This window comes from Calidris pugnax, unplaced genomic scaffold (genome assembly GCF_001431845.1).
Source record: "Calidris pugnax isolate Ruff unplaced genomic scaffold, ASM143184v1 scaffold251, whole genome shotgun sequence".
Taxonomy (NCBI): domain Eukaryota; kingdom Metazoa; phylum Chordata; class Aves; order Charadriiformes; family Scolopacidae; genus Calidris; species Calidris pugnax.
The window spans coordinates 890,900-1,033,638 of NW_015091133.1; the positions used below are offsets into that span (position 1 = coordinate 890,900).

The 142,739-nt window shown below is 40.4% G+C and overlaps 1 protein-coding gene across 3 annotated transcripts; it reads right to left on the reverse strand.

Moving 5' to 3' along the window:
- Positions 1-59,778: 59,778 nt before the first annotated feature.
- IBTK (inhibitor of Bruton tyrosine kinase) lies at positions 59,779-120,699 on the reverse strand. 3 transcript variants are annotated; one of them, XM_014958525.1, is made up of 29 exons: positions 120,520-120,699; positions 111,081-111,656; positions 108,478-108,569; positions 104,416-104,512; positions 103,772-103,896; positions 103,111-103,221; positions 99,652-99,822; positions 98,487-98,604; positions 94,730-94,910; positions 93,815-93,938; positions 91,836-92,013; positions 88,600-88,774; positions 87,182-87,778; positions 86,150-86,236; positions 85,101-85,183; positions 82,134-82,171; positions 80,201-80,297; positions 79,774-79,875; positions 78,801-78,918; positions 77,160-77,220; positions 76,296-76,423; positions 74,298-74,410; positions 73,521-73,669; positions 72,623-72,786; positions 71,557-71,649; positions 70,221-70,376; positions 66,597-66,749; positions 61,424-61,556; positions 59,779-61,184 (listed from the first exon to the last, which is right to left on the reverse strand). In XM_014958525.1, exons 2-29 carry the CDS (start codon positions 111,310-111,312, stop codon positions 61,059-61,061), a joined length of 4,002 nt encoding a protein of 1,333 aa, XP_014814011.1. In that variant the 5' UTR covers positions 111,313-111,656; positions 120,520-120,699; the 3' UTR covers positions 59,779-61,058. The 3 variants fall into 3 exon arrangements, with proteins under 3 accessions (XP_014814011.1, XP_014814009.1, XP_014814012.1); XM_014958523.1 differs by having other exon boundaries at positions 70,221-70,379; XM_014958526.1 differs by lacking the exons at positions 82,134-82,171; positions 108,478-108,569 and adding an exon at positions 84,960-84,997 and having other exon boundaries at positions 70,221-70,379; positions 110,989-111,656.
- Positions 120,700-142,739: the final 22,040 nt, after the last annotated feature.

Genomic DNA, 142,739 nt, shown 5'->3' on the forward strand with positions numbered 1-142,739 from the left:
TTTTATGCCTGTCTGGAAAGTTGTAGCCACAACCATATTCAAAGGTGAGGTGCTGCCAAACTGGCAGCCTTCCTCCTTTCTGCCCACCTGGCCCATACCTCCAGCTCTTTCAGTTCAAGACAAGAGGTGGAGGAGGCTGTATTATAGATATATAGTGCTACTTTAGGTAGCACTCTAAATAACACAGCAACAGTGTAATGGCTGGAGCTCACCATAGCTTCAGGAGGAGGAAGTTTTATCAGCCTTTTGTCAAGCACCCTGTATTTTGAGTGCCAATCAAACAAGTGAAACCAGCAGCATGGAGAGCAGACAGATTTGGGCCCTAAGGTTATACAGTATAGAAAAACAGGCTGGGGAAACATTAGGCCAAATTCACAACCACCTGACACTGACAGTTTTGGAAAATACACCAGTCTGAAGTAGTATTTTTATCCCCTTAATTTCCTCACTCCTGCATTTGTCATTATAGTCATCTGCTTAAGCACCGTTCAGACATTATACCAAGGCTTTTGTGGCAGAAACCTTATGATTCCCTCCCTTTTAATTTTCCCGTAGCACCTGACACCCAGGAACCCTTCAGTGCTGTGATGCTCACCTCTCCAACAACAGCTTTTCCCCCCAGTAGTTCGGGACAAGTCAAGCCCCTTCCTCAGTTTCCTGGTCAAAAAAAAAAAAACCACCACAAAAAAAACCCCCAACAAACTAGGTTTAATCATTACTTCTTCTGGAGGAGAAGGGAAATAAGGTCAGAAGTATACTACAAAGTTCTCCCCTATACTATAGGGGATAACCCTATATTTTTAGTGTGAGGGTAGTGAAGCACTGGAACAGGTATCCCAGGGAAGTTGTGGATGCCCCATCTCTGAGAAGGGAAATAAGGTCAGAGTGTCACAGGGTTTGTTTAGTGACTGAAATATGTCTTATGCTTACCATTAGGAACAGCTGATTGTATATTACCAAATGCCTTTCACCTGCAGCAGTGTAGGACTGCTTGCTGCTGTCCCAGCCAGGCATTCTAAAGGGGACCTGTCAAATATCAGGAGTTTTCTACAAGCTCCTCTATTTATTGAATTTTTTTTTATACCTCCCCTTATTTTTCTTCTCAGACAGAAAAGTGAGCTGCAGAAGTCCTCCCCCTGCTCGTGGTTTCACCCGGGTCATCACGGCTGGTGCTTTTACAGCACTCAAGGCACAGGAAGTGGGGCGTAGTGTCTGTGTGTGTTCAAGTGTGGAACGTGACAGCTAAAAGCAGGGGTGTGCATGAACCTGAGCTAAAGTCATGAAAATATCTTTTGCTACCCTTTTCTACTTGCTTATGGTTCCTCTGACACTTACAAGTTTCAAGCATCACAAGTTTTTGGAAAGCTGGAGTCAGAAAGGTCCTTTTCCATCCTTTCTATTCAGATCTAGAGAATCATAAAGGAGAGTTTTTGCTTACCATTTTTTCCTGTTCCTTGCAACTCTAATGACTGAAGTGGGGTTACACTATCCAAATTTATCCTGTTTGTTCAGGAAAAAAAATTAGGATTATCGAAGGGAAGGGAAGGGAAGGGAAGGGAAGGGAAGGGAAGGGAAGGGACAGGCAGAGGGACCTGCCTTGCCTCACAGCAGCGTATGATGAAAACACCATGACTCTTGAAGCTTGGAGGTTAGCCACAGGCTGTGCAGAGCTGTAACAAATAACGTTTGAATGGGGAACAGTCACACTTTGGGTTGATGGGGAGGCCCATGTCTGAGCACAGAGGGTGAGCCTCTGCCCACAGCACTCTCCTCAGATGTATAGAATCATAGAAGCATTCAGGTTGGAAAAGACCCTTGGGATCATCGAGTCCAACCATTAACAGTATACTACAAAGTTCTCCCCTATACTATAGGGGATAACCCTATATTTTTAGTGTGAGGGTAGTGAAGCACTGGAACAGGTATCCCAGGGAAGTTGTGGATGCCCCATCTCTGGAAGTGTTTAAGTCCAGGTTGGATGGGGCTTTGAGCAACCTGATCTGGTGGAAGGTGTCCCTGCCCATGGCTTGGAACTGAATGATCTTTAAAGTCCCTTCCAACTCTAACCATTCTATGATTCTATACCATATCCCCCAACACCACATCTAAAAGTCAGAGGAGATCAGCTAGGTCTGACTCACTGCTTTTTCACCTTTCTGCACTGTGCCAGAGGTGCAGGCAGGCAGCCAGGTGTGACAGATGTTGCCACCTTCTTTTATGCCTGTCTGGAAAGTTGTAGCCACAACCATATTCAAAGGTGAGGTGCTGCCAAACTGGCAGCCTTCCTCCTTTCTGCCCACCTGGCCCATACCTCCAGCTCTTTCAGTTCAAGACAAGAGGTGGAGGAGGCTGTATTATAGATATATAGTGCTACTTTAGGTAGCACTCTAAATAACACAGCAACAGTGTAATGGCTGGAGCTCACCATAGCTTCAGGAGGAGGAAGTTTTATCAGCCTTTTGTCAAGCACCCTGTATTTTGAGTGCCAATCAAACAAGTGAAACCAGCAGCATGGAGAGCAGACAGATTTGGGCCCTAAGGTTATACAGTATAGAAAAACAGGCTGGGGAAACATTAGGCCAAATTCACAACCACCTGACACTGACAGTTTTGGAAAATACACCAGTCTGAAGTAGTATTTTTATCCCCTTAATTTCCTCACTCCTGCATTTGTCATTATAGTCATCTGCTTAAGCACCGTTCAGACATTATACCAAGGCTTTTGTGGCAGAAACCTTATGATTCCCTCCCTTTTAATTTTCCCGTAGCACCTGACACCCAGGAACCCTTCAGTGCTGTGATGCTCACCTCTCCAACAACAACTTTTCCCCCAGTAGTTAGGACAAGTCAAGCCCCTTCCTCAGTTTCCTGGTCAAAAAAAAAAAAAAACCAAACAAAAAAACAACAAGCTAGGTTTAATCATTACTTCTTCTGGAGGAGAAGGGAAATAAGGTCAGAGTGTCACAGGGTTTGTTTAGTGACTAAAATATGTCTTATGCTTACCATTAGGAACAGCTGATTGTATATTACCAAATGCCTTTCACCTGCAGCAGTGTAGGACTGCTTGCTGCTGTCCCAGCCAGGCATTCTAAAGGGGACCTGTCAAATATCAGGAGTTTTCTACAAGCTCCTCTATTTATTGAATTTTTTTTTATACCTCCCCTTATTTTTCTTCTCAGACAGAAAAGTGAGCTGCAGAAGTCCTCCCCCTGCTCGTGGTTTCACACGGGTCATCACGGCTGGTGCTTTTACAGCACTCAAGGCACAGGAAGTGGGGCGTAGTGTCTGTGTGTGTTCAAGTGTGGAACGTGACAGCTAAAAGCAGGGGTGTGCATGAACCTGAGCTAAAGTCATGAAAATATCTTTTGCTACCCTTTTCTACTTGCTTATGGTTCCTCTGACACTTACAAGTTTCAAGCATCACAAGTTTTTGGAAAGCTGGAGTCAGAAAGGTCCTTTTCCATCCTTTCTATTCAGATCTAGAGAATCATAAAGGAGAGTTTTTGCTTACCATTTTTTCCTGTTCCTTGCAACTCTAATGACTGAAGTGGGGTTACACTATCCAAATTTATCCTGTTTGTTCAGGAAAAAAAATTAGGATTATCGAAGGGAAGGGAAGGGAAGGGAAGGGAAGGGAAGGGAAGGGAAGGGAAGGAAAGGGAAGGGAAGGGAAGGGATTATATATTTTTTTAAAGGAAGATCATTTTAAAGAAGATAAAGATCTGAAATTTGTAAATGCAACAGTCTCTGAAGTTGAAACCAAAACCAGTGCAAATATCAAGAAAAATAAAATTAGAAATAGAACAGCAATGATATTGTTTAAAATGTGTGTATTATCGTTTGGCCAATACACTAGAAATAAAAGCCGTGGCAAGTGACAGTTAGGCTGCTCTTTCACAAGAGTGCTTCAGTATGCACCAACATCAAACCTGAGACTGTCCACAAAGCTCAACCACTTGATTTCCTAAGTAACTGTCTTCTCTTTTAAAGACTTCAATTTGTTGGATGAGAAGGAAGTGGTAAGCCAAAGAACGATTGAAATCTATGATCCGTCACCGCAGAGGGAGCTGATGCATGGCCATTGTAAAAACAGAGAGTAGTAAAACAACAAATGAGATAAACCAGATAGTTTGGGTACAAGATGGTTGCTCTTATTTGTCTGTGAATCATGAGAAAGTGGTGACTTCATTGCACATGAAGCCCTGTAAAATGATAATACTTAGGGTACATAGGTTTTGGGTGTGCAAAGGAGACTGCACTTGAAATTACCCTCTTCGTGTTCTTGAGAAATAATGGGATTGCATCTCAACTGCCCACATGGGGCAGTTATTTCTGGTGACCGTGGATTGCAGCCATATAGAGGGTAAAACATGCATCTGAAATGACACCTATGCTGTGCTCAGTGGGAAGGCTGCTGCCATCTCTTCCTACAACTTCTTAACCAAGAAGTTATCACAGAGCACACCACTGAATATTTACTTCTGTACAAGCCCATTGCTCCCACACAGACATACCTTCAGATAACCACCATATTAGTCTCATAGTGTTGGTCCATGAAAAGAGAAATAAACTCTCTGTGGGGGATGACAAAGGCTATTTATGTCTTTGTTTGATGTAGTACAAAGAGGTGTATAAGATGGACTCTTGACAGGTTAGATATATTTAGGTCATAAAGTTATTTCTTTTGTCTAGTAGCTCTAGAAATCACTGCATTTTGGCATCTACAGGTGACTGTGACTATGAACAAACCGTCAGTTGAAGTTAACATACGCTGGGTTATTCCTGATCAGTGACAAAAATTTATAACAAGCATTTCCAGGGCACATTTGTGGGCACTGCTGGCACTTCTGCAGCAGAAGTGACGGAAATTTGGCAAATGCTGTATATGACATGGAAGAGGTATGCACTTTTTCCTCTGCTAAATAGTTGTCTGAAATTGTGTAAACCTTCTTCAGTTAAATAAATATAGATAAAGACAGCAGTTTTTCATTCCTGCTGTCTCCAGGACTGTACAACCGCCTCTGAGCTGAAAATCCAGTCTCTTCACAAGGTAGCCAGGATTTTTCTGCTTCACTAAAAAGGATCCTTTTGGAGCTTCTGGCTTTGTTCTTCACAAACCCCCTCTAAGAAGCATGATTAAGTTGAATAACACAGACAAGCCAAACTGAAAAGTTTGGAAGAAAGCCCCACCACCTCTGCTATCAGGAGAGGTATCAATTTTATTTTCTTGCTGACAGGTAGCCTCCCCCAGACAAGCACTGAATATTTCCCTCATATTATCAATAGATCTCCTTCTGACATAACTGTTAACCGTGTTTTTCTCTTTGGCCAGCTCTGTCCTGCAGACATTGGTTGCCCTTGTCATCTCTCAGCCTCAGCAGCTTTGCAGCAGTGGATAAAAACCATATGGCTGAAGAAGTTACCATCTCCAGCCACCTGCCTTTTTCCTCATAAGTGGAGAAGTTACAGGAGCCTCATAAATCAGCTCCTGATCTACAGCAGCATTAAACCAGCGTATTAAGCTGAACCTAAATAACCAGACTGAAAATTGCAGCAGCAAAGGATTTGCCCATTTCCAGTGGCAACTTCAATATTGAAACAAGCTGCTCAATGCACAATACTGTAATGCATTTCAGCAGCTTCTAATTGCAACAAGCTTCTCTCAGATACATGCTCTCTTTGCTCCATCACTGTTTTCTTGTCTATGCCCCTGAAGATTTTATATTCTCCAAAACTACTACTACTTTTTGAAAAAAGGCTAGTAACACTAATTCAGGCTACTTGTAATAATCATTAGCATAACTTTTTGCCATCCAGAGCATGTTTTAACTTCTTAATTTCCCTTAATGAGAATTTATTCCTAAAGTTTTCTTTATTTCATGCTAACATACTCTAGCAAGTCTTGTTCTTCCACACAGGTTTATCATTTTGAAAGCAAAAGAAAACCCAAGGTGAAGTCAGTTTATATTTAGTCCTAAATTTTCAAACTGGGAGAAGAGTTTGAACATAAAAACCTTAGTGGCTCACTATCTGACTGAAACTCTGTTGGACTGAAACCACTCTCAGCAGAGTTTATTGGTGTTTCCCAGAGGAACTGGGACTCTTATAACCCAGCAGAAACACTTAAATGCCTGGACAACCCTGTGTTATCAGCAGGCTTAGTTTCTTTAATTAAATCAGCATTTAATAATAATTTTTTACTATGTGAGCCCTACTAACTGGTAATCATAGAAAACAACATAGGAATTCAGTGCAGAGCTCTTCTCTCACTCTGTCTATCAGAGTTTGCCCTTCGTGGAGGAAAGTAGTTTAGCTCACATTTCACAGATGACCTAAAATCTTCAAGGATTTTTTTAAGGAATTAGGGTTTTATGCCCATAGAGAGGGGATTTCAGGGTATGGCTGCACTTTGCAGTGAGAAGGGGCAGTGCAGGACCCACACACCAGACCCCTGATCACTCTCCTTGTGAAATCACTCCCACCTCTATGTTGGACCACTTCAAAAAGCACCCTGCAAGGCAGTGCCCTAACATAACAGGAGCTGCTCCCGATTCATAATGGACAAGGGTGCGTTTGTTTTGGCTCTCTCCCATCCAGGCAGCCTTGTAACAGCATCCCAGTAGATGCTGCATCTTTGAACACACACCACATCCTAAAGCGTACAACGTATACCTTCTAATTTGTAGGCTAAAAACACCCGTCTGGTGGGTTGTATTATTTCAGGCTCTCTGAACTGCAAAGAAATGCAAATATGTCTTCGGGCCAGAAGGGGCCCAGGGGAAATTAAAGCCAATTTCTGCTTAGGGTCCATTTGAGCCAGTGCCTTGGGCGTTTGGTCCAAGGATTTGCTCTGTGACCGTGATTTCTTCAGCGATGCGGGCATCGCCTAAAGTCCATTCTGTCATTCTTTACCAAGTCCTAGCCTGAGGTTGGCCTTTCTGAAGTCTAGTCCTTCAGGTTGCAGCTTGTTAGCATGGAGACACTCACGTACACTTAAGCTAAGCTATCATTTTACAGCAGGAGGGATCTTCTGCGCTAGCGCATCGCACAGGCACTCAGGCTATGTTTATTCCCTCTGGCTCTGGGGCCATCTGGCACTAGCGAAGTCTATTATCATCCAAAAAAGGGTGCCCGCATCCAAACTACATGTTGGGCACGGTGCCTGGCCCGTGCTAATTCTCAAAACATGCCCAGGAATTGTTTGGAAGAGGCCTGGGCCGGCTGCCCAGGCAAAAAAAAACCATTCCAGGGACCGCTCAAACAATTTAGCAGTGTAGACAATGAAGTTAGTGCCTGGGCCTGTCTTCTGGCACTGTGTAATTTCAGAGCCTGCAACTCCAAAAAAAAAAAAAAGAAAAAAAGAAAAAAAAAAGGCTGTTTCTTTCATGAAGCAAACTTCTCTCTCAGAGTGGCATAAAGTACTTCACATCTACTGCATGCTGAGCGTCTTCAGAGATCAAAAATCAAATTTACTCTACCCCAAGAACACAGAGAATTGAGCGTTTGAAAGTATACCAAGGAACTGATAAAGGAAAGATCCATATGTAGTATGTAGTATTTGTCACCGGATATTCAATACAGGGAGATATTTGCAGTGGGTAGAGCTCTAGAAAGGCTCAGGCAAGCACAGGTACCAAGGAGTGCCCAGAGGAACAGGCTCGTGCCTGCCAAGCCATAGGAAGCATTCGACTGAGTAATCGGAAGCCAAACAGCTTTTAGGATGCTGGGACACCATAGCCAGGGTGGTGAGCATGGTTTTTCACTCTTTTGGTTTTCTGTGATTTGTGAGGAGACCGCTTACTTACAATTAAAAAACAAACAAAAAAAAAGGAGCAACAAACAAAATAAACAGGGACGCCTTAAAGGTTCCTGATGAAAACTATGTGCCCTGTGGCCATTTTAAACAAAGAAAGGAGAAAGAAACAAAGTATTTTCCCATTTATCCTAGATTAAATGCTAAGAAACTGGTATAAAAATTTCTATAAACATAAATTGTTTTTCAGATTCCAGCAGCCATTGAGATACCACAAAGCAAGATGCTTAAAAATCCCATTTCTTCCAATTTTCCCCACCCCCCTTTTTTTTTTTTTTTAAATTAGTGCTAGGAAACTGCGTGGTATATTGCTCCTATAATAACCACAGGCATTTTCTAAAATCACTGGCAGCACAGTTGGATTTAATAGCTCCACTTATTAGCATATATATGTGTACACCCACAAAATAATGGCATCTTACATGGCAATAGTGTATAGAAACTCAAGAGTGGAAGGGACCTCCTGGACCAAAGGCTTCAGATGTCTGCAACTGAAGCTGACCACGCCATGTGGTTCCACAAGCCATTTATCAGGTTCCAACTTCATAACTAGGTTATTTACCTCCAAGACAGAGATGTTCCTGCACACCATTGTTCCTTATGCCATCATTGCTAAAATCTCTCCGCTCCCCACTCTGCTGTTTACAGAGACAAGGCCTTCCCCACTCTCAGCCTTGGCACAACCCAAATCTCTTTACCATGTATTGACACTGTTTAGCGATAAAGCTCTTTGGACTATTAATGACAAATCTTCAATGACTAGCAAATAACTTTTGACATAAAGTTATCTCATCAAGAGATCAGATTAGCTTGACATAGTTTTCATTTGGTAAATAGGTTGCATGTTTTGTTTTCTTTCACTGTGATAACTTTCATTGTTTATTCTAACACTCTGCAAACCACTCAACTCAGACTCTAACAGACTTGGTGTTGCCTTTTGCCCTTTCATAGATACAGGGTTAATAAAAGGATAATGAGTTCACAAGGCAATGTTAATGAAGTTCACAAGGGCAATGTTAATGAAAAACATAACAGTTCTTTATCTTATGTATTTTATTATTTCTTATTTTCAGGTTTATTTGGAGGGGTTGTTTTATGTTTGGTTGTTTGTTTTGGTTTGTTTTTTTTTTTAAATTAAAATATGTATAATAAAAAAGCTAGTCCAATACTGAAGAAAAACACTGAAAATTTAATTTTTTAGCTTTCAGTTTTGCAGTAAGTTAAATTATAGAATAAAGATCTCTCGATTAATAAGGTTTAGTAAGTTGACTTTCTAAGATTGACTTCACTTGCAGGTCTCAATGGGTGTGTGTTTTTCTGTATCAAAAGCTGAAGCTGTCTTAGCAGATCGTAAAAGAAAAGGCTTTTTTTTTTTTTTCCCCCCACGATTGAAAACTCCTTAAGTAGGTTCATGGATTTAATTTAAACGATCTGGCAAAATGAACATTCAATGGCGAAAGCTTCAGCTGAAAACAACCTATTTGTGAATGCTATAACCGAAAAAGAAATAATATTGGACTGGAAGTTTGACTCTAACCATGCATCTAGTCATGCATCCGCGGCGATTTGCTGAGAACTTTTCAAAGTAGCCCTTTCCTCTGTGTATAGTTTACTACTACACGGCACATCACGTGTTCACGTATCACGTGTGACGCACCATGGGCCAGTCATCCCGGCTTTTGACTGCGGGTGCTGCTTTCTAGGAAAACCGCAGGCAGAAATACTGTTACAATTATGCCGGTGCTTAACCTCACTTCAGCTCTTTGATATTTATGTTTTGCTGCCTTTCCAGAGCAGCGCATCCGTTATGACAGCTTCTGTACTTGGGCTAAGTTTCAGCCTTACTTCTAATTTCTCGTAAATCACAAACCGTGGCTGCCTAGAATACAAATGAACTTTTTCTCGTGAGCAGCCTTCCCATAGGCCCTTTCTTATTTTTGCCACCTATTTATCTGCAAATGACTTCTCTCAATTCACAGATTCTTCTGATTTCCCTTGAATTTTCCTTAATATACATCTGTATGCCTTTTAGCTTCTTGCCAGCATCTATTTTCTGAAACTACCAGACAAAGTCCTCACACTTTCTGTTCTTCTTAATATCTTCTTAATATCATAGTCTGATATTATTCATAAAAATAAACAAACATAAACACCAAACTACACATACACCTAGGGATTTGCATTGATTTCCAGTGTAACTGTGTTATTTATATTTACCATTTTCTTCATGCTTTCCTGCTCATGGTTAGTTCCATTTGGTTCTCTGGCCCCCACCTCTTTAGAGAGTGCTCAGATTTACGTATAATTTTATTCAATAGTCTTATGAAACTAGAAAACTCTTCAGGGTATGAACTATTTGCTTCTCTCACATTTGTCTTTATTTGTTTTTGTAAAGTGCTAGGCGTGCCTAAGTTTGAAACACTAAGTAAAAGGGCCAATGAATGCCCTTATACTTATGGGCAAATGAATGCTCAAATTGAATGCTCAAACCCCGAAGTCACACGCCAGTTTGATTTTCAGGCTGTATATTCTGCAGAAGGTATGATTCCCCCAGTTCCTGGGAGCAGGTTGGATCCAGGGACTGGTTTCATGCCTCTCTTTTAATTTATCATAGTGAGGTATGAAATGTCTGGAGGAATATGGCATATTATACGTGTAGATCGTTACCTTAAGCTGCTTGAGAGATGCTGAAAAAGAGCAATGTTTTGAGCTTCTGTCATCTTCATTGCTGTGGAGACACGGTGTCCAAGCTCACATTCCCCACACAACCAAAATTCCCCCCGGCTCCTGGAGCTGCTGCATGGTCTTGATGTGAGTCTGCAGAGAAAAACTGCTCTTGGAAAACTATCCTGGGAGGTGAATTTGTTATCAGCAGAATCACAGAGGTTCTGCTGAATGTTTACAGTAATTCCTTTTAGTGAACATACAGTAGTTTACCACACAGAAACATTGTATGTTACTGATACCATTTTATCTCCTGGCAATTTGAAAACAAAAATATGTCACAACAGCAGAATATCTACAGTAACATATGTTACACATATTACTAATCCATGAAGACATTCTATATGATTAAACTACTGTCCAGTATCTTAAACATTCATTTCTTTTAGTAATCTAATTCGTTTTCCCAGAGAAGCTGTACATATCCCCAAAATAAGAGGACTAAGCATTACTGCAAGAGAAAATAAAGATCAATTAGTCAAATAGAGAGATACCAGAGATTACTCATGAGCTGTGCATAAGGGAGATTCTTCTTCCTGTTTTGGAGGTGGACTCTGTAACAATGTTGAGTCCCTGTCTCGAAGTGCTCACACTTATTTCAGGCTTCCCTGTTCTGACAGCACTTTATGTGCCTGTGGTTTGGAAGCTGCAGCCCTCGCTCTGAAAGCTAACGAGAGACTTGGTGCTCATTTAGGAGCAGCTCTCGGAAGGAGCTGTTGAAGACTCTGGCATTCCAGGCCTTCCCTTGCCAAACCCAGCTCTACAGAAACACTGGCATCTCTTGATCCCATCAGTTACAGCCTGAGACACCCATCCCTGCATTACACCCCTGGACCCTCCCACCACTACAGTTTTCTTCTGTTCTGACCTACTTTGCACAAACATTCATTCACTCATCGCCGATAAAACTACAAATCACATTTTCCTTTCTTTCCTTGCCTCTCGCCTCAGTCCCTTCCCCACTTGCACATCATCCCTTCCTCCTTTTTATTGTTATGCTTTTTCACTTATAAATAGATGTCTTTTTGTATCTGACCTTTGGTTTGCAAACCCTCCTCCGCCCTATGGCTCAGGAGAGGCCATTTCAGTCTTTCTGGTTTCACAGTTCTCCCAAGAATGTAATTTCCTTGGGGAAAGGAAAATGAAAAAAGGGAAAAAAAAGAAAGAAAATCTTCCCCTTCGTATCAAAATCCATTCATCCACTTCTAATTTTAGTTTCCCTTAGCAAACACTATCCTGTAATTAAATCATTGGCAGATGAGAATATTATAGAGCTTCCCAGTTCAAGTGAACATGATTGTTAAATGTGATAATCTTGTCTGACAGCCTAGTAAACTGACTGACTGAAAACATGTAGGGCCATCCAGATGAAGGCTCGCAGGGACCACTTTAAGCTGCATCGTTCAGATAGACCCTATTTCCACAGGTAGTACTTGCACCAGGACCAAAAACAATGCTAGAGGCCAACATACCAGGACCAATGCTGACACCTACCAGCAGATGATTTAACTTCCTTCTCGCAGGGACGCCGTACACTTCCTTGGAAACCCTTCATCCACATCTGTGCTGAATGTCAAGTAACAGGACCATTGCAGGACAAAATGACCAGAACTGTTTCCTTCCTGTGAGCTGAGCATCCTTCTTTCACAGACCTCCCAGTTTTCCTATCTGGGAACAAGGATTCAAATTAATATGTGCCACGCTCAACAAAGCAAATGCCAGTCTCTACAGGTTTAGTCATACCTGCATTTTTGCTAGTAGCTCCACTGACATCAGACCTCCTATGACCACTCATTCCTACCCTCACCCAGCTTCCACTTAGCTATTCATTCTTTCCATCCCCAACCCTATTTCGATCCCAAGCCTAAATACAGTTGCACCAGAAAAACTGAGGCAGCATTATAGAGGTAGGAGCAAATGCTTGGGGAAGGGGAGCATCTCTTAAACAGGCTTTATGACAGATCAGATTGTTTCAAAAAAGAACCATCCCATGACATAGAAACAATCTGAACTTTTTACAGTAAACATATGCCCATGACAAATAAAATGGGATTATGCTTCTTTTACACCAGCAAAATGCAGGGGGTGTAAATTCCAGTTTGTTTTCTACTCACTTATTTCAGAGGTTTTAGCCTGACAACTGAAATCAGCTGATGATGGATGCACCTTTCAACCTTCAAATATAGTTATTTCATACAAAAAGGTGCAGGACCAGCCTGCTTAAAAGCTCCTGAGTTGGTAAAATAGGAGTGTTTTGCCTCTAGTGAGTGAATCAGGGCTATGACTGAGAAATCCCCAGTACTTCAAAAGCCTATCGTGATCCACAGAGCAGAACCTCAGTGTAAACACCTGGAAGGAAAGCAGGCTCTTTGCCCTAAGAGGTTTTTGGGTTTTTTTCACCCTGCTCTCACCCACGAGCATTGCAGCACACTGGGAGGAGACCTGCTCTGTCACTCATTCCTCCTGCCCGCACAAATGACCCTGGGAGCCTTCAGTGCCTTTTACAGCCTCATTTCTCACACCTGGGATTAAAGGGTTGGCCTCCCAGATTCCAGCAGTAATAATGCATTGGCTGGGTTCTGAAATCCAGCCTGTCTTTTGCATGTTCCCTCCTCTTGAGAACTACTTCGCTATCTTAATCCCAAGAGATTTTAATGTGCAAACTGCATGTTGGAGAAGAATATTTCACACTCAGCCAATGTGCACTGAAAGCAGAGTGAATCCACTAACTGGTAGGTTGCTGCTTGACATGAACTTGCTGCTGCTTGTCAGTAGAGGAATATTTCCAGTGAAGGCATTCCAGGTCATCTTGCACAGAAAGGAGACGTTTCGCACACGCATGCATGATTGCCCCTTAAACTACAGCTAGCTTTAGAGAAAGCTGAATTAATATTGGCCAAACTGAAATAAAATAATTCAGAGACTAAGTTTACAGTGCCGGAGAGCTACAGAAGCTGTCCAAGGGTTAATTAACAGTGCAAGACACCATGGATAATATGTTAGTGGTGGAGAACAGTTTAGGCACCCAGTTAGAGACAGACATTTCATCATCCTTCATTATTTCAAAAGCAGGCATTTATAGCACCAGGCTGCTGCACACATATCTCCTTTTCTTAACCTGAAGGAACTTCTCCAGCTTGTCTAGATGCCTTACTTTAAGGTTAAATCTAAATTATGTTCAGATGTGTATGTTAACATTGATTACAGAAAAAATAAAAGTGAGGCTGCATATATAGTAGTTTACAAACCCTACTAAACTGAATGGGAGCTTCTGTTCAGGCTGATCTAAACACAGTAGTTACATGTCAATCATGCAGAGTAAAATGGGCAGGACAGATTGCAAGTAAATCAGTTTTCAAGTTAGGTACAAGAGTTCATAACTTATTGCCTAGGCTTAACATCATTAAAGTTCACAATCCCTTCCTCAAGAGCTGAATTTCCAACTATTAACGTCATTCAGATGTCCTGAATTGCTGCTAGATAGAGGTCCTACTGTATAAATTTTAACTCTTGGCACATAAATACTTCAGACAGTGACAGCTCTTCATGTAAAACTTCATTCATGTTTGACAACTAAGTGGAAGACAGCAATCCCTGTGCAGTGTACGCATCCCATCAGCCAGTCTTGAATCCCATAAACTTTTTAGGCACTAAATTAATTTGCTAGATAAGTCACATTTGAAACCTGGTCAATACTTGCAATATTTCTCCTTATTGTTCTTATTTTTATCTTTACAACAGTGTTTTCAGATCTGTTCAAAGCTATCCCTTGGAGCTACAGAACCCTGGATAGTAAATTTGAACTTGTACTTTTGTTAGTTACACTTTGGAAATTCCTTAGAAGCAGCCAACAGACCATGGCTTGGAAAGCATCGATCACTCTTAGCCTGTTTTCAGAAGCCTTTTCCCATTCTTCCCTATCCACAACAGGGGTTTAAATGCAGCCTAGTAATGGGCCCACAGACAGCATAAAATAACATCATAACCATCCCTAACCGAAAATAAATCCCACACTTCAGCCCTCAAATGAAAAGATTGATAATTCCAGTGGCCACTAAAAGGGTCAGTCTATGAACAGAAGTGAATTCCACCTAACGGGCACTCGCTGCTCTCGCTCAGCTTTTTTCACCCCACAAAGTTCTTCCTTTCTCCTTTTCCCTTTCACACAGAATGTTAGTCCTTCCTACTCATCTGGGGAACCTTGTGCATAAAGCAGAGACTTATCCCATGGACAAAGGAGGGGGAATTTTTGATTAGAGCAACACACATGATTAAGGGGCTAGAGAGTCCGACCTACTGTGCAAAGAGAGGTTTTATAAGATGAGTACAACACACATGTCTGACTAAGCAAGGATTAAATGATGAAAAGGGCATGATCATCAACTTCCCTGTAAATATTTGAAGGATATAAACATGAAGAAAGGCTATGAACTTTAGTAGTTTACTTATTCGCATAAGAAATAATATCTTTGGTTATGAGTGAGTACAGCCAATGAGGAAGGACTCCTATTTCTGGCCCAACAAAACTATTACCAGTTTCCCAAGTGGCTGTGTGTACACTATGAAACCTTGTCAGCCTGCATGGGGGCAGCTGCCTGTGAAGACTTGAGAGGTACCAGTCACTTCTCTGGGAACATGCATTGAATTTCAGGTGGAGCCAACCAGGATAAGAAACACTGCCAGGGAAGGCAGAGCACTCAGGCTCTATTGTTCCGGCTGCATTCAGTAATTCAAAGCATGCATTGAAATGCAGTTTATCTCAAACTAACATGACTTTGTCAAGGGAAATAAGACCCTTCAGCTTTTAATATTAACATAAATTATACTCTGTTTCAGCACAGGAAGGTTTTCAGTGAGCACGGGGTTATTTGCCTGCAGTCTGTCTTCCCTGTATTTCCTCCACACTGATCTTCTGGCATTGACTCCACTCTCTCCACACAAGCAAGTACTATACAACTATATTACTCACTAAACAACACGACAGTTAGTTTTCCTCACACATGATATAAATCCTGAGTCTTCAGGGGGGGAATATACAAGATGAGGATGCTGCCTTTGAGTCAGAAAATCGATTCCATGGATGATAGGAGAGCATGAGAGAAAAGAGAGATTTTCGTGAAGCGCCTTGGTCCAGCACCCACTAATTACCTCAGGAAAACTCAGATCAAAGGAAAGCGGTATCATGATTTGTACAGGTGAGTTGATTCCAGGCACACCTTCTCCCCACATCTGAAGTGCAGAAAGCAAATAAGAAAGGCTGTTGAGATCAATGAGTGGTGGGATGGTGCTCAAAGGCAAGATGTGGACTACTAAGCAAAACTTAGTCCACGTGGTCACTTGAACTATGAAAATTTCACAGATTGCACTCTAATGAAGATTGAAATTACTGAGAATTGTTTATGTCTAGCTGCAGAGGGTTTCAGACATTTCAGCTCATTTTGTAATGATCATTTCTTTAGGTTTCTTAAAGCTAAAACAATTTCCTAGAGATAAAACCAGTAGCACCACTGCCCAGAGCAATTCAGACGAGACTGGACAATGTTTGCAGCACAGCCTCAGCACTGAGGAGCAGACGTAAGAGATATTTCCATAACTAATTTCTGTGCCTTATCAGAAAGAGATTTCCTTTGGTTTTGCTACATTCTTTTTAAGTTCATGCTCTTTTGTTCCTGTGTCTGGTGTAAATTCAGACATCATTACATGTCTCTACACACAATTCTGTGCTTTACAGTCCTTTTTTACAGCACTAGTTTCAAGAAAGGCTGTTGAGAAGAGATCAATGCGTGGTGGGATAGTGCTCGAAGCCAAGATGTGGATTACTAAGCAAAACTTTGTCCACGTGGTCACTTGAACTATGCAAATTTAACAGATTGCACTCTAATGAGGATTGAAATTACTGAGAATTGTTTCTCAGTGAGGGTTTCAGACATTTCAGCTCATTTTGTAATGATCATTTCTTTAGGTTTCTTAAAGCTAAAACAATTTCCTAGAGATAAAACCAGTAGCACCACTGCCCAGAGCAATTCAGACGAGACTGGACAATGTTTGCAGCACAGCCTCAGCACTGAGGAGCAGACGTAAGAGATATTTCCATAACTAATTTCTGTGCCTTATCAGAAAGAGATTTCCTTTGGTTTTGCTACATTCTTTTAAAGTTCATGCTCCTTTGTTCCTGCGTCTGGTGTAAATTCAGACATCATTACATGTCTCTACACACAATTCTGTGCTTTACAGTCCTTTTTTACAGCACTAGTTTCTAAAGCCTTTTGAAGCATTAGAGAGTCGACTGAATCCACCAGATGACATCTTGTAGTCATAGAAATAGAAAAAGGAGGAGAACTTCATATCTGAAGTGCAATTCCACTCCGTGCAAACTGCACCATCTCAATTTCAGCAACATTCAGTTTCATTAAAGGAATCTCATTTTAATGCACAACTTACTTATTCTCCTTGCAGCAATAAGTGCAGAAAAATGTGTTCGTACCTGTTTCACATCCCTTCCTCTCTGACAACAGACCATTAGACAGCCCACTAGACTGGAAGAATGCTTCAGCTGTGGTTGACTGAATACCTGCTTTCTTCTCCTTCAGATTCCTCTTTGAAATGTGTTTTTCTCAGTAACAGTTTATTCATGAGTTTTGAACACCCTGTACAGGTCTATTGTCTCTTGTTTTTTTCTCTTGCCTGTATTGTACTTCACTTCCTTCATGGCAGTGTTTGGAAAAGAGAGGAAAAAAGAGCCCAGTCAGTCCTGACCTGAAAAGTTTATGATCTAATTCAGAGCATTTCTGGGATGAGACGTGCCCTTTTTTTTTTTTTTATTGCTTATTTCTTATTATTTATTTCTTGTCAGAGTTAGGTTGATTATTGGACTAGATGATCTTTAAGGGCCCTTCCAACCTAGACAATTCTATGATTCTATTTGCCCAGAGCAGAAGAAGCCACACTTGATGTAGAGACGGAGGTAGGACTAACAGGGTTGCTCAGATACAGGGCAGACCTCTGGGACATGGTGGTCCAACAACAGACATGAGCAGGACCATGCAGGGGCCAAAACATCCCACAAGTGGCCACTCAGCAGAGCATCTGGAGTCTTTCTGGATGAGTCCCTATCCTAGACAGAGCAGTAGTCACAATACAGACCATTAAAATGGATCAACTGGGAACCTAAGGTCTGGATCCAGTTTGCAGGATGGATTTGCTCTGACATCTTTGCCTTTTCTTCAATGTCTCACCACCTTCTTTACAGGAGATCAGTCTTTGCCAACAAGAAAAGAAATAGCTCATGGTTTATGTCTCAATAAATGAATTGAAGAAGGACCCCAAACTTGTAGCCCAGAGGCTCTTGGATATCTGACCTGAATAGATGGACAACTCAGGTTTCACTCAGCAATCCCCCCAGCTGCGTGAACGTCTCCCCTGGGCACAGTCCAATTCAACAGAAAAATGAATTCCAAAATGATTCACGACAAAGCATTTCATTCATTCTGAGCAAAGAGTTTTCACAACTTTTTTTTTTTTTCCCCTGGAGAGAGGGAGAAGAGATATTTCAGCCTTCCACCCCAGTTCAGGAATGAAACAAGTACTGAAACATTTCCCCAGAAATAGAAGGTTTGGGGGGGGAGATGGGGAGAGGGTTCTTCTTCTGTTTTTTCTCAGCTTAATTTCTCTATTTGTAGGTGGGAAAGAAGTGAGAAAAGGTCAGAAGACAGATATGGCAATGGAAGCTGGAAAAGAACTGCAAAAGATTGTGTTGACACTGTGCATCCAGCCTGGACTATGGAAACTGCCATGAGCTCTTACAGACTGAAACACAGTAGATGTGCACAATGCAGAAAAAAACCCTCTTGCTAGACTTTTCTTTCTTTTTTTTCCTATCAACACCAGAAATGTAACATTTGCCCCTTGCGAGAGGCCTGGACTCCTGTTCTGGTGAGCTTTCTGGAGTACGATTCAGAAAACGTTCTTTTTTTTGTCACTGGTCCCATTACCTAATGTTTTGCAGCCCTGCCCAATAAAGATTTATACATCTCATATGTTCCTGGTTGTGACCTTATGTTCAGCCGCAGTTGGACTGCTTCGCACTCCAAGGCTCTGGCTTCGGTGTTCCAAACCCAGGGACTGCAGCGCCTGGGAAGACCAGCCTGCAGAGCCTCACTGGACAGTAAATCAAGCCTTGAAGTCCCAACCTTTTTACATCAAGCACTCATCTTCATCTGTTTTGTTATTGCACTGACACTGCCCTGAGGAAAATCACAAATAAGAGTTCGATATGTTTCAAATGTTACTTAACCGAAGTATGTTTTACTTAGATTTTATTTGAATATTGCATTCCTTAACTTTTCTTTGAATACCCTTTCTTTATGTGTCGTTAATGATGAATGTCTCAGATTCAACTTTTGTACTGGAAACAGGAGCCTGCCGTGAGGGTTTACATGACTGAAGTGGGTGCTGTGTTCAATCTGCCAGCCCCCCGGTGCAAACGGGTTTCCCAAGTAAGTTTTCTGCAGTTAAATCTCATCCTTCCACAGGATAAGTTGTCCTTCCACTACAGAACCCTGTGCAGTTCAGAAAACATGACTCAAAAGTTTTCTTTCAGAGTATCACCCTCCTTCCCAGAAGTTCTTGGGGATCATCCCCATACTTCTCTTAATCCCTTCAGTATTCCAGCCCTCAGTCCAGCTGAGCCCCACTACTTTTTCCTCCTGGGGAAACCCCGTGGCAATTCTTGGGCTGAGAACTAACATCGACGCTGCTTTCAGTGCTCAGGGAAATTCTATGAACAACACAGGAGAGGATCAGTGCATCCCATCCCACAGCTATACAAATTTACTGCTGGTGCATCATAGAAAAGGTGGTGTTTTAGTCTCATGAAAACAGTTCAGAGCTCTGCACCTTCTAATACTCATTTGAGAATGACGAGGAGGTCTTTGATATTAATTACAGCTAATTCTTCTGCTCACTGTGCTGAAAGTGAAGCTCAAACTGTGCCAGAGTAATGGCCCTTTGCTATTTATGAGGTTCTTTATGGCTAATTTGTCACCATCCATCAAGCTTTGTTCATGCATTTACTCAACAAAATGAACAGGGCTTTAACCAGGGAAGGTGAGATATTTAGTTAATAAAAAATAATGAAGGATATTTCTGAGACACTCTGATGAACTCAGTACTTGAACCTTTCAGCTTGCACTTACCCAGGAGAGCATTTGATGAGATCTTCCAATTTTATTTAATCATTTCACTCAGTGAGTTGTTTTTCCATATATTTCACTATCTGTAATAAGAACTAAGACACTAAGCACATAAGGAAAATAAGCTGCCAGTTCTACAGCAGTGGTTTTGATGGAGGGGTGGGGCTAATAAAAAAAGTTATTTTATCTGCACTGTGGACTTTTCAAGGAACATATCTTTCACTCTTGGCTCAAGGAGCAGAAAGTTGTGGTTGATGTGCTGCTGGTATCTGAAAAGTACTTTTGATTGATTTGAGAAGGAACACATGTGAAACTGGAATCACTGTGTGTTTCTTCAGGAAGCAAAAGTTCACCATGATATCAAGTCTTTCCTTCAGCGTTTCTCAGAGAGAAATCAGCTGTGTTTGACCTAAAAACCTCAGACCTAATTTTGAATAAGTACAGAAAAACAATTTTTAACAGGATTACATTTCACTGTTTCAGACAAATGCGAATTCCTTTCCCTTTGCGTGGATTTCTCTAAACAGGGAAATCCAATTCCCTTTGGATTCTTCCCCTCTGAGTGAAGATGAGACTGAGTCATCCTCCATTTGTTTGTCTTTGATGACGAATATTACTCTCAACTTCCAAACAATGTCAGCAATGAAAACAGGGCATCTGGAGCTTGGTTCAGTTATATTTACAGCCTTCCAAAATACCACATAGAAAATAGGCATATGCTTAATTTTAAACACCTGAATAACTCCACTGGCTTTAGCCAGGGCATTGCTAACATTAAAATTTGATGGATTAAGGCCATCATACTAATTAAAGCTGTGTCCCATTTGAAATTGTTATTTGGCATTGGTACAGCTGTGGCATTCCTGGCAGTGAAACAGGCTTAACCATTTCTTAGTTTAGACATAGTCTCCTGGGAGAGTCTCCATGATTTAATGCAACCACTTATGCTGCGGGTGCCACCTACATAGAATCATAGAATGGTTCAGGTTGGAAGGGACCTTAAAGATCATCCAGTTCCAACCCCCTGCCCTGGGCAGGGACACCTCCCACCAGACCAGGTTGCTCAAAGCTCCATCCAACCTGGCTTCCAACACCTCCAGGGATGGGGATGTTCAGCAGGAATAGGTCTTTGGATGGGCCATGCTGCATGGTCCTCCTGCAGTGAGCACTGTTAAGCTGTCAGACCTGCCTGTGAAAACTGCTAATTCCATTTCTGCATCCCAGTTTCTCCGTTTATGAGTGCAAAACGCAAGGTGTATGACAGGAACTGTTCGAAAGCACAGCCCACTCTGCAACAAGCAACAAATCTCATCTGGAATTTTATGTCTTATTTCTTCAGCGATTCAAGTATGGTTTAAGGTGAAGCAGTGCTAAAAGCAGAATGCTGGGACTTCAGCTGTCCAAATCAAAGGCAAATAATTCTGTAGCAGACTACAAAAAGCTGCACACAGATAATATGAATATTAATGTATTGCAGTTTCAGTTGCCAGAATCGTTTCTCCCTGCCGTGTTTTGCTCTGCTCAGCAATGAAACAGGCATTCTGTTGAGCCAGGCTCTTCTCATAACACACAGGATGAAATCGTTTCCTTGGTAAGACAGCTCACCCTTGAGGTATGCTCAAAGAATATCCTTTTTTGCACATCTATACTGCAGACTCCAATTAGGGAGGCAATATAAGCAGCAAGAAGCAGCGGGGGAGAGAATAAGTTGTTCTTTCTCTCCAGATCGAAAACTCCACGCTGACAAAAGTGTTAGGATTCGGCAACTCAAAAAGTTTCTCTGCTTTTATTGTGCTTCTCTTCATGTGAGAGAATTCACAACCATGTGCACAACGGACTCCTTTCCTGGAGGCTGTTGGAACTGCAGCTCTCAGAACCTGAACTATTCACAGAGCTGGAAATTTTGTCTGATCCTCTGCAACAACAATTTTTGAAGAAAATCCCTTTTCTCCCAAGATATATTCTTACCTGCAAATGCAACACAGCCTCTTCTCCATCTGATAATGGTTTTCCATTGAATTCAGTCTGGGCAAAACAACTAAGCAAATCCTGCTGTTATTTCTCCTTGCTGCTGAGTATTGATCTTTTGTAGTCATTCCTAATGCAATGCAAGAGGAGAAAAAATAATTTCTTTTTAAAGTAGGTGACAGCACAAATAAACTGCACAAGGTTATTTCCAAGTTGTTATTCATCATCAAAGTTTGAAATGGCCTGACAGTTATAAGGCAACCCCAAGCAAGGAACAAATTGGGGTAGATACCCAGAAAAGGTCTATCTCAGCTGGGATTCCAAACGTCTTTGAGCAAGTCTTTGGGGAAAGCACCAGTAACACTCTTACCCCCATAGGTGTTTTTTTTCTGAGAATACATAACTGACTTGATTCTTTTCAGGCTCGACAGTAGAGTAGTCTGTGTTTATGCTTGCAGTAGATTGCAATGCTTTAATAATATCCCTTTTGTTTTCTTGGAAACAGAGAGGCAAAGCAGCACCTCACTCAATCCCACATGAAAGTTGATGCAGGTTTATGTTAAATTTGAGCTCCTCATGCCACTTTTGCAGTTTCTGAGGTTTTGTTTTTAACTTTTGGCTTTGTAGCCACAAAGTAACTTCAGTCAAAATATCTGAGTATTGTCAGGTTTCAGGTCAAAAGTTTGTCAAAAGTAGAGTTTTACATGACTTCCACCCAACAGTAAATCCCTCCCTGTGTCTGATATTCAACCTAAGCTCACTTGAAAAGTTTTGGGGTTTGCGGTGAATGTTTCTCACAGCTCTAAATTGAAGAAGCTGGAATGTTATAGTCCTCTCAGCAGGTTTCATCTAAATCCCAGCTAATTTGATAGGCGTCTTCATGACTATGAGGAGAAGTGGATCAAGACAAAGATTTTGCTGGTGTGCAGAGTCAGATTCTCAAACAGAGTGCACAGGTCAGTGCCCGACAGAACAATAAAACAAAATCACAATGTTTGGTTTTTTTTCACTTACTAGTTTCAAGAAGCAAATATTGAGGGCAAAGTTCCTGGGAAACACCTTATGAAACACATTTCTTCTTTTAGACTCGTTACTACAATAAACATCATTTTAGAGTCACAGCAACAAACACTTTCTGCAGACTGGTTAAAATAGGCAATTTTCATTAAATTTTTCAAATACCCCAAGCAAACAAGTTATCTATTGAACAGCCAGATATGAGGGACACAGGCAGTGTCCTACTTAAAACCACAAGGGTGGAATCTGCAAAGAGATTTAGACAGCTAAGATTCTCAACACTGCAGTTCAGCTGCTATCCACCTTCAAGCATACCCAAAAGCCTCATCTTTCCTCTGTTTATCCCCAAAAAATTCCCCTAGGCAGCTACATTTCTGCAGCCAGGTACCAGATAGCCTCCTTCAGCCCAACTACACAGAGCACCACCACAGGAAAGTTCTGCACCAGAGGGATCTGGGAGGATCCCAGCCAACAAAAGCCCCAAGCTGACAGGACATTTTTGTCAGAGATGTGGTAGGATCAGGCACAAGAGGCACATAGGACAAGGGGGAATGGTTTTAAACTGAAAGAAAGGAGATTCAGATTAGATATTAGGAAGAAATTCTTTCCTGTGAGGGTGGTGAGACACTGGAACAGGTTGCCCAGAGAAGCTGTGGCTGCCCCATCCCTGGAGGGGTTCAAGGCCAGGCTGGATGGGGCTTGGAGCAACCTGGTGTGGTGGGAGGTGTCCCTGCCCAGGGCAGGGCAGTGATCTTTGAGGTCCCTTCCAACCCAAACCATTTTATGATTCTATACATCTCTGCAAGGGGGCTCTGGTGAGTCCATTATATGGATGCAGCTGTCAAGGCAGTAGCTTTGGATGGCAGATAGTGGCCTAAACCTCAGCAAGCAGACAAAAAAACCAAAAGCAGCTAAATATTAAAAGTTCTTTTCCTCCATTAGAAAATTTGAATTACTAAATCTTATCTGTATTGAAAAGCCTTTTGCAACACCTTTTTTAATTTATCATGCAGAGCAGATTTAAAAATCAGAAGAAAAACATTGCAAACCAGAAAAAAAATCTTTGCAACAGCCCTTGTTTAAATCCTAACACCTCATATTGCAATCTCCCTGACTATCTTCCTATATGCTTGATGACTGGATGCGAAGATTGCCCTTCAAGAAAGGGGACACTCAAGGTTTCCCATCACCCATCTTGTCCTACAGGAAGAATGATAAACCTGATAGTAACCTGATAGTAGTTTATGTGCTCTGTTAAGCTGCATCCAAAGGAGAATTTCCTGATCTTTATAAGCTTAACAAACAATACAGCCTGTTATACCAGTTGAAAATGAGGCCCTGTGGGTCAGTTCTGCAAAACCACAAGCATACCACCAAACAGAAAGGATTACTAACCTCTGTTCAAACAGGGCTCTCTTGGCAGGTTGTGTTACGCAACTTTTCCAAAAGCAGATAGATATTGGCAGACGCTGAGAAATATCATCCAAGTCCTTTTCTCCCTCTCTCACTCTTTTTCTTCTTTCTTTAATAGTCGGTCGATTTGGTGTCCTGGAGAGAGAAAAAAATGTTCCATGAAGAAATCACTTTGAAGCTTAATTTTTCACTGCCAAAGTACTCGGGACACTCTTTTTTTCCAGTCTTTCTCTAACTCTTGTTATCACTACTGCTGACTCATCTCCTGATGCTGAGGGAAAAACAGTTTTATGGGAACATGAAGAGGTCACAACTGAATTATTTTGGCTGTTGTGAATGCCTCTGCAACTCGTTCTCTGCACTGCTACGAAACAGACTGTCATAGTTTCTGCATCAAAGCTCACGCTCCAGGGCAGAAGGGTGCCCAGAGTTGTGGAGAAGGAGGCAGCCTTTAATTCTCAGGCAGAAAGAGCACCTCTCACCCGGCTGTGGTGAACATCACTCCCCTGCATATTGCTGAAGCAGTGCTCCACAGCAATCCCATTCAGCTTTCCCTGGTGGGAAAAAATATCCCCAAACTCCCCTATAAGTGCTTACAAGGTGCAGTAAATCAGATACCTCCAGACACTTCTGGAAAACATAAAAGCTCTGCTCTTTTTTTTCCTACATCCAAAACTTACACAGGGCTTTCATTTGTATAGAAACAAATAAACCATTGAATTTCCTTCATAAAATCCTATGTGCTTTCCATGCAGACACACACAAATATATTTGAAAGCAAGTTAAGTAATTGCAATAAATCCCTATTTCACCTGCACTTGCTGTCTGCAAATCTTTCACAAAGAAGTTATGAAATAAACCATTTAAGCAGAAGTTATTTGTAAATTCCTTTAACAAAAAATGCCTGGTTATTACGTTTTTTGTGAGTAGTTCACTGTACACATTTATAACGACACTGTGTGCAACTGCAGCCCATTAATCAATCAGATGGTTTCATGTCTGTTCCCTTTTCAGAGACAGAACACTGTGTGATGAGAATATAAACAGACTGTTCAGCCGAACATGGCATTGACCTGTGGTGAATCTTGAAGCCTTTCTTCTTTTCTCAAGATTTTTAATCAAATGAGCATGTGCGTGTTCATGTTAAAATACCAGAGACTGGTCAGTGAGAGTTCTAAAACTGAAAGATAACTTCTGACTGTCAAGAACCATTCCTGGATATTTTCCTCACCATGAGCTGTGCTGTACAAGCAAGCCAGGAGGCACTTGTGAGCTAGTGTCCTGTTTCATTAATCCTATGCTGGGGAAATTATATATCATAGAATCATAGAATTGTCTAGCTTGGAAGGGACCTTTAAGATCATCTGGTCCAACCATCAACCAAACTCTGATAAATAACTGTCACTAAACCATGTCACTAAGCCCTATGTCAACCCGTCTTTTCAATCCCTCCAGGGATGGTGCCTCAACCCCTTCCCTGGGCAGCCCATTCCAAGGCTTAATAACCCTTTCAGTGCAAGAATTTTTCCTAATATCCAGTCTGAACCTCCCCTGGCACAACTTGAGGCTGGTTTCTCTTGTCCCATGGCCTGTTCCTTGGGAGAAGAGCCCCACCCCCCCTGGCTCCCCCCTCTTTTCAGGGAGTTGGAGAGAGCGAGAAGGTCTCCCCTCAGCCTCCTTTTCTCCAGGCTGAACACCCCCAGTTCCCTCAGCCTCTCCTCATAAGACTTATTATCCAGACCCCTCACCAGCTTTGTTTCCCTTCTCTGGCCATGGTCCAGCACCTCAATGGAGCAGACATTAGCTATATATTTTACAGCCCGCACACTAAAAATGACATAAGTAAAGTGGCATACTCTCAGTACAAGAGGGTAAGATTGCTCCTGTCCTGAAAGAGGTTTGCTTTGCCATTCTCACACTCATCAGACAAAATATCCCACAAGCAGAGAAAACAACGTGCTCCCTGGAGTGCTGCATTAAAGGGGACAGTGCCAGCATGAGGACAACAGCCATCATTGCTGAATGGTGTGTGTGAGACCACCCCCGACCAGGTGCCCTGTTTTCCTATTACTGCATTAACACCTTCAAGCAAGCCAGGCAGAGGAAGGCTGCTCATAACAGGCATCCTTTTAGGTTTTTGGGCATGGGATGGTTACTACGTGATTACCATTAACGCAAAGAAGGTTGTTCTGGACAGATCAGATTGGCTTGCAGCAAATTTTAGCTGCTCAGAAAGTAAAAGGCTAGGGTGCCAACACATTTTAAGCACAGCCAGAATTAGCCTGCAGCTGAGAGAAGGTCTTGGGATTGCAGTTTCAAAGGTAAGCACCTACATGTCTCCTAAATCCTGTTTCAGGTGCTCTCCTCCTTGAATCAAGTTCTTTGTGTGCTTTGTTCCTTTCTCAGTGAGTTACTTGGAATTGTCAGTGAAATTTGGAACATTTTTCATAAGATCTGCTGCAGGAAGGCTGGAATAAGCATAATGAGAAAAAAAAAAAAGCAAGAATAAATCTTCTCAGGCCATGTTCAACTGAGGGCTGATGGCTGAGATTACTGTTGGCATCAGCTGCTTCTGAACATTTCCAGTCCTGGCATTCATGAGAGTAGTGATAAAATATAGCTAACGTCTGTCAGTCCCTATTTCAACAGTGGACTTCACAGTTGAATAAACATTCTTCTAAGCACTGCAGTTTGATTTTCTTTTTAAGCACGTAGCTTCTTTATCCCTTCACGTAGAAATGGCTTTCATAGGAAATTTAAGATAAATAGAAGAGAAAGTTCAGTATAGACATGTGGTCTTCATCAACGAGAACCTCTAAATCAGCAGGAGTTTTCCTTCACAGGGCTGGAAACCATCACCATACCATCATCATCTGCTCGTTTGGATCCCACTAGCTACCATGGCTGAAAGCCACTAGCCCCCTCATCTGCCAGTTTGACCAACGGCACTTTCAGGACTTTAGTCTCCAGAGGCTGATAAAATGGGGAAAAAACCAACAAGCTATCATGATGGGTACTTGCCTGTTTGTATTCCCAGATATGGGTCTTGAGCTGGTTACTCCTTAATTGCTGTTAAAACGCTGGATCACCATAGCAATCACAACAGAAACGTTTGCTTACCATGACACTAAGGATCACTCTTGGCCATGCATTGTACAGAAGCCCAGGGCACACTTACCTCCTCCCATCAGGTAGGTACACATGTGGCCACTTAAAATTTCCAGTGACAAGCTGTTTTTTCATTTAATCTTGGATGGCTTGTATGAAATCTAGTCAGGATAAGCATTAGGTAGCATCTCCACAAGACATCACTGTGTCTCTTCTGTCTAACCTGTAAGAAATATGAAAAAAAAAAAAAACAAAAAGGTTGCTGCTTCCCATAGGTAACATCACACGGAATTTTCAAATGCCCTAAAAATAATTAAAAGTACCACTTTAGCTTTACTCCAGAACATATTTATTTCTAATGAAAAGCAGTGTGTCCTTCTGACACATTTATCTATTCCCATAGGTTTCACCTGAAATCTTTTCCCTTTTTTGCCCTGACTTTTCCATCTAATTCGGTTGTTCTTTCTTTTTTTCATGACTGTCTTAGCTCCTGTCAGTTGTCAAGTAGTTGCTTTCAGTGTTTGTAGTCCTTAAAAGTTGTAACCATTTTGTTTCTGCCATTCCATCCCTCTCCCAGTTGGCACATGGCATATATTTACAGTAACCCAGTAGAGGCTTTGGGAATTGCAGTCCTCCGTGTGATGCAGCCTGAGGTTATAGGATATCTCACAGGTCATTACACAATATAGAAAGCAATTTCTCTTGTCAGCATGAGATGCTTTCCATGGCCCTGTTGGATGAAGCAGGTCTGGGTGGGCCAGGTGAAATCTTGGCTCTGTCAGGAGAACGTTTGCCACAGAACTACAATTTCTCCATTTTTACTTCCTCTCACCACACCTCTGCCTCAAATCTTATATAATCAACTCATCCATTCTCCAAAACACCATTTCTAATGTCATTTCAGGGCATGATGAAGCCCTTGCTGTTGGAGGCCACAAAATGACCTCTCTTCCTACATACATAAGAGAACATTCATGCTTCAATGTGTGACATTTTTCCTTATTGGGCCAAAACAGGGAATCTGCATCCAAAGTTTGTTCCATGGTGAGTTACTCTATATGCACCCTGCACAACATTCTCACAACTAATCCAGAGCTCCCAGTGCCAAAACCAAGATGATCTCTAAAGACCACTCACACAGAAGGTTGCCAATCTTCTATCTACAAAGAGAAGATTTCTCTTCACCTTTGACCTCTTTTCCCAGGAAACACGTTGAAGTTTGTCCTCAACAGAGTTGACCTCTCTGATTCAAGAAGTCCAAGAAAGTGAATTTTTCAGTATGATAGCAGCTCCATGCTGGCCAGGGGATTTCACTGGATACCCACAGAAGATGTTGCAAAAAGTTTTCTATTCTAATTCCTCCCCAGTTATTTTCCCAGTCTCCATTTCTCTCACTCTGATATGCTCTTTTTCCACTGGGAATTGTCATTGTGATATTCTTTTAACATTAATTTTATAAGCTAATTTGATCATGTGTGGGTGTAAGGAAATCATTTGATTCCCAAAAACCTGTAAAAGTTTGCTACTTTTGACAACAATATAATATTCTTCTGCTGGTTTTATAACATGCAGCCAGCTATACCTGATTCTTGTGGAAACTAGGCTTAAAAGAAGCTTTGATATCAACTTATTTCCATTCAAATCCTTTAAGTATTTCAAAGTCCATGGACATTATGGTAATAACTCACAATATGTCTTGACGAAGATCTCAACCCAGGATGTCAATATTGGAGAAGCTCCCTAGGATAAATGGGTCTGCACATAATAGTGCACAAAAGCCATTGTATCTTTTTCTTTCAAGTTTTGATAGCTAGAGGATACAAGCAAAGTGACAAAGGCAAGTGGAATTCCCTCGCCTGGCTACCTTGTTAATGAACCCCATCAAAAATGACAAAAAAACCTCCCATCAGTCTGAAGTCAGCTTTTTATTCAAGCAATGTTCTCTCCCACAGAGGCAGCAGTGATTTCCCATGTCAGTAGTCACTAGCGTGATGCTTTGGATCAAAATTCAAAACCTTTGTTCAGCATCAGAAACGAATTAATTCTGTGATTGAGCTGTGGCAGGGTGTGATGAATAATCTCTCTGCAGTTGCTCTTTTATACTTGCAATAATCTTCTCTACTCATGTATGCTTTTACTTGTCAGTAGGGCACTGAAGGAAAGTAATTGCCATTTATAGTCCAGCAGAGCAACAGATAGTTCTACACTGAAATAATTTCCGTTCATACGGATCCCAGTTCATTCCTTCTTCACACTGGAAGGCACAAGACTCAAACCTGGACGTGGCAATGAACTTGGCAACTTGGGGCCATGACTCTGTGAATATCCAGCAAGTTCATGCACCTTTTCTATGTCTCCTCTCTAAGAGAAGGTGGTGGGGCCTGAGCACCATCAATTAACCCAGTTTAGGACTTGATTACAGATTTTGCCACAGTGTTTGTGAGTTTGAGCAGAACACTTAAGTTTGCAATGGTTTGCTCTCTTGCTCAAAGCTAAGCATTCAGATTGCCCACTTCACAGAATTTTTATAAAGATTAATAATTGATTAATATTTTTACCATGTTCAACTACAGCAGTGAAAAAAGCATCAGAGGGATTTAAAAAAAAAAAAAAAAGAATATATGTTGTCTTTCAGCTGCAAGTAAGTTAAATAAAATCAGGTCTATTTATGCCTCTTATTGAAGAGCTGACTACAGCACCCATAGCTATAAAGGGGCAATAACTTCATCAACAGAAGTTTTGCTGGCTGTGTTAGAACTTCCTCCATAATCAGTTCATTCACCTACATTAAGCATATTAATGGTCTTCTCCAGAAGTAACAGCAACATCCCACAGCTCAGGTTTTGCACACACATACCTCTGTGAAAACTCCTGATACCAATAGACAGAGCGTGCCAAGAAAAGTACATGCCAAAAGAGCAAGCACTGGATTATTCCTTTCAGATGACAAACAGTAGTGCCACAGTTTATTGAAAAATGTCTACATTTGGATAGTTTCTTATTTCCCTTTTCAGGGCTAGGCATGTTATTTCTCCAGATTCTCTGAGGTTTTGTTTCAGCTGTCAGGAAAGATATTGTTAAACCTTTCATTCTCTCTCATTTTTACTCCATTTATTATTTCTAAAACAATGAATGACCAAAACTTGGATTTATCAAGGGTGATAGTTCAGTTTCTTGCTATGAGACATCATTTAAATGTAATTTATGGACTTCGCATTTGCTTATGCACTTAATTTGGTTGATGAAGTGCCGGTTTTTTAAGGACTTGCTTATAAATATCTTTCTTGCATTTTTGCTGAAACTAATACCAGGACAAAAAAATGGATATAATAATATAATAAATGGATATAAAAATATAATAAAATTACTGAAATAAATTACTTGCATTTGTCTTTAATGGAAAAGGCTAACTATGAAAGGGAAGGAGGGCTAGATATGTGTCTAAGTGATACAACTAGTATTTTAGAGAAGTGAGATGCCGATTCTGTCAGATCCTCAGAATCAGATCATCAAATGGTGCAAATGGATATTTCTCTACTGAGTTGAACAAACCTTTGCCCATTTTCACAAGTGGGAAATTTGACTCTCCAACTGCAGATGCATCTGGGTGGTGAAGCCTCAGGTGATACTGGCTTCTCAGAAGCTGTAGCACATGTTGGCCTCTTGCTCAAAAAAAAAAATCAAGGCAGTGCTCTCTCCTGATATATTCATGTGGAGGAAAACTTTTTCAGTTGGCAGGTCTTTTCTTTCAAACGGGTATAAAACTGACAGGAACAGGCCTGCAGTTTTCAAGGACAGTCATAAAATCTATGACAATGGTACCAAATGAATTTGGTGACCTTGCTAGACAAACAGCGTACAGCTGCTTTTTGAATGAGTGAGTTGAGAATCAAGGACACTTGATGAGCTCGTGTGGCTTTGGGTAGTTCTCTTTTGGTAGGGTAGGTGAAAGAAGAGGACGATCGTCATTCCAGCCACATTTACCAAAAAAAAGTCAGGACCAGTTACACAAATATATTGCAGGACAAGCAGGAAAAGAAAAACTCTATTTTTCTGAACCTTCCTAAAAAAATAATGTTCACTGTGGTATATAGGAGTGTCTGGAGCATGGTGATGCTGAGGATTGTTTCTATTGTTTCCAACTCCAGAAACAGACTTTGTTAGTTTACTGAAGAAACATCTTTTGAAAGATTTAGAGCAGAAATGAACCAAGTCACCTGGAAAGCTCAGGTCAGTATGGATGCAGTTTCCCAGGGCTCTTCTCTCCACAGTAGCTCCACAACAGCTCCACAACAGGAATCGAGGTTCAGTTTAAATTCAGGTCCTAATATGCAAAAGATTTCAAGAGAATGGCTTAAGTTACCTCATGAAGAAATGAGGTAACTTTTTGCTGTGATGTGATGTGGTATTTTCTGCTCTGCACAAAACAGTTGCCAGGGCTGGAGACATGACTTCCACCTTCCTTCCAACAGAGACTTCCAACCAGTCTCTGTTTCACACCTAAAGGTGACTTCTATACCTTGGACAGGAAACCGGTCTCTGTTTCACACCTAAAGGTGACTTCTAGTGGGTTTACATTTACTCCACACTCACACTAAAATAGAAGGATATAAAAGAAGATCTGAAAGCACACAAAGACATAATCTCACACAATGTGGGAAATGAGTTAAAATTAAAAAAAACAACTGCAAGTTCTGGAAGATACTCAGATGCTGTAGGTGATGCAAAACCATGCAGAACAAAGGCATTAATCTCATACAATGTGGGAAATGAGTTAAAATAAAAAAAAACAACTGCAATTTCTGGAACAGATGCTGTAGGTGATGCAAAACCATGCAGATTTTGTGTTGGAATGACTTTCAAAATCCTTGGTTACAGATCTCTCCTCCTGCTCCCCCTTTCCTCATTTCATGAAAAGGTTCAAGTACAAAGTAAACCCAAATCTAAGGGGCTATACTTTAGCTTGCTGATTAAGTTTGTATTTACTGTGAACCAAATCAAACTTACCCAGGAAAGGACCTTCCACTGCAGTAACCTGAGCACTGAAGGATGTTTTTACAAATCTTTTCACTTGACAAGTTAATTTTCTAAAGTAATGTTTACTATTCCATGAAGTTAATTTGAATTTCAGGTAGTAATAGGACCCTGAGTTGGCTTTACATTCTTGTTGTATTCTTAACACCAGCTCAAGCCTGTCATAGCAATCCTACAGAAAAGTCTGCGGTTCAGTTACTCTTTTGCTTTGCTTCCCACTTTCATATAAGTTCTAGTGATGTCTTACTATCTTGTGGTTCAGCCCTAACTAAACTTTGGTTTTGAAAGAATCAAATGCTATTACAAGTTTTTAGATGTATTACTGCTACAAATCTGGTAGACATCTGGATTTAAAACTCCTCAGTGGGAAGACATCTGAATCCAGGAGTCTTGGTTGGGATTGTTCTCTGGCTCTAACCTTACAGAATTTAGTGCAGATAAACCTCTACTCCAACATTTACAAATCCAGGCACAAAAGATCTACAACTTCTGCTATAGAACAAGACTGATAAAACCAAAAAAGTGGTTTTATTTAATAAGCACTGCTCCCTTCCACATATGTGGAACAGGTATGAAAAGCTGCTGTGAGGACATGGGCATGCAATGGCCGTGCTTGAAAGGGCTGGTCTTAATTTTTGTTTGCAGCCATAGCCCTTTCAAATATATTCCTCCAGCTGCTGAAAACACAGTATATAAACCAAACTCTGGCACTTACTGACAGTGCTGAAAGGCAGAAGATCTGCACCCTACCTTAATCTTGATCTTCACCTCCTGGCAAAGTGCAGACGAGTCTCACCAGGGGCTGGAGGTGTCCCTCAACTGAGGAAGGCAAAGTGAGAGCTCAACTCCAGTCCTTTTGACCTCCACTTCTTCCCACTTTTGAAGAAATTTATACTCCACATTCTTGATTATAAATATGAACTGAGGCTCCCAAACCTGTTTTCATACAAATTCATGTGAAAAGCATAGTCTCCAATGAACATTAAATTATACGGTCCTGATTCACACCTGCCAATTTAAGTTTCTTTTAATTTAGGGATAATATTGCCTGGGAGTTTGTTACCACATCCAACGTGGAACAAGGAGGTGCATAAGCGATAATTTATCTTCAAAGCAATTTTTCTAAAGCAAACACTGCTTTCCTTGCTTTAGCATACAAAAAGCAAGCACATTCTCTACAGGAGAAGTAGTGTCTGTTAACAGACTCATTGTAGCAACTGGAAAATAGATAGTTTTCAAGCACAAAAATACTTCTCTGAATGAGACCAGAGACACAGCACCTTTCCCTTCATCTAAGCCTTGACAGCTTTAACTTGCTGAGAACTCACCCCAATGCCTTCTTCCTGAATTTTCCCAGTGTAGCAAACTGCTAATGGAGGGCAAACATTTCTTTATGTTTCCCTGGGTTCTCTGTTCCACTGAACAAACCCGGAGGTGAAGCCCATGAGCATAGAAAGGTAAGGAACAGGCTCCGAAATCAGAGAAGTGCCCCAGAGAGTTGCTGGCCATCATTTGAGTACATTTTTAGGTGTTCTTTGGGGTTTTCTTCTTAAAAGGAAAATAGGAAAAGTGTTAATAGGACGCTTTATGAAAATGTGCTGTTTAGTTATAATCTACACACATAGGAGTAATCTCCATTCAGGTAAAGCAGGAGAGCATTTCTATCCCAAACACACAATACCCATTAACTGCAGTCAAACATAAGCCACAAGCAAGGAAAAAAATTCAACCTTGGAAAATTCACAAGGTATTTCAAAAGAGCAAGAATTCAGCATCTAAAAGGAATTAACTTATTTACACCAGATGTTACAGATTAAATGCAGCCTTGAAAAAGAAGATGGATGGTCTCCAAGTGCTTAAACGTCAATGCTTTGTGAGGTGTGACCAGAGTGTGGGAATCACAAAAAAAATCCAACCATCTACTGCACAACTTTTCCTGGACTTCTGGATCATGAACTAGAAAAATTAAGCTGAACGTTTTACATTTAGGATTGTCTTGTAAGTGAAAACAGCAAGCTGAACCCCAAAACTTAATCAATGCAACCCATCTTTATCATGCTAAGAAATATTTCTGTTAATATTAAATTATATACATGGACAAGGCATGGAATATATATAAATATGAGACGCTTCAGCCCCCCACAGTCTGAGACACCCTGTACTTAATGCAGGCAAGATTCTGCATTTTCCTTTAGTTTCCCACAAATGCCATTAGTCCAGAGCATTTTAAAACAGAAGAGAAACCACGGCACAGTGACAGCTCTGCTCAACGTGAGCATCTCTCAGCTGGTAGCACTGGTGCACAGACCCTTCATCAGAGAGAGCTGTTGCCCTAAAATTAGAGCTACAAAAGAAAAAAGGGGAAGATAATGAAAAATGTCTCTTTTCCTGATCATATTTTATCTCCTGTAGCTGTCTGGAGAGGAACTCACTTGTCTGAAAGGGTAGAATCCTCTCTATCTTGATTATTGCAGACAATGAATAGATCCACATGCAGCCAGTGTGCTGTGTTCTCCCTTGACAGTTCAAGCCAGAAACAATCAGGCATAAACTCCATTTAGTAGCTGTGAAGAGTATGCTTTCCTCCCCTGGCTTTGTAAGCAAATGCAAACTATAACTTTATTCTCTTCCCTGGAAGCCTTATGAGTTTTGTTAAAGGTGTGGGGCCTGGTCCAAGTCTGCTGGGCCCTGTGGAAGTTTTTCGACTAACTTGCTTTGGCATGAATTGGACAGTAGAAAATTCACTGGGCCTCAGGCATAACCATCACTTTTTTAATTTAATAGTTAATACTATTCTGCACACACACACAGAGCACAAAAAGTACGCTGGGCACAAAAGGAAAAAAAAATCCTGAAAGGGTATTTATTGCAAAATTTAGGTTAGCTACACCTTATGTTCCCTAAGATGTTGCCCTGGAAGAGTCTAAACACAAAAGCCTTCAAAAAGATTTAAGGAATTATCTGTATGGAGAGAAGGCAAGATCACACTAATAAATCAGAAGAAGGTAATGAGGTCTCTGTGAAGTTCTCTGTCTTTGACTGAAGTTGCAGTCTACTAAATGCCAGAAAAAGGGAATACCGTTCTTCACTGAAAAAAACCCCAACCAAAACCCAAACAACAAACCACCTGAAAAACAGAAGGTCTTTATTTGCCATTAAACCAAGCACAAGATGGTGAAACTGAACTGAGTCTTATATTATGACTGTAATTTGTTCTACGGTCAGTAGGCTAATATCTGAGCCTCTGCAATCTGCTGACTGCTCATAAAAACATTCTGTCTAGCAACAGTTTTGCTGATACTGTATAACAGACTCGCTGCATTCTCTCTTCCTTTCACTTTATTGCAAAGGATATTTATACAGAAATGGAAAATTTGCTTCTGAGGGGTTCATCTGTTCCTTCTGGCATTTCCGCCCCCGTTATCACAAACAGATGATCGAGACCTGACATGGAACATCAGCTGAGGGAGCTGACAAACCCTGCTGGAGCAAAGGGCCTTGTTGATGATTCAGAATGGGATATTCTCCCAGGAGGACTCACAGACCACAGCCTCTGGACACCAGCCTACCATAGATTTGTTAAGTCATCTGTCATTTGTTAAGTCATCTGTGTGTATACGTTTGTGTACACACACATCTTCTCTAGTCCATATGCACCCCACGTATAATTATCTCTTCTTATTATTACCACTAGTAATAAAAAGAACAAGGAATTGTTTGGCTTATTGCCCTTGTCATTAATCCTGCCACACCATGGGGCAAAATGCTACTCAGATCAAATTAGTTGTCTCGGATCTTCCTGTGTCTACTGCATGGAGCACCCATCCCACCATACGTCTTCCACTGGGAAGCCTTCAACAGCCACATCTGTATTCTTTTGACTTTACCTGCTACTACTAAACATAGGTCTGGCAATAAAATGGATTCTGTTTGATTACAAATACATGCCAGTGACAATCTCTGCAGTGTTTCTCACCACCTTCTTCCTACTGGCTGCCTGTTGTAGGAGAGGGAATTGTAGGTTCTTAAACGATATTTACATACACATAGATTTTCATCATACAGAGAAGTTCATCTAGGGTTAAAAGCTGCTGAACGTACTATCAAAGTAGTTGGAAGCTCCCTAACCAAATTGAAATATGCATTTTAAAACCCGACTGACTTTATCACTGCAAAACTGAATTAAGGCAATACGGTGAAGATACACTCAACCCAATGTAAAACTATGCTCAGCAGAAATTCTGCTGTTACACTAATTTCAATGGCAATTGCAAAATTGTCTCATGACGTAGGCCATTGGAAGAGTTTTTGCTATAAAAAAAATCCCCAGTCCAGGCTCTCAGATAGCAGGGATTGCTGCACAGAACATCCCAGAACAGCTAGATTAAAGGTAACAGCTGGGTTTCCAATTGAAGAAAAAAAATGCCTCATTTTACAAACTTGCCAAAACCAAAAGCTCCCACTCATGTCTCATTTTCTAAAGACTGTAGTGATTCATCATGGATGTTTGACCCACAGTTTTTGCCCTTTTAAGTTCAGAAACCCATTGCGGTCACTGCCTTAGGAGAAGAAGCTGGTTGCTTAAGGCTTGAAGGAAAGGATTAAGCTCTCCATAGAGCTCCAGAAAGACAGAATCCCACTGGGGGAAAGCACTATTGAAAACAAGGAAAGCAGATGGGCAAAGGCCAAATTAAATAGAAAAGAAGACATGGAGGTGCTGGAGTGGGTCCAGAGAAGGGCAACGAAGCTGGTGAGGGGTCTGGAGCACAAGTCTTGTGAGGAGAGGCTGAGGGAGCTGGGGGTGTTCAGCCTGGACAAAAGGAGGCTGAGGGGAGACCTTCTCGCTCTCCACAACTATCTGAAAAGGAAGGTGTAGCCAGGGGGGGTCGGTCTCTTCTCCCAAGGAGCAAGCGAAAATGACATCAATTTGTGCCAGGGGAGGTTCAGACTGGATATTAGGAAAAATTCTTGCACTGAAGGGGTTATTAAGCATTGGAATGGGCTGCCCAGGGAAGGGGTTGAGGCACCATCCCTGGAGGTATTTAAAAGATGGGTGAACATAGTGCTTAGTGACATGGTTTAGAGATGTTTTTTGTCAGTGTTAGGTTGATGGTTGGACTAGGTGATCTGAAAGGTCTCTTCCAAACTAGACAATTCTTTGATTCTAAATGTGGTTACTTTATGTTCATCAAAGACTGGTGGCTTTTCCCATTAATATCAGCTACATTTTACCAATGAGGGAGCTGTAAAGTTAATAAAAATATAAAGACAATTACTGTAAAGCCAAACACATTGATTGCCCAAAAGGCACGTGCCAACCTGAGCAATTAAATACCTGTTTAGGAAGCATCCTTTCTGTGAGAGACTCTGCAGATCCCATTTGTTATTCCACCTCATCCAAAGGAGCTCAAACCCAATGAAGACCACTGCAGGCTGAGGACAGGACCGGACCAGCCCAGCCCAGCAGCAGCACCAGTATGCTGTAATGGCTAGAAAAGAACCATGCAAGAGTGTAACTTCCTATTCAACTACGGTTCAACAGTAGCTCACAGGGGCCTTCATCCTCCAGTAGATAACAATGACTCTTACTCTCTAGAGAGAGAAATAGAGGTTCCAGAAAGCAACATCACTCTTACTGGTAAAAATCCTCTAAGGCAGCCAACAGACTCCAAGTGGGGCTTAGAATTGCCTAGGTTGGAAGGGGCATTTCAGATCATCTAGTCCAACAAGGGGCTTATTCAGGCAGGAAGAGTAACCACTGACTGCTCCAGCAGGGCCCAACACCTCTTAGAGGCCAGCACACTCTAGTTGAGGGGAAAGGGATAGTGCACAGGTCATTTAGGCTTTTCAAATTGCACTGTAGCTTTTCTGCTGTCTTCCTCCTCCAGTAAAAATCTGTTCTGTTATGGTCTTTTATTTAACACAGTGCTGGCAAAAGGGGAAATGCTGCTCCTGAGAAGCCTGGGCTGTCAGATTTTATAGCAAGGGCGTTTGGATGAAGCAAGTGAGCCATGGTAGTTTATGTTTTTTAATTAAACTAGCTGGAAAAGCAGAGCTCTGCTGCTGACCCTGATGCTCGCTGCCTGAGAGAGGATTATGACTTGTTTTCGTCTTTGCATTTTAACAGTTTTCAACAATTGCCTCTGCTACAGTAAAGCTGATGGAAGTTCACACAACTAAAACAGAAAACATTTCAACAGCAGAGTGCTCAGCATCTCATTCTTTCCTTCTGCTACATTTGTGGGAAAATAATGGAAATCTAGCATGAGACCTAAAGTTACAGAGATGTGGTGTGGAGGCCTGACTGCCAGGATCCAAACAGAGCCGTGACCTTGAGAGAGACCAGCACAAGTCTCTTCTGAGAAGTGAGAGATATTGTGATAGAGCTCTGACACATTTGATGACAAATTTCAGAGGCACCGGAGAATCTGACTCAATACTCACCACAACTGTCGTGCTTGGATGGGATCCAGCAAAACAGATTAGCACTTGAAAACTAGTTGCCAGAGACGTAGGAGGGCAGCAAATTAGAGTTGCCACCTCAGAAGAAACTTCATCTTTGGAAAAGAATTTTTAACCTTATAACGATCCCAAAATTACCTCTACATAGTGCCCAAATTGTAAACAGTACTGGGTACTGGACCTGACGTGTAAAAAATGTGCAGCTGCATCACTGCAGCCTAGAATTAAGCAACACCAGCAGCAAATGACGGTTAAACCAAACGGCTTGTCCCTGGGTTACACTGTCTTCTTTCATCGTCTCAAGACGTGATCTGCTCTCAGAAGGTCTCATAGTTCAGATCTCCAAGGAAAACAGAAGAAGAGGTGTGAGTGACTCAACAAATGTGACTTTTCTTTTTGAGTAATGATCTGGTTCTTTCAAAAAGAAGAATCTTTCCACTGATGTCAGCAGAAGTTGACCATCACGTCCTAAGTCAGAGATGGTGAAACTTCTTGGTTTCTGTGGCTCTATTGGTTTTAAGAAACAGTCCAATTTCTTCACTGGTAACTCTAGGCCGATACACTGTCACTGACGTTAACAATTTGCCATGGCTGTTGAGAAAGGGGCTGGCTCATACTGCAGGCTCAAAGTATCTTTGAAGGTCCTTGCAAATTTTGTAAACCAGCTTATTGTTATTTAGTGATGCAGTGAAGTCTCAGTCAAGGACAAGAAGAAAAATGCTGCACAGCAATCAAAGGGAAGTCATGGAAAGAAACTACAGCTCTAGAAAAGATCAGAAGAAAATAAAGGGAAGTGGTTTTAGATAATAGAGAGTTGCTTGATGAAGCCTCTTCAAGAAAAGATGCAACTAAGAGTCTGACCTCTCCCTTGCTAAAGCCAACAAGTTGCTCTCACATAAACCTGGTGAGCAAAGGCTACAACTACAACAAAAAATAGAGCAGAATTGCATTTTCTGGCTCAGATTTTATACCGTGGTTTGCATCCCGCTCCCACTGCCCATCTGCCTCTCTTTCCTCCCACAAAAGAATATCCCTGTCCAAACTGCTTATTAGGAATAATCCTGGGCCATGCTGTGCCTGGACAGTGTCAAAGCACTACCTGAACACACACTAGGTGCCATTGACCAAATCCCTGCCTGGGAGCATGTTAGCAATTAAAGATCACAGGACAGTGCTCTAACCTGTGCCCCAGCTCTCTCCTCACCTGCTCATATAGACATAAGCAGAAAAAAATGGGATAAAAGCCTCGTGAAGACTCTTCACTTCTCATCATTAGGTGTTAAATTGTACAGCTGTTTGCTCTTCAGGAGGCTCCAGGTTTCATCTCGGCTTTGGCTCAAGGCTCCAGTTCATTCATTCAGAAGCTGCGTTAATGTGCAAGGAGGTCGTTAAATGAAAACTGTGTGTTCACACCTTTAAAATTACAATAATAAAGAAAATAGTACTCAGTGCATAGCCCATAAAAAAATGAAAAAACAAACAAACAAAATGTCAAAAGATGTACTTGGGCAAAAGACCTTTTGGGGACACAAATTAAGCTCGAGTTCCAGCTTCTAAGAAGCTGTGCAGCCAGGAACGCTGCAGTTACATCCTCAAGTCTACTCTTGCTGGCCAGCATCTTCAACCAGCTGTTTGAGAGATTTGAGGAAATACACAGAAAGCATGCTTCTAGAAATTCTATACATTATCTTACAACAATAAGCTCTTTCTTTTGAATTTTAAGCTTTTAGTATTTCTGTGGGAATAAAAAGGAAAGACAAGCATTGTGAAGACAAAACAGCACTGAAGTTCCCATTTCCGTGGTACTTTATAAATGCTGCCATTCTGTACAGTGACTTTTTGTGAAGTGCTTTGAAAGGAAAGGAAAATCTTCAAAGCAAATGTAGTGGCCATGTTCCAAGCAGAGGAAGCAAGGAGTTTTCAAGATATATTTGAGATTTACAGCTCTACATTGAACTCACAGCTGCTTTTTTAATGGAACGATCAGTTGGGAGGTTCTTTGCTTGTTGATTTTTCCTTCTTGTGATTCTGGAGCTTCCTCCCTCCCGACACAGCAATTTCACCTTTGCATTCCTTTGGAAACGGCTCTGAAAAGCACACGATCCTTATGGACAATGACAGACCTTAAACTTGAACATTTTGAGAAAAGTATTAAAGACTTGCATCAAGATCAAGTAAATTTTCAGGACGGAAGGAGTCTCTGCTGCTGCGCGTGATTTACCATGACCTGCTGCTTCCACGCTGTTTGGGTTTGTTCAGCTGTGATTGATCCCTTATCACTGCTGGCTGTCAGCCCGCTGCTCCTTCCTGACCTTTGTTTGCATCCCTTTCGGGTATTTTCTTCCCAAAGCCTGTTAGGATGCACAGGGCCGAGCATATATAAATATATATATACACAATAGTGTATATACACTCCAAATATTTTGAAATACACCTTCTAGCTCAGGTCACCAGGCAGCAAGAATAGAAGATGCTCTGCTATGAACTCTCAGTCCTGGTATGACCCTCTGTCTCAGCTCACAGCTGGGGAGACAGACACCATCATATGCACAAGCAGGGGATGCTTCTGTAGAAACCTGAAATGTAAGAGTCACAGTTGGTACTTTTTCTTGACTCCATTTTTCCAAGCACAGCCACCTACCGCACTAGGAGAAGCAAAATACTTAATTTTATAAAAAAACTAATGGGTGGCAGAAGAGCAAGTAACTGCTTAATCCAGGCAGCAACCTATATATATTTCATTTCTATTGACCCAATCACCAGCATCCTGCTCTTGCTGTTTAAGGATTCCTCTAAATATTAGGTAGCTAATGAACTTGTGCCTCTTTGGTGACCTCAAAACATCGATGACTGGGAGACTGGAAGTCACTGTCGTTTCGCGTTTCTCATATGGTTTCCACAATTTGCTCAAGATTACTCAAAGTATACACCGGGAGAAGCGGGCCAGGTTTTTTGTGGAAGAAGGAATAGGGTTGGGTTACAAGGGTTTATGGCTGAGCATTCTGACTGTAATTCAACAAGACAGATAAGCACATTGCAACACAGCGACATGAGGCTACACACAGTCTCAGAATTAGATGCAGCCACAACAAGCTTCCAAAAACTGGAACACACAGCACTATAACTCCACTAAACAATGAAATGCAGGAAGTGAAAATGCATTTTATAGTTCAGTGTTTTTTTTTTTCCTGTCAGCATCCCAGGAGCAAAAAGGAAAGAATAAAGATTGTGGGAAAGATGAAGTGCTAAAAGCCTCCTTAGAAAGGGTGTTTTGTCCTTAAAGAAAAAATGTATGTCTTTAAAAGAAAAACCCTCCATCACTCTAACACTTCACAGTAAACATTTCTTGATCATTTACCTTAAATGCAATGTTTTGAAAAGCACAAAGTTTCGTTCAGCTGGGAGACTGGGAGAAAAAGGCATTTATGTGGTCATACAAAAAATTTGCAGTTTATTGTGTATCTTGGGACCGCATCCTTGGCAATATCCCATCCCAAGCTTTTTAGGTTCTCTTTTTGATTTGATGGAAGTACAGTGCATGAAACAATGACAGATACGGTTTATAAAAGTTCATATATTTTCACCACTTGGACAGAGGCCTTCAGGATGTAGGAAACCATATTTCAGAATAAAGAAAACAGCTGGAAGGATGCTGTTCTGAAATTAGTCACTTTTTGTAACATTTGTAGTTGTACAGGAACCCTAGTTTAATATGACTACTAAAAAAATAACTCCACCTTAGAAAGAGCAAAGTCTTTTATTTGAAGATATCCAGCCTGCTACATAAAGTTCAATTTTCAGACCAGTAAATCACAGGGAGTTTTGGGGTTTTTTTTTTAAAGAATTTCTACAGGAAATTCAAAGCAAAAGCCTTGTACCTCTAAGAACATTACGAGCTTCCTGGCATTCGCTTGGCTGGTGCCAACAGGCGAGCTCAGGAATGCCGCTATTTGGAGAGAATTGGATAGAGAGCAACTAATCTCTCCAAGGCAATAAATCCTGTCCAGCATAACAGATAAGAGGCAGGTCTTTTGCTTGACATGCAGACCTACATGTTCTCGTCCAAGTGGTGGACTGGAAATCTCAAGCCATCCGTTTTCTCCAGTCCAAGAGCCCATAAAATTCCAAGAAATCTCACTGGAGCTTTCCTCAGAAACAGAATCCCAAAGCAGAACAGAGAGGATAATTAGGAATTTCCTTTGCCAACACATACAACATCTCTTCATTCTGTAGCTAACATGGCCTCCTTTCCTAGTGGCAACATGTATGGAGTGAGACAATATGAAGGATTACAGATAAGCTTTTTCTTTTTTTTTTTTTTTTTTTTTTTGGCAACATGTATGGAGTGAGACAATATGAAGGATTACAGATAAGCTTTTTTTTTTTTTTTTTTTTTTTTTTTTTTTATTAAACAATGCTTGACACACTTCCTTTTCTGAAGCCACAAATAAGAGCTAATGGTAACGACCATGGTGGAGCTCTGTTGAACCTCCAGTCCCTTTATTTTCTTTAATTTTGTTTAAAGGTCCTGAATACACAAGACTATAAGATCACAAAAACTCTGGAAACAAATTCAAACTTTCCTCCATGATGGTGACCAACATCCTGCCTTCTCCAACTTGTGCACACTTTATCATTTCCCCCTTTATTTCTTCCTCAAATGTCCCAGAGTAATTTAGATTTTATGTAGACCATTAGCAACAATGGGCTGGTAACGATTCTGCTCTTTCTTACAGTAAGATGTCCAACAAGTTTACAATCAGAAACTTCCTTGAACTTTAGTTTGAGGCTTGAGTTTTCCGTAAACCCACCATCGTGCTTGAGGAATTCATTCACCATGGTCTGACATGTGCATGGACAGACAACCAGAGTTGCAAGAGTTCACAAGAGCAAGAAGTGAACGACAAAACTGTTGACAGAGAAACACTCGGCGTTGATCAGATCCCCCCTTAGTCTTCTCTTCTCCAGACTAAAAGGACCCAAGTCCCTCAGCCTTTCCTCATAAGAGGGATGTTCTAGTCCCCTAACCCTTGAGTTTAAAAACTAGTTTGATTAAACTGCAAATTCTGCCATGAAAGCCCTTCATTTTATTTGCAGTATCCACTCAGAGGACGGAATACATTTAACTAAACAAACTTTCTCAAATTATTTAATCCAGGACAACTCTTTCATGAAGATAAGGCTATATTCACAGTCCATCCCAATAAACTCAGCCCTGAAAAGAATGGATTGCAGGATTGTTCGTGCTATTGGCAGTAATAGCTCATTTTGGCTCCAGATGAAGTTATTGTATCTGAACAGTCATTTGAACATCTGCACTGAAATAATAATAATAATAGTCTCCTAAATTTACATATTTCCTAATAAGGAAATATCTAATCTTGTACTGTTGATGTGTTCATTGACTTCAAAAGAAAATAGTTGACCAGGAGTGGAAACTGTCATCAGCAATTGATGGGTCACGGTAGCTAAATCTATCTTAAACCTAAAGCGCTGGGGTTGGGTGCTTTTAACCTCCTGCCAATTCCCACTTTTAAATAAAAATAAAAAAAAATGTTTTCCATGGTGTGGAGTGAGTACAAGCAGTGATACTAGTGCTTGACACATTAAAGCAACACATCTACAACTCGTGTGAAAACATTATCCTGCTAGAGGCTGAGTTGTCCTCTCTGCTTCCATTTCTTCCCAGCAGGAGCTGCGGATCTCAGGGAGCATCCAAGGGAGCTTCTTGCAACAACTCCATTACTTGACCCATTTCTCCTCTCTGGATTTACTCCCTGTTTAACTGGCTGATTCCTGTTTGAACACAGAGTAGTAGTTCACTTCACATCTCGGCACTCCAGTCGCCAAAACGTGGTGGTATATCAACATAAATCAACAGAGATACGCCAAGAGTTGTTAAGAGCTACAGCTGACATCTGGACTCACAATAATGCAACAGTCCACCCATAAACAACAGCTATATTTCCTAGTTTTATGTTTTCATAAGTTAATGAAGGGAGATAGGTTTCCCCTGAGAGGTGTTGAAGCTCCACAAAGCATTATTTACCGTGCTTTCAAAAGCATAATTTTCGCCAACGGAAATTACTCAGAATGCAATAAAACATGTTTTTCTAACAAAACGAAGTCCAAATCCTGCTTCCTGGACCAACTTGAACTTTCCAATGGAGGACAATAAAGCTACCTCTTAGACCAGGGAAAACATTATTTGAACCGTACAACAGCGGTAAATAAATATAGAGAGACACATTTTATCCCATTATGCTTTGGCTCATGGGTAACACAGAGATGGCTTAATGATCTTGGTTTGATCCTGCCTGGTACATACTGAAAAGCTTTCTCTGGCCCAACCTGGTAATGGCTGTGCCAAATATCTTTCAACAAAAACACGTCTTTGTCAGTGCTTTCAAAGAATTAGCTGTAGATCAACCTAGTTTAGATATAGGGAGGGGAGAGGGAGAGGGGAATGCTGGAAGAAGAACGTAAAGATACCTTTGATGCGGGAAGAAGAAAGTAAAGATACCTCCAGTTCCATGTGAGACTATCAAGTGTCAAACACTATAACCAACTTGGAAAGAAGATTAGCAGGTGTTATCCATCCTTCTGCCAATTGCACACCTTTCCCCAGGCTCTACAAGCTTTTGTTTCTATGGAAAGATTATTTTTCCTTCAGCACCCATTCCATGAGCATCACCTATAGTAGTGTTGGTGTGTAATTTATCACTGCTCACTTTTCACCCGACTGCAAAGCACCCACTCCATCTACACACACAGTTTTCCCCACACGGTTCTCAATCTGATATAGAAATAGAAGAGATTCTAAAATTGTGTGACCAAGTTCAAAGTAATCTGAGAGCTGTGCATTGTGCAGGAAAAGTAGAACAGATTACTATCTCTAATTACAAAATGAGGATTGTCCTTAAATGTTTCCGTTTGGATGGGTAATTAACTGAGATAATGGTTGCAAATACATGGCCTGAAGTTTTCCTACCTTTCATGATGAAGTAAGGCAAACATCCATAAGGAAGAAACGTTCTCAAAGTATAATTATGTCATTAATCAAGTCTTTCCAAGTGTGAGGACAAGCTCCCTCCTAGAAATTGTGAAGCTCCTCTTCTGGCTTCTTGCTTTAAACAGTAGAAATCCTACCGTGGTTTCGTGTAGAGAGCTTCATGGTTTGTTACCTCGTGACCTCCAGCAAGATTTATCTGCCTCCCAAGCAGGCAATGCTGTTTCAGTCCTCATTTTCATCCAATATTGTAGTGAGGGAAGAAAGTTATGCTGCATGGCTTTCTTGAACATTAGTCTTTCATCAGTCAATTGATAAGGCACTGAAAATAAGCTTTGGTTAAGAAATAAAAAAAAAAATGCAATTTATGAACACGACCACCGTAGGTGGGTATGACTCAGTATTTTTATTTTTTGAGAAAGGCACATTTTAATAAAAGCCCACACAAGAAACTGAGAGGATATTACCTTGTTGATGTAAATAGGATAAGCTGGGCTGGAAACCAGCGAACAGATCTGTATGTGTCAGAGGTAACAGAGAAACTCAGAGCTGCACATCCCACCTCAGCAGCCCAGGGCAACCAACCAGAACTTCAGCTGTGGAATAGTCAGTCCTTTTTGGATTCAAAGTTTGGTTTGGTTTAAGTCAACACGTGACATGCAACATTCCAGAAATTTGGCTTTATCTTCAGACCTGAACTTGGCCGCTCCTGCCCAGAGCTAGTGATGAGGGCACTCGGAACATCATGCCAGGGATGGACCAAAGACAAGTCCACCCTTTCCTGGGACCTTCCCTCCCCACTCCACGCTTCTGAGAAACGCAGTCATCAGCAGATGCAGAAAGGATGCTGCTCACCTTGAGGTCGCAGCTGGGGAAAAATTGGAATAAAAATGATCAGAAGGTGTTGTCACTCCCTTTGGCAATAAAAGCTAAGAAGGAACACTCCTCCCCCAGACATTCAAGCTCCATAAACTCTTTATGATAAGCTCAGTGGCTGCAAACCCCCACCCACCCCCAGCCAGGGAGCAGCTGAGCAGGGAAAGAGTCAAAACGTGCTACAGCTTCCAGCTGCTTCCCTGTGCCCCAATATTTCTGCAGGAGGTGTATTTTTTGTGAAATAATACCCTTCAGCACCCCGCAGAGGATTAAAGTTGTTTTCCAGAGCAGCTACCACCAGTCTCCGCACACGCCGCAAAATTGCTGTAATCCTCATCCTTCTAAACAACTGCCTGAGACTTCATAAAACCACTTTGGGTGTATCAAAGAAACATAAAGGTCTCAAACGTACCTGCTGAGAGACTGGGGATGCGAGATACTGCAAGCAGGAAAAGCAGCAAGGAGGGAATCTTCGAAAATTACAGGATATTTGGTCTCTAAAACGCATTTCCGAAAACAAAACTTGGAAGAGGCATTTCATGCAAGGGAAAACGAAAATTTAAAAAAAAAAAAAGGAAAAAAGTAAAATCAGGCAAGCTATGGTTACTTTAAGTGACCCAACCATAACTACCAGCAAGTACAAAAAGCTTTGGGGAACCATCAGCACAAGAAATGTGATTAAATTGAAAAATATTGCAATACAGTTTGACTGGGTTTCGATCACTGTGTTTTAAACAAAGGTCTTTCTTTTATTGTTGGTCCTCATGCAAAGGTCACTAGAAACTCAACTATTATCTTCTGTAAGTATGAACTCGGAAAAATCTTGCCATTTCTTACCAAAACAGCCTCATCCCCTCTGCTTTACTTGAGGAAAGTTAATTTAATCTAAAGCCCACAGTTACTATCCCTAATTAAGAGGCTTGGGGCTCCAGAGCACTTTCCAGAGAATGGCCTAATTTCTGCTTCCGTAGACACAAAAGAAGGTGCTGAGAAGGTCTCCAATAATTAATGAAGGGGTCGGGGACAGCATATGAAGAAGATCAGGGCTGAAGAGATCATGTAGTTGCTATAAACTATGTAAAATAGAGCTGATGCATCCAGGTATTTGCGTCAACCTGCTTTATTTTTTCATACATTCATACTGCTATTGTCCATCTCCACTAAAAGCCAGGCACTTACCTGTGACACTGATCCTCCTGATTGCCAAGATAAAAGGACCTGGCTCTCCCTTCAGCCGCCAGAATCTCCCAATCACAGTCACCCTCTTTTAAGAGCACAACGGGTTTTAAAAAATGGATATTTTACATAAATTCACACAAGCATAGTAGCCCTGGTCTGTTGTTTTCATTGACACATCACCAGGCTCTAACTGCTCTGAATGGCACTTTGAGCACACAGATGCATATTAAAAGCCACTTGCTGGAATAAACTGAAATAATTAAAATAATTTCCGATAATGCTTAAAGAAAAATCATTTCAGAGCGACAAAAATTGATAGCCAGTAAAATCCTGTTATTCAGCCGTGGCACATGAGGTTTTTTGTTTTGATGTCTTGATTATGCTTAAAGAAAAATCATTTCAAGAGCGACAAAAATTGATAGCCATTAAAATCCTGTTATTCAGCTGTGGCACATGAGGTTTTTTGTTTTGATGTCTATTAGTTCTTTAATTGTTTTCCCTTCAAGCATTGATTTGCTGAGATTTGATAGCTCTCTGGGGTTGTTATCAATTACTCGAAAATAATTTGTCCTGGAAAAATTGTCAGTGCTCTTAATAAGAGGCAAGTCTGAGTGCTTGGCTGCATGATTCATGAATATCAAATGTTAATAAGAACTCCTCACTAAAAATACTAAAAGTTCATTGCAGTAATAACAGCCTTTAATGCAGAACCTTCTCTCATAATAACTGTCTTTGTATAAAGGTCTCTGTTTCACACAGATGTCAACAGTGGCAGAAAATGCTTCCTTTTTTTTTTTCCCTCCTGATTTCAGCAGGTCGACCTGCTGGAAAGCCGCTCTGCAGAGAGGGACCTGGGATGCCCTTGTGGCCATCTCATCCATGCTGATCAATATCTAGAGGGCAGGTGTCAAGAGGATGGGGCCAGGTTCTTCTCAGTTGTGCCCAGTGACGGGACAAGGGGCGACAGGCATAAGTTGAAACACAGGAAATTCCATCTGAACATGAGGAGGAACTTCTTCATTTTGAGGATGGCAGAGCCCTGGAAGAGGCTGCCCAGAGAGGTGGGGGAGTCTCCTTCTCTGGAGACATTCCAAACCCACCTGGACACGTTCCTGTGGGACCTGCTCTGGGTGACCCTGCTCTGGCAGGGGGTTAGACTGGATGGTCTGTGAAAGGTCCCTTCCAATCTAGACAATTCTATGATTCTATAAGTTTTTTACTGGAAGAGCCATTGACATTGTCAAGTTGAAATGCTCAATTCCAGTCTTTTTCATCACAAAGTGGGAAGTTAGTTATTTCCTTAATTCATATGCAAAAATACAGAATAGGTAGAGAATAATTTTAAAAAACAGAGGTGCGGGGAAACAAAGGCATCATAGGGTTTGACTCCAGCCTCCATCTATAGCACAAACAAAACTCAAGCAGGAGCTTTGCTGACAACCAATGAAGCCTCGTTAGTGCTCCTTTCATTCACCAGGTGCAGTCCTCTGTGCTTCTCTGTTTCTTCTCAGACCAGAACAACGTGCTGCCACACCACCCATGGCAGCATTTCTGACCTCCTCTGAACCATTGCATAGCATGTGAGAAAGCCCCTTCTGATACCCCAGTCCTGTAGTCAAGCCCACGAGAAGAGACCACACAGCAGAGACCTTCCCCCAAAACTGCCTGTTTTTCCCCAGAAAAAAAAAAATCCTGCATCCCATTTCTCCAAAATTCCACCAGTTTCTACAAGCCAGGATGCAAAAGCCAGGTTTGGAACTGGTGATTTTCTGCTACGAGTAGCTGAAAGTCTCAAGACTTTTATTTTCCTGGGCTGGCAAACTTCCTTTATTGATTTACCTTATCTTACTCAACTCCCATTGACTACTCTTAATTTGATTTTAGAGATATTTAATTGAGCTACTTAAAAGTAGCAGCACTAACTGCTGAAAACTCATGTAGGAGATAGTGCACTAAAGTGTATCAGATAAGGGGGATCTCAGAGGGGTATGAAATGACTTCGACTGTCCAATGCACTGGCTAATGATTAACGAGGTACAGTGGGAACACAAAACTGTATCCAGAGATGTGCTCAACCACAGCTTTACAGACCTCTGCAGGAGCACAGGAGAGACAGTAAACTTTAATCCCATTTCTAAATCGTATTAAAAAAAACCCAAACCCATAATATGGGCTAAAAAAAGATGGACAATCAACAAAAAGGCTAGAAAAAAACCCCAGAGGGTGATTCTGACCTCGTGATGAAGCAAAGCGAGAAACAGGTCTAGATACAACATTGCAGAAACAGGCATGAAATCAGGTGTTATGCATATTGCAAAGGAACGTATAAATAAAATATAACCAATGAGATCAGATTCTTGTTTCCGAGCAGATGAACTTTACAGGGAAGACGTTTAATAAATAAGGTTTCCCTAGGTAATGAGAGACACTCTGAAATTGCAGTAAGGAGAGAGAAAAAGGCCAGGAGGGGGGGAAGCCAAGTGCAGCGGAGCAAGGAGCAGCAAATAAAAAAATGCTGCTACAGAATTCCAGAGCATTTAAATAAAACAGAAGATTGCAGGGGGTGAGGGAGGGAAACCCTGGGAATTCTCCAAAAGCAGTTTAAATCCACCAAAAAAAAAATGACATGTGTGAGACATTTTTGACCAGTGAGACTGAAGGAACCACACAATAGTATTTAATCAAGCTACAAAAAAAACCACCAAAAAAACACCAACCCAACAGACTTGTGTAATTACCCAGTTTCTGGAGACGAACAGATGGCTCCAGTAACAGCAATGAAAAAAGGCAAAACCCAACCCAACAGACTTGTGTAATTACCCAGTTTCTGGAGACGAACAGATGGCTCCAGTAACAGCAATGAAAAAAGGCAAATCGCTGAAATGAAAGCGCAGAAAGTTAACACGAGCTCTGCCAGGGAGCAGATCAACCTGATCAACAAGCTCGTAGGGAAACATCGACTCACAGAAACCTGATCAACAAGCTCGTAGGGAAACATCGGTCACAAATCAAACAGGGGCAGAGATGACACCCCGAGGAGAAAGAGCCAAGCAAGACACACGGAGAATAAACCAGGAATCAGTCAACAGCAAACGTGCACAGCGCAGAGAGAGCACAGGGAGAAAACCAGTGGTGGTGGGTAGAAAACCTACACAGAGAATCGTTACCTCAAGGGTTTCAGAAGCAAATTCACCTGCCCGTGACTTCAAGATTTCTCACGTAAGACATTAACGAAGTTCAAAAATAAAAAGTAAATGTTTACCAGCCCCAAGTGAAAAAGAAGACAGCAGAAAATGAACAGGAAAACAGAGGGCAAACAGAGAAAATGAACACTTCTTTTTTTTCTCCACGTAAAAATCTGTACTAAATAGTGCAAGCGAAAACCGAACAATGAGACAGGGATCTCTATTATAAATAACATTTATAGAATCACAGACTCAGAGTTGTCTAGGTTGGAAGGTTTAAGATCATCGAGTCCAACCATCAACCAAACTCTGATAAAAACCATCACTAAACCATGTCTCTAAGCACTATGTCAACCCGTCTCTTCAATCCCTTCAGGGATGGTGCCTCAACCCCTTCCCTGGGCAGCCCATTCCAGGGCTTAACAACCCTTTCTGTGTAAAAATTTTTCCTAATATCCAATCTGGAGCTCCCCTGGTGCAACTTGACACATGAGAAGGTATAAAGATTGAAATTTCACAGCGGGTGGGAAAGCGACAGCTTCTAACTAAAAGAAAGTGCCTGTATTAACTTACTTGAACTAAACTTAAGACGTACAAGTAACTTCAAAATTGAATACAAAAAAGGATGGTTATGAGTCAGTCACAAGTTCAAGAGTGAGACATTTATCATTGACCCTAAAGAAGTACAAATGCTGCGGCAGATACCCATCCTGAGCAATACAAGCACGATAATCATTATGATTTTAAACGATCTGCTGTGTTCTCAAAGACCTCCAAAAACGTTCACCACCTGAGACAACAAAAGGAGCAAGTTTGTGCAGGAGGGTGCCTCAGCACGCTGCAACTCGGGTGTTGACAGGAGCTGGAAGCCAGTGACCGCATCCGGAAAAAATCGAGGGGTGGATGAAAAGGCAAAGGAGGGTAGGGCAGGAGATGGGCCAGGCAGAGCAGAAGGACCACTCCAGCAAAGAGCTAGGAGCCCTGGATCCTGCAGCAGCTTCATTACCAACAGATGGTGAAGAAATGCTTGGAAAGAACATCTGAAAACAAATGTCTGCTTGATAAAAAGTCCAGCCAGAACGTTTTGGAGTAGGTAAAAAAAAAAACCTAGCAGGAATGGAGTGAGGAAAGGTTTTCTTTCACTTCATTAGTGGGTTGTGGGAATTTGGGGGTGTATTTATTTTGAACAAAAAAAAATATACAACAGTCAAAACAGGTCCTTCAAGAAAGGGGCTGCGAGAGAGTGAAGTCATTGCTGAGGGAGAGCAGCCCTGCTGTGTCCAAACACAGAAACCGGACAAGAATATTCAACTCCCAATCAAACGGGAAGCTTAATTGAGAATTTTAAGGGGAGAATATGGGAGAATAAAGCAGAGGAATCCAAGCGCTCCTGTTCATCGTTCCATCAGGCTGACCCCAATGTCTTCTCTGTGCCCATGAAGAGGAGAACTGAGGGAACAAGCTGGGCCAGCTCGAAAATGTCATATAAAAGGCAGAGTGGACCATCGAGAACAAAAGTGTTGTCAAAAGAGAGAGAAGGTTATTTCCAAAAAGCCAGAACTGCCCAATCCAGCCAAGGGCTCCAAAAGCAGTTTAAATCCACCAAAAAAAAAATGACATGTGTGAGACATTTTTGACCAGTGAGACTGAAGGAACCACACAATAGTATTTAATCAAGCTACAAAAAAAAAAAACCCAACCCAACAGACTTGTGTAATTACCCAGTTTCTGGAGACGAACAGATGGCTCCAGTAACAGCAATGAAAAAAGGCAAATCGCTGAAATGAAAGCGCAGAAAGTTAACACGAGCTCTGCCAGGGAGCAGAGACTCACAGAAACCTGATCAACAAGCTCGTAGGGAAACATCGGTCACAAATCAAACAGGGGCAGAGATGACACCCCGAGGAGAAAGAGCCAAGCAAGACACACGGAGAATAAACCAGGAATCAGTCAACAGCAAACGTGCACAGCGCAGAGAGAGCACAAGGAGAAAACCAGTGGCATTGGGTAGAAAACTTACACGGAGAATCATTACTTCAAGGGTTTCCGAAACAAATCCACCTGCCCGTGACTTCAGGATTTCTCACGTAAGACGTTAATGAAGTTCAAAAATAAAAAGTAAAGGTTTATCAGCCCCAAGTGAAAAAAAAGACAGCAGAAAATGAACAGGAAAACAGAGGGCAAACAGAGAAAATGAACACTTTTTTTTTCTCCATGTAAAAATTTGTACTAAATAGTGCAAACGAAAACTGTACAATGAGACAGGGATCTCTATTATAAATAACATTTATAGAATCACAGACTCAGAGTTGTCTAGGTTGGAAGGTTTAAGATCATCGAGTCCAACCATCAACCAAACTCTGATAAAAACCATCACTAAACCATGTCTCTAAGCCTTTTTTTTCTCCACGTAAAAATCTGTACTAAATAGTGCAAGCGAAAACCGAACAATGAGACAGGGATCTCTATTATAAATAACATTTATAGAATCACAGACTCAGAGTTGTCTAGGTTGGAAGGTTTAAGATCATCGAGTCCAACCATCAACCAAACTCTGATAAAAACCATCACTAAACCATGTCTCTAAGCACTATGTCAACCCATCTCTTCAATCCCTTCAGGGATGGTGCCTCAACCCCTTCCCTGGGCAGCCCATTCCAGGGCTTAACAACCCTTTCTGTGTAAAAATTTTTCCTAATATCCAATCTGGAGCTCCCCTGGTGCAACTTGACACATGAGAAGGTATAAAGATTGAAATTTCACAGCGGGTGGGAAAGCGACAGCTTCTAACTAAAAGAAAGTGCCTGTATTAACTTACTTGAACTAAACTTAAGACGTACAAGTAACTTCAAAATTGAATACAAAAAAGGATGGTTATGAGTCAGTCACAAGTTCAAGAGTGAGACATTTATCATTGACCCTAAAGAAGTACAAATGCTGCGGCAGATACCCATCCTGAGCAATACAAGCACGATAATCATTATGATTTTAAACGATCTGCTGTGTTCTCAAAGACCTCCAAGAACGTTCACCACCTGAGACAACAAAAGGAGCAAGTTTGTGCAGGAGGGTGCCTCAGCACACTGCAACTCGGGTGTTGACAGGAGCTGGAAGCCAGTGACCGCATCCGGAAAAAATCGAGGGGTGGATGAAAAGGCAAAGGAGGGTAGGGCAGGAGATGGGCCAGGCAGAGCAGAAGGACCACTCCAGCAAAGAGCTAGGAGCCCTGGATCCTGCAGCAGCTTCATTACCAACAGATGGTGAAGAAATGCTTGGAAAGAACATCTGAAAACAAATGTCTGCTTGATAAAAAGTCCAGCCAGAACGTTTTGGAGTAGGTAAAAAAAAAAACCTAGCAGGAATGGAGTGAGGAAAGGTTTTCTTTCACTTCATTAGTGGGTTGTGGGAATTTGGGGGTGTATTTATTTTGAACAAAAAAAAATATACAACAGTCAAAACAGGTCCTTCAAGAAAGGGGCTGCGAGAGAGTGAAGTCATTGCTGAGGGAGAGCAGCCCTGCTGTGTCCAAACACAGAAACCGGACAAGAATATTCAACTCCCAATCAAACGGGAAGCTTAATTGAGAATTTTAAGGGGAGAATATGGGAGAATAAAGCAGAGGAATCCAAGCGCTCCTGTTCATCGTTCCATCAGGCTGACCCCAATGTCTTCTCTGTGCCCATGAAGAGGAGAACTGAGGGAACAAGCTGGGCCAGCTCGAAAATGTCATATAAAAGGCAGAGTGGACCATCGAGAACAAAAGTGTTGTCAAAAGAGAGAGAAGGTTATTTCCAAAAAGCCAGAACTGCCCAATCCAGCCAAGGGCACTGGGGTAAGTGGGTCCAGCTGAAGTGGCACAGAGATAATGCTGACTCGCAGCACTAGCAGCAGGATTACACAGGTCTACCTTCTGTAGAATATGAAATGATACCCAGAAATTGAGAATTTGGAGTATTGCTGGTCCCAGAGAAACCTTTACAGAAAGGGAGGGGAAAAAAAAAAGACACAAAAAGCTCACAGCAACAGTATTTTGGTGGAACAGCATCACAAACCGGCTGTTGTCTTGCAGTGGGTTTGTGGAAATATGTTCCTGTCACATCCCCACCCTACCACCCTCACAGAAAGAAAGAATTTCTTCTTAAGATCTAATCTAAATGGGTCCAGCTGAAGTGGCACAGAGATAATGCTGACTCGCAGCACTAGCAGCAGGATTACACAGGTCTACCTTCTGTAGAATATGAAATGATACCCAGAAATTGAGAATTTGGAGTATTGCTGGTCCCAGAGAAACCTTTACAGAAAGGGAGGGGAAAAAAAAAAGACACAAAAAGCTCACAGCAACAGTATTTTGGTGGAACAGCATCACAAACCGGCTGTTGTCTTGCAGTGGGTTTGTGGAAATATGTTCCTGTCACATCCCCACCCTACCACCCTCACAGAAAGAAAGAATTTCTTCTTAAGATCTAATCTAAATCTCCCCTCTTTCTCTTTAAAACCATTATGACTTCAGTCTTTCCATTTCTTTGTTTTTAGCTCATTGTAGCTAAATACTCCTTACCCTTTTCTAAAGTGGATGCACTCACAGATCTTAAATCAACATAAAATTGTTTGCTGAGAAAATCATTCTGATCTTTTTTTCCTTTCTATTCAAGCAAGCTCTCTGGTGCTATATAATTTATATTTACTATCAAAATATCATCAGACAACCTTACCCCAGTCCTTGGTATTGCCATTACTGCAAGGCTGGGTTTCGGTCAATCTTGCGTAACACATTAAAATACAGGCAATTTGATATTTTTCTCCCCATCAGCTGGATCCAAAACGTGTTAAACCAACAGAAGGAACGTTGTAAAGGCTGGAGCTCAACATGTTGCACCTTCAACCATCGCACAGGAGAACACACGAAGAACCAGCTGTACCTTCTGGAAATGTTCAAGGTACAGATATTCCTGGGAAAAATCGAGCTGGGAAGCTGGTGTCCAACGTGAATGTGGGAAGCTGTGAGGGAAATATGTAACTCAAGAGGACACAGGACACTATAGATTCATTCTTCACTTCTGCTTCACGCTTGAACTTCACAGAACTTAAGCTTGAGCTTCTCTGATGAACCGCTCAATGAGGTTAAACGGAATTTAATATCCAGTAACAGAAATTAATCATCATTACACTTTCAGCAGTAGAATAATAATAATAATAAAGTCATTAAAAATGTTAGAAATACTTAAACAAGTGTAAAAGTCAAAAAAGCCAGTCCTTGAGTCTATTGGATGCCAGCAATTTGCTGCAGACTCCAGAGCAGCGTTACAAACATCCCACCCTGAGCTTAGTGATGCTGCTTGCGATGAGTTAAAGAAATGTTAAATACCTATTCAGAAATTCTTTTTTATTCCAGAACGGACACTGATTAATTAGTTGTCAATAAATAAAAGATCATCAGCTTTTATTCTGTGCTAAATCTTTCCATTGCAAAGCGTTGCCACTCTCCTGTGCCACCCACTGCATCCCCTCCCACTGCTCTAAGCTGGGAGTGATGGCTCCAGAATGAAAAAAAAATCCATGGAACTGTTCCTGTCTCTTCCCAAATGTCAGAGCTGACAGAAATGAAATGGAGCGACACCACCAACAGTTTTTACCTGATCCCATCATCCTTGCTGAAAATAAGGATACAAGTAATACACAAGGCTTAACTCAAGCCTACTTCCAAAGTTAACCGAATTTTTCCTACAACTGAAGTGGGAAGAGGCTCTTCATAGGCCAATCATAGAATGGTTTGGGTTTGAAGGAACCTTAAAGATCATCCAGTTCCACCCCCTGCCCTGGGCAGGGACACCTCCCACCAGACCAGGTTGCTCCAAGCCCCATCCAGCCTGGCCTTGAACATCTCCAGGGAACCCCTTGTAAACATTAGTTTACAAAGCCAGCAATTGCTCATGGACATGGAAACAAAACAAAACGAGAAATACACCCTGACCAGCTCCTGAAGGGCTTGCAACCCCTTCAGAAGAGGAAAGGGCAGCCCAGAGGAGCATGTTCTGGCAGCAGAGCCCCTAGCTTCCAAAAAGAATGTCCAAGAAAGGGAGGAACAAGTCCTGGCTGAAAGGAATTTTTATATAGCTGATCCCAGAAAAGGTACATGGAGCTCTACATGGCACTGGAACTGGCAACTGGAAGAAGAGACTTCCAGATTGTCCTCCAGGACATGATAGTAAATAGAATCATAGAATTATCTGGGTTGGAAGGGACCTGTAAGATCATCCAGTCCAACCATCAACCTAACTCTAATAAAAACCATCACTAAACTGTGTCTCTGAACGCTGTGTCAACCCATCTTTTCAATACCTCCAGGGATGGTGCCTCAACCCCTTCCCTGGGCAGCCCATTCCAAGGCTTAAGAACCCTTTCTGTGTAAAAATTTCTCCCAATCTCCAATCTGAACCATCCCTGGTGCAACTTGAGGCCTTGAGCAACTTTACTGCTTAACATCAGATGAACCAACTCATGACTTGTGTGTTGATGGCCACCGCCTGGAAGCTGGATAAGACCTCCCAGTTATTGTGTGCCTCCCAAATTCAGCCAGGTTTAATTGTTAACATTTGCAAAGGGAGGAGATTAAAAGTCCAGATGAAAAGGTTCCCCACCGCTCAGTGCACACAGATGGAGAGATAACACCTTAACTCTGTTTGCTGAAGTGGCGCAATGTCATTCAGTTCTACTACTGCAAACAGAGCGGAGGAGGAGTCAGGGTAAGGCACACGTGCACGCACACACATCCTCCTCCAGCTGCTTGGGCAACACAAAGATTTGATCCTGGAAGCCCCACCACGTTCACAGCCTCACAGCTCCATTCCACCTCTGCTCAAAGGCGGGCACACGGTGGGAAAAGGATAAAGAAAAATATCTGTACCCGTGCGTGAGGAACGCAGAAGACAACTTAGAATCATAGAATGGTTTGGGTTGGAAGGAACCTCAAAGATCATCTAGTTCCAACCCCCCTGCCCTGGGCAGGGACACCTCCCACTAGAGCAGGTTGCCCAAAGCCTTAATACGTTCTTTATAAGACCACGTTGGATGGGGCTTGGAGCAACCTGGTCTGGTGGGAGGTGTCCCTGCCCAGGGCAGGGGGTTGGATCTTGATGATCTTTAAGGTCCCTTCCAACTCCAACCATTCTATGATTCCATGATTCTTTTTCCTGATGTATCACCTGTGCTGTGTCACCAGATGACACAAGCACGGTTCTAACCACAAAGGACATAATGTAGAGCAGAAGGTCCTCTTCAGAAGAAACATTTTGCTGATGTGTCACCAGATGACACGAGCACGGTTCTAACCACAAAGGACATAACGTAGAGCAGAAGGTCCTCTTCAGAAGAAACAGAAAGTACCCCAGTCACGCTGTCACAGCTGATGGATCACAGTTGACAGGAGGTTGTGTTCCCATGAGAGGTGTTCTCATGACCTCTTCACCCACCGACAGGGATCACTGCCAGGCTCACGTAGCAGAACCAGCCCCTGGGCTTAAAGCAAAGGTCACCTGGCATCCTCCCACCCCAAACCACACCACCCACGAGATGGGCAGCTGTTTCCTCATAGCCAGGGGTTGGGTCACCAGCTGACAAACGTAGGGGACACGTTCCTGCAGAGTTACAGGACAGCAAAATGACCCGATGAGAAAGAAAGGCTCATCTTCTACTTGAGCGTGGCTCGGGTCTGAGGAGGCAGCAATCTATCAAGGCTTTACCAGCCCACAATTCTCAGATCCATACCAAAAAATAAAATATATATATATTCTGGCCTCAAGTTAACCTGGGAAATGACAACCACAATTCTCAGATCCATACCAAAAAAAAAAAATATATATATATATATATTCTGGCCTCAAGTTAACCTGGGAAATGACAGTTTTCTATCAAAGCAAATTACACAACTAAAGAAAATTTAAGGTTCCACCACTTCCACAGAAAGACCTTTACATGTGTTGATGCAACTGCCTTGTTCTGGGGTTTTGTTCATGTTTTTTATCCGCAGAGCGTATCCAGGGATTCAGAAACTTTCATTTCTCTTTCCACTATAATTTGAATTTCTTAAGTATGTTTCAAATGCTTTTTATATTTTCTATTTTGTCTTTCTTTTAAGGTAAATAAAGATGGAATTTGTAAGTTTACGCAGGTTTCTGTGACACATTTCAGCCTTAACTTTAAGCTGTTCTAACACAGCAGTATTAAAAAAATGTTCTCATTTTCAGAAGAGCAGAACACCAATTGCTCCTCTCTTTTTTTTGGTGAATATTAAGTATAATCAGTGATGATAAATAAATAAACTGCAACAATAAACCCAGAACCAGTAAGCAGTCAAGCTCCTTGGCACAGTGGAAGCACGAATCCTCTTATAACGTCAGGAGAATGACATTAAAAAGCATATCCTAATTCACTTTGAAAACAAAAATAAATATCAATATGCAAAATTTAGGAACTCTACCATGATTTTATATTTGAGAACAACTTGGGTTCACACCTGGAAAGGCTTTTATAGCTGGTTTTAGAGGCGTTTTTTAATTCAGAGGGCAGTTTCAGCAAGTCCCAAGGCCCCGCAATGCATCAAGTAAAGCACTTAACGAGTATTCTCATCAGCCAATGAATCATCCACTGAATTTAAAAATAGAATTAAAAGCTACACCCTCCTTTGCGTGTGTAGCTTCAAAATGCCTACAGTTCTTGTTTCATATGCAAAAGAAATACTTCTAGATTCCCTTAGAATTACCTAAAGCATTGATTATATATACACAGCACATAGAAGTATACTAACTTTGTGTAAATCAAGATTTTATGGTTTATTGCATTTGTTTACAATTTGGGAGGAGGAGGAGATTTTTTTGGTGTAGCTTGACCTGAAACCATAAGACACATCTACATAGGGTTGTTGGGTTTTTTTTTTCCACCCCCAAGATTCTTTTATCACACAGTGATCAATTCTCTACATTCATTTTACGTAGCTCTCTCCATTCCAGTTTTCCAGAATTGGGGAGTTAGTGACACTACTGAGAAAGTCCAAGTTCAAACACACCTACACAAACAGACAAACTAGACAGAATAGTGCAGATAAGGCTACTTTTTTTTTTTACTTTTTGTTTTTTATATATAGATATAAATTCATTTAAACCAGGCACAGAGAACTTTGGAACACACAATACCGAAAGCCACCTATGATAATCTTTGAAGGTTTGGGTGTTTGACAGTTCCAGAGTCAAGCGCTCGCCCCTAGAGTTTTACCACACAGACCTTTTATTTCCTCAAGAACTTCGAGTGAGTTGTACCTTCAAACACGGTGGTTCTAAAACTGTACCATATTTACCAGAATAAGACTATAGAGGAGCTAACGAAGTGCCACCACGTTCTACTCACCCCATGGCTCCAAGAGAGGGGGAAAAACATGCACAACTGAAGTGAGGCAGGCCATGGTGAGGACAGAGGTTCATTGTGGAGCAGGACAGCAAAAAGTACTGGCCACAACAATCAGAGGAACCAGTACTGACACACACAGCTTAAGGAAAACCGCGTTATCAAACTGTACTTTTAACACCAAGTTCAAGCACAAACTTTTTTTTTTTCGCCCCAAATATTCCCAATTTGCCAGAAAGCTCTGAAGAACATATCCCCACCCCACCCCCGAGCTTTAAAGGTGTGTAATTCTGCACATTCAATTCCACATTAAATCACAAAAGAAGCACTCGCTTTTCAGCCGTCTGTGAATTTAACAACAAACAAAAAAAATCCCCCAAACCCTCACAACTGAAGATTAGTAAATGCATTTCCAATCTACAGCTTCGTGGAACACCGCTAATAATATGTCTTGTTAAAGAAATTCTCTCAAAACATACATACAATATATATACTGTGGGTAAAGGACACAGTGAGCACGTTATTTCCATTCTCTCCAACAAACACCTAGTGATTATGTGCAGCGTTTTAATGCTGATGTTAAAAACTACACGATTCCTGTTTTTTCCAGTCCCGTTTCGTTTGTAAGAAGAATTACACAACTTGGGAAGTGCAAACACAAGAAGGACTGTGAAGAGTAGAAATTAGTGCTTGTTCCACATGGGTGCTGCTATAGGTCCCTGCGGAGCCCTTTCGACAGTCACAAACTCATCGGGGTTGTCAAAAGCTTCGTAGTGGATTAATAAATCCTGAATAGCACATTCCTCAATCTGGAAGGAGAAAAAGAACACGTACATCAGTGTCAGATCTACATTTACACCAGCAACACGGTTTACAAACTGGATTTTACTGGTCCTGGACCTCCTCATCAGAAAGTAGTGTGATAGATGGATTTTTTTTACTATCCTTTACCTGGATCAAAGCCAAAGGTTTTTCTCTGAATGCATGTCTGCTACAGACCCCCTCATCAGAAAGTTGTGGGATAAAGGATGGTAAAAAATCCATCTACCTGGATCAAAGCCAAAGGTTTTTCTCTGCTCCTAATGAGAGCAGCTTCTTGCTGGAGCTCTTCTTCTACAATGGCCGAAAACATGACGGGCGCCGTCACAGGAGAACGGGATGGTGATGCTGCTACCCATGGACTGCAAAAAAAACAAAAACCAACAAAAAATGAATGACATAATGAGGCAACATCCCAAGCATCATCAGCACAACAGGCAGAAGACAAGCTCCAGCAAAAACCCAACAAAAAATGAAAGACATAATGAGGCAACATCCCAAACATGATCAGCACAACAGGCAGAAGACAAGCTCCAGAGTCTAAGCCACTAGCAAACTTATTTATGACTCTCCAGGTGCGCAGAATCCAGAACATGATCTTCCAGACCTGGGCTACTTCTAGGAAAGGTGAGTGAAAGTCACAGACAGAGCATACTCTGTAAGAAAAACACTGAGTCAAGAACCACAGAACCATTTATTTATTTGTTTGTTTATTAAACAAGTTTCTTTTACCTCTCCCACCTTATTCCTTACTCACTTTACAGCTGGGTTAATCACTAGGGGGATGATCAACATGTCACCTGGAAAGGTTGGGGTATCTTCATACTTGGCATCAGTCACAACTCAACTGGAGCAGCCCCTGAGCAACGTGATCCAGTTTGACTTATTTTGAGCAGGAGGCTGCTAGAGAATCTAAATTATTCTAGGATTTCAACAGCAGGGGACTACTTCTTAGCTGAAGTCTACATAAATCAGCTTTTACTGTACTTAAGAGAGATAACACCACAATAAAAAGCAGGAAAGAACCAGAGAAAAGGAAGGAAGGAGAGGAGATGAAGGCAGTTTTTTTGCTTGCTGGTTTGTTTAATGAAGAGCATGTTTGTACAACTAACTGAATGCCTTTATTCTAGCATCATCTCTCAACTTTATCTCTTTTTCCACCTGCTTTTTACCTTCCTGCACACGTAAGAGTAACTGACACCTATTCAGCCCATTTGACAGCTACGTTCCTCTTCCCACTCAGAAGTCAAAGTATTCACAGTGTTACTATAAATGAACCCAAGGAGACTGTTATACTTAACAAACCTGCTTCAGCACAGCTAAGTTCTTTCCAGAGTAAGACTTCTAAACTAACAAACCAATAAAACACCCCAAACAACCAAAAAAAAAAAACCTCACCACAACAGGAATTTCAAAAAACACCCCAAACAACCAAAAAAAAACCTCACCACAACAGGAATTTCCAAAAGCTGGTCCTAATAGTTCCAGTGTCACAGCACACTCTAGTGATCAATTAAAAGATAAGTTTCAATACCTGTGTCATCTCCTGCAATTGAAATGTGGCTTTAAAAATGTAGGAAGCAGTTCAGATATTTTGAAGTTGTTTGTGCATCTGTGTCTCTTGCTAGCGAGACACTCGGTCCAGATATTAAATTAACTGCAGATATTTCAACATGCTACATTAATTCCTCAGCTGGCATCAAAAAACTGAGAGAAGTGGAACAGACGGGAAAGGGGAAGCTAGAATATACAGAAAAATGGGAAAAAAAGCCTCAAAAATATAGAACTTGGAAACCTGGCAGTCTTGAAAATTAAAGACCGATGCAGAGACCTAAGTGGTTCTGCATGGGAACAAACCAGCCAAGTGTCATCAGTTCTGACCCAACCTGATGAACTCAGTTGGCTGAACTTGCCGTGACTCCTACGCAGCCACCAAGTTGTCCCAGCCCTCTGCTCCCCAGCCTTTCTACAGAGGATTTGTCCACTGGAAGCCAGCTCAGGTCCTGTGCCTCCCTCATCTAATGACTGCTCTCAGAAAAGGAACACAAAAAGCCTGGTCTCCTGCAGAACCTCTTGGGTTTTGCTGCCCTGTTTGAGTCATGTTCTACTCATTAGCTCACTCTTAGCCCTGCCAGAACTAGGCTGTTCCCACGCAAAGCCACAAAGGCTCCTTTCCACCAAGACTCTTCACAGCTCCCTGGAGTAACACAGTGAAGACAAACCAGGCTGCCACAACAAAAGTCAAGTCATGTCAGGGCTATGTTTTCAGCTTGGACTACGAGTTCCACATGCCCAGCTGCAGAGCCTACCTCCCAAGGCTGAGCTGACCCCGCAAATGAGGCAGCCACAATTGCACAGCCCAGCTTTGGGGCCGATCCGCCTCTGGACCAGACCCAGCTCACATCCCCACATCCATGACATGGTTCATCTCCAGAAAATTTCTGGAATTAAAACCTGGAAGGTGATGGTATATGGAAGAGTGTTTACGCAACCATCAAAAAGGCCTCATCCAGAAACTTGAGAAAACTGTCAATTATCAGAGAATCATAGAATGGTTTGGGTTGGAAGTGACTTTGAAGACCATCCAATTCCAACCCCCTGCCCTCCACCTCCCACCAGACCAGGTTGCTCCAAGCCCCATCCAGCCTGGCCTTGAACCCCTCCAGGGAACCCCTTGTAAACATTAGTTTACAAAGCCATGAACGTGGAAACAAAACAAAACGAGAAATACACCCTGACCAGCTCGTGAAGGGCTTGCAACCCCTTCAGAAGAGGAAAGGGCAGCCCAGAGGAGCGTGTTCTGGCAGCAGAGCCCCTAGCTTCAGAAAGAAGGGAGGGACAAGTCCTGGCTGAAAGGAATTTTTATATAGCTGATCCCAGAAAAGCTACATGGAGCTCTACATGGGGCTGGAACTGGCAACTGGAAGAAGAGACTTCCAGATTGTCCTCCAGGCAGAATCATGGAAACATTTCGGTTGGAAGTGACCTCGAAGACCATCCAGTTCCAACCCCTGCCCTGGGCAAGGACACCTGCAACCAGACCAGGTTGGTCAAAGCCCCATCCAGCCCGGCCTTGAACACAGTAAATAGAATCATAGAATTGTCTAGGTTGGAAGGGACCTTTAAGATCATCTAGTCCAACGACACCTGCAACCAGACCAGGTTGGTCAAAGCCCCATCCAGCCCGGCCTTGAACATCTCCAGGCATGGGGCATCATTTTTATTACACAGTTTATCCAAATTAAAATCACAAACCAGGAACAGTTTCAGATCATCCAATCCAACCATCAACCTAACTCTGATAAAAACCATCACTAAACCATGTCTCTAAGCCCTATATCAACCCATCTTTTAAATCCCTCCAGGCATGGGGCACCATTTTTATTACTGAACGTGGAAACAAAACAAAACGAGAAATACACCCTGACCAGCTCCTGAAGGGCTTGCAACCCCTTCAGAAGAGGAAAGGGCAGCCCAGAGGAGCATGTTCTGGCAGCAGAGCCCCTAGCTTCCAAAAAGAATGTCCAAGAAAGGGAGGAACAAGTCCTGGCTGAAAGGAATTTTTATATAGCTGATCCCAGAAAAGGTACATGGAGCTCTACATGGCACTGGAACTGGCAACTGGAAGAAGAGACATGGGGCATCATTTTTATTACACAGTTTATCCAAATTAAAATCACAAACCAGGAACAGAAGCCACACAAGTGTCTTGAGTGTCCCATCAGCGAGTCTGACATGAACAGCTGAGGATTACTTCATGGGGCACCATTTTTATTACACAGTTTATCCAAATTAAAATCACAAACCAGGAACAGAAGCCACACAAGTGTCTTGAGTGTCCCATCAGCGAGTCTGACACCAACAGATGAGGATTACTTACGCTCTACACACACACAATTTCCCTTCCTTAAAAAGGTAGAGTGTGGATAATTAATCTTCACAGAAATACCCCTCGAATGTTGCAAGCACAAATCAGAGCCTACTGTGACAGAAACTGGACAGTCAAAGAAGAAAATTACCTCAAACTAGAAACTGAACTCCTAACTTTCAGCTAGATGAACCAGTCACCTGGGCTCTTTATACCTAACAGAGAGAAATAAGCATCTTCAACACAATTCAAAACCTGAAATAGCTCTGGAATTGCCGACTTTTCCAACTGATTATAGTCAATCTAAGTCATCTGGGCTCCCAGTAGCTTAATGTATCATTTTCAGACAGGTAATGTATTAGGACTGGGTTCAGCTCAAATAATCCACTTTGAGAGTGGACAGAGCAATGCAAAGGAGAAGAAATGACTTTATGAAGATCACAGAGCAAGTGTGACAAGGTAAATAACAGCATCCAGTGCTAATTCCCTTATGGCCAGCCCTTGCCATCTCCCATGTGAGCAAAGCTTTATTATTTTACTAGCAACAAAATTAACGATACCTGTTTTCCTGCAGATTTGTGCTTTGTGTCCCTACATCTCCACTCACCACATCATCTTCAGCTTTAGCCCTCTGTTCCTGAAAATACTCACCCATCACACACACTCTCCAAATCTCTCCTCTAACACCATCCCACACACAATGTTCCTGTATTTCTACCCTCATTTTGTTCTTTATATCTACAGTAGGAAACGTACTACTTCCATCCTAGGGAAACACCAGTTTCTGTACAAGCTGAGCAACCAAGAGGGAGGCCCAGGAGAACTTTCTTTTCCATATAAAGGGGAGAGTTTTTGGAGGTAAATGGAACAGGAACTCGGGAGAGAAACTGGGAGGTAATGGGTGTCAGGGCTCCCTGTGCACCAACAGGCTCTGCAAAGAATTAGTATTAGAATTGAAGTCTCCCAGTAATTCTAATACACAGATGTAACCGATGCATCACTATTTCAGGAAGCCCTCTCCATCCATTAAAAACTATACCTAACAATTAAATCAGTTTATAAGAAAACTCAGATGAGGAAAGGCAAGAACTGTGTTTGAATAAACTGATTTTATCCACCCAGTGGTTACACAGAAATACTCCTAAAGCAAACTCTGTTTCATTCATGCTCTATCTGAATGCAAAAGAATATATAATTTCTATAAAAGTTAGAAAATAAAGGGTTATAACTTCTATACATACACACGTGTACAAATGTACACACACTCAAGTCCATCTATATGGATGTTAACACTTTGAACCCCAAAGTATTAGCAGTGGCATTCAATTGCCTTAGTCTTTAAGCTTTCTATTCATAAGAGTATTTTGTTCATAAAATTCTATTAACAGAATCATTAAAAAAATGCTTAGAGGATTTTGTTTTGTTTTGTTTTTTTTAAAATCACATTTCCATCCTTCCTTATTTCAGCAGAATTTAGAAAGGTTATTGGGGTACTTGTATAATGGTTGATCAATTAGGAAAATTCTGCTCTTACCTTGTGGTGTTTTGGACTGATGAATCCTCAGTTCCTTTACATCCAGCTCTTTTGACACCAGAACCAGGTGAATTATTTGCACTCAAAGATTTTTCTTCTTCCATCACAAGATCACGGAATGACTTTGGCAAAGCAGAATGTAATGAAGATGACCTTAATGAATAAATAAAATGAACAACTCGTTTTATACTTGCACTTTCTAGGACTCCACATTGTTCCATGATTCAAAAAGCAAAAAGGGCCTTTTCAGTTACCAAAAATAAAAATATAACAGAACTTAGCCTTTGTACCTCACCATTATGTCTATTGGACCCCATTCACTAAAATTAGTCCCTTTGGATCAAGAAGGTAAACATCAGAATATAAATACTTAAAAGAGCAGTGCAGAAGGCACAGAAAGCAGAAATAGAACTTTCAAAGGGCAGGAGCTCAGAGTTATTTTGCACATCCTCTGTTCCTACCACCAGCTGGCACACAAGAGTCCAGGAAAGTGTTTGACCAGAACTTCCCCAAATTTACTGTATCTAGAGGGCAAATGATTCCTTTGGGATCTGCTGTCACAGAATCATAGAATGGTTTGGGTTGGAAGGCAACTTAAAGACCATTGAGTTCCAAGCAATGAAGCAGAAGCTTCTTCTGCTACTAATACATAAACTACTCATTTTCAGGAAAATTCTGTACTGCAATTGGATCCACCTGCAACACAGCACCAAAAAAATCCCCAAAATCCCAAGGCAGACCCACCCTGCAAAAAAACCCCAAAAACCCAATGACCCACCCAATCCTGAGCGATTCTCAGCTTGTGAACCCATTCAAAACAATTATCAGTGGTTTAAAATTATTTGGCTTCAACTGTTACAAATTTTCCACACAGTAACAACTCTAAATTTCAGCTTGTCCTGCCTCATACGTTGCCATTTCTACCAAATTTTTAGCATTAGAAAAACTAATTTATACATCTTTTTTAAAAAGTGGAATATGACTAAGTTTCTCCAAGCTCTAACTGCAAAACATCAAAGCACGAAGTTCCAAAACAGGTGTTGGTGTTTCAGTATAAACTGAAATACTGACAAGCTGCCAACCTAGACATTAAAATATACAGTTGTTAATTCTGAAGATAGACATCAAATTTCTTTATGCCTCCACTCTTGAAAAGCCAAAGGCTCTCTCGAGCTCTTAAAAAAAAAAAAAGCCAAAAAAATTAAAAACAGCCCCCTACCTCAATCAAAATAGGTTTGGAGAAGTTAACACTTAGCTTCTTGCATGAAACACTCTCAAAGTAATAATAATGGGATATTTTAATGGGATATTTTAATTCTAATTTCCACTTTTCTTCAAAGGAGGAAAATCTAGGTCCAGTCCCCCCACAAATTATGAAACTAGAGGTTTCTTTTGGTGGGAAAAGGTAGGACATTGTGCATGACGGACTCTGTTTTTTAGTCAACCAAAAAAAAGAGAGCCGGAAGGTCCTCCACCCTTCTGGCAAGAGCACTCACTGCACATCCAAGATGAATATCTTGTTTCCTTGGAACACAAGTCCTGTGCCTTTGACTACACTGCACGCGTGGAAAGCTCAATCTGTTGCCAAATGCACTCCAATAGTCCATTGTGAATTTCCAGAATATAACTTTGCAAATACAATATTAGAGCAGAAGGGTAAGGATTGTAGGAGCAACCAAATAATTGATGCCTTGCCTGAAATAGCTGAAAGTTTATTCAACAAATGCTCTCTTTCAGCAGCTAGGTGTAATCTTAAATATTCATATACCCCCCACTGGTTCTTTGTTTGAACTCTTGAGCTACCAGCATTTTCCAGATCAGCAGCCAGAGGAACGCTGCAGAATCCTGCATGGTGACCACATCAGCTTTAGACCAAATTCCACCCTCCTGAAGTATATCCTGGCCTTGCAACTCAAGATGGTTTGTGTGACACAGTAGAGCCCAACCACTTTTGAAAACTTTAATCAGAATCTTAAGAGCACAATATATTTTCTGGAGACAGTTATTTCAAAAATCAGTCTGTATTTGCTTTTTAAAAGGAAGGAAGAGTTCAGGTGGTAGTGAAAATTAAGTAACACCCAAGAGGTAAAGAAATATCTATCAGAGAGTAGAAGAATAGATGGATGGTATTCAGGAACAGGAAATTCCATTTGAACATGAGCAAAAACTTTCCTGTGAGGGTGGCAGAGCCCTGGCAGAGGCTGCCCAGAGAGGTGGTGGAGTCTCCTTCTCTGGAGACATTCCAAACCCACCTGGACACGTTCCTGTGGGACCTGCTCTGGGTGACCCTGCTCTGGCAGGGGCTTGGACTGGATGATCTCCAGATGTCCCTTCCAACCCCCATCATTCTGTGATCACTGTCCAAATCACTGCTTGAAGGACACATCAAGCCACATTACCTTGAATTCCCCAAAACAACTGCCCATTTCAGATCAGACTGATATGACCCCTGTAAAATACTAAAGCCCTCTAACCATGAGGCTGAACGTACTGCATGGTGTCCACTAGAGAAATAAAGCTTATTCTGGTGTCATAACTGCATGTAGAACACCAATTCAGAATCAATTATTAGCTAATTTATAGTTCATGATTTTGGGAGGACTACAACATACTTTCACAGTTTTTTCTGTAAGTTACTGATAAATATTCTGAACACCAGCTCTGTTTTACCATTTTTATGTGGGATATTACTGTGATTACTGTGGTCTTAAACTAAGATAAGAGCGTAGCAACAGACCTTGTAGAATCTCAAATAAATCTAAAGGCGCTTCAAGTCTAGACCTTCTCGAAGAGGAAAAGGAGCAGAACTGCCCAGAATGCACATAGGTATTTAATCTGTAACAATTAAACTCATTAAATTTACACAGCTTGCAACTTTTGCATTTATGCCTTTATGCTTTCATCCAATGCCAACTGTAAACACAAAGAACAAAGCAGGAATTGGGCGAGCGCCTCATTACATTCGATGTTATGACCCTAGTTCATTGAACAGATGGTAAACCATTTTTCTATTTGATACAGTGATATTAAACTTGAACATTTAGATTGTGGGCAATCAGCATTAGAAGTAATTTTAAACCCATCATGTGTCCTTCCAGCATAAGAATTCTTAGCAGCATCCATCACTCCCTCCAGCTCCTAGCCACCAAGGTAACTTTGTTATCTATAATTTACATCTATTTTTGCTCTACCCCAAAGTCATTCTAGCCCTTTCCCCCCTCTGTTTTTGACAGAGAAAAAAAAAAAAACAAACAACACATTCATAATGGTTTTCAATAACGTCTTCCTGACTAAGTTTCAAAGCTCGTGCTCAACCTTCTTTTTCTAGACTTCACTTTGATACCATCTGTAAATACCACATCACACACAGGCAGGAACCAGATGGGATGCAGTCCTCTGACTCACCATAGCAAAATTTCAAAGAACTGTTAAACTGCAACCGCTCCATTTCCCTGCCCCCTTTGAATTTCTAGATTACTACCAAATGTAGATACAAACAGTTCAGTGCCAGGCTTTTTAGTGAGCAGAACCTAGACCATTTTTATTTAAGAAACTCCATTTAAGAGACTAATCACTGTAAAAACCCCCCAAAGAAAAAGAAGGGATATTTGATTTATACCATACCATGCATTCCCTAGTTTTGCAACTTTTGTAGGCGGGGGTGGTGTGGTTATTAATGCAGTAGGTTCTGTGCTGCCAGTTATTGCTCCATTATCTTTTGCTGCCAGGGCAATCATCTTCCTTTGCTTCTGAGAAAGCTTGATGCCATGAGACGCCATTCTGCTGTGAATTGTTATGGCAAAGAGAGATGTAAGACAATGGCCTTTGAGACGACTCACCTTTAATCTTACAAATTAAACTGAGAAATACTTCTTTCCTAGACCAAAATACTTCGTCAGGAACAGCAGAAGGGGAGTATAGGTTGGGGGGCAGTAGAAGTCGGGGTGGGAGGGAAGGGTTGGATGGTTGGGGAGCAAAAGGAAGTTCAATGAATATCAAGAGTGACAGAAAGAAAAGCATCAGAAAACTATTTTTCACACAGACATCTACAAATGAAAACATGCAGAGCAGGATTCAAGTCTCCAAAAGAGGTGGAATAGCACCAGATGAAGACTATTTTCTAATTTTGTGACATTTTAGAGACTGCCAGAAGCTTAGCTCCCTTAAACCAAAAATATCCATGCATAAGAAATGTATACACCATAATATAGATTTTTTTTTTCTATTTGTAATAATTTTCTTTCTATGTTATTTGGATTCTTCAGTCTTGGCAGTTTTGGTCACAGCTTCTGAATCTCCCTAGCTAGCAACCCTTTCCTAGGCTCCAGGACTTCTGTCCTAGCTCTCCTTTAAAAGAACACTACTTTCCAAAGGTCATGAAAGTCATCTCCAGTTCTCTTCCATGGATCACCAGTTAAAAAACATGAGGTTTAATCCACTGCCTCCTGAAAATGTACTTTTATCTCCTTGTGTCTTTGGGATGGTCCTCCAAGCAAGAACCACACTTGCTGAGGAAGAATTCTCAGTATCAACACACGGGTGCTGGGGGACGTCAGAGAATGTGGGACAAGAAATAAACTTCAGGATCAACTACAGTCCTTGTCCACAAGTAATTCCCGAAGTGCTAGTGACAAGAATTAGTTCTTTTTTTGGTTGGAAACAGGAAAGCTCAGCAGAGCAGGCCACTGATTTCAGATACTAGCTCACTGTTTCACATTTCAACAGCTAAGACGTGCTTTTGCAGTAGCTGACCAAACTTTACTATAAAGTAAAATAAAGGGATACATTTTGTATGCTCCCAGAAAAACACTATCATGAACTGAAGTAAACTAAGTCGTTCAAAAACAAACAGGACAACTTTTCTCCTGCTTGTTTTGAACTCTGAACTGCCTGAACCGCTAAGTAAATTCATAATAGCCCAGTCACGCTTTTCTTTTATAGATATTGGTTTTTTACCAACCCTGAATTTGCCTTTGGCATGGTTCCACATTTCTGCATGCTTTCTTCAATCTCCATGATGGTTCTTAGGTCCATAGCAGGAGGGCTGGCAGGGCTAAATGAAAACATAAAAAGTTACCTCACAAGGCGGTCATTTTTACTTACATTCCACAGTTCCAGCCTTCACTGAAATTCTCTAAATCATATATAAGATTGGGAACCGGATGTATAATTTATGTCTGTTTCCTCAATTATGGCAAACCTCAAATAGAATGTTTCTGACAAAACTTTTATAAATACATACATATTTAAGTGCATGCTATAAAAATACTTTCAGGACTCATTATACTATGAAACAAAAAGATGTGAACTATGATTACTTTAAAAAAAATTAGATACCTAAATGCAGGATACTTATTTAGCAGTCAACTGCTCATGCTAAGTACTGGAGACTCATCACTCACAGCTCTTTCGTGAAGGTTGAATAAGATCTTTCTTTGAAGAACAGGATTAAAGTTATTTCACATGGCAAACAGAACACTCTTTGCAAAGTTGGAGCACTGTACAAACACTAGTAATATTCTCCAACTTTAGGAATCTGTTTCCTCTTCGTAAGTGACCTGATTTTAATCTTCCAGAGAAATACACATGAATTAAATAATCAATCTTTTTTATTACTGCATCAGTTAAACCTGTGGCCTTGATTTTCACAGACTGTTTAAGTCTAAAAGGCATGTCTTAAAAATGTCAAAGTACAATGGTGCTTCTAATGGCTTCAGGCATGGTCTGATTCTACAAAAAAAATGCCAAGTATTTTACAAAGTGTTAACCAGGTAGACCTTCTAAAAAAGAAAAAAAAAACATATTAGAAGTCCAGACTGGTAGCACTTAAGAAAAAAAAAAAAAAAAAAAATGTATCTAACAATTGGTTTTCTCAAAGAATAATTAAAAAAATACCAGTTGTATTAAACTATCAAAATCTTTAGTTCACATGTCAAGTAATATATGATCATTTTGAAGTGTGTTCTACATTTCAAAGTGTAGAACAGTGATTAAAAGTTATGTAGGCACCACAGCAGTTACTCCACCTGAAACTGGTTGCTACCCAATTGGGAGAGCTGGCAGAATTGTTTCTAGCACTGGGAATGGACTGTGGGACAGACTGTGTCAGTGCTGGTGAGCCCTTGTATGACTTCAACTCCTTGTGAGGTGGAGAGGGTTTCATACCCTGACTGCACGCTTTGTCCTTCATCTAAAAAAAAAAGACAGGAAAATGTTGAATTAATATTCTCACGTTTTTTCATTTAGGAAAAAAAAAACCCACCATAAACATGATCCTACAAACAACTTGAATGACACTACAGTGAAAAGATTTTAAAGGCTACCTCAAAAATAGCAATAATGTAGTGAATGCCTGACCCGTCTGCTAATTGTACTTTTATTTTCACAGTTCACCCTGAATCATTTAAGTCCAAACATGCATCTTTATAGCGGAGAATTCACTCAAAGAGATTCGTTTTTAAAGCTTTAACACTTGAAATAGGCACATTTCTCTCAAACTTATTTCTCTTTGCCACTTATCTCAGTTATCCTGGACCATACTTCTGTCCAACTACTGTACTCAAAGAACAGCAGGATTTTCCTGGAGTTTTCTGGCTTCTGTTTTTGTTTCTTGGCTTCTGAACTTTAGATTTGCTTTTGCATTTTAAATTAAGTAGATAAAGACTTTACATAATTGCTCTTTCAGTTTGAAATTTTCTGGACACTGCATATATAAAAATTCTTATTACGATACCACATGAACACCCTTAGAAGACTTAATAAGGAATACTCATTCTTATTTGCTTTATCAGACAAACAGTAACTACTTAAAGTTGTCTACTCCATTTAAGGACAACAGTTTGTCAGAAACAATCCACAACACAAACTCTGCTTTTGATGAACTAGATAAACACAAACAAATTGCTAAGAACAAAGAGATCCAACCTCAGTCTTCTCTGGATGAAATCCTTTTGTGAAATCAGGGGACTGCAAGTCTCTGGGGCTACTCACTCCTGCGTAACTACCTTCCGAGTCAGATGTTAAGAGGTCTGGAAGTGATTCTACAGAGTTAGTTTTATCCAGTTTTACTGAGCCTAAGAAATAAGAAGACAGAGAGTAGAACTATTAAATCACAAGAGCTGGACTAAACAATGCTTAAAAAAACCCCCAAAAGTTATTCACTCCATATGATGAATACAAAATAACCAGAATTTTCCCTAGTCCAGTATTCTAGACTGGAATAAGTATAAGCAAGTTTAAGAATAACTTGAATATTTTTTCAGAATAAGATGACTTCCACTTTTCTTTCTCTGTCTCACAATACACAGTTTTAGGAAGGAACACTGACACTTTTCTGCTGAAGATGAAGGCTTCTACCATCTTTCCAATAAACACCAACTAATTTATTTTTTATATTCCAGAAAAAAAACCCAACCAAACAAAAAACACATCAGCAGAAATGTTCCACTTTTTAAAACCACATGGGAAACTGTCCATTAAGTTTATTTGATAAAATACATGCTTTTACAGAATCTGAATTTTGGGCACAAGCTCAATAAGACAAACATGCTTTCAAATGATAAGAATTCCCTATTTAAATTCAACTATGATATTCACTAGAAAATAAATAACTTTTGCAAGATTTCCTTACTGAAGTACAGACATCAACTTGCTTTGCATATTAAACTTTAGGTTCTGTTTTTATACCTCTTTCCCACTGACCTGTAGAAGCTGGACTCTGAATAATATCTGACAGATTATATCCTCCGGAGCTGTCAGACCGTTTCCGTGGCTTCTTTTTTGCTTTATTTTTTGCTTTTTTGAAAAGGGCTTCCCTGTTAAAAACAAAGACCCCGAGATGGATTCAACCAAAGAAATTAAGCCTCAAAATTCTCAGTGTCAACGTCAAGTTTTTCAGTCAGCAGCAACAGTTGTATTTCAAGCAGTAATTCCTGGTCCCTCCGACTGTCACTTACCACTTGTTCCTGCTCTGCTTATGCACTGGCACAATTAATTAGAAAAATGATTTGTGGGGGGGAAAAAAAACATCCAGGAGGAAGAGAAAAAACGGCTGTACTTCAAGCAGTAATTCCTGGTCCCTCTGACTGTCACCACTTGTTCCTGTTCTGCTTATGCACTGGCACAATTAGTTAGAAAAATGATTTGTGGGGAAAAAAAAAAACATCCAGGAGGAAGAGAAAAAACTCTTTCCAGTCTAGATCTAGTCTCTGGTCTAGCACCCTGCACTAAGACTTCTGTTGAGAAGATAGAGCAGCAGCATAAGCTGGCACTGCCACCTAGGCCAGATGAAACCTGTTACACATCACAGCAACAGATATAAAGCCAACTACATCCAAGTGTCTTCTGATTTCTCCTAAATTAGTGAAGTTCAACAAACTCCACTCATTTTTCCCCAACACAAATATTGCCACCGAGATGATCTACCTCTACAATAAGACAGGTATGTGGTCATGTTACCAAAATGTCATGGGTTACTATATATGATACTAGGAAGAGTGGGATCAAATAAAAGGCATCTTTCCTTTTAACAAGACTGGTAGAAATTCAGAATTATATGAATCACAGCTACAGTAGCCCTATTTCAAAAAGCTTCTGGGAGAAGCTTTTTTGTGGAATAACTACATATGTACTTATTCATCCCTGCATCACTACTGTAACCTTAGAATGGTTGGTTTGGGTTTTTTTTTCAGTCCTTGGACTGCCCTATTCCCTAAAGGCTATCGTCAAGTACCTAAAAACACTGAAAGGCTTGATATCCAATACAAAATAAGCTCTCAGTTCCTCTGATCTGCTACTCCTTATCTGTACTAGTTCATTTACCATAACTTTTTTTGACACAAGTGCTCAGAACAGTACACAGTACTGCAGGCGAGGTCCCATCTGCACAGGGACATCAGATTTCACTGCCTGTGTTGGAAAAAATGTTACCAAGCCACCCTAGCAAATTAACTTTTCATAGCTGTGATGGCCCAGTCCATTTCTCCAGTTTGAAAAACAGACCAAAAAAACAAAGCAGTTGTAATTGTATTATTTGCTCGCCAGAGAAAAACAGCACATGAAGTCAGTCTGACAAGGCTTTACAGATTCTACTGCTCTCACCTCGACGTCTTCAGAATAAATCTTCAAAGACAAAGTCCACAAAACCGAACTACCTGATCTACAGTTGTCTGGATCACATTTTCTGACCCTTTTTAAAACACAGGTCGCTTGTTTTGCTATTCTACAGCCAGAGAGTAGCCACTTTAAACTGACAGATTAAAAACCTCATGCCACAAAACTTCCTATTTTGCCTGACAATTCTGTTTAACATTAAAGAAATGTAGATTACCACAATTTTCTGTACAGATCTACAGTACAATAAAGTCTGATTTTTTTCTCTTTTGATTTTTCCTTATTCTTCACTCTACAGTTGGTCTCATCAAGCCCAGGTACTCTCATCACATGTACAACACCCAGACGTTACTGCACATGCTTGTTTTGCTGCCTTTACTCACATGCTACTTATAATTTGAAAAAAGCAGTTTCTGTAACATTTCAAAATATGTCAGAAAACTGAGAACAGTCTTTGAAATCTCCATTTCTTCTTTTTCTTAATATTTCTATTCCGAACCCAAAGGGAGTCAGGCACCATCCAAACAGGGATAAATGCCATATACAGCTCAGCCAAGTTAAAAATGTTGATAAAAAATAAATACTTACTGAGAATTTTGTTCTGCATTCATTTCTTCCCTTAGAAAGACAAAGTTCTCTCCATCTTCAGGCTCAAAAGAACTTATATCAGGTCCATCTGGATATGGAGTAATTACTCTTCTGACCATAGCTGGAATCTGTAGTTGTAAATGTCATTACATTAAGTTTCTCTTAAGTTGTATGCTAGCAAATAGATGGTCTCTTGTAAAAGGTCCAAAAGTGACTGTCATTTGAAAAACTTTTACAGATCAAGTAATTGATTATTTAACCAACTTGTAAACTTAAATTACATCTTCAAGCAAAACAGCAGGAAGATTATTTTAAGTGACAGACTCAGGATGCACATTTCAGCTGCCTGTAACTCCTGATAAAACCCAAAATGCTTCAAGGTTTTGCAAACATTAATCTTTTACTACTGTACAGTTAAAGAACACTGGATGATAATGTGCCTTGGTTTTCTCCTTTGCATTAAAGTCCAGCTTTCACATTCCTTTTCTTACTGCTTTTAAGATCCATATGATCACCCTGACCTTTACACTGGAGAAGTCTAATTTGCTTTCTCCTTGCTTTCTCCTCCTTTCAAGTAGCAAATGTTCTTTTCCATAGGTTGTGCTTTGGTTTTTCATGTGATAATTGTTAATTACAGAATATTTAATGTGTATAATTAATGAACTTAAAGGACACACTACTGTTGCAGCAGTGAATAATGAAATATGAGCTCCAGGAGAGTGATAATAGCAGGAGCTAACCTTAGCTTTTGAGTCAGATGTTCCACATTCAGCCTGTCATCTACAGACCCTGCAGGTATGTATTTATTACTCATCTGTTCTCATCTTAAACCTAATCAGCTTACACCCAAATTGTACCACTTACCATTTTCCTGTAATAAACAGAAAGATCCTTTACAACTTCATCACTTAAGACATCCAGAGTCCTAAAAAAATAAATATAAATTTATTTTACCAGCTTAAAAGAAATACATCACATTAATGAAAAATTCAAATTAACGTTTTAGACAAATCTCACCTACAGGCATTATTACCTACTCATGGTGATCACAGAGTCAGAAGGAAGAAATTGAACACAAAATCTAAACTAGTCAATGCCACTGTTATAAAGTAGGATTAAACCCACAATATTCCTGACAGCCTACCTTTATGTAAGGCCACAGCCTATATATACAGTTAAGTTACCACGAACTGGTCATTATTTTACCTATTTCTGCACACTTTCTAGTCTTCCTGATGTGTATCTAACACTCCAAGTCTAAGTAAATTCTTCTATAAGACTCAGCCACAATATCCCTTGCTATTCATACCAAAAAGTAATACTACATCAACAAACTTTACTCAACAGAACTGTTTTGCTCACATAAGTAGCCTTCTTTGCATAAAGCTGTCTTAAGTTCTAAATGCCTTGGGTGTCTCAAATTAAAAGTCTTGCTACCCAGTAATGAGTGTTCCAAATTTTCACTAAAATTCAGATCTATTCAGATACATTCTTATTTGTAGTAAGAATGTTGTGTGGCATTTCCAGGCTTATACTACTTAGGACAACGTTATAAGGTTTTTACTCTTCTCTTCAAAATCCAAGGTTAAAATGTTTAGAAAGTTGAGAGGAGGAAGATTGTAAATATGAATGGATTCCTGTGTCTGATACAAGAGTAGAGCAGTTGTGTCACACAGTAATGAAGCTGGCTCAGATCTTGAAGAATTTCTATAGGTAAAAGGAAGTGTGACAAAAAAGCCTGGGAGTGGATGGAGTGGACCAATAATAAAGATGAGGGGGTTTTTATCTGGTTGAGTTGTGTTGTTTTTTGGGAAGTTAAAGTCTTTGTTAGAAAGAAGTTTGATCAGTGCTGATAAGTCTTGCTCTGAGAAGGTGATATGTACTCTGGAAGTAACCTGAAGCCCTGTCTGAAAACATCAAGAGAAGGAAGGTCAGAGCACACCTTCAACTTCTTAGAACCCCAGCTGAATCATTATGGAAAGCAAAAGTAATTAATCAATTTCTTAAGCCCTCACTGCAGACAGTTAAAGCAAAGAGAGTATGAGAAGGCAGGCCCATTCTTTTTGTAGCTGGTGCATTTTCCAATAAACCTACTTAAAATAAATTTTATTTGCATAGTAACTATAATGGTTTAAAAAAAAAAAGATAAACAAACAATAAAAAACCCAGCAGTTTTACGCATCTTCAAAAACAATATAAAAACTGAAATAAGCTCAGACCTAATTTCAAAGCCCACTGAATTCAGGAGGGTTATTTCCCCTGAATTCAAGCTCTTCATAACAAACCGTAACACAGAGCATTGTACTATAGAACTGGTACAATATGTACAGAGAGTTAACTCATTTCTCTCTCCCTCTTTGGCAAAAATAAGCCTCCCTTTAAACTAGCAGCATTCAGTTGCATGTTAACATTTAACTGCTCCCATTAGCTCTTCCAACCCTTTTGCCTTTTAGAGATGTTTGAATTGAACAGCTAGAGCATGAATATGTTCATGTTCTTCCATACCTTGCCTCCAGCAAAGCTGCCATGTTGAGTCCTATGAACTGCAAACAGGAGAGTTTTAACTGCTCAGCATTATACATTGCTGAGAATTCCAGCAGCTCGGCAGCATTCTTCAAAGTAACTGCAAAGAAGAAAAACAACAAAATAAATCGGATAACGTGCCGCAAAACCACGTGGCAGGATTTAAGATGCTGAAGGGCATGATCTAGTTATTGAAATATATCACATACTTCTCCATTCCTAGAAGAAACACTAATGTTCAAACAGCCATAATCTATAGCAAGCTCCATATAACTTTGTAGCAGCGAAAAAGAAAGTTAAAAATAGCACGTTTCACATACAACATAAACAGTTCTTAAAGCTCCAAGTATTCCCTTAGCAGGGAAGATGAAAAAAAAGAAAAGGGAGAGTGAAGGAGTAGAGGGCTGGAAAGAGAATAAAAAATGGAAGTCACTAAGAAATGGTAAGCAAAAATTTCTTGCTGACTTCTTGTATGAAGGTAAGTACCAACACTTAGTGTCTTCTAGAAGAGAGACCTTCACAGCCATATAGAAACAGCACCATCTCAAACCAACAACAGAAGAACTAGTAGAACTAAATACAAGGACAGAAATAGAAACACAGAACACATTTCATCATGTTTTAAAGACAAAAAGTTTGAATTCAATGAAATGAAGGTTTTGTAAAAGTTTGGCTTATTTGTAGTAGTGGTTGGGGGTGGGAGGGCTTTTCTTTTCATTAGAGAACATGAGATGAAGACAACCTTGCAAAAAGAATGGATAATTATGCTAACCTAGAACATCACCCAGACTAAAGAATCAATTATTAAGAGCTATGCAATGAACAGGAAAAGGTTAATTAGAGCAAAGGAATTTAAGCAAGTAGTTCTGTGCTGAAATAGAAAACAACATTAACATCTAAAAAAACCATCACTTTTTATTCTCTAACCCTTTATAATACAAGTAGAAGAACTCACGTTTTTCTGCAATGGCTACTTCACAGATTTCTTTGAGTCTGGATATAAGAAGTTGATCTGCTACCACAAGAACATTACATATGAATTCCACATTCTGAGAATCTGGAAAACAAAGCAGGATGTAAACGCTGTGGGCAAGTCAAAGCCACTATAACATGTAGAGCTTCAAGGAGATTTTACCAAAGGACAAATGTAATTGCTTTGCAAATTTAGGTGGGATATTCACAGCACAAGGAATAACTTAAAAGAGCACAGTCACTTTTTGAAACAAGAGAAGGAAGGAAGAGGCAATCTGCAGTTCAAGTGTCACATAAATTTAGATTTTCTACATAAAACTTAAACATGAGCATATTAAACATTGATTTTCTGTTTTAAAAATATAAAAACTGCAGAAGCTACAGCTGAGTTGAAAATATATTAATGGCACCTTTTATAGCAAGAGCTTCATCTGTGTACAGGTAATCTACAATGATCTGTAGTATGTCAGAATGGATCGGCATCTCCAGAGCTGAACAACAGGAAGCCTAAAAGGCAAAAGGATTTTAGAAACAAACAAACAAAGAATACCAGTAAAAGAAGCTGACTACAAAATTAAGCCAACAATTTTATTTAGCAAGTGACTCAGACTGAGGGTCACATTTTCAAACTTAAACAATTATTTAAGCATTTGGACAAAATGTGTTCAAATTCTTACGTTAGTAATTGATTGTAACAAAGCAATTAATATCTGCACAAGAATTTTATTTAGCAAGTGACTGAGGGTCACATTTTCAAACTTAAACAATTATTTAAGCATTTGGACAAAATGTGTTCAAATTCTTACGTTAGTAATTGATTGTAACAAAGCAATTAATATCTGCCCAAACTTCTGAATAAATATCCATGAAACAGCTCAGTGTTTCATCAGTTTGAGCATCTTCTCTAATAATCCTCCTTGATTATATTATTTTATCCTCAACTGTTTAAAAGCAGAACTACAGGAATCCCGGAATCACGGAAGTAGTGAACTGCTTCCCTTTCAGGGCAAAAGATCCAGGGAAATCCCAAATTCCCACACAAGAATAAAATGAAAGTAGCCATTACTGTTAATCCCTCCAAAACCAAGGTCCTCAGCAAACCCTCCATTTGAAGGACCATCTAAACCATTAAGGCAAAGCTTTTGAATAAGTAAACTCTAGCCTTTAAACCATGTATTTGTCACCATTCAAGTTTATGCAGCATCACTACTTAACAACTTTGGGTTATTTCAGGTGGTACCAAAGCAAAGCTTTACACTAAAGTATTTCTTTTGCTTTAGAACATTAGTGGTGCTGATGTTATTTCCTACCCAAAGTTTAAAAACCTCTTACAGATATTAAGATTTTTACACAACATCTGGAGCACTCGATTCACAAAATATTTACTTATGACTTTAGTATGATTTAGATTTCCTTAGGAAATAATGGCTAATTTATGAACTACATAAAATTGATCTAGAAATCAACGATACAAATGGACACTTCAAAGAAAAAATAATCTATCAATCACTTGTCTCACAGTGCTTCGGATATGTTTCCTCATGGATGACTGAGGATGAGGCAGGGCAGTAATTTAAGAGGACAGGTAAAGTTCCTGTTACGCAGCAGAGGAACTGCCAGTGCTTTGCCAGGTTCTTAGATTTACATATTGCTACAAAAATGGGAAAATTGAGAAAACTCTTGCGTGCTCCTTCAGCTTTTAGTCTCTGAAAAACACTTCTCCATTTACACCTTTCCTCCCCTTCAACAAACATCCTCAATAGTATTCACATACTTTAAGAGAGGTGTTTAGTGAAATGATGATGTCCAGGAACATCCAGGGCATCGAATAGCAAATTCAAATAGCAGGGTAGCAAAGAGGAACCAGGAGAAATATCCTCTATTTCATTAAAAGTCAATTAGAGAGTCTACACAGTGACTCTCAGTTCTGCTGTATATTTCACTCAGGACATATGAAAAGCTATTCCATTCTGCATACTATTTAAATTGTAAGATCTTTTACAGAAAAAATGAAAAATCACCCAAAGCAGTATCCCATAAGAGGAGTCCAGCAGCTTCCATAAATAAATGAGCTAGCTCAAAATAAACCTCTAAAACAATACTTAATTTCCTTTGACATACATTGTGAATTAAATGAGAGTAATAAATGTAATAATCTCAATAGTATAAGTATAGAGTAACCAAAAATGTGCAGTTATTTTTTTTTCTTGCAAATGAGATCCAAGAATTCAACCTTTCCTTTTCCTTAGTATTCAGGGTATGTAATTCTAGGAAAAACTGAAAAGCTGTCACTTATTTGATGCAACAAAACATACCACCACACATGTTTATTGGCAAGCTTACCTCAATCCACGAGCTGCTTAACATGCTGTGAAAATAATCTGCAAAGAAAGGCATTTCAGTTCAAGATGCAGTAAAATTTCAATTAAAATAGACAATACGGTGTATATTTTTTTATATATATGTATAAATATGCACACATACCAAGTCTTGCACAAAGGACACACTTATGACATGGGAATTCCTTTCCATCTAAAGATTTCAGGGTCACATCACAGAGGTATGAACTAGAAAAGATTTAACAGGATCAGAACCATGACTGTTCAGAACAGCTACACATTGTAAAATCTACAAATAAATGCTTACTTTAGCAGATTAGGATTTATCCTTCAAAATAAAACACACCTGAACTGTAAAAATAATATATGAAATGAAGCTAAAAGGACAGGAAGAAATTCAAGAGAGACTTTTTTGTCCAAAGACGAGCTCTCAAAATTCCACCCGAAGTATTTCCTTCAAAACATGGTCAATTACTATTTCAAAACTGCTATGGCCAAATAAATTAATTAGGGCTAATTTTAGTCAAAGGATCTATGTTAAGCTAGTTATTTCTTTTAAAATAGTGGCTATTATAAGCTTTGACAAAGCATTTTAAGAGTGAAGTAATCCAAATTCTGTGAAAAAGCTATTTTTAGGCAATGTAGCTTTTACTACGTAAAAAGACTATCCAAGCCTTTGAGCACGAATAACCCAATCACACCCATGAAATTAATAAATAAGCATCACTTTGATAAAGTATCACTTTGATACTCCAGAGATTTTTCTTAATTAGAAAAAAATATTATTATAAAATTATTATTAAAAGTGTTATATATATTTTCTTATTTCCAATACATGTCATCTTCTTGTCAGAGCAAGCATATTTGCAGAAGTCAAACTGGTTTTGACTGGGTTACCCACAATATTTCTCCTGGCATTAGTATTCTACAACTCAGTTAACCCACAGAACACACTAATGTACAGCAAAGAAAAAAGTAAAACTACACCCTACGTAATCTAGCCCAGATTCCCAATTCACACATCAGCCTATAAGCATCCACAGAGACCTTACAAACATGAGTTACTGTGGAAGAGATAACTGTGCACCAGAAGTTAAAATACAGCTGGTCAACCTTAACCTACACTTAAAAGATAAAGAGATGGTGTAAAAGGAAGATGGTGGGGGTAGGGGAAGCTTGATTTAAAGAGTTTACCATTTCTTCTGATTTAACTTCGGTTTGTTCCCATTCTTCTTGTTGACAACATTAATTTTTCCATTTTCTAACCTGACTCCATCCAACCTGCAAATTATTAACAGTAGTAATAAGTAATAGAATTAGTAGACAGTTCAAAACATTAGAAAGAACAGTCTCACAAAGTAACAGCACTTCAGGGGCTCGGATTGTGAATATGAAAGAAGACTGAAATAACTCAGCACAGAAAACTAGAAAAGGTCAGCTGTTACTTGAAAATCTTCACTGGAGATGCAAAATGTAACTGACATTCTTCCCAGATCTTCATTATCTTATTTATTATCTTAGATGAAATCTTAGATAGGCTTTGAGCAACCTGGTCTAGTGGGAGGTGTCCTTGCCCATGGCAGGAGGGTTGGAACTCAATGATCTTTAAGATCCCTTCCAACCCAAACCATTTGATGATTCTACAGCATAGTTAAGGCCGAAGTGCAATATCACAAGGTTTAGGAGTTATATATATGGCTACCAGGCAATTAGCTGAGCAAAGGCTCGTTTGGAAGAGATGCACATTTCACCACAGTCTTCTTTAGCACCCAAATTCATCAAAGGAAGGTTATGAATGGGATGGTGAAGACACAGGAGGGCTGCTGGTAGATTACAAAGCAATGCACTTTTTAAAAGGAAAGCACCAAGTAAAATTTCCATGTTAAAGTAACTGAGTTTTAGCAGCAGCTTCACGTCTTTGCTGATTAATTTTAACATTTGCAAAAAATACAGTTAAGAAAACTGCCCTGAAAAAGTTTGTTCCCTCCTTTGAAAGTAAAGGACAAATGCAGGAAAAAAAACCCCACCAAAAACACGAGTAATACAGTTCTACAGAGACATTTGGTCTTAATTCCATCACATAACATTATGTAGTTTCATCACGTAACATTAAAAATGCATCAGTTAAAGGGGAATTTAACTTTGTGATGTGTAGTTTTACGCCTCCCCTTCAACAAACATCCTCAATAGTATTCACATACTTTAAGAGAGGTGTTTAGTGAAATGATGATGTCCAGGAACATCCAGGGCATCGAAGAGCAAATTCAAATAGCAGGGTAGCAAAGAGGAACCAGGAGAAATATCCTCTATTTCATTAAAAGTCAATTAGAGAGTCTACACAGTGACTCTCAGTTCTGCTGTATATTTCACTCAGGACATATGAAAAGCTATTCCATTCTGCATACTATTTAAATTGTAAGATCTTTTACAGAAAAAATGAAAAATCACCCAAAGCAGTATCCCATAAGAAGAGTCCAGCAGCTTCCATAAATAAATGAGCTAGCTCAAAATAAACCTCTAAAACAATACTTAATTTCCTTTGACATACATTGTGAATTAAATGAGAGTAATAAATGTAATAATCTCAATAGTATAAGTATAGAGTAACCAAAAATGTGCAGTTATTTTTTTTTCTTGGAAATGAGATCCAAGAATCCAACCTTTCCTTTTCCCTAGTACTCAGGGTATGTAATTCTAGGAAAAACTGAAATTCTCTAACAAAATGAGTATTTATGTTTTATGAGTATTGATGTTTTATGACAGTTCATAAAGCTGTCCCTTATTTGATGCAACAAAACATAGCACCACACATGTTTATTGGCAAGCTTACCTCAATCCACGAGCTGCTTAACATGCTGTGAAAATAATCTGCAAAGAAAGGCATTTCAGTTCAAGATGCAGTAAAATTTCAATTAAAATAGACAATACGGTGTATATTTTTTTATATATATGTATAAATATGCACACATACCAAGTCTTGCACAAAGGACACACTTATGACATGGGAATTCCTTTCCATCTAAAGATTTCAGGGTCACATCACAGAGGTATGAACTAGAAAAGATTTAACAGGATCAGAACCATGACTGTTCAGAACAGCTACACATTGTAAAATCTACAAATAAATGCTTACTTTAGCAGATTAGGATTTATCCTTCAAAATAAAACACACCTGAACTGTAAAAATAATATATGAAATGAAGCTAAAAGGACAGGAAGAAATTCAAGAGAGACTTTTTTGTCCAAAGACGAGCTCTCAAAATTCCACCCGAAGTATTTCCTTCAAAACATGGTCAATTACTATTTCAAAACTGCTATGGCCAAATAAATTAATTAGGGCTAATTTTAGTCAAAGGATCTATGTTAAGCTAGTTATTTCTTTTAAAATAGTGGCTATTATAAGCTTTGACAAAGCATTTTAAGAGTGAAGTAATCCAAATTCTGTGAAAAAGCTATTTTTAGGCAATGTAGCTTTTACTACGTAAAAAGACTATCCAAGCCTTTGAGCACGAATAACCCAATCACACCCATGAAATTAATAAATAAGCATCACTTTGATAAAGTATCACTTTGATACTCCAGAGATTTTTCTTAATTAGAAAAAAATATTATTATAAAATTATTATTAAAAGTGTTATATATATTTTCTTATTTCCAATACATGTCATCTTCTTGTCAGAGCAAGCATATTTGCAGAAGTCAAACTGGTTTTGACTGGGTTACCCACAATATTTCTCCTGGCATTAGTATTCTACAACTCAGTTAACCCACAGAACACACTAATGTACAGCAAAGAAAAAAGTAAAACTACACCCTACGTAATCTAGCCCAGATTCCCAATTCACACATCAGCCTATAAGCATCCACAGAGACCTTACAAACATGAGTTACTGTGGAAGAGATAACTGTGCACCAGAAGTTCAAATACAGCTGGTCAACCTTAACCTACACTTAAAAGATAAAGAGATGGTGTAAAAGGAAGATGGTGGGGGTAGGGGAAGCTTGATTTAAAGAGTTTACCATTTCTTCTGATTTAACTTCGGTTTGTTCCCATTCTTCTTGTTGACAACATTAATTTTTCCATTTTCTAACCTGACTCCATCCAACCTGCAAATTATTAACAGTAGTAATAAGTAATACAATTAGTAGACAGTTCAAAACATTAGAAAGAACAGTCTCACAAAGTAACAGCACTTCAGTGGGCTCGGATTGTGAATACGAAAGAAGATTGAAATGACTCAGCACAGAAAACTAGAAAAGGTCACCTGTTACTTGAAAATCTTCACTGGAGATGCAAAATGTAACTGAAAAAGTTCGTTCCCTCCTTTGAAGGTAAAAGACAAATGCAGGAAAAAAACCCACCAAAAAACACGAGTAATACAGTTCTACAGAAACATTTGGTCTCAATTCCATTAGGTTCATCACGTAAAATTAAAAATGCATCAGTTGCAGAGGAATTTAACTTTGTGATGTGTAGTTTTACGTTAAATGTGTTAATTGTCAACAGAAAAAAAAATGGTAGACTACAGACCACAGCATAGAAATTCATCAATCCAAAACTCAATTAGATCAGCTGTCTCTAACAAAATGAGTACTGATGTCTTATGAGTATTGATGTTTTATGACAGTTCATTCTGGAAAATCAGATGGTTTGCATCAGAGAGCTCATGCCTTAGAAGATACACAGGACAAATGTTTTAAATAAAACTGTCCAAGAGGTTCTAGGACACAAGAAGGTCCAACAGCACATTTCCATCATATAGAAGCCCATTCAAAAATGATGCTTTAAGTATATAATCATCCTATGAACATTATTTGTAAAGGTCATACACACTTTCTCTTAGCAAAGAGCATCAGAACAAACTGATACTGCTTTAAAGAGATGGCCTGGCGTGTGTCATAAACTTTTATACTTACAAACAATAAAAGAAGCAAAAAAAAAGGCAAATTTATCAACCCCAACTTTTTAGCAACAACTAAAGTTAGATTGGCTTACATAAATGCACTCTGTGAAGAGCTTCCCAGAATATAAATGCATTTCTTTTCACCCACCTTCCACTTAAATTGCTGAGTCCAAACTTCCTCGCAGCACTTTGCAACATTTTTATGAGGTTCGCTTCTTCCCCAGCAACTTTGCCTTTTTTAGCTTTGCTCTTCTGTTTCTCATTTATAACTTGCACTTGATTATTTCTATAAATCTCAAACGCAGACTTTCCGTTAACGTTTTCATCAAAACTCATTTTGCTCAGGTTAGAAATCAAAGTGTCTTGATATTCTTCCGATTTTCCTTTATGCAGGATTTTGGGTTTAAAACCCTGAGTCAGGAGATCGCAAGTGTCAGTGTATATGAACTGCAGAAGGTAGGCAAACAGATCGGGGTGAACTTTCTCTATGACATACAAGTCACATCCAACAGCATCTTCATCTTTACGGTAGACGTCTGGGGTGTCCAACTGGTTGTCACTGGAAACAAAGAGCTTCTTGAAGAAGTCGGAGCGCGCGGCCAAGATGTATTTGTGCACGGGGTAAGTTCTGGTGCCAATCTGAAAAGTCACGTCGTGGATGCTGTCCATTTCATCTGTCTCGTCTAACAGTTTGCCAAAATCCTCGCCAAAACTTGATAACGACACACTTGGAATTTCATAGAGACTAGAACAAAATGAGATCCATCAAAAAACACCACCATTGACAAGCTCCATAAATTTTACACAGTATTCTTAATGAAGAGGGTGAGGGTGTTTCCATTTGGCTTGTTTAGGTTTTTTTCTTACGTTGGTGGATTACTCAGTATTTCTACTCCTATTCTTTACAGAAAGAACTAGCAACGTGATATTTAAGCAACTAAAAAACATACAGAAGACCTGTCTAGCTTCACATTATCAAATATAGCACTTTGTCTTCATAACGTAGCCAGTAAATACGTTTTATCCAGAACTACTTCATCTTCATTTCATTTTTCCACCAAGAAAACATAGAAAACGTTTGCTGTATTTCATATTACAATCCAAAGCAATAAGCAAATATTTATCAGCTATACTGGAAACTATTACAAGAGTGCAAGGAACATGGTTTAGTATTCTACTTATTGACTTTTTCCAAACAAAGATCCACTTTTTAGGTTTATTTAAAAGCAATCACTGGTGATTACTGAAGGGGTGAATCTCTACAGTATTTAAAGCTCAGAGTGTGTTAGGAAATACATTGCAAATGCTTGCCTTAAAAAACTTTAGATAAAACATTAAGACTATCTGTAGTAATTTTGCAAATATATAAGCTGAAGTCTTTGAGTAATTTCAACAGAGTTGTTTACTAACAAGTGCTATTCTTTAGCAGCAGGGATAACCACATTTACTGTGACTTCTGTTATGAGCTAAAACATCATTTTGAAAAGCAGAATAATTTAACTGCAATAACACACACACAAAAAGAAAAAAAGGGAAAAACTACAGTTGTTGATGTTGTAAATATACCTTGTTTTAGGATCTGACTGTAAAACAGCAAAATTGCAGCCATTAGGATCGGTGGCAATACTAACAGCTCGGTGGACAAAAGTAAGCTTCTGGAGTCGAATTCTTTCATACACGCTGTTTGTATCGTGCTCACAGGACACATCACAGGAAGAATTCTGAAGACTCGACAGAAGTTCTGGTTAAAAATCGGACCACAGCATAGAAATTCATCAATCCAAAACTCAATTAGATCAGCTTTCTCTAACAAAATGAGTATTTATGTTTTATGAGTATTGATGTTTTATGACAGTTCATTCTGGAAAGTCAGATGGTTTGCATCACTCTCGGAGAGCTCATGCCTTAGAAGATACACAGGACAAATGTTTTAAATACAACTGTCCCAAGAGGTTCTAGGACACAAGAAGGTCCACCAGCACATTTCCATCATACAGAAGCCTATTCAAAAATGATGCTTTAAGTATATAATCATCCTATGAACATTATTTGTAAAGGTCATACACACTTTCTCTTAGCAAAGAGCATCAGAACAAACTGATACTGCTTTAAAGAGATGGCCTGGCGTGTGTCATAAACTTTTATACTTACAAACAATAAAAGAAGCAAAAAAAAAGGCAAATTTATCAACCCCAACTTTTTAGCAACAACTAAAGTTAGATTGGCTTACATAAATGCACTCTGTGAAGAGCTTCCCAGAATATAAATGCATTTCTTTTCACCCACCTTCCACTTAAATTGCTGAGTCCAAACTTCCTCGCAGCACTTTGCAACATTTTTATGAGGTTCGCTTCTTCCCCAGCAACTTTGCCTTTTTTAGCTTTGCTCTTCTGTTTCTCATTTATAACTTGCACTTGATTATTTCTATAAATCTCAAACGCAGACTTTCCGTTAACGTTTTCATCAAAACTCATTTTGCTCAGGTTAGAAATCAAAGTGTCTTGATATTCTTCCGATTTTCCTTTATGCAGGATTTTGGGTTTAAAACCCTGAGTCAGGAGATCGCAAGTGTCAGTGTATATGAACTGCAGAAGGTAGGCAAACAGATCGGGGTGAACTTTCTCTATGACATACAAGTCACATCCAACAGCATCTTCATCTTTACGGTAGACGTCTGGGGTGTCCAACTGGTTGTCACTGGAAACAAAGAGCTTCTTGAAGAAGTCGGAGCGCGCGGCCAAGATGTATTTGTGCACGGGGTAAGTTCTGGTGCCAATCTGAAAAGTCACGTCGTGGATGCTGTCCATTTCATCTGTCTCGTCTAACAGTTTGCCAAAATCCTCGCCAAAACTTGATAACGACACACTTGGAATTTCATAGAGACTAGAACAAAATGAGATCCATCAAAAAACACCACCATTGACAAGCTCCATAAATTTTACACAGTATTCTTAATGAAGAGGGTGAGGGTGTTTCCATTTGGCTTGTTTAGGTTTTTTTCTTACGTTGGTGGATTACTCAGTATTTCTACTCCTATTCTTTACAGAAAGAACTAGCAACGTGATATTTAAGCAACTAAAAAACATACAGAAGACCTGTCTAGCTTCACATTATCAAATATAGCACTTTGTCTTCATAACGTAGCCAGTAAATACGTTTTATCCAGAACTACTTCATCTTCATTTCATTTTTCCACCAAGAAAACATAGAAAACGTTTGCTGTATTTCATATTACAATCCAAAGCAATAAGCAAATATTTATCAGCTATACTGGAAACTATTACAAGAGTGCAAGGAACATGGTTTAGTATTCTACTTATTGACTTTTTCCAAACAAAGATCCACTTTTTAGGTTTATTTAAAAGCAATCACTGGTGATTACTGAAGGGGTGAATCTCTACAGTATTTAAAGCTCAGAGTGTGTTAGGAAATACATTGCAAATGCTTGCCTTAAAAAACTTTAGATAAAACATTAAGACTATCTGTAGTAATTTTGCAAATATATAAGCTGAAGTCTTTGAGTAATTTCAACAGACTGGTTTAGCAGGGATAACCACATTTATTGTGACTTCTGTTATGAGCTAAAACATCATTGTTGTTTACTAACAAGTGCTATTCTTTAGCAGCAGGGATAACCACATTTACTGTGACTTCTGTTATGAGCTAAAACATCATTTTGAAAAGCAGAATAATTTAACTGCAATAACACACACACAAAAAGAAAAAAAGGGAAAAACTACAGTTGTTGATGTTGTAAATATACCTTGTTTTAGGATCTGACTGTAAAAAAAGGAAAAACTACAGTTACTGATGTTTTAAATATACCTTGTTTTAGGATCTGACTGTAAAACAGCAAAATTGCAGCCATTAGGATCGGTGGCAATACTAACAGCTCGGTGGACAAAAGTAAGCTTCTGGAGTCGAATTCTTTCATACACGCTGTTTGTATCGTGTTCACAGGACACATCACAGGAAGGATTCTGAAGACTCGACAGAAGTTCTGGTTAAAAATAAAAAAAAAAAAAATTGAGAAAAGACACAGGAAGGTCCAGCTAATTAAAATGCAACTGATACAACAAAAAAGGCAAAGTTTATGACTTCTGTAAGTCAGAGTAAGGCTAAATTGTGCTGAAGATTTCAGCTCACTTAACTGAAATGCAGGAAAATGTTTTAAGAATAAGACTTCACATTACATATTGGAGTGGCTTCATCCAGAATTTCTTGTGAAGTGTTTTGCCACTTCTCCATGTAAGGGAAGACCCTCCACCTAACATTCAGTGCAACCTCTCGTGGAACGAAAGAAGCTGTTCATCAGTGTACAACAATGCAAGATTGTTTTCTTTTCCTGTCATATCAATTACAGCAGATAAAATACAATTGCCTTCAAACTCAATATTACATCTGTTTAAATTATACCCAAACTGAAAAAAATATCATTGAAAAAAAAAAGTGATATTCTCCAAACACTGGATTATTTTTCAAGAATTGGGTAACTGAATATGCACACACCATTTGCCACATTCACTAAAACCTTTCCAAAAAAACCAGCAGCTCTCCCTCTGTTGCTTATAGTGCTACTATTACTCTTCAGAAGTACTTTTCTTCCTGGGAATCTCCACCTGAAGGCTGCAGAGTAAGTAAATCTTAGTATTATTGAGGAAAGAGAACAGCAGTGGTCAATGCCACCTCCATCAGCCACAGAGGAAAGAACAACCTCACCACATAATACTGTTAGAGTCCATAAAGACTCGATTAAACTTCTATATTGATCTGAAGTACTTTAAAAAGAAATCACAGCTAACCTTTCTTTTCTGACATTTTCTTCCCTTCTTCCAGCCACTTCCCTGTAAAGGCTTCCCCGTCCTGTGTGACAAACATTATTTCATTCCTATTTAAAGCCACATCGGACATGAAGACTTGCCGGCCGTACACCCAGCGACACTGCTTCATGGAGTTGTTAGATGACTTCCAACAAAACACCTATAATAGCATTTTTTTTTCAGAGAAAGGGGAAATCTTAGTGTCATATAAAAGCAGTTTTATATTACATGCTACTTTTTTTAAACCAGAGAAAGGGGAAACCTAAATGTCATATAAAAGCAGTTTTATATTACATGCTACTTTTTTTAAACACAAGAACAGATCGTCTCAAAGTTGCATATATCATATAGAAGGAGAAAGACATTCTTCAAAATTATGAGCATCTATTACAAAGAACCCACAAGTAAAACAGGGAAGATCTATTATGATATCAAGATCCATTTGCCCTTGAAGGACATTTGAAAAGCTTCTCTGAATAGTCAAACATCTCCAGAGCAGTCCTCTAAGGACAGTTTTCACTGACTTTTCAACAAGGACAGCACAAGGTATCATGAAGCAAAGAAATAAGTTCAATCTAGTTCTTAATTTATAGATTTTTCCAACCGGTTTCTTTATAAATCGGGCAAAACTCAGAACTAGCACACCAAAAATTTAGAATTGTTAACTGTTTGACAAAAACCCTCAAGTTTCTCTGTACCAGCTATGGTTTTGGAACTGTGAAAAAGTCCTCCTGATATTCAGATCTGAGCTTCCTTTGTTTCATTTTGTGCCCACTGCCTCTGGTTCTGTCACTGGGCACCACTGAGAAGAGCCTGGCTCCACCTTCTTTACATCTTCACGTATATACTTTGAGAAGATCCCCCACGAGCCTTCTCTTTTCTAGGCTAAACTGTGCTCTCTTAAAGAGAGTACAATCAACCCAGACCAGGAAGCGCTGATTCAGGCAACAGAAGTATTAAGATCCCATCCCACTCCTCACTCAGTAATTTATCATTTCTAAAAACACTAAAGATCTCTGCATTTTCCAGTATTACTGCTAAAGCAGTGTCCTAAAGATGTTGAAGGGGCATGACCAATATGACAGATTCTAGAGGCTAAACTTCACCGGAAGAAATATTGAACTGGAAGTTTACAATCCCCAAGACAACTAATGACCTAATAAACGGATAAGATCATCCCAAAACATAATTCATTCAAATGCAAGGAAATACCCACACTCCTCTTTATTTTGATATACAAGCTTAGATTTTTAAGATTCTTTAAAAAGGCAGCATTTCAGTAACAAAATCTTTTTGTAAACACCACTAGATGGCACTGAAGGTTTAGATGACCCAGTGAGTGGATCTAGAAAAGGCTGGTTTTTGGAAGGGTCCTCTAAACTGCTACTCTGTAAAATAATGAGGGAAGGAACCAATAAATCTGCCATAGTATTCCACTTCTAATTCAACACAGAGTCTGCACTTAACTAACTACTAAGCCATTCACCAGGTTTAGCTGCAACTTTTCAACAATAAAAGGGACATCTCATCTACAGAAGAGCTGCTTTTCAGCAAAGGCTCTAAAACTTCCAAGTTGAGACTCCTTCTTACATTATTTCTGGAGGGTGTAAAGGTGACTGAGTAGGTGGGGTGAGAGAAGAGATGGGAAAAAAAAAAACCCACAACAAAATAAAACAGGCCAGAAATGCTATATAACCACTTATCTATGTAAAAGTAAAGTTTACACCTTCACAAAGCCGTTAGATGTTCACAGATTTCAATATAAATTATTGTACATAACTTTGGTAGTCGTCCCATAGCCCTTTTAAAACAAACAAACAAAAAAAATCACTAGCAGCTCTACAGAAATAAATTGTGTATTGTCTATGAATGATTTTCTCCTATTAACTTCTTATGTTTCAAGTTTCATTAATCAGCATACAACTTGCTATATAATTATGATTTCTAGGGACACAACTTACTCTTCCAGCTTCATCCAGTGCTAGAATGCAAATCTTCTGACCCCCATTTTCTTTAAGATGCTGGGTATCTACCTTATATTCCAAATACCCACCATTAACAAGAACTTTTTTAAGGTTCAGCTGTCTGAAAGAACACAAAAGGTTAAATTAGTATTTCTTCATTGTGTATTGATGCTGCTTCTATGACAGACTTATGTTTTTCATTTCGAGAAGCAGTAAAAAAAAATAGACAAGGTAGTGACCCTGAAAAATTACTGAAGTTTAGTTTCTCCCCATTGGTATTATTAACATAACTACTAATAAATACTAGTAGCAGATTGTAATTTTTGCTTTGCTTTTAAGTAAATCACATCATATATCCACAGGTTCGTCACAAAATTTCACAAATGAAAACCAGTAAATGATTTGGCTTTGATCTCAAGCATTACAAAAATTATAGTTGTATAAATTTCATTTAGCTGTTTGCATTAAATGACCTATCCTATCCCAGCAGGCTGTTTCTCAGTTTTTTTCATGGATAAAATCCTAAAAAAAAAAAAAGACTGCCACAGTTCATATGAGAAACTGCAAATGAAAAAAACTCAGGGGAGTATGGATTATCTCTACTTTTTGCACCAAAAATCTTTATAATAGCTTGCCAGTGTAAGACTAGGGTGAAATCTTCACCTATTTGTGCTTCATGACAAATCAGAGAACACGTACTTTGAAGCCATCTTTTTGCACTGATAGTCTGCAAGCAACCCTAAAAAGAAAGATTGCCACAGTTCATATGAGAAACTGCAAATGAAAAAAACTCAGGGGAGTATGGATTATCTCTACTTTTTGCACCAAAAATCTTTATAATAGCTTGCCAGTGTAAGACTAGGGTGAAATCTTCACCTATTTGTGCTTCATGACAAATCAGAGAACACGTACTTTGAAGCCATCTTTTTGCACTGATAGTCTGCAAGCAAATAAATATCTCCTCTTTCAGTAACACACACTGTGGCACCATCGCTCGCGGAGACCAAGGACACAGAGATGTCTTTGTGGTGCAGAGCAGAAACCTGCCGAGGTGCAGTTACACATTTTTCCCCGTTAGGATCCAGCAGATAACCTAGAAAATACAACACACCCAAAACCATTATTTGCCATTCAACACATTGTGCATTCAAAGGACGCTTTGCTACGCTACTTTGAAGAAGCTTTACATTCTAAAAGGCTTCTTAGGTAGATAATTCACCTTCAAAGTAATTAGACAGATAAGAGACCCACCAGACATACTTGTTAATTCACCACAAACACCAGAAAACATTCAAGATTTGATAAACAAAAAAAAAAAAAAACAAAACAAAAAAGAGAAGTAAGGTATATTCTACAGGGAAGCTATTTAATGTGGTTTGACTCTGCAGTGGTACTGCCTTTGATTCTGAAGAAATTTGATCATAATTTATTTGATCATAATGCAGTTCAAGACACTAGAAGTACTATCACACTAGCATAAACTATAGATTATTTCAGCCATTGGAAGATACTAAACAAGCCTGTCCTACAAATTACTGTAAGTGCACATAAGGAAGAAGGCAGGGAGTTAAGTGAAAAAACAGACAAGGTTGGAGCTGTAATACAAGGTCTCTGAAAATGTATTGAAAATAAATAAATAAATTAAAAAAAAAAAAATCAGGCCATTACTGCTCTGCTGCATCAAGAAGCCTCACACAAACAATATCATAGAAGACCACGTAGGGTCACAAGGAGGATCAGAGGGCTGAAGACAGGCTCAGAGTTGGGGTTGTTCAGCCTGGAGAAGAGAAGGCTCCAGGGAGACCTCAGAGCCCCTTCCAGTCCCTAAAGGGGCTCCAGGAGAGATGGGGGCTACTCTTTTATCAGGGAGGGGAGCCATAGGATGAGAGGTAACAGTTTTAAGTGGAAAGAGGGTAGATTTAGATTAGACATTAGGAAGAAATTCTTTTCTATGAGGGTGGTGAGACAGTGGAGCAGGTTGCCTAGAAAGGTGGTCGAGGCCCCATCCCTGGAGACATTCAAGGTCAGGCTTGATGATGGTCTGAGCAATCTGATCTAGTTAAAGATGTCCCCACTCGTGGCAGGGGGGTTGGACTAAATGACCTTTAAAGGTCCCTTCCAACCCAACAGATCCTATGATTCTATAATATAACCCTGCCCTCTGTGCACTTCTGTCTGCACCACAGCATGGAGCAGGGTACAAATACCCAGGAACAAGCAGCAGAGCCACCTCTAAAGCTGGGAGCACCCCTGTCATACCTATGATTCTATAACATAACCCTGCCCTGTGTGCACTTCTCTGTACCACAGCATGCAGCAGGGTACAAATATCCAGGAACAAGCAGTAGAGGAACCTCTAAAGCTGGGAGCACCCCTGTCATACGACAGCGTAGTGCTGTGCCAGTGGAGCAGGTTGCCTAGAAAGGTGGTCGAGGCCCCATCCCTGGAGACATTCAAGGTCAGGCTTGATGATGGTCTGAGCAATCTGATCTAGTTAAAGATGTCCCCACTCGTGGCAGGGGGGTTGGACTAAATGACCTTTAAAGGTCCCTTCCAACCCAACACATGCTATGATTCTATAACATAACCCTGCCCTGTGTGCACTTCTCTGTACCACAGCATGCAGCAGGGTACAAATATCCAGGAACAAGCAGTAGAGGAACCTCTAAAGCTGGGAGCACCCCTGTCATACGACAGCGTAGTGCTGTGCCAGAACACCTCGAGGAGGCAAGGTTTATTTACCAGAGGTCTATCACAGCACCCAGCTGACACAACTGTACCCCTAAAAACCCAATTACTGCCTCCACAGGGCACTGCACTGGGCCACGTGCGTGATAGAATAATCCTAACAACACAAGGAACCACAAATAAATTTATATGATAGGTGGATATCACTCGTGGCAGGGGGGTTGGACTAAATGACCTTTAAAGGTCCCTTCCAACCCAACAGATCCTATGATTCTATAATATAACCCTGCCCTCTGTGCACTTCTGTCTGCACCACAGCATGGAGCAGGGTACAAATACCCAGGAACAAGCAGCAGAGCCACCTCTAAAGCTGGGAGCACCCCTGTCATACGACAGCGTAGTCTTGTGCCAGAACACCTCAAAGAGGCAAGGTTTATTTACCAGAGGTCTATCACAGCACCCAGCTGACACAACTGTACCCCTAAAAACCCAATTACTGCCTCCACAGGGCACTGCACTGGGCCACGTGCGTGATAGAATAATCCTAACAACACAAGGAACCACAAATAAATTTATATGATAGGTGGATATATATTAAAAAAAAAAAAGACCAAAACCAAACACACAAAAACACCCCTAAAAACCCAATTACTGTCCCCACAGGGCGCTGCACTGGGCCACGTGTGTGCCAGAATAATCTCAACAACACAAGCAACCAAAAGAAACTTATACGATAGGTGGATATATATTAAAAAAAAAGACCAAAACCAAACACACAAAAAAATATTCATTAGTAAGATACTTCTCTGACAAAGACAAGTTTTTTTTTCACATACCTTTGCCATCTTAAATAGGAACACAAAAAAGGGTCTGAACCTGATGCAGATTAACTCTAAGTACCAGAGCTAGCTAACAGGTTTGTTTGCACACTGATACAGAACTGGGGAAATGTAAATCCAAACCAATATTGCAATGCCTGTTCATTAAAAAGAACAAAAGCAATTAAAATATCCCATTCATACAACAAGAAGTTCACTAGTTGGTAATGCATTTTATTAAGTTCTTTCTTGACTTCGGAATAATAGTGAGTTAAGGGGAGGTTCTGGTAATGGTGTTGTTGGAAAAAAATAATGAGATATGGGCAAACATTTCAGTTTTAAAAGTTTGCATGGAAACAGTTATCAGTAGCATGTTTACAGTGCAAGGTGAAAGGAGCACACAGGGAGGAGAGCTGAATGTTAATTTATAATTTATTAAGGGCCAGACTGCAGGAGGAGACGAGTATGCCTTGGTACCTGTTCATTAAAAAAGACAAAAGCAATTAAAATATCCCATCCACACAACAAATCAAGAAGTTCACTAGTTGGTAATGCATTTTATTAAGTTCTTTCTTGATTTCGGAATAATAGTGAGTTAAGGGGAGATTCTGAAAATGGTGTTGTTGGAAAAAAATAAAAATAAAAATTGAGATATGGGCAAACATTTCAGTTTTAAAAGTTTGCATGGAAACAGTTATCAGTAGCATGTTTACAGTGCAAGGTGAAAGGAGCACACAGGGAGGAGAGCTGAATGTTAATTTATAATTTATTAAGGGCCAGACTGCAGGAGGAGACGAGTATGCCTTGGGGTTATGTGCAACATAAAGAGAAACATTCTGTTTCCTGAAAGTCTTGAGCAGCAGAACCACGTAAGATACATGGAAAGCAAAAGAATTATAAGGAGGTCAAATAACAGAGCTAAGTCTGCCTCACTCCTATCATCTCCAAATGTTAAAGAGACTGGCAGTAATGAAAAATATTCTTCAAAAGAAGTGCGAATGGATGATGTCATCAGACTGGTTTAAATTAAAAAAAAAAAGGAGAGAGAAGAGAAAGCTTTAACCAGGCTTCTGTTTCAAGAAGCAGATGACAGCTTCGGTACAAATAACATGAAAAACATCTTTTAATGGCTGGGGTTTACTTTCAGAAGGCTTCTACCTTACCTAGTTGGCCGCCATTCAGCCCCATGGTATACACTGCTTCCTTAGTCCATAGCACTGTATGGAATCTGCCTGCCGCCACGCCAACCACCATTCTACCTTTCAGGTTTTTGGCCTGAACCTAAGCACAAATCCAAAGCACATCTTAATATTAAGCAGCAACAAGTGAATTTCACACGTACAAACTTCTGACAACATTTAACTCCTAAAGGTATTACGGATGAATCATCGGTATCGATCCTTACACAGTCTAATAAATCAGGATAACTTCAAAAGTTTGCCAAGTGGGGCACTATTGTGCTAGTGACAAAAAGAAGTGAACTTTTTGGATTATCTGATCAAAATCTGCATTTTTGATCTGCATTTGTATTTATCTGCAAAAGCGCCAGCTAAAAATCTTCAGCTTCTAAGTCCTAAAGCCCTAAACACACTGCAAAAACACGATACTACTAACTCCTCACCTCAAATCAAGATGATCAAGATCAAACCAAATCTTGTAGACACATTATCCTACTGAAGAGCATCCCATTGTATCCCAAAACATTATACTGTTGCACTTTGGCCAATTATTCTTTCCTATTTTTTCACCACTGGTGGTGTAATGTTGTTTTACTCTAGGTGAAGCTTCCTTTCAATAAAAGCTGATGTAACACTTACTTACTTAAAAAAAATATTAGAAAAAGTTATAGATTGAGTGTAGACATATAGTCAAGTTGCTGATGTCCATGCCTGCTCCTCCCTGTTGCTATTATGACCCAGAATCAACAGTGTTTCCCTCAAAAGAGACTCAACCATCAAACCCCAAGATCCATCATCCAGTGATTCAAAAGGAGTAAAGGGCATGAATTTCCAGTAACACATACCCATTGCTTTGACATCATTTCAGGTACAGAATAATTTGGGGAAGAGAAGGGTTTTGGCAATTGTAACTTGCACTACTTAGCACTACAAACTTTAGTACAATTCAGGTTAAGATGTTTATCAGGACACAGGAGAGTACTTCAGATTGAGATTTACTATAACACAGAATCAAGATTTTAACTGAACTCACATTTGACTTTATCACCCTGAAAAATTAAGGTATTTTCATAATCCATTTTACTTTCTGTTAAAAAAAACCCAAACAAATAAACAAAAAGCAACTAAATAAGACTGGTATTATTTTTACCTGTCTAGGAACAGTGCAATTAGCAGGAGGAGGAAGAATACCCAATTGATGGAAAGTATTTAAACCAAATGTGTAAACATATCCATCTTCAGTTAAAACAACAGTATGATCCTTGGCTGCAGCTATCTGGGAGCACTGGTGGCCAGCTAAGCCTTCCACGAGTCTTGGAACCTGAACAAAAAAGCAAAAAGTTGGATATTAACCAGTGGCCATGTATGAAACTAAAATTACACCAAGAGAAAGTCATGACCAAATACTGAACTACAAATGAAAATGCATTTCAACATACAATACGCTCATTACCATAGAATCACAGAATGGTTTGGGTTGGAAGGGACATAAAAGATCATCCAGTTCCAACCCCCTGCCCTGGGCAGGGACACCTCCCACCAGACCAGGTTGCTCCAAGCCCCATCCAGCCTGGCCTTGAACCCCTCCAGGGACGGAGCATCCACAGTTCCTCTGGGCAACCTGGGCCAGGCTCTCACCACCCTCACAGCAAAGAATTTCTTCCCAAAATCTAATCTAAATCTCTCCTCTTCCAGTCCCTTTACCCCTCACATCCTATCGCTCCACTCCCTGATTTATAATGAATATATTTACCACATCACATCCAATGCAAAAAGAGAAACCACTCTCATTTGAAATGCATCCTCTGCTATCAAGGGAGATGATTTTTAAACTACCTGCTCCAAAATTAGGTTAGAAACTATATCTTCAGGACAGCTGGACAAAAATTAACTATTACCTCTTTTGATTTTGTTTTTCAATTACCATCCCTTCCTCCAAAACACAGGATAATCCTACGAAAATTCCACAGAATAAGGAAGCAGTTCTGTACCTTTGACTCTTCATACATTCTAGTGTGAGTTTTCCACTATTCAACTGGGTAACGTCCCAATTTCAAAAAAGCAATTTGCAAAAAAATCTGATTTCATAGAATTGCATTTTTAAATTCTTTTTTTTTTTTTTTTTTAAAAAAATTAAAATAAGAGTTAAAAATTGATCTCCGGTCTTCACTATAACATCCAGCAACATAATATCAAGTTCTACCAGACACCAGATTTCTATCTACCAGAAATTTCAAAAAAAATATTATGCAGCAAACTAAATGCATGCTACCAGGTAGCACACGTGGGATAAAGATACTGAGGTCTAAAAATGGTATTGTCATCGTATCTTAGTCTTCTCAAATTTTGATTTTGCATATTGCGACATGCAAAAAGAGAAACCACTCTCATTTGAAATGCATCCTCTGCTATCAAGGGAGATGATTTTTAAACTACCTGCTCCAAAATTAGGTTAGAAACTATATCTTCAGGACAGCTGGACAAAAATTAACTATTACCTCTTTTGATTTTGTTTTTCAATTACCATCCCTTCCTCCAAAACACAGGATAATCCTACGAAAATTCCACAGAATAAGGAAGCAGTTCTGTACCTTTGACTCTTCATACATTCTAGTGTGAGTTCTCTGTTATTCAACTGGGTAATGTCCCAATTTCAAAAAAGCAATTTGCATAAAAATCTGATTTCATAGAATTGCATTTTATTAAAATAAGAGTTAAAAATTGATCTCCGGTCTTCACTATAACATCCAGCAACATAATATCAAGTTCTACCAGACACCAGATTTCTATCTACCAGAAATTTCAAAAAAAATATTATGCAGCAAACTAAATGCATGCTACCAGGTAGCACACGTGGGATAAAGATACTGAGGTCTAAAAATGGTATTGTCATCGTATCTTAGTCTTCTCAAATTTTGATTTTGCATATTGCGACAATGTACTATTCAAATGAAAAAGATAGGTGATTTTTCACTTAATGGCTGTGCAAGTCAAGTAAGAATCAACCCTACCATCACTTTTCATGTCACTACACCTCCACAGAACTGCTATTTCCTTTGTGCCAGCCTTGACACTCGTCACAGAGTGTAACCAGCCTCTTTAAGCAGGCAACCCAGCCAAAAACCATTTGCTTCTACTTCCCTGGCATCAGCCAGCCTTTAAAACGACTAAGCCATAACACAGAAGTTTGAATGTGAGTTCTCTGTTATTCAACTGGGTAATGTCCCAATTTCAAAAAAGCAATTTGCATAAAAATCTGATTTCATAGAATTGCATTTTATTAAAATAAGAGTTAAAAATTGATCTCCGGTCTTCACTATAACATCCAGCAACATAATATCAAGTTCTACCAGACACCAGATTTCTATCTACCAGAAATTTCAAAAAAAATATTATGCAGCAAACTAAATGCATGCTACCAGGTAGCACACGTGGGATAAAGATACTGAGGTCTAAAAATGGTATTGTCATCGTATCTTAGTCTTCTCAAATTTTGATTTTGCATATTGCGACAATGTACTATTCAAATGAAAAAGATAGGTGATTTTTCACTTAATGGCTGTGCAAGTCAAGTAAGAATCAACCCTACCATCACTTTTCATGTCACTACACCTCCACAGAACTGCTATTTCCTTTGTGCCAGCCTTGACACTCATCAGAGAGTGTAACCAGCCTCTTCAAGCAGGCAACCCAGCCAAAAACCACTTGCTTCTACTTCCCTGGCATCAGCCAGCCTTTAAAACGACTCAGCCATAACACAGAAGTTTGACCACAGTACCAAGCTCTCTTGAATTAAAATATATTCAAATGCACATTCTTCTACTCTCTGCAACCTCAGTAGTATTACTGCGGAGGGGTTTTTTCCTGTTATTTCGTGGAGACAAAGGTTTGTTTGAAATCAACAGCAAACTGATTTTGAAAGTACACTCCCAGAAGCCTTAATCCACTTTTTAGACTTGCTGTTTGAAATAAAAAGCAGTATCATGTCAGACTACATGTGAGAGCATAAGACAGCATACCAGGCATGTTTGTTCATCACCATGACCCAAGCGTCCTCCTGTATCTTAGTCTTCTCAAATTTTGATTTTGCATATTGCGACAATGTACTATTCAAATGAAAAAGATAGGTGATTTTTCACTTAATGGCTGTGCAAGTCAAGTAAGAATCAACCCTACCATCACTTTTCATGTCACTACACCTCCACAGAACTGCTATTTCCTTTGTGCCAGCCTTGACACTCGTCACAGAGTGTAACCAGCCTCTTTAAGCAGGCAACCCAGCCAAAAACCATTTGCTTCTACTTCCCTGGCATCAGCCAGCCTTTAAAACGACTAAGCCATAACACAGAAGTTTGACCACAGTACCTAGCTCTCTTGAATTAAAATATATTCAAATGCACATTCTTCTACTCTCTGCAACCTCAGTGGTATTACTGCGGAGGCGTTTTTTCCTGTTATTTCATGGAGACAAAGAAGGTTTGTTTGAAATCAACAGCAAACTGATTTTGAAAGTACACTCCCAGAAACCTTAATTCACTTTTTAGACTTGCTGTTTGAAATAAAAAGCAGTATCATGTCAGACTACATGTGAGAGCATAAGACAGCATACCAGGCATGTTTGTTCATCACCATGACCCAAGCGTCCTCCTTGTCCGTGGCCACATGTATAAACTTGGCCTTTGTGAGAAAGGAACACAGAGTGGAATTTGCAGAGTACCACCTGAAAGAAAAAGGGCAAAAAGGGGTTAGGGCAGAGGCAGGATAGCACAAATTAATTTTTTTGGATAATCTGCAGAAAAGTGCCAAAACTACTTCGTGAAGAAGTTCAGCTTCAATAAAATCTGTTTGTGAAAATACAAGTAAGATACTAGTGCTAAAGCACAGGACTGGCAGATCAAGTCACAGGGAACACAAAATATTTCCTTTAAATTTATTATGTTCCTCTAACCTACTTGAAGAAACCTAGAGTTTGTATTTATTAAAACTCCATCTTTTGAGCTTCTGTTAGCCTGTAGGCTAATTTACCTGTTACAGGAAGAGCACTTAACAGCACATAGAATCACAGAATGGTTTGGGTTGGAAGGGACCTTCAAGATCATCCAGTTCCAACCCCCTGCCCTGGGCAGGGACACCTCCCACCAGACCAGGTTGCTCAAAGCCCCATCCAACCTGGCCTTGAACCCCTCCAGGGACGGGGATGCTTTCAACAGAAGAAATTCACCCCCCTCCAAGTTCCCTGAGAAAGGTGCCCATGGAATGCTGTCAGATACCTGTTTGATATAGACGCCATTCCGAGGAAAAAGGTCCACCAGTTCAGGATGATGTTTACCCTGTTGACCACCGTGACCCAAAGTAAAATTGATATTGTTTCCCCAGGTGTAGACTTCGGTGGGATCTGCAACGAAAAAAAATTCTCTCTGCAGTTTGTAAATTTACAAATTTCATGCATAATGACTTTGAAAATCAACTCGCTTCTATTTAAAATTTGAAGAGGAAAGCTGATTTTTACCAAAAATTGATCTTTTGAAAGTTTTATTCTTATGAGAAGGAAAGTGCTATGACAAAATATTTTAACATCAATGTACGGAAGATGATCACCATAACTTATACATATTTTCCAGTTGCAGAATATGGATGCATTCTTCAGCAGCAAATAAATTTTGTTATGTTTTCCGAATACAACTACTACTACCTTAGATTACACAGGCTTTGCTTCAGTTTAGTAAAAAGCCTTAAAAGCCATAAGCAATTTCAAATCAGAGGAGTGTCCATGTCTTATGACACCTTCAGATATCTTGTAACTTAAATGGTCCTTATTAGAAACAGAAAAGGTTGTCTACACTGGCACATACATTAATACACTGTTGAAGCATATCTCCTCATAAAATAAAATTCAAGCTGCTTGATTTCCTACCAGTTTTCTTGAAGACCACATGGATTGGCCTATCTTTCATCACGAGATCCAGGGCTGATAAGCCTTCTTTATCCTGAACATACAGACTAACGCCATGCTGAAAGAGAAGGAGAGGAAGAGGAAAGTAAAATTAAAATTAAGCTTTGTAGTTTTAAGTAGGCCAGGTAAACATTTAAGCTAAACAAATCTTCAACTGAAGTTTAAGATGGATTAAAAAAAAATTTTCAGAAACTGTCAAGTAAATTGTAAGCAGATATGAAAAGAACAATACAGTTCTGTTCAACTACATATACATCATGTTGATCCATCAACTGGGATTTTATTGTATGAATCCTGATTGAGCAATAAGATTTAATCAGGGAAAATACACAAAGGAAATACACTTGAAAATAAAGCACTGCCATCTAGGAAGAGAAGTATTTACCGAAAATGCATTTACCAGCTTTGAAGAATACATTTTCTTATACCAGCGTGTTTACAGAATCAGTTTTCACAAGCTGGAAAAGTGAGAAAATCAAAAAAAGCCCACTATGGCTTTGAAAACAAGCAGGGAACAGCAGTTCAGAGTTGCTGAAAAAGGCCAAGAGGATACAAACAGAGAAGAGAGCAGCAAGGAAGCTTCAGAAGCTCAAAGCATGAATAGGTCGTTGCATTAGCACTTTGAGAGAGGTAGATATTCTCTGTAAAGGCTTTTTCTCGATACAAAAAAGTGCTGCTACACCAGCACTGGTTTTAAGGAAGTCAAGTGTCATCAATCAGATCACTGAAGGGAAGAACTGCAGATGTCCCCAAGCAGAACCTAACGGATAATACAGCTGTACCTCTGTTCCACAGCTCACGGGTAATATAAAAGAAAACCTTACAGAATTTCATATTTAACAAGTCAACACGTGAAATCCAAAAATCAAGGGAGCACAATCTATTCAAGCATGACAGAAGGACAGCCTAGCCACATCCACAGAAGGATTTTTAACTTCATTTGAAGAACACTAGCCAGAAGAACAACATCCATTCTCCAAATTATAAAGGCAACCCTACTAGCAACACTGCTGGTATTAATTCACTATATGACAGAAGAACCGACCTATTTTTAGGATTTAAGGGGTAGCTGGATATTCTTCTCTTTGGCAGCTGCACAGGTCATTTACAAGCAGAGCAGAGGCTGCAGTGATATTCACATGGTCTGAATTTGTAATAACAAACCCCAATTGCTGAGTGGCAAAACTTGCAGTTAGATACAGTCAGAGAATAAGCCACAACCGCCTCCAGCCCCCAGCAGAAGTCTGTCATCCACACTAGTTGAGTACCCCAAGGGTCAATGGTGGGGCCAGTACTGATTAACATCTTCACTAATGACCTGCATGACAGGGCAGAGGGCACCTTCAGTAAGACTGATGATGATCCAAGGCCAGGAGGTAGGTAAGCCCTCAATACAAGAAGGACATGGACCTGATGGAGAGGGTCCAGAGGAGGGCCACAAGGATGATCAGGGGGATGGAGCACCTCTGCTACGAGGACAGGCTGAGGGAGCTGGGGTTGTTCAGCCTGGAGAAGAGGAGGCTCCAGGGAGACCTTATAGCAGCCTTCCAGTACCTGAAGGGAGCCTACAGGAAGGCTGGGGAGAACCTGTTTAGAAAGGCCTGCAGTGACAGGACGAGGGGCAATGGCTTCAAGCTGGAGGGGAACAGATTTAGACTGGAGATGAGGAGAGGGTTCTTTACTGTGAGGGTGGTGGAGCACTGGAACAGGTTGCCCAGGGAGGTGGTTGAGGCCCCATCCCTGGAGATATTCAAGGAGAGGCTCGACGAGGCCCTGGGCAACCTGGTCTAGTTGGGGGTGTCCCTGCTGACTGCGGGGAGGTCAGACTAGATGACCTTTGGAGGTCCCTTCCGGCCTGGACAACTCTATGATTCTATGATAAGCCAGAGGGTTGTGCTGCCATTCAGAAGGACCTTGACAGGCTGGAGCAATGGGGTTGAGAGGAACCTCATGAAGTTCAACATAGGGAACTGCAAATCCTGGCCCTAGGGAGGAACAGCCAACTGTACCGATACAGCTGGAAAGCAGCTTGGCAGAAAAGGACCTGGGGCTCCTGATGGACAACCAGTTGACCACAAGCCAGCAGCGTATCCTCACAGCTAAGAATGGTGAAAGCATCCAGGGCTGCATGAGGGAGCGTTGCCAGCAGGCATTACTCAGCACTGGCAAGCCCTAGCTGGAGTGTTCAGGTCTGTACTCCCCAGTACCACAGAGTAGACCTACAGGAGCAAGTCCAGCAAAAGACCATGACAATAATGACTGAGGCATCTGACACACAGGGAGAGGCTGAGGGAGCTGGGATATTTATCCTAGAGACGGTTCAGGGTGGGTGGCATGCTCTAGTGCCCAAGATTATTGGTTTGTGGGTGGGTGTGATGTGGTGGGGTGTTGTGTGTGTTGTTGGGGTTTTTTTTTGTTCTTTTGTTGTTGTTTTTTTGTGGTTGGACTCTATGATCTCAGAGGTCCCTTCCAACCATGATGATTCTGTGATTCTGTGACATGTCCGATCAAAGTGTATAATAAATACCTGACTGGAGATGGGGAGTGGGGATCCCAGCAATATCCAATAGACACAAATTAAAACGTAAGAAATTCTGTTTAAAACTAAAAACCATTTTTACTGGACTAGTATTAAAACACTGGAACGGAGAGTCTCCATCCCTGCAGACATTCAAAATCCAACTGGACAATCCTGGGTAACCTGCTCTAGCTGACCTCACTTTAGCATGGGGGTTGGAACAGACAATCTTCAGAGATGTGTTTCTAGCTCAGCTATTTCATAATTCTGTTCTCTAATCCCTTCCTGTTGTTGCTGTAATACCTTTCTGTAATGCAGTACAGCAGTGAGACTTCAGTTAAGGAAGTGGGAGGCAGAGCAGTCTCCATGAGCTATTTCATTCTGCTTCTTAGAGGAATACCAGCAGAGCAGAAAAACCTCACTCACTTATGCAATGGACAGAAAAGTAAATTACATGTGGGGGAAACATGTATAGGCCTCCTATAAGCAAATATCAAAAGATACAGATATACACACACAAGAAGTGAATTCACTGTCTGTACATCACATACAGTTTACAGTTTTCTAGAAAACAGAATCACGTACAATTCTCAAACACCTACTTTTGTGAAGTTGAATGAAAACCTCCTCACTATGCAAAAGTACATTACACAAAATATCTATTTCACAGATAGCAGGCCTTAAAGAATTTAAAACTACTGGATTCACAATCATTTTGCTCAAACTGCTTGTTGAAAGCAGAGAGTTTAATGCTTACAATTGCACTCCAATTTAAAAAGGTTGAACTCAAAATGGGAAATCCTCTGCCTTGAAAAGTTTGCTTTTAAGTAACTCTGAACCACAAATATTTCATTTTCTCACATGGTTAAAGGGACCCTGAACATCTCAACCATATGTAGCTTCTTCCCTTTGCTGTACTTGGGACAGGAGGAACAGACAAGCAATCAAAAAATATACACAACTTGCTAAGTGGTAGGGAAGAAACACCAATTGCAAGAAAGGAATAAGGGGGACTGAGCAAAAGGCCTGGTTAGAATATGAATGAAAGGAGGATTCACTTAATAAATTGTTCCATATCTCAAAGTGAATATCTCTCAAATGTGATTTTAATTTCTAATTAGAACTCCATTTAAGCTTTTATTTTGTTATGTTTGCTAAAAAAATCGGTCTAAGTACTGAAGAGTCTATTTTTAGAGTATCTTTAGTCTGATCACTCTCTGCTCTTAAGATCCTGACCCTGATATCATCCACACAAACCAGTCTTCATGGAAGTCCACAATTAAGCAGGGATCCTTACTCGGTGATGATTTCTACGTGGGCAAAGGCAGAGATCTTTTATGAACATAGAGACAACTTTCAAGTAAATCCATGCACTGTGATCTAAACACAGCATTAAGACAACACTCAAGAGGCTTTCACACAAGTTTAAAACCCCACTTTGACATAACGAGTACAACACTAAAAATTGTATATACCAACTGAAACTACAGTTCTAAAGGACTCACCTTCAGTAATGACAAAACACAATCAATGTATCCATAAAATATACTTCTGTGCAAAGCTGTCCATCCAGACTCTTTGTCTTTCGCCAAGAGATCTACTCCTTTGGTCCAGAGGGTTGTGCTGCCATTCAGAAGGACCTTGACAGGCTGGAGCAATGGGGTTGAGAGGAACCTCATGAAGTTCAACATAGGGAACTGCAAATCCTGGCCCTAGGGAGGAACAGCCAACTGTACCGATACAGCTGGAAAGCAGCTTGGCAGAAAAGGACCTGGGGCTCCTGATGGACAACCAGTTGACCACAAGCCAGCAGTGTATCCTCGCAGCTAAGAATGGTGAAAGCATCCAGGGCTGCATGAGGGAGCGTTGCCAGCAGGCATTACTCAGCACTGGCAAGCCCTAGCTGGAGTGTTCAGGTCTGTACTCCCCAGTGCCACAGAGTAGACCTACAGGAGCAAGTCCAGCAAAAGACCATGACAATAATGACTGAGGCATCTGACACACAGGGAGAGGCTGAGGGAGCTGGGATATTTATCCTAGAGACGGTTCAGGGTGGGTGGCATGCTCTAGTGCCCAAGATTATTGGTTTGTGGGTGGGTGTGATGTGGTGGGGTGTTGTGTGTGTTGTTGGGGTTTTTTGTTGTTCTTTTGTTGTTGTTTTTTTGTGGTTGGACTCTATGATCTCAGAGGTCCCTTCCAACCATGATGATTCTGTGATTCTGTGACATGTCTGATCAATGTGCATAATAAATCCCTGACTGGAGATGGGGAGTGGGGATCCCAGCAATATCCAATAGACACAAATTAAAACGTAAGAAATTCTGTTTAAAACTAAAAACCATTTTTACTGGACTAGTATTAAAACACTGGAACGGAGAGTCTCCATCCCTGCAGACATTCAAGAAATCCAACTGGACAATCCTGGGTAACCTGCTCTAGCTGACCTCACTTTAGCATGGGGGTTGGAACAGACAATCTTCAGAGATGTGTTTCAATGATCAATGTGCATAATAAATCCCTGACTGGAGATGGGGAGTGGGGATCCCAGCAATATCCAATAGACACAAATTAAAACGTAAGAAATTCTGTTTAAAACTAAAAACCATTTTTACTGGACTAGTATTAAAACACTGGAACGGAGAGTCTCCATCCCTGCAGACATTCAAGAAATCCAACTGGACAATCCTGGGTAACCTGCTCTAGCTGACCTCACTTTAGCATGGGGGTTGGAACAGACAATCTTCAGAGATGTGTTTCTAGCTCAGCTATTTCATAATTCTGTTCTCTAATCCCTTCCTGTTGTTGCTGTAATACCTTTCTGTAATGCAGTACAGCAGTGAGACTTCAGTTAAGGAAGTGGGAGGCAGAGCAGTCTCCATGAGCTATTTCATTCTGCTTCTTAGAGGAATACCAGCAGAGCAGAAAAACCTCACTCACTTATGCAATGGACAGAAAAGTAAATTACATGTGGGGGAAACATGTATAGGCCTCCTATAAGCAAATATCAAAAGATACAGATATACACACACAAGAAGTGAATTCACTGTCTGTACATCACATACAGTTTACAGTTTTCTAGAAAACAGAATCACGTACAATTCTCAAACACCTACTTTTGTGAAGTTGAATGAAAACCTCCTCACTATGCAAAAGTACATTACACAAAATATCTATTTCACAGATAGCAGGCCTTAAAGAATTTAAAACTACTGGATTCACAATCATTTTGCTCAAACTGCTTGTTGAAAGCAGAGAGTTTAATGCTTACAATTGCACTCCAATTTAAAAAGGTTGAACTCAAAATGGGAAATCCTCTGCCTTGAAAAGTTTGCTTTTAAGTAACTCTGAACCACAAATATTTCATTTTCTCACGTGGTTAAAGGGACCCTGATGATCTCAACCATATGTAGCTTCTTCCCTTTGCTGTACTTGGGACAGGAGGAACAGACAAGCAATCAAAAAATATACACAACTTGCTAAGTGGTAGGGAAGAAACACCAATTGCAAGAAAGGAATAAGGGGGACTGAGCAAAAGGCCTGGTTAGAATATGAATGAAAGGAGGATTCACTTAATAAATTGTTCCATATCTCAAAGTGAATATCTCTCAAATGTGATTTTAATTTCTAATTAGAACTCCATTTAAGCTTTTATTTTGTTATGTTTGCTAAAAAAATCGGTCTAAGTACTGAAGAGTCTATTTTTAGAGTATCTTTAGTCTGATCACTCTCTGCTCTTAAGATCCTGACCCTGATATCATCCACACAAACCAGTCTTCATGGAAGTCCACAATTAAGCAGGGATCCTTACTCGGTGATGATTTCTACGTGGGCAAAGGCAGAGATCTTTTATGAACATAGAGACAACTTTCAAGTAAATCCATGCACTGTGATCTAAACACAGCATTAAGACAACACTCAAGAGGCTTTCACACAAGTTTAAAACCCCACTTTGACATAACGAGTACAACACTAAAAATTGTATATACCAACTGAAACTACAGTTCTAAAGGACTCACCTTCAGTAATGACAAAACACAATCAATGTATCCATAAAATATACTTCTGTGCAAAGCTGTCCATCCAGACTCTTTGTCTTTCGCCAAGAGATCTACTCCTTTGGTCTCAGCCAACCAGTCCAGCACACCTTTTTTGCCACAAGATGAAGCAAGATGTATAACATTTCTTCCAAAGGCATCCTTGATAGTTGCAGCGTTGTAGCAATAAGAAGAGAGAAAGGCCTTGATCTGGCCTTCACTTCCTCTGGTTACCACAGAAATCACATCCAGAGCATGCTGCAGAGATCGACACTTGGAAGTGCAGTCTGGCATGAGAGAACTCATCTTCACTTCTGAAGCTGCTCCTCTTCTTAAGGGGAACAACCCTTAAGGGTATCAAGGCACTCCAATTCAGTACACAACACAGTGCCTTCAAAAACTTGTAATTCCAAGGATGTAAATCCAGTTTTATTGAGCTGCCATTTGAAATTTTTGTACTGCTATGTTTGGCACTTGATCCAAATAAATATTTATAAATATATATTTTTAGAAGTCTTATTTCACCATCTTATATAACAAATATTCTTGTCCATAGAAAATTCCAAAAGTGAACTACCTCAAGTGTGGAGAGGGGGATTCCCCCTCCACACTACCTTGTTCTTCTAAAACTCCATAATTGCAAGGGAGACCTGAAAGAGAACAAACCAGAACAGATTAGTCAACAAAAATTCTTTTCCCCAGCAACTGTACCAATTAAAAAGCATATCAAACTAGTGTTTGTAAGTACAGGAGCAATGGGACGAGGGTTTAGTGACCTGCCCCGTGCCAGAGCTTACACTCAGGGATTCAGTCAGTTTAAAAAAGACATGACTCCATTCCCCACCCAAACCTCCAAAGGCACCTCCTCCCTTTCTTTGACAGAAATCTTTGAGGCTAACAAGAGAACTGGATCCAAAAAAGTAAACTGAAGAGAGAAAAAAAAATAGATGTTTGCTTTCCCAGCCTTAGGGTCCTTAGGACCCTCATAGCTTACTGTGCAATTATATAATTACTTTGTGATCAGAAAGCGAGGACTGAACTAAAAGACTGCTGGAGGAAAAAAAAAAAACAAAAAAAGGACGAGGGTTTAGTGACCTGCCCCGTGCCAGAGCTTACACTCAGGGATTCAGTCAGTTTAAAAAAGACATGACTCCATTCCCCACCCAAACCTCCAAAGGCACCTCCTCCCTTTCTTTGACAGAAATCTTTGAGGCTAACAAGAGAACTGGATCCAAAAAAGTAAACTGAAGAGAGAAAAAAAAATAGATGTTTGCTTTCCCAGCCTTAGGGTCCTTAGGACCCTCATAGCTTACTGTGCAATTATATAATTACTTTGTGATCAGAAAGCGAGGACTGAACTAAAAGACTGCTGGAGGAAAAAAAAAAAACAAATTCAGGAGAATAAAACAAGAAGAAAAAAAAAAACCAAAAAAAACCACCCACCCACCAAAAAACTCCCACACCTGTAGAGTAGATTGTTAGAAGCTTTGTTAGTCACACCCAGAAGGAGGGAGGCACCACCAGTTTCCTTTAGCCACCGAAAAAAACGGACCCTCATAGCTTACTGTGTAATTACATCATTACGTTGTGATCAGAAGGTGAGGACTGAACTAAAAGACTGCTGTAGAAAAAAAACAAAACAAAAAAACCAAACCACCCACCCACCAAAAATCTCCCACACCTGTAGAGTAGATTGTGACTAACAGAAGCTTTGTCAGTCACACCCAGAAGGAGGAAGGGACCACCAGTTTCCTTTAGCCACCGAAAAAAATGATTTTTTTTCCTTTTTTTACTTTCCTTCCCTGGCCTGAATGCCTACCCATCTCCCTGCTGAGGGAGGCAAGGATGGCAGCACAGCAAAGAAAAAAAACAAACAACTTTATAAGAGTTGTGAGTTCAGACAGGCAATGCAAACTCAGGGCAAAGGTCTAAAGCTCCTGAAATAAGCAAGAAGAAATGAAGGTCTAGGTTGGAAGGAACAAGTGAGGAAGAAGGAGGAAAAGGAGGCAAAGATACAATTTCTCATTCATGAAAATATATTCACAGTCTGGGGCATATGGCATTTCTGCTTATCTGGTCATAGATTACTTTCAGCTGAAATCTTTTTCTGCTAGCACTGCAAAAATTAAATATGTTTCACAGAGTCACAGAATGATCTGGGGTTGACAAGTGAGGAAGAAGGAGGAAAAGGAGGCAAAGATACAAATTCTCATTCATGAAAATATATTCACAGTCTGGGGCATATGGCATTTCTGTTTATCTGGTCATAGGCTACTTTCAGCTGAAATCTTTTTCTGCTAGCACTGCAAAAATTAAATATGTTTCACAGAGTCACAGAATGATCTGGGGTTGGAAGGGACCTCTGGAGATCACCTAGTCCAACCCCCTGCCAGAGCAGGGTCACCCAGAGCAGGTCCCACAGGAACGTGTCCAGGTGGGTTTGAATGTCTCCAGAGAAGGAGACTCCACCACCTCTCTGGGCAGCCTCCGCCAGGGCTCTGCCACCCTCACAGGAAAGAAGTTCCTCCTCAGGTTTAGATACAACTTCCTATGTTCCATTTTGTGCCCGTTCCCTCTTGTCCTGTCCCTGGGCACCACTGAAAAAAGCCTGGCCCCATCCTCCTGACACTCACCCTTGAATTATTTATAGGTGTTGACCAGATCCCCCCTCAGCCTTCTCAAGACCAAAAAGACCAAAGTCCCTCAGCCTTTCCTCATCAGAGAGATGCTCCAGGCCCCTCATCATCTTCATAGCTCTCCAGCAGGTCAGCCCCAAACCTGTCCTGGTGCAGGGGGTTATTCCTCCCCTGGTGTGGCACCCTATACTTGCCCTTTTGAATAGCAATACCTTTTAAAAAAAATAAAAATATTTGGAGATCTATGGGAAAAACATCAGAAGGTTATTATCTTCAAACCAATTTGTCACATTTTATCAATATGCCACCATGGCACCCTATACTTGCCCTTTTGAATAGCAATACCTTTTAAAAAAAATAAAAATATTTGGAGATCTATGGGAAAAACATCAGAAGGTGGTGCAATTTGTCACATTTTATCAATATGCCACCAGGCAGTAAAACTATGCTGTGGAAGAAATAGGAATTTTACATACATCTTGTAAAGCCTACCTTAAACATAATTAGTATTTAAGATGTTGCTATTAGTGCTACAAAGAAAGAAAAGTAAAAATAAAAGGAACAAAGAAACAATAATCAGAGGAGTCATAAAATAAAGTTGACTGATCTGTTTGGTAAACTGGTATGAAATGGCACCACCACCCAAGGAAACAGTCCTGCCGTGCCCCATGCCAGACCTTCCCTTCTTCAGTCCACACCTATTTAAGACACTGAATTGCAGGAGAAAAGGATTCAGTAGAAAACAAACCCTGGCTCCACAGAAAATTGTGCCATTACAAGAAAGGAACAGAGAGCCCAAATAAAAACTTCTTTAGAGCACCTGAGGTCAGGCCTCACCAAACATGAAAATACCATGGGGCAACAAAATAGACATTAAAAAAATAAAAAGTTTGCTATTATATAGAAGTACAACCCTGTCAACCTCACACTAGCTTCATTGTGGTGACATTTACTGCAGCTATGTGAAATCTGACTCTGCTGAATTATTTCTTTGTAAGTCATTCTAACCCAGCCCTCCTTCACTATAAACATTACCACACTAGATACTATATTAGTACATTGATATATACACCTTGAGTTTCGAGACAGAAAGCTGTAGATCAAGTTTGCACCCCTCTACAGTAAAGACTGCACACCAGTAACACACAATATCATGTTATTAGAACATCTGAAAAGGGTTAACAATCAGATCTGACACTTTTTAAATACAATCTAGGTCCTTCAGTGAAACCTTAAAACTTTAAAATTGTGAACTGCTGATCACATCCGTGTGAAAAACCTGTGATTGCTGGTCAAATGCCTACTTCTAGTATATGGAATCCCAGCTGAATAATCAGCACCTAAAATAAGCACAAAATAGGACCAGCACTACAATTTTAAAGTTTGCATTTGAATGTCTAAAAAACAGTGCCTTTATGATTATGCACCTCCGTTTTTATTTGCAGATACTTCTGTAGGCTTCTCAGCACTAATCATATTCACATTATAATACCAGTGTCTTCCTAATGCTGTAATTAGTGAAAGACATAAATTATCATGTTTTACACATTTTTATGATACAATAGGTATCACCGGGAGTTCAAATTCTTTTTAAAAACTGCCCCTAACAAACATTTTCATGGTAGAAAAACGTCACCAAAAAATGGAGGAACTGGAGCACTAATCAGAGTCTCCCAAAGATGTTTTATTTCAGTAGCAAGTGGATTTCTAATTTTTCCCTTAGAGACACAAATTACTTATTATGCATGTTCACAGCCGAGGAAAATTTAAAAGATTACAACCAACTTGGAAGCAATTCTTAAGTAGCAAGAACGTGTTTGTGGTATCTTGCCTCCTGGAACGAGCGGGTAGAGCCCTTTTATTCAGCTCTTCCCCTCCAAGGGGGCAAAGCACCACCACACAACAGCTGTCAGACACCCTCCAAGGAGGAACATCTCAGATGTGTCATCCAACTTCATGGAGTCAGAACTCCTACAGCTGAAAAAGAAGCTCTCCAACTATTGTGGTTATCTCAAAAAAAAAAAACAAACAAACCTCCATTTCTTTCAAGAAGTCACTAAAAGCCTAATATCAAAGCTGTCACACCTCTCCAGTATGAAATTAATTCATATTCTACATATCTGTCAGACTAAGCTAACAAATACCTTAATGACTACGGATGATGATGGTAGATTTCATTTCCTGCAGAGAGCAGATGTGAAACCATGAGATTCTGTTCAATTATGGGGAAAACCAAACAGAGTTGGCAGAAGCTTCCCACTGAGGAGCTCCAGAAATCTCTCTGCCTATCAAAGCTGCTTACAAGGGTGAGTTAGTAGTCTTCAAGTCCAAGGGTTCTGTTTATTTTTATTATCCAAGACACTTCCCAGAATAGATAAAAAAAAATATATCATCAATTCTTTTCTGGTAACCTGAAATCTCACAAAAATTAAGCCAGAAGAAAGAGATGATAACAGGGCAGCTTCAGGACCCCCTGCTACATATCTGTTTCTTAGTCACTATCTTTCAGAAGACAAACCCAATGAAAGTGGAGCACATTCAGCACAAAGCTGGCAATGTCCAGAATCCTGATGTTTAGCACAGAGGCATTACAAGCTACTGGATGAAGGAAAATACCACACTGCTTGTTTCCACATCTGTAGGATCATGTTCTCCACAAATGCATTCCCAATTTTCTTTTTTAATGGGAAGTATTTCTACAGAGGTTGCATGCTCTTGCCTCCAAGGTACAAAGACTTGTACAAGGTACAAGGGGAGGGACTCTCAATCAGGGAATAGAGTGATAGGATGAAGCGTAATGGTTTTAAACTGAAAGAGGGGAGATTTAGATGCGATCTCAGGAAGAACTTCTTTGCTGTGAGGGTGGTGAGACACTGGCCCAGGTTGCCCAGAGAAGCTGTGGCTGCCCCATCCCTGGAAGGGTTCAAGGCCAGGCTGGATGGGAGAGCACATTCAGCACAAATCTGGTAATGCCCAGAATCCTGATGTTTAGCACAGAGGCATTGCAAGCTACAGGATAAAGGAAAATACGAGACTGCTCGTTTCCACATCTGTAGGATCATGTTCTCCACAAATGCATTCCCAATTTTCTTTTTTAATGGGAAGTATTTCTACAGAGGTTGCATGCTCTTGCCTCAAAGGTACAAGGACTTTCAGATTCTTCCTGATGAAAGCCTTTACTCAGACTAGATCTAGCAAAATCCAGCTAACATGGATGTGGCTACCAGTACCAAGGCAGTGGCTTGTAGCTGCTGTGAGTGCTCTCAGAAGAGGGACAGTAACCAATCCTTACCAAATGGCTGGATGCCAGAAACATGTATTGAAACTGCCAATCCGGGAGGTGCGCGTGTTTGATACTGGAATTCCTATCTGTGGTCTTTCAGATTCTTCCTGATGAAAGCCTTTACTCAGACTAGATCTAGCAAAATCTGGCTAACATGGATGTGGATACCAGTACCAAGGCAGTGGCTTGTAGCTGCTGTTGTGGTCTCGCATGCAAGTGAAAGAGAAAACCCAAGGGATTCAGATAGTTAGAATTCAGTAGCACTTGAGGACAGATGCTGATTTTGCATCTTCCACATGCACTGCATTAAAGTAACTCAACTGTCAAATTAGTGACATGGGCTTGAAACACAGCTTTAAGCTGCTTTACTACAAAAATATTTCTCAAGACCTTATTGTGTGCTGCATTAAAGTAACTCAACTGTTAGTGACATGGGCTTGAAATGCAGCTTTAAGCTGTTTTACTACAAAAATATTTCTCAAGACCTTATCTGATTTTTAAATTGGCATAACCTCATTCCATTCACTGTTTTGCTGTTGAGATTTTTTGTTTGGTTGTTTGGGTTTTTTTTAAGTTGAACTGATTTTTTTCTAAATACCAGTTACATCTAGGATGCACTTGGTGAAAAACTACCTAACATTTGGGTCTCCTAAAACAGAAATAAATAATGGTTTCTACTTTCCATGTAAAAGAAGCCTAGAGTTTTCCTTGTTAATCCTAATACCCCTACTTAAAAAAAAAAAGCATAAATAATACAGCTTTTCAGAAGGTGCAAAATTCATTTGCTCTTCCTTTTTGACAATAAGTTGCTAAATGAAGAGAGATCTGACTGGCAACATCATACAATTCAGAAAGGTTAAGTCCACCCTTAGAAGGGTATTGCAAGCTCTTAAAGGTTATCAGGATGGAATGGAAGGGAGAATGTTTTTTAAACAGGCATGCTGACATTTCATAATACTCGCCAAGTTGGTCCATTTGCACTTGTTTCATAACATCACAAAAGACCTGTAACCATAACAGCACGGAAATCCTGAAAATAGTTGTACCCAAAACAAACTTCACCATGCAGACTACTTGATTAGTAAGCTAATAAAAAAAAAAATCATCTAAAGCTTACAGAATTAAAGCCACAGGAATTTGCTAGAAATCATCTAAAGGTTACAGAATTAAAGCCACAGGAATTTGCTAGCATATTACTGATTTTCCAGGATTTTCTGTTGACAGAGTCTTACCTAGAGGCAACTTTCACTAATACATTTTAAAGTAGTAGTTTATAATCTGACAAAAGCAACTAGCAAATTGAAGCTGGGTAGTAATATAATAAATACAGCACTGGCATTAAGCAACATATCCTCAAGGGAACATAGATGAATTCCTAGATAAATAACAGCAAACATAGCCTTGAGCTATAAGCAGCATATCGTCCAAGGCTTTAAAGAAGGGGTAGACTACCAATTTCTACTCAGAAGATTACATATCCACAGATAGTTTAACCTGTTCAGAAACTCCCTGCACATTTGTTGAAGTCTGGGCATAAATTTGGACTATTCAAGCCCTTGAGCAATATTATCTGAATACATGATATATTTTATGAGGAGAAGAGTGATTGAATATACAATGAAAAAAGGGTAAATCTAAGTTACACAGCAGTCAGAAATCCCCACATAATTCTTTTAAAAGACAGAGTCTTTTAAAAAAATTAGCTTCTCAACCATATTACAAGAGTATTGCAATAGAAGGAACAGAAAGCAAGGGTTCTGCCCTTTTCAACACACAAAACATCAGGTACAGTGCTGCCTCCAGTTCAGACACCAAGTTTTAAGGGAAGTACACAAGCAGAAGAAAACTTTGGAAATAGCAATTAGGATTCAGAAGGTTTACAAAACAACCCTGAGCAAGGCTGAGCAAACTGGATCTATTTTCTCCTTCAGCTGTGTTTTCTACAAACCACCCAGAGCCTTTGAATAAGGCAGCTGCTACATAAAGAAGAAGAAAAAAAATCAATACTCTAGTCCACTTACCCCTGACCCCATGAGATAAATAGTCATTTGTTCAAATGTTATGGGAGACTAAGAATATATATCAGTAAACACTTTCAAATGATAAACCGAATGCTAGCGAGGCTCTCAAAAAGGGCTAGAGAACAACCAACCTGTTCAAGACCTGCCTAGAATTGAAGTTACAGAGGAAAACCACCTTGCTTTAAAAAAACACCACAATCCACCACACCTGCTATGTCCCCTGGGCCACAGCAGATCATCAAGCTGCTTCATTTACTGGGCTGGGGCCTCTCTGCCACCGCTTGGCACGGGTGACCTTTAGAGGTTCTCCCCAGACTTTCTAAAACTTCTGCCTTCGCAAGGATAGCAGCATAATCCTCATCAGGACGAGACATTCAGTGATCCAGCAACTCTAATCCATGTGCTCCTAACAGCGCTAACGAGTACTGCCAATTAAAGGCAGACACGCCTGTCAAAAAAACCCCACCAAATTGGTAGCTAAATTCAGCTACAACACGTCAGAGCGGATCTATTAGTCAGGAATCACAGTACATAAACAGTATACTGTGAAATACTGTGCTTGGCTTATCTAGGAACAGTCAAAACTACTTACTTTTAAAAACCTAATGTTGTGCCAAAAAATTAAAACATACAGAGAGCAGTATAGACAAAAGTACAGCGAGTGCAGTTAAAGGCATTTCCACAAGACACTGGGACCTTGCTCTAGATTTTTTTTTATTGAAACAGATAACCTGAAAATAAGTCAGGAGCAACGAACCACAAATGTGTTCAAGAAATTCACCGTATTTAAAAATGTATCAGATAATACATCAAGTCCTAGGAAAAGCTGACTTTTCCAAATGAACTCCGAACTCCTGGTACAGTATTATTAAAGAGAACCCACACCAGATGTCGTTGGGTGATTATTGTTTTTTGTAAACCACAAACTGTGGTCAGTTTCCATGAAGACAGGCAACTACAGTGACCACGTCAGCAAAAAAAAGGGCTGGATTTCAGAAATCAGGTGGCTGGTCCCTAAAAGGACTGCACAGAAATATCCTTTTAAACTAACTACAAGATTTCAGCTCTCTCATGGTTAAGCTGCTGCTCGATGCCAGCAAACACTGTGAGCTGCTATCAAAAGCCACAGACAACCATCACCAAGAAGGCCAGAAACACGACAGGCTGCCCAGGAATCTCCAACTAAGGAAACCTGGCAGAGGCTGCTGCCAGTGTCAAGCGGGTGGGAAGGTCTGAAGTGTTTCAAAAAGCCAGGCACAGACGAGGGGCAGGCAGGGGAGTAGGTGGCTGTTTGGACTCTCACTACACAAGTCCACGTAGCCAGGAAGCGACCAGCAACCGAAGAGACTTCACAAAACGGGCGACCGAAGCACTTTTCTTCCGCTTCGAAGCCGGTTCCCTCCCATCCTACGTGGCCGGCTGCTCTTTACCCTCCCTGACTCTCCCTCCCGGGGCAATCCCCGTTCCTACAGCCCCCCGCCGCCGCTGTCCCGTCCCCACCGGCGGGGCCAGCCCCTCCCGCAGGCCCGGCTCCCCCTCCGGACACATCAGCAGGTCGCGGCCCGCCCCTCACCAGTCGCTAGATGAATGGACTCGGGCGGGCAGGGCGGGACGGGCGCTGGGCAGCGCGAGGGCTCATCCTCAGTGACAGCGGGGCAGTGCCAGGCTGCGGCGGCTACCGAGACACCTCAGGCGGCAGCGGCGGCGGCGACAGCCGGTACCAGCAGCTCACAGCGGGGCGCAGGGACAGCGGCAGCCGCACCCCCGAAGAAGCGAGCAGCCGATTGGTCCCGCCGCCCGCCGCACCTCGCGCGCCCATTGGCTGCGGCCGCCGCCTAAGCTCCGCCCCCCGCTCTCTCACGGAGGAGCCCGGATTGACTGACGGGGGGCAGGAAGGGGGGCGGGGGCTTGCCGTGACGCGGCGCGCGGGGGGTTAAACCAAAATGGCGGCCGCAGGTGTGAGGGGCTGAGGAGCCCCGTCGTGTGGCGGGGGAGGGAAGGGGCTGGAAATCGTGAGGAAAAAGGTGGTGTTTCCCTGCCTTTTTCTGTCAGCCCCGGCGAGAGAAGCGGCGTGGGCGGCCGTGAAGGAGGGTTTCTGGCAAAGCAGCACCTCTCCAGGAGGAGTGGAAAGCAAAGAGTTGAATAATAGGCCTGCAGGTTTCTAGCAAATAATCACAGAATCGTCGTGGTTGGAAAGGACCCGAGATCTGAGAGGATCCTGAGGATCTGAGATCACCAAGTTCAACCATACACACACAAAAAAAAACAACCCACCCTAAAATCTCGGCCACAATCCCATACAAATAATGAGAGAAAGCATCAAGAAGGCTGTATGGAGGCAGATTGTCTTATAAATGTGATTTCTGACAGAGCAAGTGGCCTAATTTAGAGAATCATAGGCAGCTTGGTTTCTGTGAGACTTTTGTCACCGAGAGGGCAGTCTCATAAAGAAAGTTGGTACGTGCACAAGGATTGGAAAAACTGCCCTTGTAAAATAATTACTCACTTAATGTGTGTTGGAAGCAAACTCCATGAGGGCTTGCTTCAGTTCTACTTCTTAATTAATGTCTTGGGTGATGTAATAGCTGGTACAGATTACAGATTAATCTGGAACAGGATTAGGGTCTGGCATTTTAAGGTGGGAAGCTAAGAAGCAAAACAAGCAGTACCTACTGTAAAATACAGAGTAAAAAAAGTCACACATCACTTTTTCCGAAATAAGGAAATATATTAATAATATATTAATGCCAATGGCCAGAGTTTGTGTGTGTTTCTTTAAAGCCACAATTGTATCCCCTGTGTGGTGCAAACATTAAAGGACTGTAAAACAATTTACCTATTTTTTAAACCACAGAACCTTCGAAGCTGTAAGAAGTTACGTGTGTTCTTCAGCAGCAGTTCAGTTTGGGGAAAACAGGGTAGAAATTGTATGTAGGCAAATCTCAGGCATTTTTACCTGTGCCATCTGATCCAGTTAATGGGAATTGGGCAATCTGTTTTCTGTATTTCACTGTAAAAATGTTTGGTTTGCCAGCAGCCATTCACTGCTGGAACTAACCCTGCATGCTAGGTGAAATTTATTTATGCATTATTTTTTCTAGCGATGGCTTCTTTCTGCTTTAGTCACAAGCACATCTCAGAAGCGGCCTTGCTCCAAGAATGCTGCCAGCTGGCCTAAGGACATTAATGACTGTCCAGGGAGATAAGAAGGTCCAAATACAACTGAAGTCAGTTGCAAATAGTGCTTGTTTGTGCAATAATAAATCCAGGTGAACAGCTGGGACGGGCATCCTTGGGAGAGGTAAACAGCGCAGTGGAAAAGATCAAGAGGCTTAAAGTAGAACAAGGCCCAAGACAACATGAATAGATTCTGTATGAGAAAAAGAATTTTTAAGAAGCTGGGCTGCTCCTCAGCTCTTTCATACAAAATAACTACTGTAAAGAATAGAAGACTACGGCAAAGGACACAGAAAAGTTGGAAAAAAATACTGAGTCATTAATAGGAGTGAGGAGTCTGAGTCAGCCAAGACCTTGACAGGGCAACCAAAGGCTTTAAGCAATGGGTTTCTGTGCAAGAATTTGATCTCCTTTGCAGGACGTTTAATATTTTTATGGAAAAATAAGAAATTAACTATTTTATTTATTGTTTATTGTTCAGGATTTCTAATTGTCCCCAACTCATAGGCCAGTAATAGAAATTCCTGGTATCTTGTGCTGTCTCTGCAAAAGCAGCAAACTAATGAATACCATTCACAGATTCAGGATGATGTAGTTTGATTTGCAGAGATTTGTTGACGTGATAAGGTAACATTGTAAAACAAAAATAGCTCAAACAAGTTGACTCCAGCCTCTGTTTACATTACTAGTTTTGTTTTGGTTTGGTTTTTACCAGTGGAAAATGACAACATTGTTGCAGAAAAATATACTATTTTAACCCTTTAAAGAAGAAATCACAGGCAGTAGAGATGAAAACCCAGAAATGAGTCACTGAAGAGTCTTTATTAATTAGGTAGTCCAACAACCAGATTTGTGAGTTCCTGAAGTTAGGGATGTGCCTGAGAGTTAGGGACTGTTCATCTTTTTTTTCTTTTTTTTTTTTCAGTCTGTGGTGAAAAGGTCTGAATTATCACAAATAAATATGCAATTATCCTATAGGAAAAAAATGTGTCTCTGACCGCTGTTGCTATTTTGTATAGCAGCTCTAGACTTTAAGTCAAAAATCCCTCAAAGAATTGAAAGACCAGCACATGAAAAACAAGTATACTTAACCCATCTTCAGAATTTGAGGAGGAACATCAATTCTGAGAGTCTTAATTAGCCCACGGAGTGTATTTTTTGTCTGCATCTCAGTTCATTGGCTGTTGAAGGGTTATAGATTGACTGTGCTCCAACTGTGTATGCTCATTTAAGGTTAGGGGAGATAAATCCAGGCCTTAGGGAGGACACTACCCCATTAGGGAGCTTTCTGGTGACCTGTGGATCCTACCCATCCAGAAATATTGAGGTAAAGTTCCCCGCCTTGTCTGCTGCACCAGACTGAGGGTAATGGAGGAATTAGAGGAGAAGATGTAAGCACCAGAAAGGAAAAAATGTGTTCTGCACTCTATGCTATCACCGTAACGATCTCGTAACAGAATTCTGAAATTGATTCTGAATGTTGAAAGAAGATGGTAGTTACTTTTATCAGCCAGTAACAACAAGTTCAGTTTGTATATCAAAAATGAAAATAATTAATTTTTTCCTTTTCAGCTATACTAAGTGTCAAGTGACAGACTTCCCCCATCACATTTCTATTTATGTGCCTTAGCTGGCCTAATTATTACCAATATCCTCTAGAGCCTTGAGTAATAATTCTTATTGGCAGCAGTTAATACTCTCTGCTGAAGAAAAAATTAATCTGCTCCAGGCTTACCTTCTGCTGATACTAAATGAGTTCCTCATGATCTTTCTCTTTTCATCAAAAGATGACAAAACACTGGGAAATTAGTATTACAGAACTAATAGAGGAAGATTCAGTGTATTCCCTCTTAGTAGGGAAGGCTTGCAAAAAAAACCCAAGACTACTATTTATTTGTCAGATAGCCACACACTCAAAAGAAGCATTCTTACAGCAGTAAAGTATCTCCAAATTTATTAGAAGTATGTGCTGCTTACTTTAAGAAAGCCTATCCTCTTACTCAGAGAGATGGGGTTACTCAGTTCCACATACCAACGCCGTCTGAGGAAAACCTGGAGAAGTCTGAGGATCAAATTTGGGGAAAGGGGGATGGTGAAGTTCAGGGACTCCCTGAAGTCTGCTCCATCTACCTGAGAGTTCCCTTGGGAAGTAGGAAATGAAGATGCGGTGAGCTCCCAGCTGAAGTGGCCCCTGGGGATCTGGGTTGCCTTGCTCCAGTTAAGTGACCCAAGGATGCCACCAGCAGCTGGAGTCACCACTCCTGACCATCTCTGGAGAGACCCACCACTGCTGTCAGTGGTGTGGGTTCCCAAAATGGGATAGCCCTGCATTAAATAGTATGTTGGCAAAGAGAGCATGGCATCCCCTTGATGTCACCTCCAGCTCAGTCTCCTCTGGCCTTGCCTTACTTCTTTCTGTAAGGTCTTAAAAATCTCTCTTGAGGTTTTTTAATCTTCCAAACGCTGATTTCAGGGTGTTTGGGAGATAAACCTCAATAAAATCTCCACAGCAAATAGACACACCTTGCAGCAGTGTGTTTGGGAGATAAACCTCAAGAGAATCAAATCTCCACAGCAAATAGACACACCTTGCAGTGCCATCTACAGTCAGAAGCCTCTTCTGATGCTCAGGTGACACCACAGTGTGGTTTGATCAGCAGCTTGCAGGCTTAGCAGAGCAATTGTGCCCCCAAAAACATAACAGCACAGGTTTTTTTTCACACATGGAGGTTGTCAAATGCAGGATTGGGCCTCGAGGCAGTTCTTTTGAGCTCGTCTCAGCTGAGCTAGTGGCTCACTGAATATTTCCACAGCCAGTGGGGAGAATATTCCTCCTTCCTCACCCCCAGCGTGGGCTGTCCCTGTGCAGAATCAGACTGGGACTGCTGAAAAAAGGAACTCAATTTACCTGCTTTAAAGGTAAATTGAGCCTGTCTCTGACCATTGACTCCCCTGAAAAACAGGAGAATTATGATTTTGGCTGTTGAAAACTATGTGCGAAAGGCTGTGTTGAAAACTCTGAATCGAAGGTGATAAGTGGTAAATATTTCAGTCCTGAAAAATTTGAGATTCGGTTTTGCTTTAATGTATGATGAAATTACAAATGAAGATGCAAGTGAAACTAAAAGGCATGAGTAGAGTCCCTATTTCTACCATTTTTGAAACAAAGATATGCCAAATAGTAGGGAGAAAAAAAAAACACCAAACCTTAAAAACTAAAAAAGTTCATTTTTTTCTCAAGTAATTCCAGCTTACCCAGCTATTATTTACGCCCACTTTAAAAAGATCATGCATATGTACATTGTATTCCCGACAGAATATATCAGGAAACATACGGAATATTTTTTAAAAATAAAAGCTGTAGCGATTTTATTTTTGATTAATAGCTTTCAGTGTTAATTCTAGCAACTTTGATACATCTGTCTGAGTTTCTGCCAAGGATTCTAACAGCAAAAGCCAAACAGCAGCCTATCTATGAACTGCCATTCTAATGGGCATAAATACTATTTTTCTTGACCTATCACCATAGAACCATGGTATCCTTTAAGGATACTGAAGATTTATGAGCGCTTTTCCATTATTAAAAAAAATGCATCTTCATATGCTATTCAAAGTTTATTGAAAATAAATTTATATGTGCCATGGTTGATTAGCAGTCGTGATGGAAATGATCATTTGTATGATTTTTTCTGTTTCCACAGAGACAATCCATAATATTTGATGGATTTCATATACTTTGCTGATTTGTAACTTTTGACAAAGTAATCCCAAGTATGATGCGATTGTTGCTGATTAATTATTTATATTTTTTTACTTCCAGCTAGGAAGACTGTAGCGGACTTCTGCCTCGTCTACTAGCACTGGTTGCTGCAGTGTGAACACCCCCAGTATCAGACTGCAGGTACAAAGGGCTGTTTGTGGGCCAAAAAATCCTAAACACCCGTGAAACAGCATGGATTGAATATCTCAAATGGACAGTAAATTTCATGACCTGAGCCTAAGCTCTCCAGAAAGGGGAGCCCAAGGAATGCAGCTGTAGCATCTCTCACTGTGCTCATAGTTCTATCATCTCATTTTCATAAAAGCTTGCTTTCAAGAATCACGCCAGCTCCTACACTGACATTCATTCTGAACTCTTCAGTGCTGCTGGGTGGCCATGTGTGCTGTCTGTAGGTCTGCTCCTCTCGCCTCTTCTGCCCGAGAGGAGACATCTCAGGCTGCCAGATGACGAATCGAGATGATGATCCTCCTCTTCATGACTGGTAGGCTGGATTTTTCCATTGTAGTGAACACACCAGAGCACGGTAGCATAAACATAAGCAAAGTGAAGCTTTTTAGAAAACAGAAAAAGAAATGTGATGGGGTTTTTTCTGGTCTTTTTTAAAGTATCCCAGTGGTTGTATAGTTCCTATAAGCTCTGCTAACTTAGAAAGCATTCTTCTCTACTCACTACACCAGTTTCCCACAAAGCACAAAGTCATAATCCTTACACTCATGCAGTTTGGCTTTCTGTGTCAGGCTACTTTAAAGAGCTCTTGGAAGATATGAATCTTCCTTTATAGTTTCACTACACACACAATATTTTTAGGTGTGCAAAGGGCAAATCCTTTTTAGTAACTAAACTATTTAGCAACTACCTATTTCGCCACTAGATGTCACTGCCGAGACACATTTCGTCTCCTTCCATCCGGCTTCTCCAAAGACATTCAAGAAAACCAAATATTTTTTTTTAAAAAAAGGCAATATATATTTGTTAGTAGCATTTTGGAAAGCCTTATTCTTAATACGTGAGGAGAAAATACAATTGAAACTAAAATTTGGAGAGAATATGGTATAATTTCCTGAAGTAGAAACCGGGAAAAATCTTTTCAGACTATTGCAAGTAAATGAGTTCATTTTGTATTTAGCTGTTTTAAATAGTTATGGTACCATTTAGAGACAGAGTGAATTTCTTTCACCTAATCACAAGCCTATTCAAATATTGTAGAATCAAAATGAGGGAGAGAAGGCAGCGTGTGAGATTTCGATTTAATTTGGTGAGAGAAAGTATTAGTTCTTCCCTAGTTTTCTAGGGAAGAACTTCCGAAGTCCTTTTATCTGGGAATATACACTTTCCACACTCAGCTGAGAAACCTCTATTCCTTCTCACTTGAAAGACACCCAATAACCAACAGGAGAAAAAGAAAGGAACCCATAAGCTGGTCCATTCTTCCCCCTTCTTTTCCCGAAAGGGAAGAAAATACGGAGTGTCCCTTTACCTTAAAGGTATTGTGTGGAGCAGGAGGACTCCATCCAGCTATTTGACTGCGACTAGAGCAAATTTGCAATCCTATTTCTAGACCTTGAAAAACTGAAATCATCCTTTAGTGGTGTGCAGTTCTCCTTCTGTCGCAGACCCTGTCCACACGCTCCCGCGTTTCTTTGGTCTGGTGGTGACCTGAACAGCTTTGTCCATTTCTTTGGTCTGGTGGTGACCTGAACAGCTATTCCTGTGCTAAATATTGCTCGGCTCCTGCCAAGGTACCTGCAGGCAGCAGGTTTCCAGGCTCAGGCAGGCTACAGAAGAGGGAGACCGACCTCAAGAGCCGACTGAGAAACTGTTGACTCTTGATGTAATCACCATGTTGTTCCGAGCGAACATGCGACTGTTTCAACTGGGCATCGTTTGGAAGGGAAATAAAAGGACTTGTGCTCAGAATCCGTAAGTGGCAATTCAGTGAATATGCAGTACTTTGAAAAATGAAATAAAACCTCTAGTATTTGGCATTCAAAAAGATGTTAAAAATGCAGAGACGTTCATTCATTCATTCTTCATTTTCAAAAGTCTTTTTTTACCACGCATACATCTTCCCTCGCTGTTGCTGCTTGAGAGTTTGGTCAGCAGTAAATTGCTTCCAGAATACGTGACTGCTACTTCTTGAAAAACAGTTTTATCAGCTTGCTGCTTTTTAAAATCTTTTTTAAACAGAACAAACCTGTGAGGGAAGATTACGTACAGGATTGGACTAAGTTTTGCCGAGGCCAAGTATTTGCTCAGCTCAGTGAAGCTACTGTAGACCCACATCACTAGATCACTACATCCTGAAGTAATGTGGATTTCAAAAAACCTCCTCTTTTTCATCCAAATCAGACCAGATCTTGTTTTTAGCAGAGCCTCACAAACTTGAGCACAACTGGGCAAACTGCAGCACAGACGTGGGCAGGAATGTCTAGGGCAGAGGATGGGATGGAGAGGCAGGAATTTCATGTGCCAGCTTTGCTACCAAAGAAAACATTGTGGATAACCCTATATAGCCTGTTACACAGCTCACTGCACCCTCCTGACACCTTTCTTACCAGCAATAACACTGGAACACTAGCAAAATACTGCCCAGACCACAAGCGGATGTTTGTGTGTATGTAACATTTTTCAGATCAGTGGTAAAAAATTGCTCAGACCACAAGTGGATGTTTTAGCAGAAGTATGTAACATTTTTCAGATCAGTGGTAAAATACTTTAAAAATCACTGTGACAGCCAGGAAGTTCCAAGTCAGCTCAGCAGCTTAATTCTGTTTCAACTGCTTTCACATAATGACAGTGGAAATGTAATAGGGACCACCAAGAGTACAGGCTCCTTCTCCTGCAAAATAGTACAGAAAGAGATGAAGTGTGAAAAATTCACAGATGAAAATGGCTTTAGGAAAAAAATAAGAAAGAAAAAAGACAGATTGTAGGCAACTCTCAGCTCTAAGTGCTGGGTATGAGTTCACCCACCAATGATGTAGTCAAGAAAACCCCAGGGAATCTCTGGCTGCAAGACCCTGCCCACGCCAGGGGAGCCCCTTCTACCCTGTCCCCCTGCACCCTGACATTTGCTTTATCTGGAAGAAGGGGTTGGGGAGAGTAGGAAGAGCTATGTTGTCACTTTTTATTCCCCACTAATGGTTCTTTCTCTCTGAACATGCCCATTTGTTTCCCAGGTACTCTTCCTTGCTCCCTCAGCTCTTATTTTTATAGAAAACAGTAGGAAGAAACAAATAAAGATCATTTTTCATGCCAAAGCTCATTAAGGAAATTTGATTCAGCTCCTAAAAAAAAAAAAAGAGAAAAGGAAAGGAAAAAAGTAACTCAGGAGCCTGTTTCTCCCTGTACTTCAGTAGCATCCTTAATGAGCTGACCTGTGAGAAATTATTTTTGTCTACCTTTTAGCTCCCTTGGTAAAGAGTTCGCAGCGACGTCTCACCTCAGCATTGTCTTATGTCTTGGCTCAGCTCTACGGCAGCACAACAAAACCTTTATTATGTTCTTACCAGTGAAGGCGCATTTTATACTGGCATTATGCTATCCTTCCACCCAAAGGCTGGGGCAAAAGATACTCAGAGCTCGTGTTTCTGAGATTAGAGAGCCATTAAGGAATTTTCAAGTGCCTGGTGTTGCACAGCTGTGACAGGGATGAGACACGATACACAATTTTGGCAACAAACAGGTCCAAATAGATGGGGTTTAATGATACCGTGTAGTCAATGTGATGATTCACTGGTTACTCTGTAGGACATTACTGTTACGAGCCCTCCTCGGGGTCCTTTTCTTTCTGCAGCTTGCTTTTATATGAAACTTCAAGCTTTGTGCTCAGCCTTTTTCAGCTTGAGGAGATTACAGCCAGCTTTTTCTCAACTCCTTCCAACAAAGAGCTCTGCATTAACAGCACGGGCAATATCCTCACACAACCGCATTTTCCCTGTCCCCACACATAGCCAGACACCAAAGCTGGCACAGCTTTATGCAGAGGACAGGCTGGAGGGGAAGAAAATCACAGAAAAACTTCTTTTATAAGGGCAGCTTCTGAAAAGTACAAAGCCTAATCTGTCTGCACGGGTCTCTTAAGGAGTTATCTCCCTTTAACAGCTAGTAAATCTCTGATCTGCCACTCAGCTGCTCCTCACAGAAAAATGGCATACGCCGCTGAACTTTCAGATGCCTCAGCACCTTACAGATATTTTAAACTCATAAGCACTCACAAAAAGTCACGTCCAGATGGTATAAGACTTAAACATGGTTTTTCTCTCTCCGAGGGACTCTATTTTCTCTTATCTTGCTCTTTATATTGCTTTTGCTGCTCGTACCTTGTAATTTATACCTCTGTACAGCATTGCCATTTTGGTAAGGTGACACCATGCACACACCTGTAAGTGGTTGCACAGGATATAAAGTAGGAGAAGATTAGGTCCGTGGTTCCAATCTGTCCTGCAGAAGGAAAAAAAAAACAATCTAGAGAGAAAAGGAGAATAGGAATTACCAGCTGCCTAGGACAGCAGAAGGAAAACAAAACTATTATTCTCCCATCAGTCAAGGAAGCAGAAAAAAAAAAATCCACAGTGAACTCAGACACCTCATGCAGTATTGCTTTTCTCAGATCCCAAAATGACATGACAGCCTCCCTCTAAGACTAGAGCTGCTGGGAAAAGGTCAGGTCTGTGACTGAAATGTGTCTAATCGGTCCTTTTTACTAATATGTGTACTAAAGGCATGCAGCAGTAGGTATTTGTGTGTTTGTGCACAGGTCAGACATACAGATGTACAGCTTATAATCATCTACACCAATGCTAGTCAGGCTTTCTATGTGCAGCTGAGCAAATGGGGTTGACTCAAAGAACTAAAGCTATGACCCCTTCATAGACCATTTTACCTCAAAATACTTTTTTGTTTCCCATTATCTCTACCCCCCATGCCCAATTTTATAAACATTTTAATTTGTGTAAGATAGACATCAATAAATCCCAATAATTCTTACGAAGGATTTAGATAAAAACAAACGGAAAAAAAAACTTTGCACAAGGTTAAAAGTAGCAGCTTGTTCAAAAAGTAAGTTTTGAAGCTATCCTGGGAGAAATGCTGCTAATAACAAAAGCTGATTCAGCTGAGTTCATAAATCTGTTGATTACTGTGAAACATTAATACTTAATACATCTGTTACACTGTCTAGAGGCTGCTCATTATTGTAAGTTAAAGAAAACCCTCGGACATCTCCAGGATGATCTCCACATCATCACAGAAGCTTTTTAACAGCTGAAGAGGTACTTTGTCCATAAGGGGAGTATCAGAGCCGTGAAAATTGTGATTGCACAAGGTTATAACTGGCAGCTTGTTCAAAAAGTAAGTTTTGAAGCTATCCTGGGAGAAATGCTGCTAATAACAAAAGCTGATTCAGCTGAGTTCATAAATCTGTTGCTTTGCACAAGGTTAAAAGTAGCAGCTTGTTCAAAAAGTAAGTTTTGAAGCTATCCTGGGAGAAATGCTGCTAATAACAAAAGCTGATTCAGCTGAGTTCATAAATCTGTTGATTACTGTGAAACATTAATACTTAATACATCTGTTACACTGTCTAGAGGCTGCTCATTATTGTAAGTTAAAGAAAACCCTCGGACATCTCCAGGATGATCTCCACATCATCACAGAAGCTTTTTAACAGCTGAAGAGGTACTTTGTCCATAAGGGGAGTATCAGAGCCGTGAAAATTGTGGGCACATTTAGGATACCAAAGCACCAAAAAGGAACAATGTCAGTAATAAAATGGTGTGACCTTAGCAATGCAATCCGGTGAATAGCTTTAATCAGGCTCCCAGAAAAAGCCCAGAAATGGAAGGGAAAAATTAGGAAGGGACAGGAATGGGTTAAAAGAGCTCAGCACTAACTCTGCTTGAATGGAAATCAGTGCCTTCCAGAGAAAAAAAACAGCGTAGGTTTCTTAAAAAAAAAAAAAAAAAAACAGAAAAAAGCGGGGTAGGTTTCTTTTAAAAAAACAAAAACCTGTAGTCCTTTCTGATTCGTTACCTTACCAATTTTCTTGTGGGGTAAGAAATAAGCACTGCATTATAAGAAGGATCTAGAGTTTTGTTCCACTGAATAACAGGCAAGTAGAAATATTTCAGTCTAAGATACTAATAATATACTAAAATATAATATATATATATATAATATACTACCTTTCTGATTCGTTACCTGTTTTCTTAAAATAAAATTTCCTTGTGGGGTGAGAAATAAGCACTGCATTATAACAAGGATCTAGAGTTCTGTTCCACTGAATAACAGGCAAGTAGAAATATTTCAGTCTAATATACTAATAATATACTAAAATATAACATATATATAATATACTAAAATATAATATACTAATGTTAGTACAGGGTTGATCTTCTTTCTGTCTCTGTACAGAGGGTGCCCAGTTTGGAGTGCAGGGACTGGGCTGGGACGGAAGTGTAACATATGGAGCTGTTTGTAGAATCAGCACTGAAATGTAGTCAAGCAGCTTCTGTAATTTTAAATCCATTCTGACCCAGTAGAGTTATTCCCCTTCTGCAATGAACTCTAGCATAACTGTAACGGGAGCCGTATCTGAGATGGGAGAAATGCTACTTCAGCAAAAAAGAACATGACAAAAACTGCCTCATCAAAAGTGGGTAATAGTCAAAGATATTAACTTTTCAAAAAAGGAACAGTAAACAAGTCATTTAAGCTGTCCAAATAATCCTTTTCCTTATTTTCACGTTGTTGTGTTTATACAAAGACCATCTTGTAAGCAAAATAATACGTTCTATAATTTGCATTTAACGTTGCACCGGAAATAATTTCCATTGCAACAAAAGCAACTTTTTTTTTTTTAATCTGCTCCACATAACGCATCCCAGGGATTCTCAGGCTGCCAGGTATTCTGTATGACATGCTCATAGAGTAAAAGAAAAAAAAAAATATATACTCCAATTCTATTAAAATAGTGGGTCGCAGCATATTAACCCAGTTTTATTACTGCAGGTGAACAAGGCAACTGCTGAGATACAGCAAGTCAATTGTAGGCTGAACAAACTGAAAATACTCCTCTCAAAATTCACTTGACATCTCTGCTTAAAAAATGTTTCAGCCTTTAGCAAACATAATTTAAACAAAGAAAAGATGATTTGTTGAAATCTACTCTTAATTAATTGAATGAAAAACTAGTTCTCTTCCCCATCCAACTGAAGTCCTCTGCTATACACAATTAACAGGTGCCTAGACATATTTAACTCATTTTATTCTGAAGGTCAACATTTGACCTTTTCACACACTGAGTATTGCTTTCTACAAATTATCTTTATTTTTAGATTGAATAATTACAGTACTTCCTTTTTTTTTTTGTCTCCAAGATGAAGCTGCCATTAAAAAGTAATTACAGGATATATTCTCCCCATTCATGTTTTGCTACTAAAGGCATTGCCCGAACAATGAATAAACCTTCTTTAAGACTACATTTGGCAAGGTAAGACATGAGATTTAGTAAGTGTAATCCAATTTAGATCTCTTTTTTTACCTTATAGACTGAATAGTAAAATTTAGGCAACAACAAGAAATGCAAATTCCATTTTTTTTCCTATTCCCAAGGGAGATATTTTGATATTACACATAGAACCTTCATTTTTAAGTAATGCTGTTCCATTCATCAGGAGTCTGCAAACAGTATCAATTTACCCTGTAGAAGCACTGACTGTGAATATTGGGGACAACAATATCTCTGTAACCAATAAATAGTCAGAAGTCCTAAAAAGTGCCCTGACTTGAGAATTTAGTTACTTATAATGAATAAATTAAATGCCTGGAGCCACAACAAGGTTAGGATTTGCTAAAGTGGGGTGTTTTTTTTTCTGAATGAAGGAATTCATCTTCACAGAGATTCATAATCTGAATTTGCACGCTGATGGCTTATTCATTGGCCTGTTATCAATTAACCTGAAGGAAACAAACAAAGGCCTTAACTGAGGAAGAAATAATGAGAAGAGTAAACATGCTTTTGAGGAAGCTGTAAAAGATTTGAGATAACAAAATGATTGTTCTAGCTTTCTCGGTCTGAATCCCTACCAGTGTAAATGGCAACTATAAAACCTGGGAATTACTTTGTCCTATTGGAAAACTATGTCATTCTGAGCCTGCAACTTAAGAAATTGTGTAATGAGATTAAAACATTTCTCCAGAGCTTCTGCTCCCATTAAAAACATCTGTGGAGTGTCGCATTACCTGTGGCTTTCAGGACTTTACAGCATTGTCTATCTGGTGCACATCTTGGTCAAATTGCCAGTTCTAGCCCTTTTTGGAGAGTTTTTCAACTCAAGTTTTCCTTTTTTACTTACACAGGCTCGTTTTCTACACTGGTCAACACTTTGTAAGAATAATCACACCCCATCCAGGGCAAATATGGAAGTAAGGAATGTTTCATCAATGGGCACCCCACAGCCAGGGTTAATTTGGGTTTTTCAAAGAGATTTAGGAGGCAGAGAATGAAGTGCTGGCAGTTAAGGCAAAGCATAAGCCTCAGTGATCCATGGGATTTGGGGGGAACTGTTACTATCTGCCACATTGCTAAAATCTTTGGCTTATGAAACTGTGCCCACTAGTCTTGGCAATCATCCTGTGCTCCTGGAAGGCGGTAACGTGCTGTCACTGAAAAGGAGTGTGATTTTAAGAGCGTCCTTGAAAATGCCAAACCCTTTGTTCAGTCTGAAAGATAAAAGTAATTGAAGTGCCAAGTACAGGGGGACGATCACCTCACAGAAATGCCAAACCCTTTGTTCAGTCTAAAAGATGAAAGTAATTAAAGTACCAAGTACAGGGGGACGATCACTGCCCCAGTCCTGCTGGCCACGCTGTTCCTGATAGAGGTCAGGATGCTGATGGCCTTCTTGGCCACCTGGGCACACTATTACCTCATCTTCAGCCAGTTGGTGACCAACACCCCCAGGTTCTTTTCCACCAGGCAGCTTTCCAGCCACTTTTCCCCAAGGCTGTAGCATTCATGGGGTTGGTGGGACACTTGGCCTTGTTGAACCTCACACCATTGGCCTCATCCCGTCAATCCAGACCCCTCTGCAGACCCATCCCACCCTGTGGTGGGCCTAAAGGCACCTCTATGTGGGTGCAAAAGACAAGTCAAGGTGTGATCTGAGAAATGTTCATGAGACAGACAGCACATACACAAACTAAGGTGGCAGTTATGGCCATGCAGGTCTCTAGATGTGAAGGAGCAGAAGAAAAAAGAGTTGAATGTCCTGGTGGGAGGCTGAGAAGCACTCAGAGCTCTCAAGGGATGCAAGGGATGGACACCACATTATGTTTGTCAAACTGCCCAAGGACCTGGGGTTGTTCAGTCTGGGGAACAGATGTCAGGACAAGGGGCAATGGCTTCAAGTTACGCCAGGGGAAGTTCAGGTTAGATATTAGGAAACATTTCTTTACTGAAAGGGTTGTCAGGCATTGGAATGGGCTGCCCAGGGAGGTGGTGGAGTCACCATCCCTGGAGGTATTTAAGAAACGTGTAGACATGTTTCTTCAGGGCATGCTCTAGTGCCCAAGATTATTGGTTTGTCGTGGGCTGCTGAGTGGGTGGGTGATGGTTTTTTGGTTTGGTTGTTGTTGTGTGTTTAGGTGGTGGGTGGTGTGGGTTTTTTTGGGTGTTTTGTTTTGTTGTTTTTTTTTGTGGTTGGACTCGATGATCTCTGAGGTCCCTTCCAACCACCACAATTCTGTGATTCTGTGATTCTGTGATTCTGTGACCTACATGCTTTTCAGGCAGTCAGAAACCTCAGAGTGAGTCAACAGGGCTGACCAAGGGTGGCAAGCAATATTTGATCACTGTCACAAATTCACTAAAACAGACAAGACTTGTCCAGAAAGGTCCACGTGACATGGTCAACATTTTTTTCTCTTTGCTGTCATGAAGAAGAATGTGGGCTCTGTTGATGATGACACTTAAAGTCCTTCATTGATTCCAAAAGATCCAAGTTTGATTCGGTGTCTGCTTTATTAAAAAGCAGTCCTTTTTTCATTAAAAAGAAAAGCTTTTTATTAATTATAGGTAGGAGAAAGGAATTTTTATTGAATGTTGCTAAGCATCTGCAAAATCACAGAGATGTATGCACGAGGGAGAGTTTGGAAAAGACTTGTCCCTTGAGAGTGATGGATGTGCCTAGGAAGCATCAGTGTATGATTGTATCTTAAGTATTTTCCAGAGCATACATCTTATATACGAGTGTAATGATACCTGAATTATCTCAGAGCAGGTCAACTGAGATACCTGCAGCTGTAGCTCCAGCCCCAGCTCCAGAGAACAGCATCTGGCAGCGTGTGTGTTCTGTGGTTAGTTGGTTGTTACCCAGGTGGCTCCACCGGGTTTGAGGTACCTTAACATATTATTTCCTGAAGGAAGAGCAGAAGAATACAGGCTTTTGAAACAGTTCTAGAAACTCCCAGCAGCATTCAATGAAATCTTGTCCAAGGCCAGGCTTTTTTCTCTTGTATTTTTCCAGCTATTGAATTTGCCTTTGTTCTCTCTCGCGACTCTGAACTGTGACTTGGCAACGTGAGATTGGCAACTGAAGGGCATTTTTCCAACCGATACAAGATGCTGTACAAAAATGCCAGCTGACTGGAGATTCAGCTGTCATAGCATATATAAAAGCTCCCTCTACTTTATGTAAAAGCAAGAGATGATTATCTTTGTAATACTTTTTGAGTTTCGGTTGAAAACGCAGGGAAGAACAAATGAATTTGTCCTGCCTTTTTTTTTTTTTTTTTTTTAATATCTCATCTGGTTCTGTTTCCTGGCTTGCAGCAGTTCTGTAAAGGTACAAGAGTTTGCAGTTTGTCTAAGCACACCGCAAAGAGGAAGTTGACTGGAAGGAATAAATGAAATACTGAAAATGAAAAAAAAAAAAAAAAAAAAGAAGTGAGCAAGCTACTTTTCTGTCACTGCAGAATGGTAAATTTTTTTTAAAAAAGCTTTGCTTGTAGTCTCAAAGATGCCAAGGTATTATGCAGTTCCTATTCATTGGAATAGGAATATATAAATGTAACAAGCCACATCCCTGTGAATATGGCCCAAGGAGGCCTTAATAAAACAAAGAAACAAGCCAACAACTTCACCTGTGGGACTTTGCAGGACCTTTATTGTGCAAGTGTGTTTCTAAGAGTTCCAAACAGGTGCTGTGCTGCTGAAGTGCATTACAAATGTATCAAAAATCTAAAATTAACATGTTTAGCATTAGGGCATCTATGGAATTTGAAGAGTAGGAAGTTTTGAATTCCTTAATAAATGATTTTAATATTTGTTAATAAATATATTCAGATGACCAGAGAATTTCATAACTACAGTTGGTCAAAAAAAAATTTCTCCCAGAAAAATATCCAAATACTTTTCCTTGTCACATATTAGTTATATTGTAGGGAAAGAGAGATCAAAAAAAAATTTTTGAAAAAGCTCAAATGTTTTCTGTTTCTCCTTATGGCAGTTTATCCCATCATCTCTACCCACCTTGAATTACCGTAACTAGTTCCCCTCTTCTCTCAGTTTCAGAGTTTGCTTCAAAACAGAGGTATCTTCTGCAGTCTTCTGCTTGGGCAAGCCTTTGCCCAAACCTTTTAAAGTTAATTTAGTCTTTCCACATAAGTCAGTGCACATCCAGCCTCCACATCACTTTTATGGGTCTTCTCTTTCTTCTTTCTTTCTTGTCATTTTTCCTAGTCCTGGGATGCCAGAATGGAATGCAGTATTTCAGGTGTAGTCACTGGTTCTAATGGAGGGAAAGTATCATCTTTCTCCTTTCTGACAGAAATCACTGTCCTCCTTGTTCCTCCCACCCCCTCCCAGTTCCTAAATATGCATTCTTTTCAAAACACCCCAACATATTAACCCAGAAAGATGCAAAGACTCGGGATAAAGCAGGAGAAGGCTGGGAAGGCAAAGCCAAAGAGGCAAAGCTCAGCAGAGGAACTATATAAGTGTGACAGTGGTCACTAGCAGGTGACAAAGGGTCAGAACTGATTCACCAGGCTCTTTAATCTCGGGTAGTCAGTTTTACTTGTAACTAAGCGGAGGCAAACCCAAACCAGGCAGCGAGGTTGCATTTTACATCTGCTTTGCCAGATCGTAAACAACAGCACAATGTGTAAGACAGTGGAGAATCAAACCCCATATGTTCTCAAATCTGCTGAGCCTTTTATATGCTTGCTTTTTCTTCTTTTTTTTTTAAATGGGGAATTCATCAAATTCAACTCTTCCCTACAAAGATTTTCAGTTTCAACAGAAAAACGTGTTTTCATGAAAAAGACTTTACAGGGAAGTGCTCCCAACTTGAAGCCTTCTCCAGTCGGAGCTCCGGCAGCCCCCCGTGCTGAAGCCAGCAGCTTGTATCCGGCTGGTAAACGGGGCAAACCGGGAAACACCCTCAGCACAGCACAGCCTGAGGAGTGAGGAACGAGTGGGACTGTCGTCTGAAGTGTGAGGAACACATTGGCCCAGATTCCCTGCAGATCTGGGTTTCTGCTTCTCGGAGCCAGGAAGGGAAGCGACGTGTTCCAGCTCTCCCTTCTTTCCCCCGTGGCAGCGAGGTGACCACCCTAACCCATTCTGTCTTTTCAAAGTCCCCTAGATACCAGCAGCAGATGTGAGCTGGAACCCAGCACCTCAATCCAACCAGGTGCCTTCCTCACACACCATAATTAAGACAAAAATTGCCCAAGAACCACAATTTGGAGTTCAGCATCGACGGAGGGTGGCTGTGTGCAGAGGAATAAGGAGTAACCAGAAGGCAGGTCCTTCTAACCCTTCCAAGTGGACTAAATTCAGAAGGCTTATTTTGCCAGAAGGCAGAGTTTTGCTCCTTAGGTAGAATTTACATGGAACTTACATCTACATCATAGGACTAAACCTCAAGTTGTTGAACTCAAAGTAATTTATAAAAACATTTTAAAATCCATAGAGCAATCTGTCAAGGTTAGCTTGAAAGTAAAAGACACGCGTCGTTACCGAGCAAGGGGAGAGTAAAAGCAGGGCTGAAAGTTTAGCCTGACCTGTTTAAGCCTGTCAAATCCTCAGTTATATTCTGAGGATCTCGTGAGCGGTTATTCAATCTGGCTCCTCTTGCAGATACTCTTGGTGTCAGAGCACGCAGAGGTAGAGAACAGGCAGAAGAGGTTACTTTAGCTAAATTATTTTTCTGCTAGCACTGCAAAAGTTTAACATGTTTCACGGAATCACAGAATGATACAGGGTTGGAAGGGATCTCTGGAGATTGTCTAGTCCAACCCCCTGCCAGAGCAGGGTCACCCAGAGCAGGTCCCACAGGAACGTGTCCAGGTGGGTTTGGAATATCTCCAGAGACAGAAACTCCACCACCTCTCTGGGCAGCCTCTGCCAGGGCTCTGCCACCCTCACAGGAAAGAAGTTCCTCCTCAGGTTTAGGTAAAATTTCCAATATTCAAGTTTGTGCCCGTTCCCTCTTGTCCTGTCCCTGGGCACCACTGAAAAAAGCCTGGCCCCATCCTCCTGACACCCACCCTTGAAGTATTTATAGGCGTTGATCAGATCCCCCCTCAAGTCTTCTCTTCTCCAGACTAAAAAGACTCAAGTCCCTCAGAGATGTTCCAGGCCCCTCATCATCTCTGTAGCCTCTGCTGTCCCCTCTCCAGCAGTTCCCTGTCCTTCTGGAACTGGGGAGCCCAGAACTGGTCCCAGTGCTCCAGATGGGGCCTCCCCAGGGCAGAGCAGAGGGGCAGGATGACCTCCCTCCACCTGCTGCTCACACTCTTCCTGATGCCCCCCAGGATGCCATTGGCCTTCTTGGCCATAAGGTCAGGCCGTAAGGTCACATTGCTGGCTCATGGGCATCCTGCTGTCCACCAGGACACAGTATTAAAAACCAACGTTCTTTGAATTAGACTGACTTCTGATATTTCAGTATAAAACCAGATAGCATACTCACATTGCTGGCACAGGGACATCCTGTTGTCCACCAGGACAACGTTCTTTGAATTAGATTGACTTTTGATATTTCAGTATAAAACCAGATAGCATACAAGAAAATGCACACATGGGCTTGTCTTATACAGCGATTAACGGCTGTGTGATTTCCACACAGATTCCTAGATAATCATAGGATTTATCCTGCATTCATCATATAGACAGGGAAAACCAGAACAGACCGGCACACCATTTGGACAGGGTGTTTTTGCGTCTGGAACAAAGTGCTAAACTTAAATAAAATAATAAATTACTTGAAGATTGTCTTCTGCATCGCTTCAGTTTATATAAAAAAAATTTAAAATATCACATAAGTTTAAGTGCATCTAAAAAGAAAAGCAGAACGGGAGTGTTTATGGGTGTGAGCGTGTAAATGCTGAATAAAACAGTCAAACAAGGATTCGAGGCAGCATTTGGTTGCCTGAGTGTTTTGTTGGCACCATTTTAAGAATTCTGATGGTGTTTCTTCAAACGAAACCGAGTCCCGAGAGAAACAGAAGGTGTCCTTTGGAGGACCTGCTGGATCTCTCCATGTGAGGCAGCAGATGGAACTTGCAGCTTGTTCTTCCACTTTTGCGGGAAGATATTTTTGGTAAAAAGAAAAGAATCCTGGTCTCTGCGCTATTGCTCACTTGGTGTGTAATCTTTAGCACATCGTAAATACCTTTCCGAGGCCACTTCCTCTGAAGTGCTGAGTGTCTTCCTCCAATATTGAGGCAACACAGAAACGCCTCACAGAAGAAACACAAATTTCCCTCTCCATTAAAAAAATAAAATTGAATTAAAAGATGTTAGTTATTTCATGGAGTCCTGCTCCACGCGTGTCCGACTCCTTGGGCATCGGCTGGAATCAGGCCACTCAGAATCTCATAAAAGGCATCCAGCATTGCTTAGTCACTGGCCAAAGGGCTTTGTGGAGATTATTTAGGATGGGATTCATCTCAATTAACTGAATTAACAGCCTTAAATTTCATTGTCTAAAAGAATCTTCCAGGTTTTCCCAGGGACAGCGGAGATAAGCATCTACAAATGCCACTTTTTCCTGGCTAAGGTGAGAGCCTGAAAACTCCAAAACTTGAAAAAAATGTCAAGGAGTATAGTTTTCCCCAGGACTCTCTGCATTCCTTTAGGTGTCGCATTTTCATCTTCAGGAGGAGGACGATCAGAGGTTTCCTCCAGGATTCCAAAAGACCAGCACATCACCCAGAGCAGCAGAACCACCAAGGGACCTAAGCATCACCTCAACACCCAACCTGAATGTGAGCTTCTCGGTTGACCCATAGGAATATCATCCACAGGAACAGTCTCCTCACGGTAAATGATCTTCCAGTCTGAGTCCTTGAGCCAAAACCATACCTTTTTAAATACTAGATTTTAACTCATTTAAAAGTTTTGCATAAACTTTATGCAATGAGATTCTATGGGCTCTGCAATGCAAACTCACAAATCAATCATCCTAACAGCCAAAACTGACCTGAAAATACATCAGGGATTTATTTCTTCTTTTTCCTAGCACAGATTACAAACACATCCGGGAAATCTATTCAGTAAAAGGGTATTCACCAGAAAATACCGTTTCCTTTTTTTGCAGAAAAGTTGTTTTACTTAAACAAGAAGAAAAGAGAGCAGATGAACGAGTGGTTTTCTCCCTCTTGCAAGTTTAAGCAGGCTTAGCAGGTGCAATTTACTACTGGAATAACAGGAAATAATAGGTAATGTTGTTATTTATTATTTGCATTACTGCAAGCACCTCTCAGGGAGCACTCACCAACACGTTGCAAAATCATCTTCCCTGCCCAAAGAGTACCAGGACCTAAATGGGGCTATGGGAGAGATGGGGAGGGACTCTTCATCAGGGAATGGAGCCATAGAATGAGGGGGAACTGTTTTAAACTGAAAGAGGGAGATTTAGATTAGATCTTAGGAAGAAATTCTTTGCTGTGAGGATGGTGAGAGCCTGGCCCAGGTTGCCCAGAGAAGCTGTGGCTGCCCCATCCCTGGAGGGGTTCAAGGCCAGGTTGGATGGGGCTTGGAGCAACCTGGTGTGGTGGGAGGTGTCCCTGCCCAGGGCAGGGGGTTGGGACTGGATGGTCTTTAAGGTCCCTCCCAACCCAAACCATTCTGTGATTCTATGAGAATGTGAGCTTCTCGGTTGACCCATAGGAATATCATCCACAGGAACAGTCTCCTCACGGTAAATGATCTTCCAGTCTGAGTCCTTGAGCCAAAACCATACCTTTTTAAATACTAGATTTTAACTCATTTAAAAGTTTTGCATAAACTTTATGCAATGAGATTCTATGGGCTCTGCAATGCAAACTCACAAATCAATCATCCTAACAGCCAAAACTGACCTGAAAATACATCAGGGATTTATTTCTTCTTTTTCCTAGCACAGATTACAAACACATCCGGGAAATCTATTCAGTAAAAGGGTATTCACCAGAAAATACCGTTTCCTTTTTTTGCAGAAAAGTTGTTTTACTTAAACAAGAAGAAAAGAGAGCAGATGAACGAGTGGTTTTCTCCCTCTTGCAAGTTTAAGCAGGCTTAGCAGGTGCAATTTACTACTGGAATAACAGGAAATAATAGGTAATGTTGTTATTTATTATTTGCATTACTGCAAGCACCTCTCAGGGAGCACTCACCAACACGTTGCAAAATCATCTTCCCTGCCCAAAGAGTACCAGGACCTAAATGGGGCTATGGGAGAGATGGGGAGGGACTCTTCATCAGGGAATGGAGCCATAGAATGAGGGGGAACTGTTTTAAACTGAAAGAGGGAGATTTAGATTAGATCTTAGGAAGAAATTCTTTG

What these genes read in the sequence shown, in the direction of transcription:
- IBTK (XM_014958523.1), bottom strand. Translation starts at nt 111,312, where the DNA reads ATGAGTTCTCTCATGCCAGACTGCACTTCCAAGTGTCGATCTCTGCAG. An exon ending in CTGTTTATTACAGGAAAATG is followed by an intron (nt 76,424 to 77,159) that starts GTAAGTGGTACA and finishes TTACAACTACAG; the next exon opens with ATTCCAGCTATGGTCAGAAG. An exon ending in TGGGTAGCAACCAGTTTCAG is followed by an intron (nt 71,650 to 72,622) that starts GTGGAGTAACTG and finishes GTTTTCATTTAG; the next exon opens with CCCTGCCAGCCCTCCTGCTA.